The sequence below is a fragment of the Morchella importuna genome, assembly GCF_003444635.1.
Source record: "Morchella importuna strain M04M26 chromosome Unknown Morimp01GS006, whole genome shotgun sequence".
Classification (NCBI taxonomy): Eukaryota; Fungi; Ascomycota; class Pezizomycetes; order Pezizales; family Morchellaceae; genus Morchella; species Morchella importuna.
This window is the reverse complement of record NW_025763403.1, coordinates 130,222-259,485: the sequence shown is the minus strand read 5'-3', so window position 1 is coordinate 259,485 and position 129,264 is coordinate 130,222. Positions and strand designations below refer to the sequence as shown.

The window sequence follows — 129,264 nt, the reverse complement described above, 5'->3', positions numbered from 1 at the left end:
CAAAAACGAATTACGGATTCAATATGGCAATCGGACGAGTCAAGAACAGGCCAAGCAGAAGATGGATAAGCTCCGTCAAACTGGCATGATCGATGACTACATCAATGAGATGCAGAATCTGGAATGGGACGCGAAGGTCGGGCCCATCGTAATGAAATCCATGATCCTAACAGGAATAAACTCCTCGCTGGAACAACGCCTCTCGAACGCGATCGAGGAACCAGAAGATTTCGCGGAATGGCTAGCCTGGGTTAGGAAGGTCGGACGTAAGGATCACGAGGTGAAGGCCCGGAAAGAGATCTTACGTGGCAAGGATGTCGTGAAACCTCGTGAGGAAAAATCGGAACGGCGAAAATCGCGCAACCCCGCACCTCGGAAAACTTTCTCCGTGCCAGCGCACAACTCCAAGGCCTCGGATGACTTAGGTGTCACCAAGGACGAAAAGGAGAAGTGGCAAAAGGAAGGAAAGTGCTTCCGTTGTGGTAGAGATAACCACTTCGCGAAAGATTGCGTGGCGACGAGTAAGGTCAGGTTAACCGACCTGAAGAGGAAACGGTATCCTTCCGGAGGAAAGGACCACGGAAGGGAGGGTGAAAAGAAGCGGAAATTGGGCCCCCAGAATGAGGCTTTTAGGGCAAGGATTACAACTTTGGAGGATCAAAATTGATTGGGTATTTCTATTTTTCGGTGTTTTATACTGCGTTACGGTTTCTTCTTTTGGTTATTTGGAACAAGGTTTTTATGTATTACGGTTATTCTTATCGGTTGGCTACGGGATTTTTCTATATTTGTTTTGCTACACGCGCGGAAATTCAATTCTCTTTACACACACTCTGAGGATGGGGTTACACCCCGAAACGCCTGGTGCGTAAGTGTTGTACCATGATCTTCATCAAACACTCGAACTCTCTATATAAACCCCCTCACCCCGCGCTCAACGAAGAAAAAATCATCGAAAACCACACCTAGAACCAATACAAAACCTTTATCAAACCAACATACAAACATGTCTTCCAAGACACAAGAAACCCGCCTCGAGATCGAGATCTCTTGGGATCACCCCGCAACTAGTACCAAACATGTCGCAACAGTCAACGCACTCTTGGACAGTGGCACAGAAGACTGGATCATGTCTTGGGACTGTATCCACCGCGCGAAAATACCCACCCAACCTCGACCAAAGCCTCTCATCATCAGACAGGCCGATGGCACCCCTATGCCCAATTCCGGCACCCACATCACTCAACCCCTTACCCTCCGCATCGGCAACCATCTAGACAGGGCTATCACCTGTGAGGTTGGCTCGTTTGCAGGAGAAGACCTCGTCATACCACATCGATGGCTCAAGGAGCATCAACCAACCATCCATTGGGGACGCAACAGTGTCAGCTTCCATAGCAACAACTGTATAGTCAATGGATGTTTCGTATCAGTCGAGGACATATACGATCAAGACCCAGAAGAGCTGGTCATCAGGCTGTTGAGGGCGTCACCCAAGAAGCAGACGACGATCGAGCAACACCCCTTTTGGGCAAGAGCATCGGTAAACGAGGCTCTCGTTAGTGCTATACCGGTGGAGTTTCAGGAATACGCCGATGTGTTCTCCAAGGAAGGAGCCGCTCGACTACCTGACCACTCTGAATGGGATCATACCATTCCTCTTATGGAAGGAAAGCAGCCGCCGTGGGGACCGATCTACTCGCTCTCCCCACCTGAAGACAAGGCACTCCGGGAATACTTGGACGAAAATCTGCCCTCCGGCAAAGTAGTCCCCTCCACCAGCCCAGCAGCGGCACCCGTCCTGTTCGTTCCGAAAGCTAATGGTAAGCTTCGGTTATGTGTCGACTTTCGTGGTTTGAATGGAATCACAATCAAGAACCGTTATCCACTGCCGCTCATGAACGAGCTGGCCGACGCAACGAAAGGAGCACTCTACTTCACGAAGATAGACCTGAAAAATGGCTATAATCTGATTAGGATTGCTAAGGGCGAAGAATGGAAAACCGCTTTCCGAACAAAATACGGCCTCTTCGAATATAGGGTAATGCCTTTCGGCTTGACCAATGCTCCTGCGTCGTTTCAGGTCATGGTCAATACCATATTCAAGGATCTTCTAGATCAAGTCGTAGTAGTCTACTTGGATGACATCTTAATGTATTCAAAGACTAGAGAAGAGCATACGACTCTTGTACGAGAAGTTTTGGAGCGACTGCGACGACACCGTCTATACGGGAATCTCGAGAAAACGGAATGGTATCAACAGGAGGTAGAATTCCTGGGATTTATACTATCAGGAAAAGGGAACCGAGTATCACCAAAGAAAGTCCAGGCGATCGAAGGTTGGTTAGCCCCAACCAAGGTCAAGGAACTTCAATGCTTCCTCGGCTTCGCCAATTTCCTAAGACGGTTCATCCACCGATACTCTGAGGTTTGCAGACCTATGACCGACCTCCTGAAGAAAGGTTCCGTATGGAAATGGGGCAGGGAACAGCAAGACGCGTTCGACGAGCTCAAGAGGAGATTTACGTCTGCTCCAATACTCCGACACTATGACGAACAACGCGAAGTAATCGTGGAGACTGATGCGAGTGACTGGGCTGAGGCCGCAGTACTCTCTCAGGTGTTCGAGGACGGTATCCTACATCCGGAGATGCTCGCAATAGTCTCTGCCCTCTTAACTTGGAGACATTGGCTGGAAGGGACGGACATCCCTATCCAGATACATTCGGATCACCAAAACCTGCAGTATTTCACAACGACCAAGAAGTTGTCGAGAAGACAAGCCAGATGGGCCGAGAAGATAGCACCTTTTCGCTTCAAGATCCATTACCGACCAGGCGAAAAGAACGGCAAGCCAGATGCACTTACAAGGCGTCCGGAGTTCGCAATGGAAGGGGGAGTAATGCGTGAGCAGCCCGTAAAACAGCTACTCAGCGCAGAACAGTTTGTCAGAAAATCACGGACCAGCGTAGAAACTGGGTCCGAAGTGATTGGCAACCCCGAAGAGGAATGGAATCAGTTGGATCAGTGGTACAACATACCGAGCGTAGAGCTGCCTCAGCCACTACAGGGTTGGTATGAACAGGAAAGACGATGGGTTCGGAGGATGGTTCCGGATGAACACCTCCCTGACTCAAACCTTGAGATCTTCGGACCACCGGAGGCCGCTATCGTAAAGGTAGAGCCTGCCGCTGAATGGAGTCCCGATTCGAATGACCCCACCCACGATGGTCGATGGGTAGTACCGGGCTACGCAGTCAAGCAGGTCATTGAGGAACATCATGATCGACCCGTAGCGGGGCATCTAGGAAGGGATAAAACCCTCGAGTTGATTGATAGGAACTACTGGTGGCCAGGAATGTCCACGGATGTAGCCAACTTCGTCAAGACTTGCGATGTATGCCAGAGAGCCAAGCAACGTCGGAGACACTTGTCACTCCCTCAACCCCTAGAGTTAGCCACCACACCTTGGACTGATATCTCGATGGATTTCGTAGTAGAAATGCCTAAGGAGAAATCAGGATTCCGCAACGTATTGGTAGTCGTGGACCGTTTTACGAAGATGGCTCACTTCATCCCAATGACGGGAATCAACGCGGAGCAAACCGCCAACGCATTCGTCAAAGACATCTGGCGTTTCCACGGACTTCCTAGGAGCATCGTCTCAGACAGAGGAACGCAGTTTGTGTCAGCATTCTGGGCGGCAATTACGGACAGACTGGGGATTCGTAGAAGACTCTCCACCTCATTCCACCCCCAAACCGACGGCCAAACAGAGCGGACCAACCAACACATGGAAGGTTATATTCGGGCATATACGGCAGGAACAGGCAAGAAATGGAAGGACCTGTTACCTATCTGTGAATACGCCTACAACAATGCGAAGCATACGTCGACGGGGCAATCGCCGTTCTACTGCAATTATGGCTTCCACCCTCGAACGGATTGGCCTACGGATGCAGAGATCGAGCGGTTAGACGCCAACGGGAACAACTACTTGGACGAGATCATCACGGCTCATGAGTTAGCGAGAGACACGCTACAGAAGACCTTCGACAGGATGGCGTCAAAGCCAGGACCGGCAGTACAGCGGTTCACTATCGATCAGAAAGTCTTGCTGGACACTCGGAACCTAGGAGGATACTCCAAGTGGTCGGACAAGTTCACAGGGCCATTCACAGTTTCAGCAGTGGTGGGCAATCGGGCTTACCGTCTCGAACTTCCGGTAGAATGGAAGGTTCACAACGTCTTTCACGAGATGCTGCTGCGACCCTATCGTGAGGACCCGGATCCCACCAGAAAACAAAATACACGAAAGCGACTGGCAACACCCGAGCCACAGGAGGCATTGGCAGACGAGAATTTCCAGCCAACCTCGAACATACGACCCCATACTCGAAGCCAAGGCCCAGCGATCGATAATGACCGGGCTCACAAGCGACAACGGAACAGGCGGGACTAAGCTCGATACCTTTCCCTACTCTATGACTTTTCCCACAGGGTTTTTATCATAGAAGGGTTTTAACGGTCGAGGGCGACGTCTAGGAAGGGGGAGTAGTGTTACAGGAATTACGGAACACTGTTCTAAAAGGCTTAGGACAGTGAGGAATACGAGTGACGGGTTGTGATGCGGGGACGGTCGGGTAACGGAAGGACAAGCATAGAAAGGTATCGGGTAGTGTGGGGGCACGCGGTGTTACCACACTAGTGTTATACTATTATGACGGCACACTTACTGTTGGGTGCCTCACCCGGAATAGAATAGGAAGTGGGGCTTACGGCTGTAGGCTGTTCTACTTAGGGAAGTAGGTCTAGGATAATAGTATGGTACAACCCGATGACTGGCAATTGCAAGGTTCATGGTTACGTGTCGGAATTAGAATGGAGGACGGAATTATGCGGGGGCGCTTTTCTATCTGGGTTATCTTCGGGAGCGTTATCTTATTCTATTATCGTTGTATCAGTTAGTATTAGAAAGCGGGCCTTGGCATAGGTTCCAACATGTATAAATAGGGCTCGATTCTGCGAAGACTTGAGGGTATCATCAATCATCAAGTCAAGGGAATCCGGTTTACAATATCATCAGTTTAAACGCTACAGAATTATCGCTTAGCACTAGCCACTTCCCTAAACAGGCACGAGCATTATGCTCTGGCGACGCCTCGCGCGGGAGCTCTACCCTGGCGACGCCTGGCGTTCTTGGCACCCAGGGCGTAGGCTCTGCGCCCTGAGGAATCCCAGAGTTTGCTGATGGAGTAGCTGTTTTACGGGCTGCTCACGCATTACTCCCCCTTCCATTGCGAACTCCGGACGCCTTGTGAGTGCATCTGGCTTGCCGTTCTTTTCGCCTGGTCGGTAATGGATCTTGAAGCGAAAAGGTGCTATCTTCTCGGCCCATCTGGCTTGTCTTCTCGACAACTTCTTGGTCGTTGTGAAATACTGCAGGTTTTGGTGATCCGAATGTATCTGGATAGGGATGTCCGTCCCTTCCAGCCAATGTCTCCAAGTTAAGAGGGCAGAAACTATTGCGAGCATCTCCTTGTCGTAGATCTCATAGTTGACCTCTGCCTCGTTGAACTTGCGAGAGTGGTAAGCTACCGGATGTAGGATACCGTCCTCGAACACCTGGGAGAGTACTGCGGCCTCGGCCCAGTCACTCGCATCAGTCTCCACGATTGCTTCGCGGTGTTCGTCATAGTGTCGGAGTATTGGAGCAGACGTAAATCCCCTCTTGAGCTCGTCGAACGCATCTTGCTGTTCCCTGCCCCATTTCCATACGGAGCCTTTCTTCAGGAGATCGGTCATAGGTCTGCACACCTCAGAGTATCGGTGGATAAACCGCCTTAGGAAATTGGCGAACCCGAGGAAGCACTGAAGTTCCTTGACCTTGGTTGGGGCTAACCAACCTTCGATTGCTTGGACTTTCTTTGGTGATACTTGGTTCCCTTTTCCTGATAGAATAAATCCCAGGAATTCTACCTCCTGTTGATACCATTCCGTTTTTTCGAGATTACCGTATAGATGGTGTCGTCGCAGTCGCTCCAAAACTTCCCGTACAAGAGTCGTGTGCTCTTCTCTAGTCTTTGAATACATTAAGATGTCATCCAAGTAGACTACTACGCCTTGATCTAGAAGATCCTTGAATATGGTGTTGACCCTGACCTGAAACGACGCAGGAGCATTGGTCAAGCCGAAAGGCATTACCCTATATTCGAAGAGGCCGTATTTTGTTCGGAGAGCGGTTTTCCATTCTTCGCCCTTAGCAATTCTAATCAGATTATAGCCATTTTTCAGGTCTATTTTCGTGAAGTAGAGTGATCTCTTCGTTGCGTCGGCCAGCTCATTAATGAGTGGCAGTGGATAGCGGTTCTTGATCGTGATTCCATTCAAGCCGCGAAAATCGACACATAACCGAAGCTTACCATTAGCTTTCAGAACGAACAGGACGGGTGCCGCGGCGGGGCTAGTGGAGGGGACTACTTTGCCAGAGGTCAAGTTTTCGTCCAAATATTCCCGAAGTGCCTTGTCTTCAGATGGGGAGAGCGAATAGATTGGTCCCCACGGCGGCTGCTTTCCTTCCATAAGAGGAATGGTATGATCCCATTCAGAGTGATCAGGTAGTCGAGCGGCTCCTTCCTTGGAGAACACGTCGGCGTATTCCTGAAACTCCACCGGTATAGCACTAACGAGAGCCTCGTTTACCGATGCTCTTGCCCAAAAGGGGTGTTGCTCGATCGTCATCTGCTTCTTGGGTGATGCCCTCAACAGCCTGATGACCAGCTCTTCTGGGTCTTGATCGTATATGTCCTCGACTGATACGAAACATCCATTGACTATACAGTTGTTAGTATGGAAGCTAACACTGTTGCGTCCCCAATGGATGGTTGGTTGATGCTCCTTGAGCCATCGATGTGGTATGACGAGGTCCTCTCCTGCAAACGAGCCAACCTCACAGGTGATAGCTCTGTCTAGATGGTTGCCGATGCGGAGGGTAAGAGGTTGAGTGATGTGGGTGCCGGAGTTGGTCATGGGGGGTACCATCGGCCTGTCTGATGATGAGAGGCTTTGGTCGATGTTGAGTGGGTATTCTTGCACGGTGGATACAGTCCCAGGACATGATCCAGTCTTCAGTACCACCGTCTAGGAGTGCGTTGACTGTTGCGACATGTTTGGTACTGGTTGTGTTACAGGAACTACGGAACACTGTTCTAGAGGCTTAGAACAGTGGGGAATACGAGTGATGGGTTGTGATGCGAAGGACGGTCAGGTAACGAAAGAACAAGCATAGAAAGGTATCGGGTAGTGTGGGGGCACGCGGTGTTACCACACTAGCACTATACTATCATGACGGCACGCTTACTATTTGGGTGTCTCACCCGGAATAGAATAGAAAGCGGGGCTTACGGCTGTAGGCTGTTCTACTTAGGGAAGTAGGTCTAGGATAATAGTATGGTACAGCCCGATGACTGGCAATTGCAAGGTTCATGGTTACGTGTCGGAATTAGAATGGAGGACGGAACTATGCGGGGGCGCTTTTCTATCTGGGTTATCTTCGGGAGCATTATCTTATTCTATTATCGTTGTATCAGTTAGTATTAGAAAGCGGGCCTTGGCATAGGTTCCAACATGTATAAATAGGGCAGGATTCTGCGAAGACTTGAGGGTATCATCAACCATCAGTCGGGTGCAATCCGGTCGACAATATCACGTGAAAGGAACAAACCTGAATGGTCAACCGAGTAAGGGTATTGTAACGAGGTAGCCGAAGATGATGAAAAGTCAGCACGGGGGTATTCATAGTGCGATGCAGATTTGCTGCTATCATCATACACTATTGGAATCACCGAGGACCTAAGAGAACTTTAAGAACAAAGATCAGGAGTTATTTTGTTAAACGCTTTTGCACTTTTTTGATGTGGATAGAGGCATCAAATAGTCTCACTGTAAAAAGCATAATAATCAAACACTATATTGTACCTTATCCCTAACTTTACTCTTTACCTATCGCATAAACCACCAAAGTCTCGATAAGACAACTACTCGCTTAAACCAATACTCTGAGTATTTTCCTTAGTGGCCGATAGTCACCGTGCTCTCAGTAGAAGAATAAGCGCTTAGTCTATTAAAAAGACCAAGGTACTATATGCACCCCGAGTGGCAACAGCAGCCATCAATAACTACCTTTGCGCCACATCCTTCATCGTACGAAGAGGAAGCGCCGAACACCTATACTGCGGATACCTCCACTACACAGGTTTCTTCGCAGAAGCAGGAACCACCGCCACTTTCGAGGAACACGACCCCGAAATCCTCAACTACCCAGAACTCTTCCTAATCAAGATCACTCTCTCGCAGCGGTCTTTCGGACTTGCCCACCCAGCCCCCTGGTTCATTGCTCAGCCTTGGTGCAGAAGACAACCACAGCTCAAACTCGAGCAACTTAGCAATGTCAAGGGCTCATCAGCAACGGTCGGAGGAAGACTACAACATGGAGAGGTCAATCGCCTTGAGAGATCGAGGTATATTGGAAACCCAGGCCAAGAGGAGCCACAGGAAAGAGAGAGATGTGCCGATAGGCTCCCTCTTCGCATCGACGAGGCAGGAAGAATCATATAGCCAGGCGAGGAGGCGGCAGGTAGACCACAGGGAGTTCTGCCCATACGTCACCCCAATCAGAGAGAGATCCTCTACTCAGAGGCCCTCGGTACCTCGGGTAATGGACGACGACGAGGATACCAACATGGACGTAGAGGAACGGCGCGTGGAGAACCCCTTCGGCGACCTCATTGGACAGGAAGTCCAGCGACAAGGGGCTCCAGTGGTGCAGCAGCTCAGCCGAGGGATCGAGGAACTCAGCATGCACGTACGGGATATTCCCATCCTCAGGGAGCTCACCCGTCAGCAGCAAGAGTATACCAACAAGATCGTCGAAGACCTCCATGCCAAGTTCGCTGGGGACAGAGCCGAGCGAGACAATCAGCTCAACCAGGTTATGGCTCAGCTACGAGCGGAATCCACCGCCGCCACCAGCAACCTCGGTCAAGTCCTTGGGCAGATCGTCGAGGCAACTAGGGCGCATCAGGAAAGGCAGGAGCGACAGGATCAGCACATTAACGCGCTGACCGACTTCGTCCAGCAACTCCCCAAAGATGGCCATGTACAGCTACCCGTGGAGGTTACGGCTGCCCTCGAGAGGATGGAACGAGACAGACAAGCTGCGATGGAAGACCAGTTCGCAGGTACGAAGAAAAACCTGGAGGAGATTATCGAGCAAATGCGGTTAGCAGCCAATAGAACGGCCGCAGCCCCCGAAGGCTCAGGAGGCGGAGGCGTAACAACCCCACAACCTCCACAGAACCCCCCTAGCAATTCCGGAGAGAGACCGGAAGGATCAGGGAGCCAACCCCCTGTGCCCCCTCGCTCCGAGGCAAGAGGAAGCCAGCAAAGTGAGCAGGGAGGCAGGGGAGGTAACGGCAATAATGGCAATGGCGGAAATCGCGCAAGACCACGAGACCCATCCCCCTCCGACTCATCCAGCTCCTCCGACTCAGAGGACGATCGTCGAGCACGTAAACGAAGGCAGAGAAGACGGGAGGAGCGAAGGCAGAGAAGACGGGAGGAGCGAAGGCGCCGTAACAGGCAGCAAGAGGTAGACCTCGTGCACCCCCCTCGCGCCACCCTAGGAGACACGCCAAAACAGGCAAAGATCCCCTTCTCCGGAAAGGCCGATGAAGACGTGCGACACTGGATCGACCAAATGGAAGTCTTAATTGAACTTCAGAGGAAAGTCCGGTGGGACGACCAGACCAAGATCCTGTGGGCATCCCTGGAACTTACCGGAAGTGCGGCAAAATTCTGGCGAAACTTCGTGGAACGACTATCGGTGGATCCCAGCATCGGGACATAGGAAAATTTTAAAAACGAATTACGGATTCAATATGGCAATCGAACAAGTCAAGAGCAAGCCAAGCAGTAGATGGATAGGCTCCGTCAAACTGGCATGATTGATGACTACATCAACGAGATGAAGAATCTGGAATGGGACGCAAGGGTCGGGCCCATCGTAATGAAATCCATGATCCTAACAGGAATAAACTCCTCACTGGAACAACGCCTCTCGAATGCGATCGAGGAACCAGAAGATTTCGCGGAATGGCTAGAATGGGTAAGGAAGGTCGGACGTAAGGATCACGAAGTGAAGGCTCGGAAGGAAATCCTACGTGGCAAGGATGCCGTGAAACCTCGGGAGGAAAAATCGGAACGGCGAAAATCGCGCAACCCCACACCTCGAAAAACTTTCCCCGCGCCAGCACACAACTCCAAGCCCTCGGATGACTTAGGTGTCACCAAGGACGAGAAGGAGAAGTGGCAAAAGGAAGGGAAGTGGTTCCGTTTTGGTAGAGATAACCACTTCGCGAACGATTGCGTGGCGACGAGTAAAGTCAGGTTAACCGACCTGAAGAGGAAAAGGTATCCTTCCAGAGGAAAGGACCACGGAAGGGAGGGTGAAAAGAAGCGGAAATTGGGCCCCCAGAATGAGGCATTTAGGGCAAGGATTACAACTTTGGAGGATCAAAATTGATTGGGTATTTCTATTTTTTGGTATCTCAGGCTGCGTCACGGTTTCTTTCTATGTTTTGGTTATGGAAACAAGATTTTTATGTATTATGGTTATTCTTATCGGTTGACTACGGGATTTTCTATATTTTGTTACACGCGCGGAAATTCAATTCTCTTTACACACACTCTGAGGATGGGGTTACACCCCGAAACGCCTGGTGCGTAAGTGTCGTACTATGACCTTCATCAAACAAACACTCGAACTCTCTATATAAACCCCTCACCCCGCGCTCAACAAAGAAAATCCATCGAACCAACCCACATCCAAAACCAATACAAAACTTTTATCAAACCAACATACAAAATATGTCTTCCAACACACAAGAAACCCGCCTCGAGATCGAGATCTCTTGTGACCACCCCGCAACTAGTACCAAACATGTCGCAACAGTCAACGCACTCCTAGACAGTGGCACCGAGGACTGGATCATGTCTTGGGACTGTATCCACCGTGCAAAAATACCCACTCAACCTCGACCAAAGCCTCTCATCATCAGACAGGCCGATGGTACCCCCATGACCAACTCCGGCACCCACATCACTCAACCTCTTACCCTCCGCATCGGCAACCATCTAGACAGAGCTATCACCTGTGAGGTTGGCTCGTTTGCAGGAGAGGACCTCGTCATACCACATCGATGGCTCAAGGAGCATCAACCAACCATCCATTGGGGGCGCAACAGTGTTAGCTTTCATAGCAACAACTGTATAGTCAATGGATGCTTCGTATCAGTCGAGGACATATACGATCAAGACCCAGAAGAGCTGGTCATCAGGCTGTTGAGGGCGTCACCCAAGAAGCAGATGACGATCGAGCAACACCCCTTTTGGGCAAGAGCATCGGTAAACGAGGCTCTCGTTAGTGCTATACCGGTGGAGTTTCAAGAACATGCCGACGTATTCTCCAAGGAAGGAGCTGCTCGACTACCTGACCACTCTGAATGGGATCATACCATTCCTCTTATGGAAGGAAAGCAGCCGCCGTGGGGAACGATCTATTCGCTCTCCCCACCTGAAGATAAAGCACTCCGGGAGTACTTGGACGAAAATCTGGCCTCCGGCAAAGTAGTCCCCTCCACTAGCCTAGCAGCGGCACCCGTCCTGTTCGTTCCGAAAGCTAATGGCAAGCTTCGATTATGTGTCCACTTTCGTGGCTTGAATGGGATCACAATCAAGAACCGTTATCCACTGCCACTCATGAATGAGTTGGCCGACGCAACGAAGAGATCACTCTACTTCACGAAAATAGACCTGAAAAATGGCTATAATCTGATTAGGATTGCTAAGGGCGAAGAATGGAAAACCGCTTTCCGAACGAAATACGGCCTCTTCGAATATAGGGTAATGCCCTTCGGCTTGACCAATGCTCCTGCGTCGTTTCAGGTCATGGTCAATACCATATTCAAGGATCTTCTAGATCAAGGCGTAGTTGTTAAGGAAAATGGCTAGTGCTAAGCGATAATTCTGTAGCGTTTAAACTGATGATATTGTAAACCGGATTCCCTTGACTTGTTGGTTGATAATACCCTCAAGTCTTCGCAAAATCCCGCCCTATTTATACATGTTGGAACCTATGCCAAGGCCCGCTTTTCTAGTACTAGCTGATACAACGATAATAGAATAAGACAATGCTCCCGAAGATAACCCAGATAGAAAAGCGCCCCCGCATAGTTCCGTCCTCCATTCTAATTCCGACACGTAACCATGAACCTTGCAATTGCCAGTCAGCGGGCTGTACCATACTATTATCCTAGACCTACTTCCCTAAGTAGAACGGCCTACAGCCGTAAGCCCCGCTTCCTATTCTATTTCGGGTGAGGCACCCAATAGTAAGCGTGCCGCCATAATAGTATGGGACTAGTGTGGTAACACCGCGTGCTCCCACACTACCCGATACCTTTCTATGCTTGTCCTTCCGTTACCCGACCGTCCTTCGCATCACAACCCGTCACTCGTATTCCTCACTGTTCTAAGCCTCTTGAACAGTCTTCCGTAGTTCCTGTAACACTACTCCCCCTTCCTAGACGTCGCCCTCGACCGTTAAAACCCTTCTATGATAAAAACCCTGTGGGAAAAGTCATAGAGTAGGGAAAGGTATCGAGCTTAGTCCCGCCTATTCCGTTGTCGTTTGTGAGCCCGTTCGTTATCGATCGCCGGGCCTCGACTTCGCGTATGGGGTCGTATGTTCGAGGTTGGCTGGAAGTTCTCATCCGCCAATGCCTCTTGTGGCTCGGGTGTGGCTAGTCGTTTTCGTGTGCTTTGCTGCCTAGTGGGATCCGGATCCTCGCGATAGGGTCGTAGCAGCATCTCGTGGAATACATCATGAACCTTCCATTCTACCGGAAGTTCAAGGCGGTAAGCCCGGTTGCCTATCACCGCTGAGATCGTGAACGGTCCTGTGAATTTATCTGACCACTTGGAGTATCCTCCTAAGTTCCGAGTATCCAGCAAGACTTTCTGACCGATAGTGAACCGCTGTACTGCTGGCCCTGGCTTTGACGCCATCTTGTCGAACGTCTTCTGTAGCGTGTCTCTCGCTAACTCATGAGCCGTGATGATCTCGTCTAAGTAGTTATTCCCACTGGCATCTAAACGTTCGATTTCTGCATCTGTAGGCCAGTCCGTTCGGGGGTGGAAGCCATAGCTGCAATAGAACGGCGATTGTCCCGTTGACGTGTGCTTCGCATTATTGTAAGCGTATTCGCAGATAGGTAACAGGTCCTTCCACTTCTTGCTGGTGCCCGCCGTATACGCCCGGATATAACCTTCCAGGTGTTGGTTGGTCCGTTCTGTCTGGCCATCGGTCTGCGGGTGGAATGATGTTGAGAGTCTTCTACGAATTCCCAATCTTTCCGTGATTGCCGTCCAGAATGCTGACACGAACTGTGTTCCTCTATCAGAGACGATGCTCCTAGGAAGTCCGTGGAAACGCCAGATGTCTTTGACAAATGCGTTAGCGGTCTGTTCCGCGTTGATCCCCGTCATTGGAATGAAGTGAGCCATCTTCGTAAAACGGTCCACGACTACCAATACGTTACGGAATCCTGATTTCTCCTTGGGCATTTCTACTACGAAATCCATTGAGATATCAGTCCAAGGTGTGGTGGCTAACTCTAGGGGTTGAGGGAGTGACAAGTGTCTCCGACGTTGCTTGGCTCTCTGGCATACATCGCAAGTCTTGACGAAGTTGGCTACATCCGTGGACATCCCTGGCCACCAGTAGTTCCTATCAATCAACTCGAGGGTTTTATCCCTTCCTAGGTGCCCCGCTACGGGTCGATCATGATGTTCCTCAATGACCTGCTTGACTGCGTAGCCCGGTACTACCCATCGACCATCGTGGGTGGGGTCATTCGAATCGGGACTCCATTCCGCGGCAGGCTCTACTTTTACGACAGCAGCCTCCGGTGGTCCAAAGATCTCAAGGTTTGAGTCAGGGAGGTGTTCATCCGGAACCATCCTCCGAACCCATCGTCTTTCCTGTTCATACCAACCCTGTAGTGGCTGAGGCAGCTCTACGCTTGGTATGTCATACCACTGATCCAACTGATTCCATTCCTTTTCGGGGTTGCCAATCACTTCGGACCCAGTTTCTACGCTGGTCCGTGATTTTCTGACAAACTGTTCTGCGCTGAGTAGCTGTTTTACGGGCTGCTCACGCATTACTCCCCCTTCCATTGCGAACTCCGGACGCCTTGTGAGTGCATCTGGCTTGCCGTTCTTTTCGCCTGGTCGGTAATGGATCTTGAAGCGAAAAGGTGCTATCTTCTCGGCCCATCTGGCTTGTCTTCTCGACAACTTCTTGGTCGTTGTGAAATACTGCAGGTTTTGGTGATCCGAATGTATCTGGATAGGGATGTCCGTCCCTTCCAGCCAATGTCTCCAAGTTAAGAGGGCAGAAACTATTGCGAGCATCTCCTTGTCGTAGATCTCATAGTTGACCTCTGCCTCGTTGAACTTGCGAGAGTGGTAAGCTACCGGATGTAGGATACCGTCCTCGAACACCTGGGAGAGTACTGCGGCCTCGGCCCAGTCACTCGCATCAGTCTCCACGATTGCTTCGCGGTGTTCGTCATAGTGTCGGAGTATTGGAGCAGACGTAAATCTCCTCTTGAGCTCGTCGAACGCGTCCTGCTGTTCCCTGCCCCATTTCCATACGGAACCTTTCTTCAGGAGATCGGTCATGGGTCTGCAAACCTCAGAGTATCGGTGGATGAACCGTCTTAGGAAATTGGCGAACCCGAGGAAGCACTGGAGTTCCTTGACCTTGGTTGGGGTTAACCAGCCTTCGATCGCCTGGACTTTCTTTGGTGATACTCGGTTCCCTTTTCCTGATAGTATGAATCCCAGGAATTCTACCTCCTGTTGATACCATTCCGTTTTCTCGAGGTTTCCGTATAGGTGGTGTCGTCGCAGTCGCTCCGAAACTTCTCGTACAAGAGTCGTATGCTCTTCTCTAGTCTTTGAATACATTAAGATGTCGTCCAGGTAGACTACTACGCCTTGATCTAGAAGATCCTTGAATATGGTATTGACCATGACCTGAAACGACGCAGGAGCATTGGTCAAGCCGAAAGGCATTACCCTATATTCGAAAAGGCCGTATTTCGTTCGGAAAGCGGTTTTCCATTCTTCGCCCTTAGCAATCCTAATCAGATTATAGCCATTTTTCAGGTCTATCTTCGTGAAGTAGAGTGCTCCTTTCGTTGCGTCGGCCAGCTCGTTCATGAGCGGCAGTGGATAACGGTTCTTAATTGTGATTCCATTCAAACCACGAAAGTCGACACATAACCGAAGCTTACCATTAGCTTTCGGAACGAACAGGACGGGTGCCGCTGCTGGGCTAGTGGAGGGGACGACTTTGCCGGAGGGCAAGTTCTCGTCCAAATACTCCCGGAGTGCCTTATCTTCAGGTGGAGAGAGCGAATAGATCGGTCCCCACGGCGGCTGCTTTCCTTCCATAAGAGGAATGGTATGATCCCATTCAGAGTGGTCAGGTAGTCGAGCGGCTCCTTCCTTGGAGAACACATCGGCGTATTCCTGAAACTCCACCGGTATAGCACTAACGAGAGCCTCGTTTACCGATGCTCTTGCCCAAAAGGGGTGTTGCTCGGTCGTCGTCTGCTTCTTGGGTGACGCCCTCAACAGCCTGATGACCAGCTCTTCTGGGTCTTGATCGTATATGTCTTCGACTGATACGAAGCATCCATTGACTATACAGTTGTTGCTATGGAAGCTGACACTGTTGCGTCCCCAATGGATGGTTGGTTGATGCTCTTTGAGCCATCGATGTGGTATGACGAGGTCCTCTCCTGCAAACGAGCCAACCTCACAGGTGATAGCCCTGTCTAGATGGTTACCGATGCGGAGGGTAAGAGGTTGAGTAATGTGGGTGCCGGAATTTGGCATAGGGGTACCGTCGGCCTGTCTGATGATGAGAGGCTTTGGTCGAGGTTGAGTAGGTATTTTTGCACGGTGGATGCAGTCCCAGGACATTATCCAGTCCTCTGTACCACTGTCTAAGAGTGCATTGACTGTTGCGACATGTTTGGTGCTAGTTGCGGGGTGGTCCCAAGAGATTTCGATCTCGAGACGAGTTTCTTGTGTGTTGGAAGACATGTTTGTATGTTGGTCTGATAAAGGTTTTTGTATTGGTTCTGGGTGTGGTTTTCGATGGTTTTCCTTGTTGAGCGCGGGGTGAGGGGGTTTATATAGGGAGTTCGAGTGTTTGATGAAGATCATGGTACAACACTTACGCACCAGGCGTTTCGGGGTGTAACCCCATCCTCAGAGTGTGTGTAAAGAGAATTGAATTTCCGCGCGTATAACAAAACAAATAGAAAAAGTCTCGTGGCCAACCCATAAAAATACCCGTAATACATAAAACCCTTGTTTCCATAGTCCAAAGTAGAAAGAAACCCGTAACGTAACATGAGATACCGAAAAAATAGAAATACCCAATCAATTTTGATCCTCCAAAGTTGTAATCCTTGCCCTAAACGCCTCATTCTGGGGGCCCAATTTCCGCTTCTTTTCACCCTCCCTTCCGTGGTCCTTTCCTCCGGAAGGATACCGTTTCCTCTTCAGGTCGGTTAACCTGACCTTACTCGTCGCCACGCAATCTTTTGCGAAGTGGTTATCTCTACCACAACGGAAGCACTTTCCTTCCTTTTGCCACTTCTCTTTTTCGTCCTTGGTGACACCTAAGTCATCCGAGGCCTTGGAGTTGTGCGCTGGCACGGAGAAAGTTTTCCGAGGTGCGGGGTTGCGCGATTTTCGCCGTTCCGACTTCTCCTCACGAGGTTTCACGACATCCTTGCCACGTAAGATTTCTTTCCGGGTTTTTACCTCGTGATCCTTACGTCCGACCTTCCTAACCCAGGCTAGCCATTCCGCGAAATCTTCTGGTTCCTCGATCGCGTTCGAGAGGCGTTGTTCCAGCGAGGAGTTTATTCCTGTTAGGATCATGGATTTCATTACGATGGGTCCGACCTTCGCGTCCCATTCCAGATTCTGCATTTCATTGATGTAGTCATCGATCATGCCAGTTTGACGGAGCTTATCCATCTTCTGTTTGGCTTGTTCTTGACTTGTTCGATTGCCGTACTGGATCCGTAATTCGTTTTTGAAATTCTTCCATGTTCCAATGCTGGGGTCTACCGATAGTCGCTCCACGAAGTTTCGCCAGAATTTTGCCGCACTCCCGGTAAGTTCGAGGGATGCCCACAGGATCTTAGTTTGGTCGTCCCACCGGACTTTCCTCTGAAGTTCAATTAAGCCTTCCATTTGGTCGATCCAGTGTCGTACGTCTTCGTCGGCTTTTCCGGAGAAGGGGATTTTTGCCTGTTTTGGCGTATCTCCCAGGGTGGCGCGAGGGGGGTGCATGAGATCTACCTCTTGCTGCCTGTTACGGCGTCTTCGCTCCTCCCGTCTTCTCTGTCTTCGTTCGCATGCTCGACGATCGTCCTCTGAATCGGAGGAGCTGGATGAATCTGAGGGGGATGGGCCTCGTGGTTTTGCGTGGTTTCCGCCGTTGCCGTTATTGCCATTGCCTCCCCTGCCTCCTTGTTCACTTTGCTGGCTCCTTGCCTCGGAGCGAGGGGGTACGGGGGGTTGGCTCCCTGATCCTTCTGGTCTCTCTCCGGAATTGCTAGGGGGGTTCTGAGGGGGTTGGGGGGGTACTACGCCTCCGCCTCCTGAGCCTTCGGGGGCTGCTGCCGTTCTATTGGCTGCTACCCGCATCTGCTCAATAATCTCCTCCAGGTTCTTCTTCGTTCCTGCGAACTGGTCTTCCATCGCAGCTTGTCTGTCCCGTTCCATCCTCTCGAGGGCAGCCATAACCTCCGCGGGTATCTGCACAGGGCCATTTTTCGGGAGTTGCTGAACGAAGTTGGTCAGCGCATTTATGTGCTGATCCTGTCGCTCCTGCCTTTCCTGATGCGCCCTAGTAGCTTCCACGATCTGCCCAAGGACTTGGCCGAGGTTGCTGGTAGCGGTGGTGGATTCCGCTCGTAGCTGAGCCATGACCTGGTTGAGCTGATTGTCGCGTTCGGCTCTGTCCCCAGCGAACTTGGCGTGGAGGTCCTCGACGATCTTGTTGGTATACTCCTGCTGCTGCCGGGTGAGTTCCCTGAGTATGGGGATATCTCGCACGTGCATGCTGAGTTCCTCGATGCCGCGGCTGAGCTGTTGTACCACGGGGGCTCCTTGTCGCTGGACTTCTTGCCCAATAAGGTCGCCAAAAGGGTTCTCTACCCGCCGTTCCTCTACGTCCATGTTGGTATCCTCGTCGTCGTCCATTACCCGAGGCACCGAGGGCCTCTGAGTAGAGGATCTCTCTCTGATGGGGGTGACGTATGGGGAGAACCCCCTGTGGTCTGCCTGCCGCCTCCTCGCCTGCCCATATGATTCTTCCTGCCTCGTCGATGCGAAGAGGGAGCCTATCGGCACATCTCTCTCTTTCCTGTGGCGCCTCTTCGCCTGGGTTTCTAATATACCTCGATCTCTCAAGGCGATTGAGCTCTCCATGTTGTAGTCTTCCTCCGACCGTTGCTGATGAGCCCTTGACATTGCTAAGTTGCTCGAGCTTGAGCTGTGGTTGCCTTCTGCACCAGGGTTGAGCGATGAACCAGGGGGCTGGGTGAGCAAGTCCGAAAGACCGTTGGGAGAGAGTGATCTTGATTGGGAAGAGTTCTGGGTAGTCGAGGATTTCGGGATCGTATTCCTCGAAGGTAGCGGTGGTTCCTGCTTCTGCGAAGAAACCTGAGTAGTGAAGGTATCCGCAGTATAGATGTTCGGCGCTTCCTCTTCGAACGATGAAGGATGTAGCGCAAAGGTAGTCGTTGATGGCTGCTGTTGCCACTCGGGGGTGCATATAGTACCTTGGTCTTTTCTAATAGACTAAGCGCTTATTCTTCTACTGAGAGCACGGTGACTATCCGCCACTAAGCAAAATACTCAGAGTATTGGTTTAAGCGAGTAGTTGTCTTATCGAGACTTTGGTAGTGTATGCGATAGGTAAAGAGTAAAGTTAGGGATAAGGTACAATATAGTGTTAAGGAAAATGGCTAGTGCTAAGCGATAATTCTGTAGCGTTTAAACTGATGATATTGTAACCCGGATTCCCTTGACTTGTTGGTTGATAATACCCTCAAGTCTTCGCAAAATCCCGCCCTATTTATACATGTTGGAACCTATGCCAAGGCCCGCTTTTCTAGTACTAGCTGATACAACGATAATAGAATAAGACAATGCTCCCGAAGATAACCCAGATAGAAAAGCGCCCCCGCATAGTTCCGTCCTCCATTCTAATTCCGACACGTAACCATGAACCTTGCAATTGCCAGTCAGCGGGCTGTACCATACTATTATCCTAGACCTACTTCCCTAAGTAGAACGGCCTACAGCCGTAAGCCCCGCTTCCTATTCTATTTCGGGTGAGGCACCCAATAGTAAGCGTGCCGCCATAATAGTATGGGACTAGTGTGGTAACACCGCGTGCTCCCACACTACCCGATACCTTTCTATGCTTGTCCTTCCGTTACCCGACCGTCCTTCGCATCACAACCCGTCACTCGTATTCCTCACTGTTCTAAGCCTCTTGAACAGTCTTCCGTAGTTCCTGTAACAGTAGTAGTCTACCTGGATGACATCTTAATGTATTCAAAGACTAGAGAAGAGCATACGACTCTTGTACGGGAAGTTTTGGAGCGACTGCGACGACACCACCTATACGGAAACCTCGAGAAAACGGAATGGTATCAACAGGAGGTAGAATTCCTGGGATTCATACTATCAGGAAAAGGGAATCGTGTATCACCGAAGAAAGTCCAAGCGATCGAGGGTTGGTTAGCCCCAACCAAGGTCAAGGAACTTCAGTGCTTTCTAGGCTTCGCCAATTTCCTAAGACGGTTTATCCACAGGTACTCTGAGATTTGCAGACCCATGACCGATCTCCTGAAGAAAGGTGCCGTATGGAAATGGGGCAGGGAACAGCAAGATGCGTTCGACGAACTCAAGAAGAGATTCACGTCAGCTCCAATACTCCGACACTATGACGAACACCGCGAAGCAATCGTGGAAACTGACGCGAGTGACTGGGCCGAGGCCGCAGTACTCTCTCAGGTGTTCGAGGACGGTATTCTATATCCGGTAGCTTACCACTCTCGCAAGTTCAATGAGGCAGAAGTCAACTATGAGATCTATGACAAGGAGATGCTCGCAATAGTTTCTGCCCTCCTGACTTGGAGACATTGGCTGGAAGGGACGGACATCCCTATCCAGATACATTCGGATCACCAAAACCTGCAGTATTTCACAACGACCAAGAAGTTGTCGAGAAGACAAGCCAGATGGGCCGAGAAGATAGCACCTTTTCGCTTCAAGATTCATTACCGACCAGGCGAAAAGAACGGCAAGCCTGATGCACTCACAAGGCGTCCGGAGCTCGCGATGGAAGGGGGAGTAATGCGTGAGCAGCCCGTAAAACAGCTACTCAGTGCAGAACAGTTTATCAGAAAATCACGGACCAGCGTAGAAACTGGGTCTGAAGTGATTGGCAATCCCGAAGAGGAATGGAATCAGTTGGATCAGTGGTACGACATACCGAGCGTAGAGCTGCCTCAGCCACTACAGGGTTGGTATGAACAGGAAAGACGATGGGTTCGGAGGATGGTTCCGGATGAACACCTCCCTGACTCAAACCTTGAGATCTTTGGACCACCGGAGGCTGCTGTCGTAAAAGTAGAGCCTGCCGCGGAATGGAGTCCCGATTCGAATGACCCCACCCACGATGGTCGATGGGTAGTACCGGGCTACGCGGTCAAGCAGGTCATTGAGGAACATCAAGATCGACCCGTAGCGGGGCATCTAGGAAGGGATAAAACCCTTGAGTTGATCGATAGGAACTACTGGTGGCCAGGAATGTCCACGGATGTAGCCAACTTCGTCAAGACTTGCGATGTATGCCAGAGAGCCAAGCAACGTCGGAGACACTTGTCACTCCCTCAACCCCTAGAGTTAGCCACCACACCTTGGACTGATATCTCAATGGATTTCGTAGTAGAAATGCCAAAGGAGAAGTCAGGATTCCGTAACGTATTGGTAGTCGTGGACCGTTTTACGAAGATGGCTCACTTCCTTCCAATGACGGGAATCAACGCGGAACAGACCGCTAACGCATTTGTCAAAGACATCTGGCGTTTCCACGGACTCCCTAGGAGCATCGTCTCAGATAGAGGGACGCAGTTTGTGTCAGCATTCTGGACGGCAGTCACGGAACGATTAGGGATTCGTAGGAGACTCTCCACTTCATTCCACCCGCAAACCGACGGCCAGACAGAACGAACCAACCAACACATGGAAGGTTATATTCGGGCATATACGGCAGGAACAGGCAAGAAATGGAAGGACCTGTTACCCATCTGTGAATATGCCTACAACAATGCGAAACATACGTCAACGGGGCAATCGCCGTTCTACTGCAATTATGGCTTCCACCCTCGAACGGATAGGCCTACGGATGCAGAGATCGAACGATTAGATGCCAATGGGAACAACTACTTGGACGAGATCATCACGGCTCATGAGTTAGCGAGGGACACTCTACAGAAGACCTTCGACAGGATGGCGTCAAAGCCAGGACCAGCAGTACAGCGGTTCACTATCGGCCAGAAAGTCTTGCTGGATACTCGAAATCTAGGAGGGTACTCCAAGTGGTCAGATAAGTTCACAGGACCATTTACAGTTTCAGCAGGGGTGGGCAATCGGGCTTACCGCCTTGAACTTCCGGTAGAATGGAAGGTTCATGACGTCTTTCACGAGATGTTGCTGCGACCCTATCGTGAGGACCCGGATCCCACCAGAAAACAGAATACACGAAAGCGACTGGCAACACCCGAGCCACAGGAGGCATTGGCAGATGAGAACTTCCAGCCAACCTCGAACATACGACCCCACACACGAAGTCAAGGCCCAGCGATCGATAATGACCGGGCACGCAAACGACAGCGGAACAGGCGGGACTAAGCTCGATACCTTTCCCTACTCTATGACTTTTCCCACATGGTTTTTACCATAGAAAGGGTTTTAACGGTCGAGGGCGACGTCTAGGAAGGGGGAGTAGTGTTACAGGAACTACGGAACACTGTTCTAGAGGCTTAGAACAGTGGGGAATACGAGTGATGGGTTGTGATGCGAAGGACGGTCGGGTAACGAAAGAACAAGCATAGAAAGGTATCGGGTAGTGTGGGGGCACGCGGTGTTACCACACTAGCACTATACTATTATGACGGCACGCTTACTATTTGGGTGTCTCACCCGGAATAGAATAGAAAGCGGGGCTTACGGCTGTAGGCTGTTCTACTTAGGGAAGTAGGTCTAGGATAATAGTATGGTACAGCCCGATGACTGGCAATTGCAAGGTTCATGGTTACGTGTCGGAATTAGAATGGAGGACGGAACTATGCGGGGGCGCTTTTCTATCTGGGTTATCTTCGGGAGCATTATCTTATTCTATTATCGTTGTATCAGTTAGTATTAGAAAGCGGGCCTTGGCATAGGTTCCAACATGTATAAATAGGGCAGGATTCTGCGAAGACTTGAGGGTATCATCAACCATCAAGTCAAGGGAATCCGGTTTACAATATCATCAGTTTAAACGCTACAGAATTATCGCTTAGCACTGGCCAATTCCCCAAACAGGTTGCGGGGTGGTCCCAAGAGATTTCGATCTCGAGGCGAGTTTCTTGTGTGTTGGAAGAAATGTTTGTATGTTGGTTTGATAAAAGGTTGCTTATTGGTTTTGGATGTGGGTGGTTCGGTGGGTTGTTGTTGAGCGCGGGATGAGGGGGTTTATATAGAGAGTTCGAGTGTTTTGATGGAGATCATGGTACAACACTTACGCACCAGGCGTTTTGGGGTGTAACCCCATCCTCAGAGTGTGTAAAGAGAATTGAATTTCCACGCGTGTAACAGAACAAATATAGAAAATCCCGTAGCCAACCGATAAGAATAACCGTAATACATAAAAACCTTGTTTCCGTAACCCAAAATAGAAAGAACCCGTAACGCAACATGAGATACCGAAAAAATAGAAATCACCAATCAATTTTGATCCTCCAAAGTTGTAATCCTTGCCCTAAATGCCTCATTCTGGGGGCCCAATTTCCGCTTCTTTTCACCCTCCCTTCCGTGGTCCTTTCCTCTGGAAGGATACCTTTTCCTCTTCAGGTCGGTTAACCTGACTTTACTCGTCGCCACGCAATCGTTCGCGAAGTGGTTATCTCTACCACAGCGGAAACATTTCCCTTCCTTTTGCCACTTCTCCTTTTCGTCCTTGGTGACACCTAAGTCATCCGAGGGTTTGGAGTTGTGTGCTGGTGCGGGGAAAGGTTTCCGAGGTACGGGGTTGCGCGATTTTCGCCGTTCCGACTTCTCCTCACGAGGTTTCGCAACATCCTTGCCACGTAAGATTTCTTTTCGGGCCTTCACCTCGTGATCCTTACGTCCGACCTTCCTAACCCAGGCTAGCCATTCCGCGAAGTCTTCTGGTTCTTCGATCGCATTCGAGAGGCGTTGTTCCAGCGAGGAGTTTATTCCTGTTAGGATCATGGATTTCATTACGATGGGTCCGACCTTCGCGTCCCATTCCAGATTCTGCATCTCATTGATGTAGTCATCGATCATGCCAGTTTGACGGAGCCTATCCAACTTCTGCTTGGCTTGTTCTTAACTGGTTCGATTGCCATATTGAATTCGTAATTCGTTTTTGAAATTCTCCCATGTCCCGATGCTGGGGTCAACTGATAGCCGTTCCACGAAGTTTCGCCAGAATTTTGCCGCGCTCCCGGTGAGTTCCAAGGATGCCCACAGGATCTTCGTCTGATTGTCCCACCGGACTTTCCTCTGAAGTTCAATTAAGACTTCCATTTGGTCGATCCAGTGTCGCACATCTTCGTCGGCTTTTCCGGAGAAGGAGATTTTTGCCTGTTTTGGCGAGTCTCCCAGGGTGGCGCGAGGGGGGTGCATGAGATCTACCTCTTGCTGCCTATTATGGTGCCTTCGCTCCTCCCGTCTTCTCTGCCTTCGTTCGCGTGCTCGACGATCGTCCTCTGAATCGGAGGAGCTGGATGAGTCTGAGGGGAATGGGTCTCGAGGCCTTCCGCGATTCCCGCCATTGCCATTATTGCCATTACCTCCCCTGCTTCCTTGTTCACTTTGCTGGCTTCTCGCTTCGGAGCGAGGGGGTACGGGGGATTGGCTCCCTGATCCTTCCGGTCTTTCTCCGGAATTGCTAGGGGGGTTCTGTGGAGGTTGGGGGGGTACTACGCCTCCGCCTCCTAAGCCTTCGGGGGCTGCTGCCGTTCTATTGGCTGCTACCCGCATCTGCTCGATGATTTCCTCCAGGTTTTTCTTCGTACCTGCGAACTGGTCTTCCATCGCAGCTTGTCTGTCCCATTCCATCCTCTAGAGGGCAGCCGTAACCTCCGCGGGTAGCTGTACAGCACCGTCCTTGGGGAGTTCCTGGACGAAGTTGGTCAGCGCATTAATGTGCTGGTCCTGTCGTTCCTGCCTTTCCTAATGCGCCCTAGTTGCCTCGACGATCTGCCCAAGGACTTGTCCGAGGTTGCTGGTAGCGGCGGTGGATTCCGCTCGTAGCTGAGCCATGACTTGGTTGAGCTGATTGTCGCGCTCAGCTCTGTCTCCAGCGAACTTGGCGTGGAGGTCCTCAACGATCTTGTTGGTATACTCCTGCTGCTGACGGGTGAGTTCCCTGAGTATGGGAATATCCCGCACGTGCATGCTGAGTTCCTCGATCCCGCGGCTGAGCTGCTGCACCACTGGGGCCCCTTGTCGCTGGACTTCTTGCCCAATAAGGTCGCCGAAAGGGTTCTCCATTCGTCGCTCCTCTACGTCCATGTTGGTATCCTCGTCTTCGTCCGTTACCCGAGGCACCGAGGGCCTCTGAGTAGAGGATCTCTCTCTGATGGGGGTGACGTATGGGGAGTACTCCCTGTGGTCTACCTGCCGCCTCCTCGCCTGCCTATATGATTCTTCCTGCCTCGTCGATGCGAAGAGGGAGCCTATCGGCACATCTCTCTCTTTCCTGTGACTCCTCTTGGCCTGGGTTTCCAATATACCTCGATCTCTCAAGGCGATTGACCTCTCCATGTTGTAATCTTCCTCCGACCATTGCTGATGAGCCCTTGAGATTGCTAAGTTGTTCGAGTTTGAGCTGTGGTTGCCTTCTGCACCAAGGTTGAGCGATGAACCAGGGGGCTGGGTGAGCAAGTCCGAAAGACCATTGGGAGAGAGTGATCTTGATTGGGAAGAGTTCTGGGTAGTTGAGGATTTCGGTGTCGTGTTCCTCGAAGGTAACGGTGGTTCCTGCTTCTGTGAAGAAACCTGTAAAGTGGAGGTATCCGCAGTACAGATGTTCGGCGCTTCCTCTACTTACGATGAAGGATGTAGCGCAAAGGTAGTTGTCGATGGCTGGTGTTGCCACTCGGGGGTGCATATAGTACCTTGGTCTTTCTAATAGACTAATCGCTTATCCTTCTACTGAGAGCACGGTGACTATCCGCCACTAAGCAAAATACTCAGAGTATTGGTTTAAGCGAGTAGTTGTCTTATCGAGACTTTTGGTAGTGTATACGATAGGTAAGAGTAAAAGTTTAGGGATAAGGTACAATATAGTGTTTCATTCCTATAAGCCATACATTTGAAAAATTACCGGCGATTACAACAGTAACTATGTAAAGCGTACTTAAGAAATAAAATCTGGCTTTGCTCTTCAAGTATTTCAAGGATCTCTAGTGTTTCCAATAGCGTAGAGTAGGTAGTAAATACCTCGCTAAGAAACCCGCCAGGTCCAACTTGCAACACATCAAACGGATGTTACTCAGAAATCGGCGGTCTCTACAGGTCTTAGCGAGTCGCTGTTCTGTAGTCCCCTATTCCTTTCGGATTCCTGACTTGATGGTTGATGATACCCTCAAGTCTTCGCAGAATCCTGCCCTATTTATACATGTTGGAACCCATGCCAAGGCCCGCTTTCTAATACTAACTGATACAACAATAATAGAATAAGATAATGCTCCCAAAGATAACCCAGATAGAAAAGCGCCCCCGCGTAGTTCCGTCCTCCATTCTAATTCCGACACGTAACCATGAACCTTGCAATTGCCAGTCATCGGGCTGTACCATACTATTATCCTAGACCTACTTCCCTAAGTAGAACAGCCCACAGCCCTAAGCCCCACTTACTATTCTATTCCGGGTGAGACACCCAATAGTAAGCGTGCCGTCATAATAGTATAGTGCTAGTGTGGTAACACCGCGTGCCCCCACACTACCCGATACCTTTCTATGCTTGTCCTTCCGTTACCCGACCGTCCCCGCATCAAAACCCGTCACTCGTATTCCTCACTGTCCTAAGCCTTTTAGAACAGTGTTCCGTAATTCCTGTAACAGTACTCGCTGGTGTGAGGTATGATTTCCGTAGTGGTGGAAATGGATGAGTGGAGTGGTGGTGGTGGAAGTTCCTTGGGTGATGGATGGTATTTGGACGTTAGAGTAGTGACGGTGACAGTTTACCGAAGCTGTTGAAACTCGAGCTCAAGCATTCTGCATGCCTTCCGTTAACACTAACTAGGTCATGTGTTGGGGAAGAATTGGATCTTTTTCACTTTTGCATGGGCTACATGGATGGTCGGACAGGAGGCAACGTGGAGCAAGCACAAGAAATGAGTTAGGGATTAGAGGGGACGGGATCCGGGCCCTTAGGGCCCCGCGCTATATCATTGACCATAGGTGAATCTCCCTTCTTTCCATAATAGAGTTCGAATGTATGCTAAACATCTCAAAACCCCCGGCCTTTTGCCTGGTGGGCCTAGGTCTCGGTCTCGGTCTCGGTGGGTCTAGGACCCAGACCCAATCCCCTAGACTCCTAAACGGTGCTTTCCTGTGTTTGTTCCAGGTAGACAAAGGCTGTTCATCTGTGTAATCCAAGCACAAGAGAGAGAGATTCTAGTTCTCGAAACCTCGTCTAATAGCGACAATGTCAAGGGCTCTGCGGTTCGTGACGATGCTCCTGGCTTCAAGATGTTTAGGCTGGTGGTGGGGATTGGTTTCAAATTTCCTTACATGTACAGTACGATGCCAGTCGTGAGGGTCAGGCGCAGCGTCGCAACGCCCCCCGAACAATCACGGGTACCAGCACAGCAACCACAATTGATCCTTTGGAGAGCTGAATTTTTGTATAGTTGTTGAATAGTAGATAAATAACAATAATTTGACATTTAATATCTTGTGTACCAACCTGCCGTAAAAAGGTTGTGGAAATCTGGTTGCGCGCGCGGCGTTGCGACGCTGCGCCTGACCCTCACGACTGGCATCGTACTGTACCATTAGAACCTACAAAAACCGTACTTTCTACCCTTGCTCTTACAATTTTAAATTGTGCTTTGATACACGCGAGTACATACTTTGTCGATGACTTAAGGCGTTCACGGAGGTGAGGGTGGGGACAGACACTAGGTGTTGACGAGTAAGGGGAGGTTCAATGAATAAGACCAATTGAAAAGAATCTTTTTTTTATGTTTGGAGATGATCAGTTGGCGGTTCCACGCGAAGGTTCCCTCTTCTGATTCCTTTCTTCATTACCCCATAACCATTCCCTCAATGTTATAACACATCGCCCGAGAAAACATCATGGCCGATACAAAAGGTCACAAACCGTGATATTATTTGATTACTTGGAAGGATTACGCTAACACACAATAGTTAAAAATAACTACATGTATCGCCTCACCTCCACCAGAAAGAGGTGGTGGAGGTGGAGGCATACCTTAGCAGGTAGAGTTAGTACCAGGCGACATGTAAGGGAATGGTGAGGGCAAGGGGCGCAGGCGGCTTGCCTCGAGACCGAGTGATACACCATGACGCACTCACCACACTTTACCTACATAATAAAATAATCGAGGTAGAGATGGGCGTGCTCGAGGTGGGCGATATGGATGAACTTTCATTTAGCAGGTGGAAGTGCGCGAGGTTGGGGAGTGGCTGAGGTGAGGTGGAGGAGGTGATGGAGCTGAAGGTGCTCGGGGTGGGTGAGCCTTAGTATCTTGGCGTGGGATGAGCTTGAGTGGGTGGGGTTGCTCGGGTGCCGGAGCGGTGGTGTGGGGGGCGGGGGGGGCGCTGAGACATTTTAAATTTCGTGCTGTTGCTGGGTGCCAGGTAAAGGTTGGGGCAGGGGCAGGGGCGAGATGATGGTTTATCGAGTGATGCATAGTGACGCACTCGCTCTCCCTTGTTTTTTGGAATTTTTTTTTGTGTAATCCATTAATCTCATGCAAGAGTCGCAATGGAGATGGGGGTGAAGAAAAACCCTTGAGTCCGTGGGGCGGTGGTGGGGGCGAGATGAGGAGGCGTGGTGGAGGTGGGCGAGGGTGGGCAACCTATAACAAGGCATCACCAAGCAAGTACCATTGATACCCTACAGCCGCCGTTGGCATTCTCTAGTACTACCACCACCTACGCCCCAGTACAATCTCGTATCCCTCCACCTCCTCCACGACATCCTCCCAATCCCCCACCTCGTGCCACCTCCGGCGCCTACCCACCACCAGGTACTACAACCTCAATAGCACCATCTCTCGCTACGTATTCAATCTCCTAGCGTAATACGTCTCAGCGGACACCCGCATTGATGTTGAAATTACTTGTTTTGATCATTTGTCTTGAAAACGCCCCCCTAACCTTCCCTCGTACACACTGTAAAAGGCAACTTCGACGTCTGTGTAACCATCCGCTGAGAATAATTACTGCAGTACTGCAACCTATAACCTTTTTTTGATAACATTATTTGATAGGTTGTTGGGCCGAATTGCAACAGGCACTCTAGTAATCGTGATAATATAAGCAGCACAATGAATTGAAATAATGTTACAAACTATCACTGTGTCAAGATTACATGTACCATCCTGTACCCGGAATCTGACGTCGCTTGGGATTTTGCTTATTCCCAAGAGTTATTTATATATACATGTTAACAGGGTCGGGCTGATACCCTGGCAAGAAAAGAAAAATATGAAAGCCAGAGTAAAAACAAAGAAGAAGCGTTAAACGAAATGAAACTGGAGAGTCTTTCCCCGCCCCATGTTTACATCTAGTAACAGTATAGGGTGTGTGTATGCCGTTTGTACGTATGTAGTAGTCCTCGTGCTACATTTGCTGTGCGAATAATATCGTCGCGGCGCCTGCACCGGGGACTTTAAAGTTTGTCTCGCCTTCGACATCTCCGCCCAAGCCCTCACCAACTACGTTGCCTTCTCTTCTGCCACAGCTCGCGCAGCCTTTCCCGCTGGCCTGGGTCGCGATAGTGGATGGGGGACCACCCTTCTCGGTTTTCTTGTTCTTGTGTCTCATTTGGTTGTGGATCTGGTATTGGGGGTTGGGTTTCGGCTTGGTGTGGGTTCGTTTTTAAGATGTAGCGGACGGCGAGGGAGGTAGTAGGGGCGCTGCTGCTGGTTGGGGTTGTGATTATGGTTGTGAATCTGTTCCTGGCGGACATGCACCGTGTGATGAGCTTCTCAAAAGAGTCTTTACGCTGGAGGAGTTGGTTTTGCAGCTCGATGTCGTGGATGGCCAGGTCAAATCTGAGGCGTTTGGCAACGAAGGTAGTAGGGGTGCTGTTGCTGGTTGCGGTTGCGGTTGTGATTGAGACCCTGGTCCTGGCGGACATGCGCCGTGTGATGAACCTCTCAAAGGAGTCTTTATGCTGGAGGAGTTGGTTTTGCAGCTCGATGCCGTGGATGGCCGGGTCAAATTTGAGGCGTTTGGCGGTGGTGTTCTTCTTCTTCTTCTTCACTCCCATGACCATGACACTCCCTCCATTCCCGCCCTCTCCCTCCTCCCGCTCACCCTGCTCCGGAGTCGTGATCGGCGTGTTCATTGGAGGAGTAAGTGTGTGTCTGTATGATTGTATAGAGGGGAGAGGTCTGGGTCGGTCATATATATACATAACGAACATGCTAATAACAGGTGTCTTGCATGACTTGTCACGACATACGTGACCTTTCTTAGTTGACCTCAACATCGTGCGCCCATTTGCATACGTGGTTACAGTATACAGTCGGTGGTAGGGGATACGAGATTCAAGCCCGTAACCAGTCATAGTCTACGTATACAGGAAAACAATCAACCCCCCCCCCCCGGGCTGGGGTGGGGAAGATGTCTATGTTTTCGTGTTTCTGATATATATATGTTGTAGGAGTAATTAATAAATATATTCGTTATTGTTCATTTCAATACCAACATACACTATGGTACAATTTTTAGGTGTATAGCGGTAAATCATCCGTGCGGGGAGGAGAATTAATGCAAAAAATACCCAAAATTGACCTGCGCTTCGAAAGTGTGGTTAATTATCACACTGCCGATATATGTTGGAGTTATCACCCAGAAAATATGATTAGCTCAGGGAGATGATAATTTATCTATTGCGATTTTAGAGCTGTCCCAAAAGGGATAGGACAAGCGAGGCTACCAAAAATACTAAGGATAGCTACCTGCTATAATGGATGATCATCTCCTGTGGGAGGTAACTGGCCTGATAGCTGAATTTGCCAAATCAAAAAATATTAATTCAGTAAAGAAACTGATAGTATAAGTGGTAAGACTCTGAGTAACTAGTCAAGATGATCGAGGTTCGAACCCCTGGAACTTTGTTTTTTTAATAATTGTGATAACATCTTATGATACTTTATCAATTCATTGAGATTACTTACCGCCCATTCAGTGTAATTCTCTCTCGAGTTATCCTTATAAAATGGATAGACAGGGTACTCGATAGGGATATATCATCGCCTCGAAAACTACCGCCTATTTCGGGTAACTTACATGTATCTTTACGGAATTGTTCCCTAGGGAACACCGGGAAAGCGTTGACAATTCGGAATGAAGGCTGGTAGAAATGGAGTCTATTTACATACTTATTGAACTGCCTGGGATATGGAGTTATAAGGAGGACCATTACCACGGGGAAATAGAAGACACTCCCAGATTAAACCAACACATATGCACCCCGTAGCACCCTTGCACACCCCTCACTCTGTCAGCAATGGCTCACGCCGACGAGCTCGCGCAAGCCCTAATGCCAGTGCCAATTAGGGCTCTTGTTAGGGGTCGGTAACTAAACAGCAACAAAACAAAAACAAAGAGCACGAGTTCCAAACACAGACATTTATCCACACACACCGCACCGCCAGGGAGAGATTCCGCCCACCTAATAAGCGTCTGGGTATGTCACCTTCTATAGGTATGTTATATATAAGTATATATATATACTCTACTACGGTGGGAAATGTATCGTGGTAATGCATCGGTAAATGCATCCCATCTTTTTATGCCGTGACCTGCGTGTGCCAGAATAATGCATCGGTATAATGCATCGGCGAATGCATCCCCAGTCCCACTTTAGATTTTACTGATGATTTTCCTATACCACCGTAGGGGCCCAGCCAGAACGACTTTACGGATAATTTAACAATGGCTCTCTCACTAGCGTGTGTAGTCGTTCCGCCGTTACTGACATTGCCGTTGCATTTGACGACGATTTAACACATAAAACGTGAACGAATTTACTGATGACTTTCCCATACCACTGTTTTCCTGACAACGTATTTACTATGTAATTTCGCTATCAATTTACTGATGAATTACTCCTGCCTTAGGGATTTCTGGGTGAAGGACTTTACTGATGACTTTACCTACGAGTTTCTCTCACTGCATCCACACAGAGTGTGCATTTACACTGCACTTTTCAGACGACATATCTACCGTCTTGTCTAACACCTTACGCTAACAAACTGGCAACGATTTAACGTGAATTTACTAACGATTTTATACTTGCGCCTGTTACCGTGAACGAGTTAACCCACAAATAACTTTACTCCTTTACTATTGCTTTTACCATGTCGGCGCCATAGCACGAACGACTTTACTGTTGATTTATTTACCCCTAGCAAAGCCTGAACAATTTACCATCCACATTTACTGATGAAATCACTAACGACTTGCATTAACGCCTATGAACTGGCGACGACTTTACGGATGATTATACTGAGAATATATCTGATGAATTATTGTAATCTGCTGCACGCAATTAACGATAATACCAATTATTTTAGTAATGATATTGTTAACGACATTACTTTAACGCCTGTAAACTGTTAACGACTTTACGGACGATTATACTAGCAATATTACACCAATGCCTTTAAGCTTATGAACAATTTAACGGGTGATTATACTTACGATATTCCTGAGGAGTTAATACACGGCTCTAAGCTTTTCTATAAAAAGATTTGAACGATTTTACCAACAACTTTACTAACGATTTTTTTGATGATTATACATTAAGATCCTTAAAACGTGAACGATTAAGTTGATGATTATACTTGCGATATTACCGACAATTTAATACGGCCTTGCTACTACTCACTATAAAAAAATGTGAAAGATTTTACCAACAACTTTACCAACGAATTCACAAAAGATTTTACATCAAGGCCCTTAAAGCAGGAACGATTAAGTTGATGATTATACTAACAATCTATTTTATGATTTTACATCAAGACATTTTAACTGTGAACCATTAGTTGTATGATTATACTAACGAAATCATCAACAACTTTACTAGTAACTTAGTAGGGAGATTTAGCTACGGGTTTTCGATATCGGTACTGACTATTTAGGAAGGTTTTCCGATGTTACCATGGCAACCCGCCACATGTTTTTGTTTCCACCATTTATCGGCGATATATTCCCCAGTTAGGATATCTTCTATAAGAATTGATTCCAGATAACGATAATTGATGAAAACAGAGTGTATATAATAGCATACATAGTGTAATTCTCAGAATACCCCCTAGTCCACCTGTTCTATAGTCCCAGGACCTCTGCCCGCCAATCAGTCCAGTTTTTTCCCTCTGCCCGCCTGTCAGTCCAGTTTTTTCCGTCTGCCCTCCTGTCAGTCCAGTTTTTGCCCTTTCTATCCAATTGTCCCCCCATCAGCTCTGTCCGCCCGTCCTCTCTGTCCGCCCCTCTCTGTCTGTCCGTCGCCCGTGCTCTCTGTCTGTCCCTCCGCCCGTCCTCTCTGTCCGTCCGTCCGTCCTCTCTGTCCGTCCGTCCGTCCTCTCTGTCCGTCCGCCCGTCCTCTCTGTCCGCTCCTCTCTGTCTGTCCGCCCATCCTCTCTGTCCGCCCGCCCTCCCTGTCCACCTATCCTCTCTGTCCGCCTATCCTCTCTGCCAGTGTCCACCCGTCCACCCGTCCTGTAAGTTCAGTTTTTGTCCGGCCCGTTGCACGCGTCCAGTTCTTGCTCTGTCTGTCGGTCGCGCGTCCAGTTCTTGCTCAATTTTTCGTGCGCATCCAGTTTTTGCTCATTTCAACTGTTAGTATCGGACAGATGTCTGGATTTATTCAATACATGCCTGGTTCATCTGATTCAAGTATACCTCTGGATCCTGCTCTTGTTGGAAGGAGTAGGGGCCCTAGGAGTTCAGGAGGTAGCCCACTGGTAGTAGTAGGTGCAGGAGTCAATTCACGCGTCCATCTGACTGCTGAAGACCGCTCGATCCTGGTTCGCTTAGTCGTTATGAATAGAATGGAGTACAGTTTGAAGAAGGGCGCAAAGGCTCCATTCTGGAATAAGATCAGGACTCTGTTGAAGCTTGAGATCGATAAAGATCTAAAGCACCCTGATCATACTATCAAGCAAATGTCTGATGAGCGACGTATTCTTGTCCAACAAGAAAGGAAGGAAAGCGGAACTGTCCAGCTAGATAGTGAAATGGATCAAAACTTGGACCGGTGGATTGAGCGGGAAGATGAATTGCTGAAGGAAAAGCAAGATGCGAAGAAGCCAATGGATGCGCTTGAGCATGAAGCTGCACATGCTGCGGTCCATCGAGATAATCTGTTACTCTCATGCAGTAATAAGCGCATGTATGTGTCTGAGGAGGATTTTGATTCTGATGATACAGAAGACGCGTTGTTGCCAGAAACACCTGTAAGAAGAGCGGATTCTGCTGCAGGTTCCTCTCAGCCTGTATATTTGCGTGAGGGAGTTGAGGATGATGAGAGGGATAGTTTGAACGCTGTATCCAGAATTAGACGCATGCGGAAAAGAGCACGGAATCAAGATAGAAGCAAGGAGGAGACTGTTAAAGAGGAGAGAATTGTTAGCGCATTGGGTAATGTTGGAGCTTTGATGGCGGGTGCTTTGGAAAAACTTGCATCTTCAAATTCAGGTGCAGACCGCGCGCAAGAGAATATTCATGAGGATAGTATAGCAAGAGAGGATGCGCGGAGAGCTCTTAATGCAGTGGATAGCATCAGCAACGAGCTAACAAGTCTTCGAAGCACTGTTCAGACAGAAATTGGGGAAACAAAGGATATGTTGAGGTTGATTTTGGAGCGATTAGGTAGCGGTTCAAATGATTCACGCCCTAACAATACAAACTAGATCTTCATGTACAGTAGGTGGCTGACATCGGAACTTCTCGCTTGTCTGATTGCCATTAAAAGAAGAATGAATATTACAGAGTAAAATCGAAACCATAAAATATGCTGCTACCGGTGACAAGCCAATCTTCAAACCCATTTTATAACCGTTGAATCCCCAGAGCATCATTAGCTTTCCAAACCCGTGTTCCACACTGATGCGCAAGCTTGATATATGCGCATTGACCTCCGCTAGCACAGGGTTTAAAGGCCTATGTGGAAGAGCTGTGTAAGAAGATAAAACTCCATAGGAGAGACTGTATGCAGGATCTCCGTAGATATAGAGCTGATTGGCATCAGGTTGAGCTTCGTGTAGCTCTCGTAGCTTTGTAACAATTCCAGAATCTTGATAAGCCATCCAATCACTCTCTTTACCAGTATAAGACCCAGCCAGATGAGATACAAGTCCATCGGGTGTCAGTACAGCTTGGTACTTAACGGCATGGCATTTCTTGTACCCAGAGTAGTACAACTCCTGATGTTTATCAGGTCTGCAAATTGCACGCATAGTCCCATCAATAAATCCCCATATACCGTTCACTCCCCCCTTTCTCTCAACGGCATCAGCATATCTCCGAGCTGTGGCATAATTCAATCTTGTTTCATCCCAGAACAACAGTTGACGAAAACGCAAGATCAAGTGATCAACAACATCATTGAAAACTGTCGACAACCAGCTCCTCGATCGCTGAAAGGTATACATGAGAGATTTTAGTCGGCCTGGCGCTGACAATCGGTAGAGAAGAACACAAAATGCTACTTCCTCGCTGCAGGAAATTTTTCAACGGAATTTTATATCATTTAACCCTAAATATGGCAGAACAGCCCGGATTTGTAGGGGTGTAAAACTTGATAGATATTAGTTCTAATACAAGCAATTATGATTTATATAAAATTATTTACCGAAGAACTTCCAGACACCATATCTCATTATAAAGTTCAAGTGTGAACTCTGACCCTAGTGGTATCAAAAGAGGGGGGCGATAAGTTTGTGTTTTTTTTGCACGTCTTGCCAGTCTTTCCTGAGCTCGCTTGGACTCATTTAGGAGAGCTATGGTGGTAACCGTTGCAGAAATAAAAACTGTTGTCACTGTTGTCACAACAGCTGCTACAGTACGGTCTCGTTGGGAAATCATTGATCTTGTGGGCTGGCGATATTATTGATCTTGTGGGCTGGCGATGTCATTGATTTTGTGGGTGGGCGATCAGCATGCATCATATCGCGTCAAGTCTACATCTCCTTTTGTCCATACCGTTGTTGAGTTGGCTGAAACTCCTTTTACTATCCTATATAACCGACCACCAGCCATAGTTCTCGGCGCCGAGCCAAGCGGATATCGTTATCGAAAACCCGTAGCTAAATCTCCCTAGTGGGTGTAGGACTTGTACTTACCTATTCAAGCCCGCTAGCATCATCAAAAAGATTCTTGTTGTCAACATGCTCTCTCCAGTAAAAATTCTTCTTTGGCCAGAAGCACGAGCTTCTTGACACCAAGAAGTCCTTACCGCGTGACTTGATGACACCTACTAATTCCTGAATATCTGTTAATTCCACAAACAGTTTTTGGACACCACGATGCTCCACTCTGTAAGCCAACTTAACCTTCCTCACTCTCCCCACGTCCATATGTTCAACGTATGCCAACATATATTGATCGGGTCCCTCCTCCCCATCCTCTGACTCAATCTCATACTGCATGAAGAACATCACCCTTCCAATGTAAAATGTATCGTTTTCATCATCATCAGCCATAATACAACGAACCCATGAATCGTTCCGCTGAGATGTAGCAACACGAAAGGCAGCCTGCGCGTTTGGGATCTTGGAGCCTACCACCTCATAATCATTCTCATTATTGAGAACCTTACCAGCCACTGCTCTTCCCCACAGCTTGAACACACAAGAGAATAGCTCAGCAGGCAGTGCACGTGAACTTCTGCCCGTTACGCTTGCATGAAGCCCTCTAAGGTTGGCCCTCTCATACCGGTTGAGTAGGCGTGAAACCTTTGGCCCCATGAGTAGGCAGTCCGGATAATCGGGATAGAAGGCTTTGTCTCTTTCACTGAGTCCAAACAGACGTTTCTCCTTTGTCTCCGAGTCGTTAAAACCGAAGGGAACCTTTTAAAAAAGAAAAGACGTCAGCTAATGCTGTGTGACATGCCAGTGGATAAGTTCTAGTCTCATGAACAATATCACACGAAGAGACTGGTAATGGTAATACCAAGCATGCCTGCACAAAGGCCGGGGACATCATAAGAGACGTGGTACTTACTATAGCGATTAGGGGCAGGTATTGAAATCTCTCACGCTCCAACATCTGCAGCGACAGGTTGCGGTTTGGAGACGACCGACTGTGGCACATTGCCTTGATGGTCCCCACAGTTCTCTCCATAGTGTATTGGTGGTGGATGTGGTTCGGTGCACACACCCGCATTGCCATCGATAGATGGAGCAGCCCATGCACCTGTTTCGTGCAGCTTGATATCTTGGACAGCTTATATTGGTAGTATAGCCATTCAAAATCAGTGACGACACATATCATGTCTTTCTCCATCTCCGAAATGTCTGACATGGATATCTGATATCGGCGAGCCTTCTCTGTGGACAGAACGAAATGATGCTAATGGTCATAGTACTGAGCAGGCAATCGCTGATTCAGCATGACTGGCGATATCAGATGCATGAAATTCATAAGCTCTGTCGCTTTATAGCTTGCATGATATTTGATATCTCTAAATGCCTTGCCAAAGGCACTAGGTATTGTGCACCTCGAGTCAGCAATCTCTGCTCCAATTTTGTCCCATATTTTCTTGGATAACGCGTAAGAGTCTCTCTCTACTTCACGGTCACGGTTATGGTCAACATTAGTATTGAAGTTAATACCTTGCCTTCCTCTACGCCTCTTGCTCTGTCTGTTAATACGGGCCCCGGTCCGAGAACATTCTCCAAGCCCAGATACTACCTGAGAGTGAGGCCCAGGCCAACCCTCAGATGCTTTCTGTGATTCAACCTGGGTCTCAAACTGTGACTCGACTTGTGATTCAAACTGGGACTCTGCTTGAGAATCAGCCTGCGTTTGGGACTGTGCCTGGGACTGGCCGACATCAGCACGGTTATCCCCTGGTAGCGTTTTGGATTGCATTTGTGAGAGAGCTGCAATCTCCTTATCACGGTAAACCCCCATCCAGTGTGCTAGATACAGCCTTGGTGTATTCTCGTCTAGGGGGTGCATGGTGTCAGGAGCAAAGACCCACCGATAGACAATAGACCTGAGACAGCTAAATATTGGGACCCCGCTAGTTCCCATCAGCTTGCCCCATACGGCATCTATTGTGTCCTCCATCTTGGTTTGATTATTACGCATATCTTTATCTGTCCACACGGGGAGATTATTTGGGTCCCAGGACCTCTCAGGAGAAAGAGTGCTTTACCTGGCCGGCTGCCTCCCAGCTCTGCCTTTGAATTTATTTGAAACAGGCTCTGTTTGCTCCCCATCCTCGGCACCCGATTCACTTACTGTAGCCGCTACATGGTCACTGGGTGGCTCGACTGGAGGGTCCCGGTCACGTGGTGGCTCGAGTGGACAGAATATGTGCCGTTCACTAATCCCGTATATTCCACAAAATCTACAGTCGCGATAGCTATTTGGGCCTGTCCACTTCATCAACTTGGCCATGGCCAGGGTATCACCTGAAATCAGTGCAATATGTGCTCGCAGTATAAAGGATTCCTTACCCAGCCTGTCCCAAGCTTTCACGCCATTCTGCAGTTGGGAAAACTCGTCAATCATTGGTTTTAGGAACGAGCTTATATCTTTAGGGTTGCCTGGCCCCGGTATGATACCACATAACATCAAATACCTCTTGAGGACTCTCTCTGACAGCGGAAGATTGCAGTTTATCAGTAGCAGCGGCCACACGTCGTATTGCCTTATCTATCTCTGTTTATTAGAACTGTATTTAAAATAGTGTTGGTAACGTTGTATTTTATGATACCACGTGGTCTCAAGGATGACAGGGCAGCAGATATATCCTTTGCTATAGTACGTACCTTGAATAGCGAGAACCCATCCGTGCTGAATACGAATCCAATCTCTCTAACGTCGGTCCATAGACCCCTCTACTTCACCGCTGAGTACAGAAGACTATCCCAGTAGTCTCTGGTAGAAACTCTAGGATTGTCTGCAGTATACGGGTCTGTTGGAAACGACTCTTTGTATTTCATCGTTTCACGGACATATCCAGCGTCTGTGTAGAGCGGACATAAACGATGAGTAAAAGGGATGTAATCGAAAGTACGATATGGTTTCCCATTTGCATCTTTCCTGTCTGCCTTGCACATATTACAGGCCTTTGAAGTTGGAAAAGCAGCAAAGCAGATGCAATTATTACGGCACACGTCGTACTGAACGTGGTGTATTCCAGTAATGGCTCTGAGCTCTCTCCTAGCGGATGCCTCGTCCAACTTGAAGATCGATATGAAGCCTTGTACGGCAGCGAGACATCGTCTGTGAAAATCTTGGGCAACGTTTCCATCCATCCGTACCTTCATGAGGGCGTAGTGCTTGGGGATAGAGTCTGGTAGGTTGATATTTGGAATGATTTGGTATGGGAAGTCTTTAATGTTGTGTATATCCTCCGGTTGCTCTTCTTCTTCGCCTCTATTGTCGTCAAAGTAAGGCTCATTGATGGGCTCGTCCATGGGCTCGTTGTCTGCATCATTGCCCGAAGAGCTAGACGAGCTCGAAGAGCTTGAAAAGCTTGGGTTGCTAGCAGGAATTATCTGCAAACACGAGAGGGATATGGTCATCGGCCTCAGGCAAAATAGGCTCCTGTGAAACATACTGTGATTCTGGAAGCAAGAGATGGTATCATCTGAGGCAATTGCTGCATCGTATTCCATGAGAGGCTCTGGGGGAGACTCTGGAAGAAGCTCGGCACCAAACTCTGCACGGGACTCAGATGGTGGTTCTACTGCAGACTCGGCATAATGAACAATATGGTGATCAATATGAGGAGAGAGACGAGGCTCAGGATGATGTTCTACCGGAGATTCAGCACAAATATCAAAAAGTGATTCGGCTGCAGATTCATATAAAGATTCAGCTGGAGACTCGTTGCTACGTTCTGCATATGGGGCAGCGAGGGGTTGAGAATCATATTCGACTTGGTCTTGAGAATGGGAATGAGCTTGGGGAGCCTGATGTCTAGGAGAGCGAGGTTGACGGCGGGTAGGAGGGCGAGAGGCTGTATTCTCAGGCTTGCGAATAGTCCTGCGTACCCGTTGTGCCTGTGGACTGTCGGGGCTAGCATCATCTACAAATGTAGGTGAGGGCATTCGTTTTTGAGAATGATCATGCTCCGGAAGTGGATCATTGAATTTGGGAGTTGGGTCTCGAGATGCAGCATCAAGCTATATTGGATGGTGAGCCGTGTATAATAAAAATAATCATGTATGTATTGGGTTTGCCTTACAACGTCAGCATCGTGCTGAGAATCTAGCGCCTATGGCTGCACTTCTTGCGACCCTCTCTGATTAATCTGCCGTTGTCGATTGCGATGCCTGAACCATACGGTTCTTGAAACCTCGTGAGGTTCACCTTCATAAATATCACAGTTACAGATGCGTCTCTCGCCTCTAGCCCAAGGAATATTGGCGGGGTCTGACATGTTAGTGACGTTGATGATGTTGTCATTATTGTGTGTTGCAAAACGGGTTGCTACTATCACTTCGGGGCACGCAGCAACAGCAACACAACACAAGGAAATGATACCACGACACCAAGAATTTGAAAAAAAGATGCCAGAATATAGCAAAACTTCACGCACCCAATATACCAAATTTCGTCTATGTTTTCTCACCAACATTAATACTGGACACAACAATACCAACATACCAAATTGCCAGTACCACAGTGAGATATATACAAAATGGTAATTATTGATATCCATCTAGATAATAATATACTAACAATGAATATCTTAGGAGATGGGTGATAGCAGCGAGGACGTAGCTCCAAATACACTACTTGATATGGCCGACTTCAAGTTCAAGGAGTGGCTAAAAGAGAAACGTCTCAAACAGGAAAGAGAGAAGGAGATGAGGCAGATCGAGGAACAAAAACGACAACTCCAGCAGCAAGAGCAGCAGGAAAAAGAGCAACAGATTGAAAAACAACAGCAGCAGCAGCAGCAGCAGCAGAAGGGCAAAGTTGCTGCCGGGGCAGACCCTAGACAGAGAACCCAATCATTTGGAAATACAGTTGCTGAATTTGAGTGAGATTGAGGACGATGAGGACGAGTCCCAGAGATCTGCCACAGGAAATTTCGACATTCCAAACGAGAAAGCTCTTGAAGATCTACTAGAAGTTGCTGACAAAACCCCTCTCATAACCCAGATGAGGTGTGGTGAATACTCCGAGAAAAATGATCGTCTCGAATACCTGCGTCGTAGAAGGATTGCTAATACTGCACTTTCTGCAAAGCCACTACAGTTCATAATTGACTCACCGTGGTCTGCCGTCAAGACCAAAGCTACCCGCCAGTTGCTGATAGACAAGGTTAAAAACGCTCTTGCAGAATACAATTGTACTGATGAGATTGCGTTAGCCATCATCCTGTCATTGACAAATAATAAAAGAAGAAATAAGAACCGTAACAAGAATATGAATATAGTTCTGAATGGAGGCACCGTCAAGAGAGGAAGGCCTCCTACACACGGACTCTACAGTGGAAAGCGGAAAAGGAAGCCCGAGGCATCTACTCTAGTATAGTAACCAACCTCAGCTTCTACTGCCCCAGTACAGCAGCTAACCTTGGTTTCTACTGCTCCGAAACCAGCCCCTACCGCTCCGAAGCCAGTTACTGCCCCAAAACAAGTTGCTGCCAGAGTTTCTGACGAACATCAAGAGCCAAAGTGTTAAGGGAAATGGCTAGTGCTAAGCGATAATTCTGTAGCGTTTAAACTGATGATATTGTAAACCGGATTCCCTTGACTTGGTGGTTGATGATACCCTCAAGTCTTCGCAGAATCCTGCCCTATTTATACATGTTGGAACCTATGCCAAGGCCCGCTTTCTAATGCTAACTGATACAACAATAATAGAATAAGATAATGCTCCCGAAGATAACCCAGATAGAAAAGCGCCCCCGCATAGTTCTGTCCTCCATTCTAATTCCGACACGTAACCATGAACCTTGCAATTGCCAGTCACCGGGCTGTACCATACTATTATCCTAGACCTACTTCCCGAAGTAGAACAGCCTACAGCCATAAGCCCCGCTTCCTATTCTATTTCGGGTGAGACACCCACTAGTAAGCGTGCCGTCATAATAGTATAGTACTAGTGTGGTAACACCGCATGCCCCCACACTACCCGATACCTTTCTATGCTTGTCCTTCCATTACCCGTCCGTTCTCGCATCACAACCCGTCACTCGTATCCCTCCCTGTCCTAAACCTTTTAGAACAGTGTTCCGTAGTTCCTGTAACACGAAGTCCAGCGAGCAAGTTCAGAGTGAGCAACATGCTGTCGTTGCTATCACTGAACCTGCACCTGTGATTGTGGCAAAGAATGTTGCAAAGAAGCTCCCAGCCCTTCCTAAACAGGCTTTGGAGTATACGATATTGGTTAATGGAGTAAAGGTGACCTACCCGTTCTCTCCCACTTACAAAGAGTTCGGTCGTAAGTGGAACAACAATGACACATGGTACCGCTTTCCTATCCTAGGTGCAGACAGGATATCCTAGATGACGAGGAGAAATACAAAAACATTCTATCCAGGGTCAGAGGTGCGATGGGTACGCGACCTACCATGTGGATCCACACTGACAAGGAGTACCACAGTGGGGATGAAGAGTATTATACCGTTCCCGATCCAACGTCTAAAAAGGGCAAAGGAAAGGAGGCAGTTACAAGCACTCAGGCGTCAAAACGCCAGTTACCTGCTAGAAAGGTATCGGTTGTGGAAACCGAGAATATTTTGAAGACCAGCAGATCAGTGAGGGCTAGCAAGGAGGCCGTTGAGACAAAGAAGAAAGAATCAATTGAAGATAAAGCGTGAATGCTACCTTCTCAACCATGATCATTGTCTATCCGGGTGAGAGAGGTGGAGGCGTTCTATTTAAACATTTAACTAACCAATAGGTTTTAGCTCCCGTCTTTCCAGCGTTTGGGAATTGAATGTCGAAACACGTACCGTTGATACCGCGAAAATGACAGGTAGCAAGAAGAATGAAGCGTCAATCGCGTCCTCTTCGAAGAAGACATCAACCCAACAGACACATTCTTCCACACAACAAGTGGCAAATGTTGAAAGGGAAAGAACACTCTCTGCCCAACCTGAGCCACATGTTGAAAGGGAAACGACACCCCCCTCTGCTCAACCTGGACCGGCCGTCCAGGGGGATATGGGGCCGCCTCCTATTCCCATTCAGCCACCCAGTAAAGCCACTCCGTCCCATGGTCCATTCACACAGGCCTTTATGCAGACCCAGGACTTTGCAAAAGAGTACGGGTTTGAAATCGAGAAATTATTCGGACTAGAGGACGTCTTCACAACTCCTCCTTCTACCCTATTCATGCCAGGAACCCAAAATGGTAGTGTGAGGAAGAAGGCACACATCGGAAGGATGAGTGCCCAAAGGTCGGGGGGTAGACCTCCTGCCTTGGGCTTGGAGTTGGCTCACGACTACCCCTCTTTGCCTGACTCGCAGCCATATGCCTTCCATAAATACCAAAAGAAGACACGTCAACCTCCAAAAATGCTGATTCCTGGTCCTGATCCTGAGTCCCAGATTCCTATACAAGACACAACACAAGTTATGGGTCCCCCGCCACTTCCAGCGAACCAACGAGGTCTGCGGACTGCATTACAATATGGTCGACAAAGTATGGAACTGCCGTTAAATGGAGTCATGGGACACGCCCCGGCCATGGGAACTTATAACTCTCGGATGCTTGGGAACATGAAAATACCTGGCCATCCGGAGTTGATTGGGCACCCACGTCCAAGTGGGATGGATATCCTGACACATGCAGCAGCAATTCAAGAGCGGTTGCTAGTGCTAGAAAATAGCCGTCAAGCCGGAGTGCAGTCGGAGGGGCAAACCCCTAGAGGACAAAGTACTGGATAGCTCATCCCCGAAGGCAGGATACTGTTTTGGGGCAAATACCATCTCCGGGGTGGGATAAGATATCCTGCTCTAGGTGTATAAGCAATCCCTTTAGGAGGGATATGGTATCTTAACTATTGGGTACGACCCTTCGATTTGCTGGATAAGTTATCCTTTTTCACCGGGACATGATAAGGTATCCCCAGTTAAGGAGAGATATTTCATGGAGGTGGGCATGTTCTGACTGGTAGGGGATATCCTACCCTTCGTAGGGGATACCATCAAGAACTTAAATTTAAAAAATGTAGATTAGGGGAATCGAACTTGCAGATTGGTGATTGTATCTAGTGGATGCTATCAACTATGCCAGTGGTTCAGATACAGACCTAGTACAAATTACCACTATCAAGCTTAGGTTTAAAAATCCGACAGCCAAAAAAAAACCGAATTTGTCTAAGTCCAAAATTGCTAGGGATGCGAAATACTACCAGCAGGAGAACAGTTTATTCTATGTAAAAGTCCGTATCCTTATGATGGGATATTAGATTATATCCGTAGGAAAGGATATATATCCACGGGAAAAGATAACCTATCCTGAAACCTGTATCTTTAGGTAAAGATAACCTGAAACCTGTATCTTTACCTAAAGATAAACTGAGTCATATATCTTTTGGCGGGGATAATTAGAGCAAAATCTCCTTCTTTAGCTATCATTGACACCCAAAACGCCCAAATGTCTCAAGGTTATCCTCCCACAGGATAACCTATCCCGATTTTCGGGATATCACATCCCAATCCCTAAGAAAGTTTGTACCATAGGGAAACGACAAACACCGTTACCCGTTGAAGAGATCTCTAGTTGCCGACCCCAATAGTCCGCAAGAGAAAACAAACCTGGTGACTGGATATATCAAGGACGATGTTATCCAGGTTCCTCAAACTCCGCTGGATCTTAAACCTCAACCTAAAAGAAAATATAAGCAGAAAAAAACTTAGTGGTGCTGATATGATTTATTCAAGATCAGAAATGCGCGGTGAGTGGGGATATGAAGGTATGGATGTTAATATGAGGGCTAATATCTCGGGCTTAGTCTCTAAAAAAACAGATTGCTATATTCTCGGGTTTTTCCATGGGGTTTACAGGGTATAAATAATATCATCTGTATACTCGTCAGAGGATTTTTTACTTAAGTTGTTGGGATATTCTTTTTTTTTTTTTAAAATCCTACCAAAAAGTTTAAAATATTTGTTAGTAAAGTTGTTGGTAAAATTGTGGGTAATATCACCAACAGTATAAATTAACAAATAGAAATCTGTCATGAACGCGTGTGTAATTTCATCAGCAATTTCGTCCGTAAAATCACTCGAAGTAATAGTGCATAAGAAAAGTTATCGGGAAATCGTCTGTAAAACTGTTTGTAAAATTGTTGATGCAGCGGCTGTTGTACTAATCAACAGCAAAATCGTAGATAATATCATTAGTAAAGTCACGGAAAGAGACGTGAATTCTTGTAAATGTAAAAGTATAGGTAAAATCGTATGTAAAGTAGTTGACAATATCGTGGACGCACCTCGCGGAAAGGTGACTCGGAGAAATCGTAGATATAATCGTTAGTAAAATCAACTAGAAAAATAAGGTGGAGAGTAATATCGTTAGTATAATCACCTGTAAAGTCGTTCACGATGTAAAGGCGAGGGCGTAAAAGCACAAGTAAATGCACAAGTAAAACGGTTAGTAAAATCACGCAGGTTTATGATGCACATGTAAAAGCGTCGGTACTAGCACGTTAATTAAATGTTCGGATATCGCTGCAACGACTGAGTATATCCGTAAAGTCGTTGACAGTTTACCGGCGTTAAGTTAATATCGTTAGTGATATCATCGGTAAATTGCCATTAGATAGATAATCGTTAGGCAAGTTTTTATTATAATCATCTGTTTAACTTAGTGTTTCAAGTTTACAGTACTGTGCAAGGTCATGTATAAATCGTCGGAAATAGCGTCAGTAAAGTGATGGATTAAATCGTCGGTAATATCATTCATGGCGTGTGCGAATGCGGTTGGGGGTAACTCCTCAGGGATACTAGTCTCAGTATAATCGTCCGTAAATTCGCTCATAATTTTTATAGAGAAGCTTAAGGCCATGCGGAAAGTCGTGAGTCATTTCGTTTACAATGCATCAACTTAATCTTTCCTGCTTTATAGGCCTTGATGTAAAATGGTTGGTATAACCGTCTACAAAATCGTTCAGGTTTTTTTTATAGTAAGTAGCAAAGCCGTATTAAGTCGTCGGTAATATCGTTCGTATAACTAAACACTTAATTGTTCAGGCTTTACCGGTAGTGATTGTGTATAATCGTCAGTAATATTATCCGTAAAATCTCTCACACTCTACAGGTCTTGGTGTAAAGTCGTCGGTAAATTCGTCAGTATAATCGTTTGTAAAATCAATACACGGATTGCAGTACGATGCAAACTCTTAATCATCGGTTTTAGTGTCTGTAAAGGTATGTGGTTAGTCGTTCAAGCTTTGCAGGTGGGGGGTATGGCTATGTGCAAAAGCATCAGGAAAGTCATCGGTAAATGCACATGTTAAATCGTTCAGGATTTTTTTAGGGGAGGGGGGTACGGCTGTATACAAGCTCGTAGGTAATATCATTACAGCAAATTAGTGGTACTACTAGTAGTACGGCTGTGTGTAAATTCGTCGGTATAATTGTTAGTTAAATCACCTCATGTATTGCGTCACCAATAGGGTGTGTAAATTGGCATGTCAAATCGTTCACAGTTTACAGGCGCTGATGTAATACAACCACTGTAGTAACCAAAAAGCTTAAATCGAATAATGTCGTTAGGAAACGAACCATCTTCACCAAGGTACAAATTTGCTTGTGTTCGTAGCACAATTTCTATGTGTCGTATTATTGTGTTAGTAACACAGTCAAAATGCGCTATGTATCTGTAGTTTTACCTGCTGTCGACAATGTGTTAATAATGTGCCGATAATGTGCCAATAATGTGCCGATAAAGTGGCATTAATGTGCCGATAATGTGGCATTAATGTGCCGGAACTGTGCTGGAACTGTGCTGGAACTGTGCTGGAACCACACTGGAACTGTGTTTATAACACCATTTTGGTGTGTCAGAAATGTGTTAAAATTGTGTAAAAAAACACACATAAAGTGTGGTTTTACTGTGTTCTTGACACAGGTAAAGTGTGTTTTTGACACTATAGACTTGTGCTCCTGGCATACTAGTAAAAACCGAGGAGGTGAGTGTGGAGGGATTGGGCATTCAGCCTTATATATATAAATATATCATTACCTGCAGGTTAACCGCTAGGCCATTGAACAATTTACATATTTTATTGCTCAATTTGGTCCTATAAACCTATGATATGGACAAATAAATCGAAAATATAAAATTATGAAAATAATAATAATAAAAAAATCGAAAATATAAAACTATGAAAATAATCATAAAACAGAAAAATCGAAGAATATACAATTATGAAAATAAAAATAAAACAAAAAAATCGGAAAATATAAAAAGGTTATTGTAGAACTGTGGACACAATAACTAATGGTTCAAAGTTCTAAAAGTTCTAAGTCAGAAATTACAGCACAATGTTCCTGTGTTCATGACACAATTATTCTTCACAACTGTGTCAGGAACACAATTGTAGAATGGCTAACCCAATAGAATTGTGTTACAAACACAATCGCCACCCAAAAAATGTACCATGGTGTCTTGCCTACAAGTTTACACAACTCACGACAGGTTATGCATCAATTGATGCATTTACTCGCCTATTTAATATGGGCAATGCATCAATTGATGCATAAAATGCCGTAGTAGAGATAGTTCTCGTTCAAAGATGATGGGACAACGCAACCGCGAGTTTCTACGGGGGCTTGTCCCAGGATTTTTGACATAGAGTTATACATCTATATATATAAATTCCTCCGGCCTTCTCCGCCCCCAACCGACAAGAGCACAAATCCCCATTCTTTCTTTCCGCGCTTTCTTCTCTCTCTTTCCTCTCATCTTCTCTCTTCCATTCTCACATCCACACAAAGAAAACCAAACCCCTAAAAACCCGTCCCCACCAATACAGACCCCCAGATCCTGCACGAAATCATCTCCCTCGCGGCCGTCTTCACGGGGGCAACAACTCGTTCAGCGCCGTCTACAGAGTCTACGATGTTGTGGTCGCCGCCCGGGGCATCAACCCCACCCTCGACAAGGTCTACTTGCACTTCATCCTGCAGCTGCAGCCCGAGCCCGGCGACAATATCTACGACCGCTTTCTTCACCTTCTATCTGTACCTTCCCCCCCTCCCTCCGCTCCCTACCGCCTTACCTCCAGGGCCAACCGGCTAACTCGCAGCGCAGGAGCAAGGCATCGATGGCCGCTCCCTGGAAATGCCGTCGACGACGGCGGTGACAGTAGAGTTTACGCCGTAGTGTTACGACGCCGCCGACGCCACCGACATCTCGTCGGCCGATGAGTACTACCGCGCCCCGCGCCGTGCTGCGCGCAGGTCGTTTAATGGCCTGGCTAGCCTGCCAGCGTACGAGGCTACCGAAGCGGTTGAGATGGCTGCGCGCAGGCGGAGTGAGGGGTGAGTGCGCGCCGAGGTAGGGATAGCGGTAGAACATGGGCAAGATCACCGGTGAGGATTACGGGAGAGGAGGAGGAGATTCAGAAGCCGAGGGTCCCAGAGGATGCGGCGGATGCGTTGTATGCGCTGCGGATGAAGGCAGTTCTGAGGGGTTTTTTTAAGCACTGGCATGCAGAGACGGTGAAGAGAGTGGTGGGTTCTACCTGACACGATTGCGGTTGCGATAGCGGTTGAGCATTCCCTTGTTTGTAGTGCGAGATCTTTTTTTTCCCCCCTAACATTGTGATGCTGTAGGAGCAAAAATGGTTTGCAGTAGTCGAGCAGCGCGCCGAGCGGCGGTACAACACCCTCTTGGTGGCCAAGACATGCGGCATCTAGACCTAAAAGACAGCCACGCTCGTGCGGCGCGGAGTGTGGGTTAGGTGTACTAGAGCTAAAAGTCGCTGGAACAAGTTAAACAGCCCCAATAGCGTTTCTCGTCAGTACGAACGAAGGGATGGCGGCGATGAGTGAGGAGGAGTTTGATGTTTGAGTAGGAGTGGTTGGGACAGTTGGGTGGTTGTGGTGGTGTCACGCCAGCGACTTGGCATAGACGACGACGGTGTTAGAGGATTAACCTGTATTTAACTGGATAACTCATCCCCGGAGGCAGGATACTGTTTTTCATCTCCGAGGCCGTGGGATATGATGATATCATTTTAGTATCTAAGGAGTGATATTTCATTGGGGTTTGTATGTTCTCACTGGTAGGGGATAACATCAAGAACTTAGGATTAAAAAAAATGTAGCTTGAGGGAATCGTACTCACACAAGACGGGGGCAATAGACTTGACGATACAGAACGACGAAGGGTCCACTCCCTCCCCCCCCCCCCCCCCCCAAATCTAGATGTGCTCATGGAAGCAAACAACTCATACACAATCTCCATTCAACGACTGGGCCTCAGGCCTCATGCCCTATTTCCCTACAGTCCTCAAAAACTATCTCACTACATCACTGCCGGAGTTTTTTACAAAGACATGCACCTGCGGAATTAGATAATACGGAATCCTAGTATACCCCCCCCCCCTACCCATTATCGCCGCGAAAGCTCACATACAAACCAGCCATTACCCACGTACGCGCATCGGACCTTACGCATTATCGCGTTGAAGCGATTTCATGTATATACTTCAATAAGCCAATCATAATCTAAATAGCACAATTCTTTGAACTATACTTTTCTTCTCATATTCATAATCTCCGGGGTGCATACAATTAATGAGGTAGTCAATGAATCAATCAAGTCATTGTATATTGTTTATTAGACTGGTGGTGGCGACCAGCAAGTGTCATAGCTTACTGGCTTCATACACGAGTAACTGAATTGAACCAAAAAAAAAATCTTAATACCACAAGCACTGCCACCAAGCACCGCCACAGCTTTATCCATTCATCTATCAGTTAATAGCTCTCTACTACGGTGGGAAATGCATCTTGATAATACATCCAGAATACGACTTTACACAACTCAGAACAGGTTATGCATCAATTGATGTATTTACTTGCCCGGCTTACGTGGGCAATGCATCCTGTGATGCATTTACCGCCGTGGTAGAGGCTGCCACCCCAAGGAAACATATCTTGTCATCTACCCTTATCAAATAACGGATCTCCCATACAAAATTAATCCCTCTACTATGGCATGGAAGCTTTAACAGACAAAGGGATAGGGTTCATGCGATCAATGAATTAAAAAAAAAAAAAAAAACAGACAGCAAGTGATAGACCGTGACCGAGTGATAGAGTATGAGCGAGTGATAAGATATGACCGAGTGATGCGCCATGACTACTCGAAATAGTCAAGTGACACAAAGGTTTATCAATGATACAGACAACAGCTTATTCTCCACTAGACTCTTCCGAAGTAGAGCGAGCAGGCCTTCGTTGTATATAAATTTACACATAACAAAGAAGTGATGAGAACTTTAAATACGCACTCAATGATGATAGTACGATCTTTACATAACTTGAACGCTTTATATCAATAGCCCACGCATCAAGATGTCCGGTACAAAATGTTTGGAGAAGAGGTTCTCCATACTACGCGACTTTGCAATGGACCTCTTGCCCGGTGATATGAGTGTACAAGGGGAAATTGGCAAGTAACAACCAAAATACTAGTAGCCTACTAAATCAAAGGTTCCGAGATAGCGCCCGCATGGCAATGGGGGTGGGATAAGTTGAGGTTTTATCTTGAGAAGAGACAGGATCGAAGAGACCTTCAGTTGGTTTTGAGGCCTATCAAAGAAGCAAAATGGGGTTGATCTTCTAGGGGCTTTGTCAAAATAGGAAAATAACAGTCGAAAGAAGTTGAAAGTAACCCTAACCCCAGATAGAGACTTTAATATGCAGCCTCACCTATACCGCCCACCCACAACTCCGACGCCACTTAATCATACGATATCACTCGGCCTTGCCCAATATATCACACCGACATCGACCTCCAACCGTAGCTCTGTGCAACCCTCCACCAGGCGACACTACCAACCTACCTGCAGACTACTCGGACAGCACAACACTGCGCAAAACGCCTCGGAACCCACAGGTAGGTGGTGCAACCTCGGCCTCTTTCTGTACACCTCTGACACCAGAGCACAACGCTAGTACGGAGTGATTTTCTGTCCCATTCAGCGGACGCTGCCTATCGGGCTGTCCTCGGTCAATAGGACGACCCAAACATCGAACGTCAAGTTTTTCAGTTAACCTATCTATCAACTGGTCAAGACAGCTATATAGGATGCCCGTACATTTGATAGGTGTATGGGCCAGAAAATATAAACACTGTTACAGTGAGTTATTGAGAACGGCGCTAACTGTGACCAGCGGGACTGGTTTACCTAAATCTCAACGCGTCCGAATATTCATCAGAGTGTTCGGCACGTTTCATAGTATTGGATTATTCTCATTATCTCATTATTACATTATAGTATTGGTCATCGGCATATGACTCACACATGACCCGCTTTCCTATTAGTCATTCTAATACTCATACGTCTATAACTCATTGTATCACTTTTTGTAGTACCTCTCTTTAGTATAAATACAGGGCATTCCCCCCTTTGCTAGAACAATAACACGATCAATTACTTCACTTCTCCTACATACTTCCTTTAATTATCACCTTTGGGTACCCGCCACATATTTCCACCTACATTGAGCACCGGTCTAGCGCATGTGAGATACTCAGGTGACTCAATATTTAGGAGGAAAAGAACTAAACTGAATCGAACTGTTAAATCATTTTTGAAGGCTTGTTTGGGGCGTAGTACCAACGAACAACTGGAGAGGGTGGATCGCGCCTACTGAAACCTGCTGTATGTTACTGATCACCGTGAAGGACCGGTCGGCTGATCTTGCAATAGCCGGCACAAGTAGGTACACTCACATGAGCTTTAAAGCTTTGTAATTAAATTATCTTATCTTGGAATGGATTTGGTGCTTCGGCAGGGTAACACTCATCCCGACATCAGTAATTTGGCCAAGTATAGTAGGAGGGGCTTTTCCCCCTATATCAGTAAAAAATTAGAATTAGGGCTACTACTTTGTAAGGACATGTGTACGGTTTGTGTACCAGTGTATAATGTGATCTTCTAGTGCGGTGTGATGTTGAGAGGCCACCAAGTAATCTAATCCGCATCGTTAGCTGGAGGAACGAACATGGAGTAAAAACAAGCACATTTAGCGAAGGTCATATCGTCAGTGCATTACTCGGACGCACGGAATGAAATACACTCAGGTGGACATTCAGGGAAAGATAGATCTTCATTATGTTTCGATGTTTTGAACCGTGTATATGGTCCAATGCAGTCTCCTTTAACAGGGCATCGATTTCCACGTAGAGGGGTGCTACTCCTGAGTGTAGTTGGGCACACAAATGTACTAGTGGGCCTCTAAGCCTTTTTGATTTTGATTTAGCAGCCTGGTTGACTGCTCCAATATCGGAAATATGTACATTGAGACCCACACATCCTTTTTCGAAACTATCTGAAGAAGAAATAATCACTATGTGTACCTCTAGATAGTGTGCTATAGAACTAATCCAACATCTAGGTAATCCTACTACACATAGGAGTAGAAGTGCTAATCGATAGCAACTGGCTGTGAGCGTGATCCTAGGACCGACCGCAACAGAGCGATCGTACTCACCACGCGTTGAGGATTGGCGTCTGATTAAGAGTCGATTAGTTGACAATTTTCTCTTTTCTACCACCCATAGGAGAAGGATATCTTGCCTTTTATCCCCGGTATTGCTACTTTGTCTATCTGAGGATAGAAGAGCGGTATTGTTATTATATTCATCGATTAACCAAGCCGCAGTGTGCTTGTATCGCTGAGTTCTTAAAAGGAAGCGATGTTCGGCGTGTTTGTCTTGCGGATTGCTGTTTTCTGCGTTTTCGAGCGGTCGAGCAGCAGGCCTTCCAATGGGCTCACCCGCGCTGGAAAATACCGCGGCACGGCCCAACCCAGCCCACGAAAGCTTCGGCCTATTTAAAAAAGCCCGGGCTAAGCCTAAGTGGCCTAACATAAGCGATACAAATTCGAAGAGCATGGCGTGGATTAAAATAGATTCAGTTCGAACTTTCTAAGTAGCATTAATATTTTTACCTATACAAAATACCTTTTGGTGTCTGAAAAACGCCAATTTTCCCGCCCAAGCCCAGTTAACATAGCCCGGGCCCGAAAAAACACCGGCCCGGCCTGGCCCAATTATTTCAGCCGATACCCAGCCCAGCCCAGGCCATTAAGAGCCCGGGCAAGCCCATATAAGATGGGGCCCATTTGAAGGCCTGTCGAGCAGTATTGCCGCTCTCTCTGCGTTGACTGTTCGTAGCCTTTGCAGCGGCATTCAATAGACGGGAAATGTGGTCGTATCCGCAGCTGAAAGCCCTCAGGAGTGGCGGGTGGCCACGTTCATCTTGGGCATCGGCATCTACTCCATCCTGGAGTAGTTCATTGAGTACACATGCATACTGCCAAAATAGATTGACTACATGCCGGTGTAGCAGATTGAGTATTACTACCGATTTGTTGCGCGTAGCCAAGTAGAGAGCCGTATAACCATTGATCTCCGGGATAAGGGCATCTGCTCCAACCTGCAGTAGGAGATAGACTGATGCTACGGACCTGCAGCGAACAGCCCAGTGGATAGGGGTACAAGGATCATTGTCTTTGATATTGGGATCTATCTGCCCCATTCTGGAGTAGTATTTCGACTGCCGCTGTGGACATGTGTTTGGACGTGTGGTTCGCGGCGCAGTGGAGAGGCCTATAACCGTGGATGTCCTGGGTATTGGTATCTGCCTTAAGCTCGAGTAGTCAAACGACAGTCTCTTCGTATCCGTGACTCGTAGCAAGATGGAGAGGGGTTTTCATGGCGTCGTTTTCGGCATTTGGGTTTGCGCCAGCATCGATTAATTGACTAACAATTGTTCTGCATCCGTGGTTTGCGGCGCAGTGGCGAGGCGTTCTATTCTTGCTATCCGTGGTGTTCGGGCTCCAACCATCTCTGAGTAGTCGGGCGAGTTTGCCCCCTTTGCGTTGTCGTATGGCCTCATGGAGTAGGTGGCGGGTGGGAGGTAGAATAACGTGTAGAACGTGTGCCATGATGGACAGTCGATAGGTATGGTCCGAGTGAGGGTTAGAGTGATAGCCTTTGTTATTCGGGGCTTGAAGGAGAGGTAGAGCCAGCCCGACAGTTATATACCAGATAATGTATCCTTCTATACATGCTGCGAGTTAGGGCTGGAGACAGGGATCAGAAAAGAGGTTTCAGGTGGCTGCGTATAGAAGAGTATACCTATCTTGTGCTGCAATCGCCATACATCAACATACATGTAGGTTACCCACTTGAACGGCAACCAGGGGTACCGTACCACCCTGTAATGTCATAGATATCATTAATACATATGCTTGGATAGCGTACGTTTCTAGCTCCTTCCAGAGCTGGCGAGTGAGATAGGCGATATTTGTGTTTGGGTTATCCAAATATTAATATAAGATATCAAGGTCTACTGAACAAGGATATGTGATATTTGAGAGGTAAGGCTCTGTAACCTGCTCTATTAATCTTCTGCGGCTCGAGATATTAGAGAAAAAGCGGGTCCGGCAGCTTTGACAGTACAACCGAGATAGGCTGGTCGTCGCCAGCTCAATGCTAGGCTGGTCTCCGCGCCCCATGGCATCCACGACGAATCCTTTAGGTATTACTCCGTCTAGTATGTTCATCTAGAGGCATAAGATGTCCTTGCTACATCAGTGCCGCTGGCGATAGCATAGGAAAGAAGAGCGCGCAAACCACTAAGGTACAAAATAAATTGTGTAAGATTATACCAGAGACTTGGGTTAATGTTGTAGGCACTCCACGAACACCGTCAACCGACGAACAACGCTAAACCGTTCGCGAAATACCTAGGCAAGCGACGAACAAGAAGATATTGCGGAATATTGTAGGCTGTTCGCGAATACCACGCCAGTTATTAGTTCAAAGACTACATGAGAACGATCGAATCATGACATGGGAACGACTGAGCCATGAGAGCTCTTTACCACCAGATACAGCCTTTTAGAAGCCATAAACTGCCCGATGCCGTATCAGGTTCTAAGTGTTATTCGCGGAGAAGATTTCGGGTCCCTCAGACGTCGCGTTTGGGTGGTGGTATCCCTTGCCTTACTCTTAGACTACCAATTCGCGAACAGGCATGAGACCGCGTATGGGTAACCTACCTGTTGATTTCCAGTTGGGATGGGCTGTTGCTAAACTTTCTTTTTGTGGCTTCGGTGATGTTGCTAAGCTTTCTTTTGGGGTTACAGGTTCTGTTGTTAGCTCTTACTTTGGTGGTATGGAGACTGCAGCATCCCAGCGTTTGTGCACGCCACTGGAGCTCTATATAGCACACCTACTGCAGCGTCCCCAACGCCTGTGCACGTCACTAGAGCTGTACTATACCCACTGCAGCTTCCCCAGCAAGCGTGCACGGCACTGTAGCGTCCTCAGCACCTGTACAGGCCATTGGAGCTCTTGTTGGTACATTTGGGGGAGTATGGACTGTTGCTAACATTTCTTTTGGGGTTACGGATTGTGTTGGTAGCTTTTCTCTTGGTCGTATGGGGACTGTTGGTAACTTTGGGGAGGTACGGGCTGTTGGTAACCTTTCTTTCGAAGATTATTAGATATTGATGACGTATAAATCACACTATTTTTATAGAGATGTCGGTTCATTATGTATATTATTTGCTTCTTGTAATAAAGGTAACTTCCGGGTAAAGGTTAGCTGTATGAGATTGTATCTACAGATATTAGGAGAAAGGGGGGACGTCATTCAATTAAAAATGGAAAACGAAACTTACACGATACGTCATGACTTGTGGCAAAGAGGGACTGTACTAATCAACATTGAGGGAATTAAAATACCAACAATGATTGAACTGGTACACTTTGGGTAGCTAGGTATGAGTGTTTTGCGCTTGCCGGAATGAATATATAATGGAGGGAGTATCCCGTTCTCTACGTCCTCCACTCCTAGCTACTGATATCCAGTGTTCAGGCTTTTTCCGTTTTCAGTTCTTAATATGTCTTTTCATCCTGCCACTTTAGCTTTCCCCGATGAGTCAAGACGTTCTTGGTACATTAGGCTTCTCAGTCTGGAAAATAAAAACCGCTCTCGTCCCAAGCCGGAGAATGTTCAAAGTATTCGTGAGGTTTTGATTGAAATCAGTCAGTTGGAAGGAAAACAGGGTGGGATGTTAAGATATGAGGTCAAGGTTAAGTATGACATTATTGATGGGTCAGTAAAAGCAAAGAGAAAGGACGGAACCACCAGGCTAGTAGGTACGGACTTGGAACTATTTGATTTAGTGGTAAAGGTTATTATGAATTTGGGACATGCGGATATCAGGAAGACCTTTGCAGAAATCGATAGGAATTATTATGGGATCACTAGACAGGAGGTTGAGTGGATACTAAGTCATTGTTCGACATGTGCGGTTAACAAAACTCAAACCAAAACAGCACCTCTCAAGCCGATTATTACGAATACCCTCTTCGAACGTGTACAGGTGGACTTAGTAGACATGTCTAACAGGCGCGATGGTTCCTTCAAATGGATCTGTCATTTCAAAGATCATTTCAGTAAATACTCTCAAGCATATCCACTGGAGTCAAAGCATAGTGAGAGTGTTTGTACCGCATTAAGGCATTGGATCAGCCATCTCGGACCCCCAAAAATCCTGCAGTGTGACAATGGTTCGGAGTTTAAAGGTACCCTTTTTGTTCTCCTTCAGACTCATGGTATACAGGTATATCAAATTCGATCGCCCCTATCTGCTTTACTAGTTGACAGAAAATCGATTTCACTGACCAAATTGAGATTATTAATGGACGTGCTCTCCATCCCCAGAGCCAGAGCTTAATCGGACAAGGCAATAGTGTTCTCAAGACAAAAATATGTGCTTAGATGCGGAATCACCGGTGCAACGAGTGGTCGAAGGTATTGCCGGAAGCCATACTAGCCATGAATAGTCAACAACATTCAGTGACTCTCAAGGGTCTATATGAGATTGTGTTTGGTCAAGGTATCTTCGGAAATGGCTTGCTATTTACAGAACGCTTGACTGCGGTGGTGGAGGAGGAAGCTGGTGAGGAACAGTCAATCCCGATCGATCCTCAATTGTTGCTTGCACCATTGCCTGTTGGCAATGAAGCCGGACTGTCAAATATCGAATCGCCAAGTCAAGGGATCTGCTTTACTCTCAGGTTAGAGCACCAACATCCAAGGCCAAAGAGGCAATGATAGTTCGGGGCGGAGATGCAAATAAAATCCTGGAATTCCATGTGGGGGATATGGTAACCTTACAAATACCACGGGTAGATCGTCTTTCAGCTGGGGTCAAGAGATTGATATGCCGTATAATGCAGGCCGGCAAGGAATCCTTTACCCTTATGAGCGAATACGGCATTATCAAGCGCGCCTGTGTAGCAAGAGAAATAGAGTTAGTGCCAACAAGCGTCACCTTCCGCCCAAAAAAGGGTTCCGGCTCCCAATTTGTTACAATCATGATGGTGGCAAAACGCACAGAAAATGAAAGACTTGGTGATGTCAGTATCTCGATTCTCCTCAGCTTTCAAGCTAACACGAGATACCAATCGATCAAATGCAACTGCAGATCAGAATGCCAAACTTAAAGATGTCCATGCTTTCGGGCGAAATCTTTATGCGGTTTGCATTGTCATACCAATAGCAAGGGAAAGGAAAAAAAGTGCAACAACCTGGATGAGGATTTAGTTTTATTTTCTGACAGTACTCGGATTTCAAACGACTCAGACACTGATACAGATTCCCCTGACGAGACTGATGACAGGGATCTACATAGTTTGTTTACCGCTATCTAGTAGCTCTGCTTTACTAACAGTAAAAGTAGACTATGATATTCTTTTGGACTCTATATCTCTCCGTTCAAATATCGTGGCAGCAGAAGCTGTAGCAGGTAAATTAATAGTACCATATCATGTGTTCAATTTTTTCAAGTCATATATTCGGGAACTGATTTAGTTGTAGTCGAACCTCTACCCGAACAGCACGCAGATAAGGAGGATTATGATTGAGAACCAGGTGAAGTTATTGTGAAAAATCTCAATCTTCGGAAGCGTGCAGCAAAGCCTGATGAATCAAAACGTGTTCGGAGGAAATTGAGTTAGGAAGTAGTGACTCCGGCGGGGGTAAAGATATCCCCCGTACTGTGCGTTGGATAAATCAAATTGAATAGTAGTCGTATAATTGATATATTTACATTAACAACATATGTGTATCTCAATCTTTTTCAATCAATGTACAGCGGTGTGTATTAAGTCATCGGGCGGCGTAGCCACAATTTTGCTGCAAACTCGTATTTTGGTGGCGTTCTGTCTGATCACTTATTACCCACCGCTGTATTACATTCATTACAAATGCTATAGTTGCTTACACAGTTCGAGACACTGGTACAACTATATTGGTGCAAGTCACTCGGTAATAGAGCGAAGGTAGGAGCTTGCACAGCTGCTGGGGCGAGTGCATAGGTGCTGGGGGGGTGCAGAGTCTATGGGACAAGTCTAGGAACTTGTATAGCTGCTGGGGCGAGGCCAGAGTCTATTGGGCAAGTCCAGCAGCTTGGATAGCTACTGTGACGAGTCCAGTAGCATATAGACCCACTAGGGCGAGTACAGGAGCTTGTATAGCTCCTGGGGCAAGTCCTACAACCTGCATAGCTGCTCGGCCGAGTCCAGTACTAGGTAGAGCTGCTAGGGCGTGTGCAGAAGCTTGTATAGCTCCTGAAGCGAGTGCACGAGGTGTATAGCTGCGAGGGCGGGTCAAGGAGCCAATATTGCTGTTGGGGTGGATTCAGGAGTTTTAATTAGGTGTTCCTGACTGTTGGGGCAAGTGCACGTTATTGCACCACTGCTGGATCGGGTATAGGAGCTTGCAACGGTTGAAGGAGATAATTCTCGGTTAGTAGAAAAAAATGCATCGACTTACGCCAGCTGTTTATCCTTTTAGCGACCTCACTCATGTACAATATGGGGTTAGGCTAATGGATAAACAGCTGAAGTGTTACCCGCCTACCTCCAGAGGAATAAATTCATGGTACAGTAAGTCGGAGAACCCACTTCCTCTGTGGTTTGGCGTTTATCCATTCTGTATGGACAATATGACGCACCTGCCAGGCCCTGAATTATATATCGCAGTGCCGAAACCCATTACAGGTCGGGGGATTGAACCCCAGGCAGTCCGTCATATGTCAGATGTTCATACGACGACACTAGGTAGCAGTAGCTGTGTCCATGTCCCGGAAGTTGATGGTAATGGTTGGACTAAACTTTAGTTACAGCTTGCAAACCTTAATTATTACCGAGTGATACATTGTGAAGCGTCTCTTCAATTGCCTACAAGACCCAAGTCTGTGCAATGAGCTTGGTCCCTACCCATATGGAAACGTTGCCAGATGGGAGTCCCACCCGCCGGTCATTGCCCATTGATGAATGGGTAACGTCATCCGATGATGACAAGTGAGCGGGTCGACATATAGGTTGATATCACTCTATGGGTAGCGTTCAGCGTATGGGTCAGAACATCATAACATGGGCCTTTTGAAAGAATCGCCCTATCCATCACTCTTGAGGAATTGAGCGCGCACTTGGCCAAATTGAAGGCTTGGTCAACGGATCAGAAAACACCATACCACCCACACGCCACAACCTGGCAGGACTCATCCTCACTGGCTATTTCACCTAATACTGCGACAAGTCCAACATCGTCCCTACAACAACAGCCCGCGCAAACTCACCTCAATCATGGAGTATCACTCGATACACCAACGAACCCCCCCCACACACCCCATAGAGCACCCCACCTGGCAGGACGTCTCGCGATGCATGTCAGAATACGACCTTTCTATCACCTCCATATACACAAACATACGACATTTTATCGACAGCTCCCGCAGTCACACAATATCACTCGGGAGGCCTCATATTGACCACGTGGCACCGCCTCTTAGGAGCGACACCACCTGGGCGCGACATAGACACTCATATCAGCGACACCGCACCTGATGTCAGTTACATCAGGTTGGGAAATATAGACGCCAGGCGACAGAGGAATGCCAGGTAGGTTATGTGACCTCTCAGAGCATCCTAAGCTGGGCAACCTCCACGTCAATCATGAACTATGACTCGCTCGCCTCACGACGCTCTTGAAATAGGGCGCTCGGCACGTTTCATAGTATTGAAGGATCCCCATCATTTAATTATAGTATTTATCATCGGCAGATGACTCACTCATTACTCACTTTCCCCTTAGTCACTCTATTACTCATACATCTATGACTCATAGTATTTTTTTTGTACCACTTTTTTTTAGTATAAATACTGGGCATTCCCTCTTATCTAAAACAAATCACAAGATCAATTACTTTACTTCTCCTACATACTTTCTCTAGGTTATTAACCCGGAGACTACTCACGCTTATACACTCTTCACCATTTTTACCACAAAGTACACTTTCTCATTTCACTTTCAATCATGTCTGAGAGGAGCATCAAAATTCCCACACTCCCATGCAAGCTAGATTGTAAAGGCCATTACACTGTATGGAAGGACTTTGCTACCCAGATGTTGAAAGTTCACGATATTTGGAACTTAGCCAACGGTTCGAGCAAGCATCCGGTATTGCCAATCACCACCACTGTAAGAAATCATTGGCGAAGCATAGTTGTAGGGGTCAAGAGACATTGGAAAGATTCGCAGTAAAATGATAGCGGCGGTGTATAGAAGGGAACTAGGGGTAGCTCCTATGAGGTCGAGGATAACGACGTAGATAGCGAATGTTGTTGCGACCAAAGAAAAGGAGACAAGGGTAGCGAGAGCTACGAGGAGAACGATGAGGGTGGGAGATACCAAGAAAACAGAGATGACGATGGCGATACTCATTTCGGAACAGCAGACTTTACCTGGTTTTCGATAAAGTATGTATTGAAGCGAAGTAAATTCCCCAAAGTGATAACCCAAAGTAGAATGCAAGATGTTGCGTAAGGAAGAAAGGAAATGTAGACAAGGAGGGGCAAGAGACCCTTATATAACAAGGAAATGACAATTGATAACTAATGGTACCGAACCCCCCGGAACTTGGTGGTGCCTCATTCCTTTTCGCATAACGGGTGTGGTTCGTATCAACCACTACTGTATCCACCACGGCATCAAAAGCATAAGGAAGCACTGCCGAGGCTAAAGAAGATGATGAAGACACATCCGACAATGTTGAAGGAACTAGCGAATGAGACAAAAAGGCCAACCTCGCAGTTGTATTCCTTCAATCGAATATCGAATTCGAAGTTATTCTCACGTGCAAATCGGTCAATACTGCCTACCATCTCTGGACTCAACTTGAGGATAGATTCGACTGAAAAACCATCGCTTCCCTCCACTCACTACTCGCTAATATCTTCACTCTATAGTATAAACCCGACAAGGATATTCAGGAACATCTAACCCAGTTCAACACTCTTTGCTCATCACTCCTCACTAGAACTAGTAACACTACGAACAAGACCAAGGACCCACTCGATTGCCACCTTCACCAAGTCGGATCTATCTCAGGAGTGAAGGCATCCTTCCTACTCTTCTCACTCCGGCATGAACTCCTCGAATCAGTTGTAGAAAACCTGCAAACTAAGCCTAATGTTATCTTCAATGACATTTACAAAAAACTGTTAGATATCGACCCACGGCGCAATGATGGACAGGTGGCTGGAGAAGACTACACAATGAGTTGAGGAAGCCCAGGACATGGAAACAACAAAAGAATCAGGAAGGCACGTAACAACAAAAGGAAAAACCGGGATATCACATACACCTGATACACTAAGAATGGCAAATATGCAGAATGACACACGCACAAATATTCCAGGAAACAAAAGTTTTCAGAGATAAGGAGAAATCTGCTGCATCTGGCAACTTCAACGTTGCATCTAGTACTGCATTTGATACAAAACCTGACCCCTCTTGGATACCCAATCTTTCTGGCTTGCCCGAACTTGAAGAAACCGACGTATTCATAATGCTGTTTGACTTCGATCTCATCAGCTTGTTAGATGGCACTTAGGACATAACCATGGAACACTACTTTGGCTTCATTGCAGGACCTTTCACTTCCGATAATAAGGCATGGATCTTCGACCCTGGTGCAACCAATCACATGACTGGAACATAGATTACCAACTCCTCACCTCATACTGGCACAGTCACTGTCGGAGGTGGTCCCAACCTACGAATAAACAGAATTGGAAACGTCAACGTCAATGGATCACATGGCCTGATCACTCTGCAGAACGTATTCTTGATCTCAGAACTCGGCAATACCAACCTCATGTTTTGGTCTTGTATTCCCAAAAAGAGATTCACAATAATAAGAACAAAAAATAGTTTTACCATCTACAAACCGAACAGCAAGGAATTCATTGAGGTATTACTGGTTTTTACATTTTTGAAACCAAGGAACCACTTGTACACCTCTCCACCACCAACTACTTCTGTGACTGACATCAACAGCTCGGACATATACTCACTTCCTTGCTCTCATGGCTTCACATCACGGTGGCCGATCTTAAGTCTCTCCCAACAACAAGTGATATGGAAATATGCAACACTTGTGAACTCGCGAAGTCAATCAAAACACACCTCGCTCCCCTTGCCGAACGACGATCCAAACAACCGCTGGAACTGATAAACTCAGATTTGAGCGGCAAGTTCTTGGCTCCTTCTCTGGGTGTTTTCAGTTACTACACCACTTTCATCCACGATTATTCCAGGTACACTCACCTCTACTTCCTCAAAAAGAATTCAAATGCAGCAGCTGCTATATAACGATACATCGCATACATGGAACATCAACTGGATAAAATGGTTAAACGGATTTGAAGCGACAACGGTGGCGAGTAAATCTCCAACGACCTCCAACAATTCTTCCCCTCTAAAGTCATAAAGCATGAATTCACTATACCATATTCTTATGAGTCAAATAGAAAAGCACAACACTTTAACAGGACTATAGCAACAATGGTAAGATCCGCCTTGCTCAACTACAACCTTCTAAAAAATCTATGGGCAGAAACTATCAACACTATGGTACACTTTAAAAATAGACTACCACACAAATCACTCCCGAATATGACATCATACGAAGCACTTACCGGAATGAAACCCTTCATTGGGCACCTCCGCTCCTTTGGTGAAACAATATTCCTGTTTGGGGAAATAGCCAGTGCTAAGCGATAATTCTGTAGCGTTTAAACTGATGATATTGTAAACCGGATTCCCTTGACTTGATGGTTGATGATACCTTCAAGCCTTCGCAAAATCAAGCCCTATTTATACATGTTGGAACCTATGCCAAGACCCGCTTTCTAATACTAACTGACACAACGATAATAAGATAACGCTCCCGAAGATAACCCAGATAGAAAAGCGCCCCCGCATAGTTCCGTCCTCCATTCTAATTCCGACATGTAACCATGAACCTTGCAATTGCCAGTCATCGGGCTGTACCATACCATCGTCCTAGACCTACTTCCGTAAGTAGAACAGCCTACAGCCGTAAGCCCCACTTCCTATTCTATTCCGGGTGAGACACCCGATAGTAAGCGTGCGGTCATAATAGTATAGGACTAGTGTGGTAACACCGCGTGCCCCCACACTACCCGATACCTTTCTACGCTTGTCCTTCCGTTACCCGACCGTCCTCGCATCACAACCCGTCACTCGTATTTCTCACTGCCCCAAGCCTTTTAGAACAGTGTTCCGTAATTCCCGTAACACTACTCCCCCTTCCTAGACGTCGCCCTCGACCGTTAAAACCCTTCTGTGATAAAAACCCTGTGGGAAAGGTCATAGAGTAGGGAAAGGTATCGAGCTTAGTCCCGCCTGTTCCGTTGTTGCTTACGAGCCCGGTTATTATCGATCGCTGGGCCTTGACTTCGAGTATGGGGTCGTATGTTCGAGGTTGGTTGGAAGTTCTCGTCTGCCAATGCCTCCTGTTGCTCGGGTGTTGCCAGTCGCTTTTGTAACGGCAATATTATATTTCGACTAAGGTGATAGATTGGGTTGGGAAGAGAAGGAATCGCGCAGTTGGACTATAATTTGTAATGGGCTTTCTGTTATGTTCTTTCGGTTTCCATTACGCAAGATATTAGTCGTCAACGGACTAGGAGTTGGATATATAAGGGGGTGTTGTCTCGTGCCTTTTCATGTTTTCCTTCCTTTCCTCTTCTCTTCACGGAACCTCTTGTACCTACTCGCGCCCGACCGCGCGGGTGACAGGACCCCCCTCCCGTTTCGACATCCTGATTCTCGAATTGCTTCAGGCCCTGAGCGAGACGCCCCCCTATCTACCGAGTTGAAGCCTTTTACTAGGAACCGTCCTTCTTCTTACCCCTCCTCAAACCCGTCGGCGCCCCCGATCGCGACACCCAAACGACCAGCCCTTCGAGGCTACCCCTCTCTACGTCGTATTGGCACTCTGTCAATAGTCTGGAGGTCAGCGCAGACCTATTGCCAAAGCCTACGATAACCCACGGTGTTAGCGACCTTACGGTCGCGAAACATTCGTTCCTTACCTTACGCGAGGTCCCTTCGTTGGGCCTTACCCCGCTTTACGGCCCTAGCCAGGCAACCCATTTTAACCGAGTCGGCTTCCCCGCTCACCCAACCCCATCGGCCCGGTACTACAACCGAGGCCACCCCATCAAGACACGGTCGGCACTTACGATTGCGACCACCTTATATACTACGGAAATCGAGTTCGAAGGTCACCACTGTAAAGACCACCAACAGGTAGCGGCTCACGCTCACCCCATCTACACTTGGCCTCTGTGTCATTCCTACCTTAACTCCCTGCTGCCTGACGAGCAGACTCCCAGGGACCCCATCGACACCCCCCTCCCTATGCTTTCGCACCTGATGCTTCGGCGGTCTTTCGCCTCGCCTTCGTGCAGTACTTCCTATATGGCTTTGGTAATGATCCTGGTTTATGGTGAACGGGTATATAGACGATCGACTTTATGTTGTTTGACGGAGAAGCTCTTGGGATTTCATTTCTACTGTAGTGTTGTTACTTTGTTCGTCGCTTAGTTTCTGTTCATCTACACCATGTCGCGCGGTATTTGTACGTACTTTTCCTTTGTCTTTGGCGGTAGTGTAGGCGTGCGATAAGCCATGTGCTTCTATGCAATATAAAAATATCTATCTATCTATCTTGTATCTACCCCGCGCAACACCAAAACTTTCGAACAACAATAACTTTTGGCCTGCATTCTCGATAAAACTTTTACACGAACACGATCCTGTATGTCAATAGACTCCGTAATCTATTGGTATCTTATCGCACATCTGTTCGTACGTGAAGTTATTCACGCTCTAGTCCCTGAGCTGTGAACCCTTTTACCCCTCAGCCCTCAGCCCTCGCTTAAGCCTCGCGACCGTTGCGAAATCAACAACCTGACAACCTGGCCTCACCACCCAACCCACCAAATACCGCAGGCAGGAAGAGAACTCTATCAGAAGTCTTCCCCAACCCAATCCGAACAGGAACATCAGTGATGTCCCAACAAGCCTCTCTGAGCTCCTGGTTCGCAGGAGCTCCCCCACCTGGAACTCCAACACCCCCTTGCTTCCCCGACACCCAATCAACCCAACAAACACAGTCCACCACCATCGAACAAACCCAGCTCGGCAATGAACCTTTTTTCATCTTCGCTGAACACACCCAATATAATGAGCCATATGCACCAAAGTACGACTATATCCTCCCCAGCATCGTCCCCCAAGAAACCCACGCCAGGATGGACCTAAACTACGTCTCCTGGGTAATCAGAAATGCCCTCACTATAGCACTTGAACCTCTCAACCAAACAACCGAGCAAATCAACAAGGACCTAAAAGCTACCATTGAAGTCCTATCCACCCAAAATGAAACCCTTAAACATACCGTCGACGTCCTGGTCAAACAAATGTTTGAAATGACAAAGAACCAAGACAAAACCTCTGAAAAACTCCACCGCCTCCAACAACAGCTCACCAACCTCTCCGTCAACAGACCTAGCAACCAAGCAGTCAATGAAGGAAGAGCTTCCGCAATCGCCGCCGTCGCTGCTGCTACCACCACCACCCCTATCATCACACCCACCAACAACCGGAACCACGCCAACAACCCGAACCATGCCCAACAAAAAAAAGGAAAAGGAAAAGAAACACCAATCCCACCAGCACCCAAATCCTACGCATCCATCGCAGCAGAAAACGTCAATCCCGAATACACAGTGGTCACAAACAGGAGGAAGCCCAAACCCAAAGCGGACTCACTATTCAAACCAGAAGTCACCAAGATCAACAGGGAAATAATCATCGAAACAAACAAGGAATCACCAGTCACCCCCTCCGACATCAGAACAAGAATCAACTCAAAAATCGAAAACCCAGACTGCCAGCTCATCGCCGCCAGGAAAACCTCAAAGAATAACATCGTGCTGGAAACCAAATTCGCCACCCCCGCCTCAAAAGTATTCGAATATAAACAGGAGATCGAAGCAGCCCTAAGAGAACTCAAGGTCCCATTCGTTGACCTAAGGGTCAACTCCAGATGGTCCAAATTTATCGTACACGGAATCCCAACAACAATCGGAGACGGCTATGAAGCAGGACAGGTCATGGCCTCAGAAGTCAGAAGCAACTACGGAAGCACATTCGAAATGGCACAAATCCCCAGATGGCTAAGCAGACCCGAGGCTAGAGCAGGGAAATCACACTCGTCAATGATCATCGCACTCCCAGGACAATATACAAAGGATAATCTCGGACTGAGATATCTTACCCTATTCGACCGGCAATGCAAAATCGACAACTACCTCCCATCCAACCCAGAAACCCAATGCTCCAAATGCTTAGAATATGGCCACCGACACGAAAGATGCTCCCACCAAACCGGGAGATGCGGACACTGTGCAGAAGCCCATCAAACAAAGGAACACCCATGCTCAGAATGCTCAGGAGGCACCAGATGTATCCACACACCCATCCGATGCTACCACTGCAAGGCCCCCACAAAGCAACGGACGCCAACTGCCCAGAACGCACCAAGGTCCGCATCACAAACAAACTTGGACCAGGTACCAATCCAAGTCCGCTACCAATCCCCATCGTCATCCCGGCGCAAGACCCCCCACAAGAAGATGCAGCCATGGATAATACCCAATGAGCCACATCAAAAGGACCACGGCCATCGCACAGCAGCTAAACTGCGCGAGAAATGAGCTCACAACAAAGTCAGTAGTGGAGGAAGCAGAACAGGACCATAACACACTCTTTCTTTTGTTACAAGAACCATGGAATAACCAAGACGGCCACCCACCGGAATCCCCTCTCTTTTACCTTTTCACAGCTAGCAATAAGGGCACTAAAGCTGCCACATATATCAGGAAACACGCCAACCTGAAACCAAAACACCACTACACCCACAGTAATTTCATCGTCTCCGTCACGGTGGAAATCCAGAACCAGAAAACACAGATCCTCAACATATACTCACCAGGACGAAGCGGACCCTTCGCAGAAATCTCCAGACAGATAACCACCATCCGAAACTGCCTTGTTATGGGAGATTTCAACAGCCACCATCAACTCTGGTATGGACATAGATCCCATGACTATACCAATACAATCAGAACGGACAAACCCGGATCCAGGAAACTAAAGAGATGGATCGATCGACAAAGGCTATCCCTACTCAATGAACCAGGCAAATTCACACACTTCCCCAGAAACAATAACAGACCAACCATCATTGACCTGACCTTAGTCAAAGGACCAGTACTGGATCACGACGTCCGTTGGAATATTGACCGATATGGAGCCGGATCCGATCATGGGAAAACTATCCTACAACTACGAATAGAGAAGCCCCCCCACACCCCCAGGAGACTTTGGCATCAAACGAATTGGGGAAAACTGGAAGAAAACATCTCAGGCCTCCAATTCCCCCCCGAAGCGTGGGAATGCCAGAGCCACACAAAACAATCGGTCGACTTCATACTCGAACATATAGATAACCTGATAGATCAGGTGACCCCATGGAGCCAAGGTCACATCAAATCAAAAAGATGGTGGACCCCAGAGCTAAAAGAAATCAAGTCAACCCTCAACACATTAGAAAGGAAAGCCAGAAACACCCAAAGAGACGAAGACAGGGAATCTTTCAGGAAAACAAGCAGAAGATGGACAGCAGCAATCCGAAAAGCCAAGGCGGATCAAAGGGAAAAAGAACTTGCGGAGGCTAAAGGAAGCGCCATCTGGAAATTAATCAACACGGGGAAAAGAAGAGAAACTACAATCCCAACTATACAAGGTGAAGAAACGTTTGCGGGGAAGTGCCAAGCTCTAAGAGCCCAACTCTTCCCCACAAATTGGACGTCCCCCAACAATCCCCCACTCCAAATCAGACCCCCATCCTTTGACCTTAGTGACGATTTTCAGGAAGTAACAACAGAAGAAATCACGTCCGCAATCAAATCATGCCCAGCGCACTCGGCCACTGGGCCTGATAACATACCATATCCTTTCATACAGGCAACAATCAAGGCAAACACCCAACTCTTCCAGGACATGTTCTCAGCCATGCTCCGACATGGAGTCCAACCGGATCGATGGAAAGTGGCAAAATGCATACCAATCCCGAAACCAGGAAAATCTGACTACTCATCGGCCAAAGCCTACCGACCCATCTCCCTACTACAATGCTTTAGCAAAGTACTGGAAAAAATAGTGGCAACAAGACTATGCACCGCCGGAACCATCCTGGAAACCCTCAGTAAAGACCAATTCGGAGGCAGACCAACAATCTCAGCGATTGATGCACTACTCCGCACGCTCACGCCCATTCAACAGAATCTCCTGATTAAACGAACCACAGGAACCACCCCAGACAGACCAGCACTCCTCACAAACGATATACAAGGAGCCTTCAACTGCGTCGACCACCTCCTACTCGCCGAAATCATGACCCAACAAAGATTCCCAACTTACTTGATAACCTGGTGCAAGGAATTCAACACCAATCGAACACTCCAATTCCAATTTAACCACGAACTGGAACCACCACGACCATATTCCTCAGGACTACCCCAAGGATCCCCCCTATCCCCAGTATTATTTATGATATATGCCGGGGTAATAACAGACCCAACCAACTCTCCCAAAGAAATCAACACCACCTACATCGACGACGACGCACTCAACCAACTCGCGAAGACCCCTCTCTTCATCACCAAAAGACTTAACGAAAGGATGGAGGAAAGAACTAAGAAAGCAGAACCCCTCAACATCAGATACGAACCAAAAAAATCTGACCTAGTCTTCTTCAAACCCACAACATCAAGCACCCCGGACCCCAAAAACCCGGTAACAATTGCAAAAGAACAAATCCACCCTAAAGATAGACTCAGATATGTAGGAGTCTGGCTGGACTCAACGCTCTCCTTCCGACCACACATCGAAGAAACCATCACCAAAGGCCTTAACGCCCTAGGCAGAATCAGAAACATCGCCTACCTCCCAGGATCAACAGTAAAATCCATCCACCACCTTATCGTCCAAGGCTTCCTCCCCACCATCCTATGGGGATCGGAGGCATGGTGGACAGGAGCCGACCACATCCTCCGATCACTATCCCCCCTCTACAACGAAGCCGCCAGGATCATAACAGGCCTACCCCGCTGGACCAAAACCGAAAAGCTACTGAAAGAGGCAGCACTTCCCCCACTCGAACACCTCCTCAACCACAAATCGCGGAAATATGGGATGCGCATCCTCTGCCACCCTGTGGACCACCCACTCAACGAAGGACTCATCCAACTCCTCCCCACCAGAATTAAAAATATCAAAGGGACCGGCCTACACCGGATTGCATCACTCATGCTACCCTTTCAGGAACCAGGCAACCGCAGAGAAAGATGGATACAGAACGATACCCTTACCAAACGCATGCTGGAAGAATGGAACTCCATCCCACTCATCAACTATCACGAACCAGGAACCCTAAAAGTCCAACCAAAGCGAGCAAAACTCCCCCGATCCAAAGCAAAACTCATCCACCGCATACGATGTCAAGTCACCAGGATAGACAGATATGCAGCATTCACGGAACCCGAACCCTGTCAATGTGGCTCGGAACAATCCTCCAAACACACCATAATCGACTGCCCACGATGGACACAACTACGAAGGCCACTTATGGATAAAATCCCAGGGCCGCTCACTTGGGAAAACTGGCTATTTACCAACCTCAACGTAGACCTGATTCTACAATTTGCAGCAAAAACCAACCTACTCGACTGGTATGAAATGGATGAGGAGGACCCGGAGGAATGATGATCGGTTTCTTTGGTTTTGCTCTCTCTCCTTTTTTCTGTACCGTCTCATAACTTTTACGACGCTTTTCTTTCTTTTCCTTTTCTCTCTTTTCTGTTTTTTCCTTTTGTTTTTCCTATGTTTTGACGGAGGATCCGGCGTGCGATAAGTCCTGTACTTCAAAGCAATATAAAACTATCTATCTATCTATCTTGTACCTACTCCACGAATACTACTTTGTTCTACGTCTCGCTATAGGGCTCAACTAGTTAGTCATACTAGGCAGAGCCACTCCATAGTCCATAGTCCCGAATACCTATTGCTACGTCTTCACCTCGGTTGTATTCCTTGGCATCATAGTCCCTACGTCTATAGACCCCCGTTACAGCTTTCGTGTATTCTGTTTCCTGGTAGGATCCGGGTCCTCACGATAGGGTCGCAGCAGCATTTCGTGAAAGACGTCATGAACCTTCCATTCTACCGGAAGTTCAAGGCGGTAGGCTCGATTGCCCACTACTGCTGATATCGTAAATGCTCCCGTGAATTTGTCTGACCACTTGGAGTATCCTCCTAGGTTCCGAGTATCCAGCAAGACTTTCTGACCGATAGTGAACCGCTGTACTGCTGGCCCTGGCTTTAACGCCATCCTGTCGAAGGTCTTCTGTAGCGTATCTCTCGCTAACTCATGAGCCGTGACGATCTCATCCAAGTAGTTGTTCCCGTTGGCATCTAACCGTTCGATCTCTGCATCCGTAGGCCAATCCGTTCGAGGGTGGAAGCCATAATTGCAGTAGAACGGTGATTGCCCGGTCGACGTATGCTTTGCGTTGTTGTAGGCGTATTCGCAGATAGGCAACAGGTCCTTCCATTTCTTGCCTGTTCCTGCAGTATATGCCCGGAGATAACCTTCCATATGCTGGTTGGTCCGTTATGTCTGGCCATCGGTCTGCGGATGGAATGAGGTGGAGAGTCTCCTACGAATCCCCAATCTTTCCGTGATTGCTGTCCAAAATGATGACACGAACTGTGTTCCTCTATCCGAGACGATGCTCCTAGGAAGTCCGTGGAAGCACCAGATGTCTTTGACAAATGCGTTAGCGGTCTGTTCCGCGTTGATTCCCGTCATTGGGATGAAGTGAGCCATTTTCGTAAAACGGTCTACAACTACCAATACGTTACGGAATCCTGATTTCTCCTTTGGCATTTCTACTACGAAATCTATCGAGATATCAGTCCAAGGTGTGGTGGCTAACTATAGGAGTTGAGGGAGTAACAAGTGTCTCCGACGTTGCTTGGCTCTCTGGCATACATCGCAAGTCTTGACGAAGTTGGCTACATCCGTGGTCATTCCTGGCCACCAGTAGTTCCTATCGATCAACTCAAGGGTTTTATCCCTTCCTAGATGCCCCGCTACGGGTCGATCATGATGTTCTTTAATGACCTGCTTGACCGTGTAGCCCAGTACTACCCATCGACCATCGTGGGTGGGGTTATTCGAATCGGGACTCCATTCAGCGGCAGACTCTACCTTTACGATAGCAGCCTCCGGTGGTCCAAAGATCTCCAGGTTTGAGTCAGGGAGGTGTTCATCCGGAACCATCCTCCGAACCCATCGTCTTTCCTGTTCATACCAACCCTGTAGTGGCTGAGGCAGCTCTACGCTTGGTATGTCATACCACTGATCCAACTGATTCCATTCCTTTTCGGGGTTGCCAATCACTTCTGACCCAGTTTCTACGCTGGTCCGTGATTTTCTGACAAACTGTTCTGCGCTGAGTAGCTGTTTTACGGGCTGCTCACGCATTACTCCCTCTTCCATTGCGAACTCCGGACGCCTTGTAAGTGCATCTGGCTTGCCGTTTTTTTCGCCTGGTCGGTAATGAATCTTGAAGCGAAAAGATGCTATTTTTTCGGCCCATCTGGCTTGTCTTCTCGACAACTTCTTGGTCGTTGTGAAATACTGCAAGTTTTGGTGATCCGAATGTATCTGGATAGGGATGTCCGTCCCTTCCAGCCAATGTCTCCAAGTCAAGAGGGCAGAAACTATAGCGAGCATCTTCTTGTCATAGATCTCATAGTTTACCTCTGCCTTGTTGAACTTGCGAGAGTGGTAAGCTACTGGATGTAGAATACCGTCCTCGAATACCTGAGAGAGTACTGCGGCCTCAGCCCAGTCACTCGCATCAGTTTCCACGATTGCTTCGCGGTGTTCGTCATAGTGTCGGAGTATTGGAGCAGACGTAAATCTCCTCTTGAGTTCGTCGAACGCGCCTTGCTGTTCCCTGCCCCATTTCCATACGGACCCTTTCTTCAGGAGATCAGTCATGGGTCTGCACACTTCAGAGTATCGGTGGATAAACCGTTTTAGGAAATTGGCGAAACCGAGGAAGCACTGAAGTTCCTTGACCTTGGTTGGGGCTAACCAACTGTCGCTCGCCTGGACTTTCTTCGGTGATACTTGGTTCCCCTTTCCTGATAGTATGATATCCCAGGAATACTACCTCCTGTTGATACCATTCCGTTTTCTCGAGGTTTCCGTATAGATGGTGTCGTCGCAGTCGCTCCAAGACTTCCCGTACAAGAGTCGTATGCTCTTCTCTAGTCTTTGAATACATTAAGATGTCATCTAAGTAAACTACTACGCCTTGATCTAGAAAATCCTTGAATATGGTATTGACCATGACCTGAAACGACGCAGGAGCATTGGTCAAGCCGAAAGGCATTACCCTATATTCGAAGAGGCCGTATTTCGTTCGGAAAGCGCTTTTCCATTCTTCGCCCTTAGCAATCCTAATCAGATTATAGCCATTTTTCAGGTCTATTTTCGTGAAGTAGAGTGCTCCTTTCGTTGCGTCGGCCAGCTCATTCATGAGCGGCAGTGGATAGCGGTTCTTGATCGTGATTCCATTCAAGCCTCGAAAGTCGACACATAGCCGAAGCTTGCCATTAGCTTTCGGAATGAACAGGACGGGTGCCGCTGCTGGGCTGGTGGAGGGGACTACTTTGCCGGACGGCAGATTTTCGTCCAAGTACTCCCGGAGTGCCTTATCTTCAGGTGGGGAGAGCGAATAGATCGGTCCCCACGGCGGCTGCTTTCCTTCCATAAGAGGAATGGTATGGTCCCATTCAGAGTGATCGGATAGTCGAGCGGCTCCTTCCTTGGAGAACACGTCGGCGTATTCCTGGAACTCCACCGGTATAGCACTAACGAGAGCCTCGTTTACCGATGCTATTGCCCAAAAGGGGTGTTGCTCGGTCGTCATCTGCTTCTTGGGTGACGCCCTCAACAGCCTGATGACCAGCTCTTCTGGGTCTTGATCGTATATGTCTTCGACTGATACCAAACATCCACTGACTATACAGTTGTTACTATAGAAACTAACACTATTGCGTCCCCAATGGATGGTTGGTTGATGCTTCTTGAGCCATCGATGTGGTATGACGAGGTCCTCTCCTGCAAACGAGCCAACCTCACAGGTGATAGTTCTATCTAGATGGTTGCCGATGCGGAGGGTAAGGAGTTGAGTGATGTGGGTGCCGGAGTTGGGCATGGGGGTACCATCGGCCTGTCTGATGATGAGAGGCTTTGGTCGAGGTTGAGTGGGTATTCTTGCACGGTGGATACAGTCCCAGGACATGATCCAGTCTTCAGTGCCACTGTCTAGGAGTGCGTTGACTATTGCGACATGTTTGGTACTGGTTGCGGGGTGGTCCCAAGAGATTTCGATCTCGAGGCGAGTTTCTTGTGTGTTGGAAGACATGCTTGTATGTTGGTTTGATAAAAGGTTGCTTATTGGTTTTGGATGTGGATGGTTTGATGGGTTTTTTCTTTGAGCACGGGGTGAGGGGGTTTGTATAGAGAGTTCGAGTGTTTGTTGATGGAGATCATGGTACAACACTTACGCACCAGGCGTTTCGGGGTGTGACCCCATCCTCAGAGTGTGTGTAAAGAGAATTTGAATTTTCGCGCGTATAACAAAACAAATATAGAAAATCCCGTAGCCAACCGATAAGAAATAACCGTAATACATAAAAAACCTTGTCTCCATAACACAATATGGAAAGAAATCGTAACGCAACATGAGATACTGAAAAAGAGAAATTCCCAATCAATTTTGATCCTCCAACGTTGTAATCCTTGCCCTAAATGCCTCATTCTGGGGGCCCAATTTTCGCCTTTTTTCACCCTCCCTTCCGTGGTCCTTTCCTCCGGAGGGATACCGTTTCCTTTTCAGGTCGGTTAATCTGACCTTACTCGTTGCCATGCAATCTTTCGCGAAGTGGTTGTCTCTACCACAAAGGAAACACTTTCCTTCCTTTTGCCACTTCTCCTTCTCGTCCTTGGTGACACCTAAGTCATCCGAGGCCTTGGAGTTGTGTGCTGGCGCGGAGAAAGTTTTCCGAGGTGCGAGGTTGCGCGATTTTCGCCGTTCCGACTTCTCCTCGCGGGGTTTCACGACATCCTTGCCACATAAGATCTCTTTCCGGGCCTTCACCTCGTGATCCTTACATCCGACCTTCCTAACCCAGGCTAGCCATTCCGCGAAATCTTCTGGTTCCTCGATCGCGTTCGAGAGGCGTTGTTCCAGCGAGGAGTTTATTCCTGTTAGGATCATGGATTTCATTACGATGGGTCCGACCTTCGCGTCCCATTCCAGATTCTGCATTTCGTTGATGTAGTCATCGATCATGGCAGTTTGACGGAGCCTATCCATCTTCTGCTTGGCTTGTTCTTGACTGGTCCGATTGCCGTATTGAATCCGTAATTCTTCTTTGAAATTTTCCCATGTCCCGATGCTGGGGTCAACTGATAGCCGTTCCACGAAGTGTCGCCAGAATTTTGCCGCACTCCCGGTAAGTTCCAGGGATGCCCACAAGATCTTGGTCTGATCATCCCACTGGACTTTTCTCTGAAGTTCAATTAAGACTTCCATTTGGTCGATCCAGTGCCGTACGTCTTCATTGGCCTTTCCGGAGAAGGGGATCTTTGCCTGTTTTGGTGTATCACCCAGGGTGGCGCGAGGGGGGTGCATGAGGTCTACCTCTTGCTGCCTATTACGGCGCCTGCGCTCCTCTCGTCTTCTCTGCCTTCGCTCGCGTGCCCGGCGATCGTCCTCTGAATCTGAGGAGCTGGATGGGTCGGACGGGGATGGATCTCGAGGCCTTCTACGATTCCCGCCATTGCCGTTATTGCCATTATTGCCATCTCCTCCTTGCTCGCTTCGCTGGCTTCTTGCCTCAGAGCGGGGGGGTACAGGGGGTTGGCTCCCTGATCCTTCCGGTCTCTCTCCGGAATTACTGGGGGGGTTCTGTGGAGGTTGGGGGGGTACTACGCCTCCGCCTCCTGAGCCTTCGGGGGCTGCTGCCGTTCCATTGGCTGTTATCCGCATCTGCTCAATAATCTCCTCGAGGTTCTTCTTTGTTCCTGCGAACTGGTCCTCCATCGCAGCTTGTCTGTCCCGTTCCATCCTTTCGAGGGCACACGTAACCTCCACAGGTAGCGGTACAGGGCCATCTTTGGGGAGTTGCTGGACGAAGTTAGTCAGCGCGTTTATGTGCTGATCCTGTCGCTCCTGTCTCTCCTGATGCGCCCTAGTTGCTTCGACGATCTGCCCAAGGACTTGACCGAGGTTGCTGGTAGTGGCGGTTGACTCCGCTCGTAGCTGAGCCATGACCTAGTTGAGCTGATTGTCGCGCTCGGCTCTGTCTCCAGCAAACTTGGCATGGAGGTCCTCGACGATCTTGTTGGTATACTCTTGCTGCTGTCGAGTGAGTTCCCTGAGGATGGGAATATCCCGTACGTGCATGCTGAGTTCCTCGATCCTGCGACTGAGCTGCTGTACCACGGGGGCCCCTTGTCGTTGGACTTCTTGCCCAATGAGGTCACCGAAAGGGTTCCCCACTCGTCGCTCTTCTACGTCCATGTTGGTATCCTCGTCCTCGTCCATTACCCGAGGCACCGAGGGCCTCTGAGTAGAGGATCTCTCTCTGATGGGGGTGACGTATGGGGAGTACTCCCTGGGGTCTGCCTGCCGCCTCCTCGCCTGCCCATAGGATTCTTCCTGCCTCGTCGATGCGAAGAGGGAGCCTATCGGCACATCTCTCTCTTTCCTGTCGCGCCTCTTCGCCTGGGTTTCTAATATACCTCGATCTCTCAAGGCGATTGAGCTCTCCATGTTGTAGTCTTCCTCCGACCGTTGCTGATGAGCCCTTGACATTGTTAAGTTGTTTGAGTTTGAGCTGTGGTTGCCTTTTGCACCAGGGTTGAGCGATGAACTACGGGGCTGGGTGAGCGAGTCCGAAAGATCGTTGGGAGAGAGTGATCTTGATTGGGAAGAGTTCTGGGTAGTTGAGGATTTCGGGGTCGTGTTCCTCGAATTTAGCGGTGGTTCCTGCTTCTGCGAAGAAACCTGTGTAGTGGAGGTATCCGCAGTACAGGTGTTCGGCACTTCCTCTTCGTACGATGAAGGATGTAGCGCAAAGGTAGTTATCGCTGGCTGCTGTTGCCACTTGGGTGTGCATATAGTACCTGGATCTTTTTAATAGACTAAGCGCTTATTCTTCTACTGAGAGCACAGTGACTATCCGCCACTAAGCAAAATACTCAGAGTATTGGTTTAAGCGAGTAGTTGTCTTATCGAGACTTTGGTAGTGTATGCGATAGGTAAAGAATAAAAGCTAGGGATAAGGTACAATATAGTGTTTGGGGAAATAGCCAGTGCTAAGCGATAATTCTGTAGCGTTTAAACTGATCATATTGTAAACCGGATTCCCTTGACTTGATGGTTGACGATACCCTCAAGCCTTCGCAAAATCAAGCCCTATTTATACATGTTGGAGCCTATGCCAAGACCCGCTTTCTAATACTAACTGACACAACGATAATAAGATAACGCTCCCGAAGATAACCCAGATAGAAAAGCGCCCCCGCATAGTTCCGTCCTCCATTCTAATTCCGACATGTAACCATGAACCTTGCAATTGCCAGTCATCGGGCTGTACCATACTATCATCCTAGACCTACTTCCCTAAGTAGAACAGCCTACAGCCGTAAGCCCCGCTTCCTATTCTATTCCGGGTGAGACACCCGATAGTAAGCGTGCCGTCATAATAGTATAGGACTATTGTGGTAACACCGCGTGCCCCCACACTACCCGATACCTTTCTATGCTTGTCCTTCCGTTACCCGACCGTCCTCGCATCACAACCCGTCACTCGTATTTCTCACTGCCCAAACTTTTTAGAACAGTGTTCCGTAATTCCCGTAACAATTCATTGACATCCCTGTAGAAGAACGACCCACCAGAATAAAGTTGGATTCTAGAGCTATTACTGGACAATTCTGGGTTGACAGGGTCGCCCTCTACTCCCTCCTGCACCATATGTAGCCACTCCTCTGTATTCTGCACTCTACACTGTGCGCTCTGCCCTGTGCCCTGTGCGCTCTGCCCTGTGCCCTGTGCACTCTGCACTGTGCACTATGTATGCACCCTGCACCCTGCACTCTGCACTATGCACTCTGCATTGTGTACTCTGCACTGTGAGCTCTGCCGCCTCCGCTTTCTACCGTCGGCAAGTCTACATAATAACGGTACTCAGAGTGCGAATGGGATCAAAATCAAGAGCAAGATCAACTAGCTGACGGGCCAATCAAAGGATTGACTTCTGTCTTCACTTTGAGCACCTTCGGGATCCTTGGTTGGCTTTGCTGGGGTGCGGCAGATTTTTCAGGGTTAGGGATCGGGTGTAAGAGAAAAGAGACGGTCTTTATTCTTACTATCACTAAGAAGGAAGTCCATCTTGCACTAAATTTCTACACTCGAGGTTTTCTCAGGATCAAAAGATCAAATCAAGATCCAATCCATGTAGCCGGCCAGCCAATCACTGCAACGATTCTCGAACTCCATCCTGGTCCCGTCCGCACTCTGAATACCGTTTATGATGTGTGGGACAAACTCGGTATTAGGTAACTTTGGCAACCCCATAGCCCACATCCATCACAATTACGAGTACGTTGACGCCCTTATCTCTAGATACACGTCTAGCTGTCCGTTTCGGTCCCCGCACCTGGTCCCCACTGCCTAACGGTGCCGCCAGTACAGTTGAGGCTGCAATACTATAGGAACATATCTGCCTGTGAGGCCTGCATCATACCGTATTCAGTAACGGAACTACTTGGAATGCTCCGTTGAGTGGGATGAGAAGCCCAGTGATTTTTTCTTACGAAATATGCGCGAGATATCCCCGTAAGGGTACTGTACTCTACTCGTATTTCTGACGTTTGTGGGCGCGACTGATATTGCATGCCATACAAAAATACGCCAAGCTCATGATTTTGCGTGTATGCAATAATGGCCCAGTTCAAAAACGTCAGTGAAATACGAGTAGAGTACTACGCCTGTGACGGTAAGTCTGTAGACAGGTGGCGGTGACACACAAGCAAATATTCAGAGATCGTCCCCCAATGCACCGCCGCCTGTCTACAGACTTACCGTCACAGGCGTAGTACTTGTTTACCACGAAAAGAACCAGAAAATGCAGTTGCTCCGGGCAAGGATTATTTGTATGGAGTGTCGGTGATCTCTCATACAAACTATCCCTGTTTCCGTCACTTGCATTTCCTGGTTCTTTTTGTGGTAAACGAGTAGTTGGAGGCATGCACTAGATCGAAATTCATGGGCGACGGTTATACACGTACAGCGATAGGAATGATCTATGGAAAAAAGAGTTATATGGTGTACAGATATTTCGCCATACAATTTCACCCTCCTGTTTTTCTATAGATCATTCCAGTCGCTGTACATACGCTCGCCTTGTATTTTTTTTTTTTTTTTTGCTGGCTCGAGCACCCCTATCTAGGTTCATCCTTCACGTTTTCCCGTCATTTTCAAGTCTAGTATCAAGGGTTGCGATGAGGCTATACAATGCGAACCCTGGTCGATAACTTGTAGCGCTATCAGAAGCCTCATTTGGCCAGTCTTGCATGACGCTCTCCTTGTGCCTTATCTGTTTCGTTTGTTTCAGAAATCTTTTTACAGAATTTGCTTTGACTTACTCCTCTCCTCCTCCGTCCTCACCTTCATATGGGGGGTACTATCTTGGTATAGCCGATGTGACTTGTAAACTTTTGTTGTGATACCTATATTTGATTTTTATTTAGAATTTTGAGGAGAGTACGACAACTGTTACATAGTGACAGGGGGGTTACATTTGTATGGTGTGGTGTCGTGCACATATATATGTACGGTGTCGGACAGCCAAACCAGGCGGCCAGAGCAACCGCCGACTCCATCGACTTTCAACAACTCAACACTTGTCCAGAAATAATGTTCTTTTGCAAAATGGGTCTAATCATGGTTGTAAACATCCCCATAAAAGGGGATTTAAAATAATTAAGAACTGGCTGCACTATGACCTCTCAAAAATTTGGTTCAATCTGCCCGAAAAAAACATAAGTGTGAAATAATAACATTAATAGCTTAATGCCAAGGCGGCCATATTAATTGGGATAATTCTTACCCTATTGGGATGATTAGATGATCATTATTGCCCACTTAGGACTAGTGTCTGGCTTGAAAAGAACATGAGGGTTGATTTTGACTGTCCGGCGCTGTACCTAGGATTTTATGTTATCCCGTACGGAATCCTTGGAATCTTGGCAATCCGGCATACCGAGTTAACACTAAGTGCATACTCCGTTTCCCTACTCAGCGAGATCCCTATTGCATATTGACCGAGAACTGTGGCCCTCCACCAGGTAAAACCTGGCCGCAGAGACTGCAGCCAAGAAATATTTGTGTGGGAATCTCGCTGAGTAGGGAAACGGAGTACACATTTCCAAAAACTCTTGCACGCAATGTGCCATTTTGGCATTGTTTTCCCATACACGAATGCCGCGTGTCAATTTACAGTAGGTTGTGCACACCTAACTCCCTGCAGGTTACCCGGATGTTTATGCGCACCGATATTGCTATCCCTTTTTATACACAAGGGTTTCACGGTTCACCCTCCCCCGGAGATATCCCCTCCTTGACTCGAATCCACAAGCACTTAAGCCCGACAGCGTGCCATTATAACCCATCGAAATCAGCGAGTGAGGCGAAACAAGAAATCATGGAGCCTACGCCGCTGATCAACAATCCCGGATTAAGCGCCAAACCCACCACGGTCCAGGAGTTGCTTGGGGTGACATACCAAGAGGAAAGGAAGATGAGAGAGGGTGAGTAAAAAAATAACGTGGAAGGTAAAAAAAGAAAAAGAAATGTGAAGCTAACCTTAGGCTTTAGTGGTGAGAGCTCTATATAATGCGAAGATGCCGGTTGACAGTGGGGTTGAGTATGATAAGCCATTGAACCAGCTTCTGAAGCTGGGTAATAAACATATCAAGGAGATGGAAGAAGCAGCCATCAGCAGTTTGGACAACTCTGGTTTTGTTATCATTTCACGCGCCCCATGGTACCCTCAATGGGTCTTCGCTCAGCTCCATGTCCGCCGGTGTGGTCGGCGGGCCCGGATGAATGGGAGGAGGTCCCAATCCAGTACGGAATCAGTGCCAGAGCACGGGGCGGCTATAGCTGCTGGCGCAGCAGAGTCCGGGTCCGAGGTGGGGGCTGAGGTGGGGAGCGCGGGCGCGGGTGCGGGCGCGGATGTAGTTGTACGGGAACCGAATCAAAGTGGATCATGGCGGCCTTGGTAATTTATTTGACTTATTCTAAATACAATCTGGTTTGGCCGAGGGGGCGACATGGACGGTTTAGTCTGTACACATCAGATCTTCTGCATTATCCCTGTTTCAGTCACTTTCATTGATAATCTCTCCATAATACCACCAAACCAAATTGTGAGCCAGCAGGCCTTCTAGAGTACCGCTCTCCAAGCTGCGGCTTACAAGTGTTTCGCAAACATATGTAGTCAAAATGCTTCCAGACGCTGGCGGCCGCCCGCCCCCGCCCACTAGTCCAGAGGGCACAGGTGCCTTCCAAGCAACTAGTCAGCGCAAGCGCTTCCCGTCACCAAACAGCGCCCCACCTCCAAACACCTCGCCGTCGCCCACCCATGCCAGGGAGGGCACGATATCTCTGCGCCGCAGCCCATACCACAGCACGCGCCAGGCCATACAACCAAGCAATACGCTCCCCCACGTAGCAGGAAGTCACCTCACGAGCATAAAACACCGTGAGCAGCCTGTGCAGTACCACTACAACGCGCGCGGTATATTATCCACCTGCCATCACACAGCGCGCCCCCCCCCCCCCCCCGGTTTACCCCCCATGTCGCGCGCCTACCTCTTCCGTATTGCGCCTACCACCCCACCTCCTCCGCATCTGTCTCCGCTTTCACCTCCAATCGATTTTCTGCCCACTTCTTTGCGCTCCACCTCAACCTCCACCTCGAGCCCAACCGCGGAAATAGACTCATGTTTTCAACGGATGTCAGTGAGTTGGCTCATCGGTAGCAAATTAAGATGGCCTATGCTGCTTCGAATAAGGTAGATGCCACGGTCCAGATTCCTGATTACCACCCAAGACGTATGGTGATTGAGATGTGAGTTTTGAATTTGAAAGATATTGTTTTCTCCCTGTCCAAGTATTATGAGGGCCTGCCGAGCCATCGAGAAAGCTTGAGAGATCTATTGGAGATTTTCAAAAATGAATACCAAGAAAGAGGAGACAATTAGCGATTGCTGGATGAAGATTCACCACAAAAACCTAAAATGAAGACACCGGACATTTCGGCGAACAGGTTACCTGATATTGCAGATATTATTAAGATAAACAGGATTATATTTGCCAGAACTGTATCAGAATATGGTCAGGGGCTACAACGGGAAGAAGGATGCTTATTGAGCCTTTTTGACTACTCAGTCAGGTATTCCAAATGCCCGCTGGTGCTAGTATCAGTGTTCTAGAAGAGTGATAGCTACGAGATACATAACATCCGATACCCTGGAGAGGCTTTGTTCAGGAAAACGGCAATTCGGAATGATTGGGCTTGGATTAAAGTTGCTACTATGGGACCATAGGGAGCATTTCAAAGACATTTACCAGGCACCTAAACGTAATATTCAGACTATGTAGTATCATTACTAGAAAAACATATCAACTTTGCTTGTTTGAGCTGCTAGAGGTAAGGGACAGGGGCTTTGCTGAATGCTCCCATGTACTTCTAGGAGTCGTGAGATGCTAACGGTAAAGATTTTGAATAAAGAATTTGCGTGGCGTCTTGAGAATAGCACATTTGTTCCAATTGGGGCAGGGATATTGGCTAGTAAATACTAGAATAAATTTAAAAACTTGGAACGAATTCGATATATAATGTTAACGAGGACTTAATGTAATGGGGACTGCCTTTCTCTATTTATCGCTAGAATACAGTAGAAAAGATACGGCCATGCAAGATAGAAACCTGGTGCAGATTATTCAAAAATACTATCGCTAGAAGTCAATAATTTTTAAGTATTGTGCTACCGAATAGAATACTTGATAGGACTCATGAAGACTGGAGAAATCAGATAGTTGGGCGGGAAGGATCCTGAGTCCTCATACTCCAGAGGATTCCGTTCCCTGCTTCTACTTGCTTAATAAGTTTCGGTGATACTTTCTGTTCGAATCGGAACCAATGCCACCGCTACCCCGCTTCTCTCTAAGTGTTAGCGGATGCTTCCAGTTCCGAACGCAACTACCCTTAGTCAAAAACTTTCTAACACCTGCAGCTTTAGTTGTCGCATAACCGGTGCCTGCATTAACGAGCTGCCGCTCATGTGTAAGCTTAATCATTGCTGTAAAACTCGTCGCTCATTGTAGACTTCCCGGGCATAGTCCCTGCCTGTACAGGTGGACTTCCATGCCCAGAGGATGTAGAGTATTGCCGAGTACTTCGAGCTTTACTCTGGCTAACATTCTAATCATTGGCGAGGCATAGACTCGTCAGTCATTACTTCTATGAATAGATTTTCTTTCTAGTGCTCAGAATGTAGTTACTCTAACAGCTGGTAGCTAACCATATTGCCGGTACTTGTATGTCACTGTGCAACTAGCTTCTATCAATAACTCTGAGCATGTAACCGGACCCTGTATGTACTCATAGACCAAACAGTTGAAGTGGCTCCGTTACAAGCAGCCAGCAACTTGCTAAAATTAAACTACTAACCGATTCCCAGAACCAGTAGAAACCTTATTAACACTCTAACAACACTAAACACAATACCCTATATTAATATCCAACACAACATATTTCAAATGAAACCAAAACAGCTCTCAATGAACCAATCAGAAGACTATAAAAGCACATTGCATACGCAGGTTATAATTATATACTTATTACTATATGTACATCAGCAAACTCTGGGATTCCTCGGGCGCAGAGCCTACGCCCTGGGTGCCAAGAACGCCAGGCGTCGCCAGGGTAGAGCTCCCGCGCCAGGCGTCACTAGAGCATAATGCTCGTGCCAGACGATACATTCCCGCGCCCGACGCCTCCTGAGCACTATTTTCCCTCTCTGGCAGCACCAGGGCGCATAATCGTCTATATACTCCGCCAGAGACTCGCTCCAAGCAGAGCACTCGCTTCATGCAGAGCTCTTGCCACAAGCAGAGCCCTCCGCCAAAGCACTCGCTCCTAGCAGAACATTCGCCCAAGCAGAGTACTCGCTCCAAACAGAGCACTCGCTCCAAGCAGTACCGAATAGTCCTCCTAATGAGCTTTTTTTTTACGCTCGCTAATGCTGCTGTCTACAGAGTGCTCCTAGCGATATCACCTACATCTCCAGAGCACCCAGCAATGCTCTCTCCGCAATCTTCTCTAGGCGCATTGCGCACCTTCACGCGTCAGGAACGTCCAGGCAATGTGGTGCACGTCCTAAGAGCACCCGGCAATGCTCTCCCCGCCATGACATGCCTGGGGTATGCCTCCTGCGTCTGGATAACGATCAACGAATGAGTCTCCGCCCAGTGACTGTCAACGAATCACGGACACGTCGGGGGTCGCCAGGAGACAGCGTCAGCGCCCTGACAGCACTCATCAGTGCTATCTGCGCCAGGAGAGCATTCTCACCGAGCTGCTCGCCAGACACCGCCGGAGCATATCGCTCACGCCAAGACAGTCTTCGTCAACATGGTTTTCCAGGCACTGCTAAGCCCACGTCTGGAGAGCACTGACCAATGCTCGTAGAGCTACCAAAACATCTTTGATAATACTATTCAAGGTGGGACATCCCCTACTTAGACCCATATGAATCGATACGCTTTCTTCAAAGGCAAGGTAGGCATCGCCAGTCTCTCAAACAATATCTCACGTGGGTATTCTTCACGCCGCTGAACGGTCAGTCGCGGAATACTGATACGAGCACTGTCGTGTATACTGGAGATGGCTACCAAACCTTTGATGAACGTGTATGTATCTGTTGATTCGTGAAAGGCATAAGCCTTGAGGTTGAGGCCATGGTACGGCTCGTCTGAAAAGCTCAATGTCCATGCCTAAGCAGCAACATGGACTGGAAAAAGGTGCAGGATGACTTTACTGGTCGGAAGACCAATGCCTGCCTACCGCGTCCTCCTGGGGCGAGCTTGCAGGATAGCCAGACTCAGATACTGAGCGGCCGAAACTTACCTCCCTCTTCCAATCCGCATGCTTAGCAGAACGACACGAATTTTGAATTAGAGAGTCCAATTGGGTCTAACATTCCACTCGTAGAGCACCCGCCACTGCCCTCAGAGCATTCACTGAATAGCACCCGGTATTCCTCTTATATCACTGGATAGCACTCGGTATTCCTCTCATATCACTGGATAGCACTCGGTAATCCTCTCATATCACTGCATAGCACTCGGGAATGCTTTACAGCATTCAACTGAATTCATTCCACGTACGCAAATCTATCCTAGTATTTACCAGCCAATTGCCAGCATCCACCTCGAACAAATGGGACATTCCTAATATACTCCGAATATTCACGACCCACATCCTCTTCCTCCTCCTCCTACAGACTTTCAGCAGCCCATGTGAGCTATCAGCGATACCACGATCCTTCGCCTCAAGCAGCTCAACTACACATAGTCTATGTGCGCGCCCTGTGCTATCCCGTACCTTGAACAGAGCCTCCACTCGTCCTGGTAAGCGTCCCCGAAACACTCCCCACTGCTCTGAGGAACCTACCGATACCCATGCCCAATCCTTTCTTATTTTCCCCTTCCTAAAAGATAATGTTCCTGTACACCTGATGTTGTGAACCTCGTATACGTCAGGTCTTTGGAATATTGGTATCGGAACTTGCAAGCATGTGAAAACCTCCACTCGACGCTCCAAAATGCTCTCAGAGCTTCTGGCAAAGCTCTGAGAGCATCCCGCATCCTCAGTATACTCCTTTATCAGGCGATACAGCGTGATATGGCTCATTTGCAGTCCATCTGCCACGTTGAAAAGTCTTTCCGATTTCGAGGAGGGATTGCAAAGACGCTTCAGGGGCAGTCCGCTTTCTACTATTGAGCGTTCATTCGGCGTTTTCCTGCGGTCCTCGATTTTGAAAACGTCGAGCAACTCCTTGAGGTAATCCCGATGGCTCCAGAGGATGTCGTCAGTGCTCTCAGGACCTCCGACGATATCTTTCAGATTTAGAATTCGGATCTCTAACGCCAATCGCCTCCCTCCATAGTCCAGTATCTGCGTCGCAGCATCAACCTTGTTGGACGCTCTGTAAGCTTCTTTTACCTGCCGTACATTGGCAAGCTCACTGACGTCCGTGGAGTATTGAGGAATGCTCCCAAAGCGCTCAACGTGCTCCCGGTAGTGCATTAAGACGTGCAATTTGATGAAGTTGAAGTGCGATCTTTCCCGAATCTCCCGGATCTCCTCCAAGCCTCGTTGGGTGCTCTGGGAGCGTTGCTGGGTGCTCTGGGAGCTAGTTACTGCTTTCGTTCGATCTCTCGCATCCTTTAACGTTTTCTTGTACACCCTGAATTCTAAAAAGATATCCTTGTGTTTATGGAAATCCTCGAGATAGTTCTCCATATAGTTCAGTGTGCTCGTTGTATGACTCCCATATTGCGCCATTAAGTGGAAGTCTATTAGGCTTCGAACACATTTCAACGCTTTTGCGAAGTCGCTCCTGGCAGCCACTCCCGGGTTTCTCAGAGCAGCCGCGAGTGCTCCCAGAACGACCCGCCCCAGATTGCGCATCTCTTTCCCTTGCCATTGGTTGGTAGAACGATATGCTTTGTTTGGTACTGCCAGCCCAGGGTAAGGCGCAATCGAAGCCCAAGCGCTGTCGAACTCCTTCAATCGGTGATGCTTCTTCAAGAAGCCCTGAATCCACTCCATCATGTGCTTCAACATCCCCAAGTCGATATTGTGCAATATGTCCGGTTTATTGAGATCGTACGGATTAACCCTCGGCATACCCCAGAAAGCATTGAAGAGTGTTTTGACCGATCTCGCAACAAGGTATTCTACCGGTTCCAGGTTGCCCGGATTCTCGCTAAATTTCTGTACTCTCTCCCTGTAGTCCTCGTGACCGCGCATAGAGCTTCGACGAGTGCTCCCAAGATTGTGAAACTCCACCTCGCATCTTGGGCAAGCACTAGTGCTAATGTTTTGCAAGTTTGAATGCTCGGGTTGGTCAGCGATCCAGCCCGAGAGCACCGGAAAGCATAGTCGTTCGTAGCCATCGGCGCATTTGATTAACTCGCCCTCCTGAGAGCACTCGCGAATGCTTTGAAAGATCTCCCCAAGAGTGCGGTGCAGCGCCATTTGACTCTGACGTCGTAAAACGGAGTTAGCGAGTGTTGTATTCTTCCCGAGCTTCGGTGGCACAGGTAGAAGCCCTAGGGGAATGAATGAATGCCCTGTGGGCTTGTTGCGCACCGACGACTTGATGTTCCCGATGGTAAGATAGATTGGCCAGGCTTTCTTGTCCCCGCTAAAATTTGTCAGATGTGTGCCATCCGACGCGCAGATAATTGGTACGACAGTGGACCCCTCCGGTGACGTATTCTATCGAGAAAGCATTAGCGACATCTCCTGGAGTACTCGGAGTTCAAGTTGAGAGGGCGAGGCCTACAGACCTGTATCTCCCACCACCAATCTACTGTATGCATTTCCCCGTACATTCGCTCGCCGAATTCATTATGCTCCACCACCGGCGAGTACACCAATGACTCCCGGAAGGCACATTGCCCCAAAAGATATCGGACGACTACCATTGGATCCCGGTAGTAGTAAGAGATCTTCTCCCCCCCAATATCCACCTCCGAATGATTCCAGCTCGACTTTCCCAATATGTCGTTCATTTCCTCCAGCCTCTTGATAAAACCTCGCCCAGTGCTGTAGGAGCACTCGTCACTGCTTGGCGGAGCGTGTAGAAAGAAGCTGTCGATGTTTCCCTGGGAGGCTTTGGACAGTACGAAATACCTTGCCATTCTGAACTCGTATGCTGACCTGAATGGGTGCCATGGGTAACGGAGAAGGCTCTGTGAGCATTCGTCGTAGTCCTCCGAGCGGTAAAGTGGTTCCCCAGCACCCTCATAAACTGTTGTAGATGCCTTATGTCCATTTAAATCGCCGTCTGCCTCTTCCATCACGAAATATGATTCAGATTCTAGGTCCGAATTGTTACCGGAATCTTGGTCAAAACTATCCGACTCCGAAGCATAATGCGTGTCTGAATCGCAGTCGGGAATGCTCTCTGGGCTTTCATCAGTGTCATCGGGAGTCTCCGCAGGTTGATCGTGCTCCAGGAGCGAATATTGGTTTCCCAACCATTCATCTGCTTCCAGAGAATGGATCGTTCGAAGATGTCTGTCAAAGTTGGCGGAGGAGCTGTACTTCTTGCTGCAAAAAGGGCAAGATGATTTCATTGAATTCGAGAATTTGCAGTCTGCCAAGGCTGAGGAGGCTCTTTCCTGCAGGTGGTGCAGAGTGCTCTAATAGCAATTAGTCACCACATGAGGCTCTCGCTGCCAAGCGGTTGTGCAGAGTGCTCTACAAGCGATTTGTCACCCCATGCCGAGTGCTCGCTACAGAGCGCTCGCCAAATGATTGTGAGCCTTGCGCTCGCACCTCCACCATAGCGAGGCAGATTTTGACGTCATACATATCCAACCGAATAATGCAAACACAAACCCCAACACAAATACAACAGGAAGAAACAACAATCACCACAATCAGGCCGCCAGCGATGCTACGTTCTACCCTCTGAGCACTCGCACACTCTGTGTGAGCACTCGCGGATGCTATTCAGATCGAGAGACTATTCTCAGCGCCAAATTCAACACCAATATCGACTACGATCTCAAAGGATAGATTCTCTCCGACTCAGCTTCCTAGCGCACAGAGAACCGATACCAACAAGAACACAAACACCAACCCAACACCGGAATGCTGCCGACACCACTATCGATGCTACCATCAGAGCATCCTCGAGTACGCCTAGAGCATTCATCTACGTCATTTCAAATTGAATCAAACCACCAGAGAATTTTCGAGTGCGACTAGAGCATTCATCTACGTCATGTATGGGAGCAAACATTCAGCACGGTAGGAGCACCCGAGGGTGCTCGTACAGCACCCTCGAGTGCTCCTATAGCAATCCCGAGTGCTCGTATAGCATATGGTGGTGCTCTAGGAAGGACGATGATGAGCCTGGTAAAGCTGATTGTACTCGGTATAAGAGCACCCTTCTCCTCCTTCCAGTTCGTGAGATATTCCTAACCATCTTGAATTTCAAGTCCAGCACTACCTATCACTTCAAGCGCTCTGCTATCTAAGCTTTCAAGATTACCTCTTGAAAGCGCATTCAAGTCTCGTTTCAAGTTCAAGCTTTCAAGTTTCGTTCCAAGTTCAAGCTTTCAAGCTATACACTTTGCAATCATATATAAGATGGTATATCTTCCTTAACCCGATTGCTTTCTGAACCATATTCATCACACATTTACAATAGACTCCAAACTCCTCTCAGAGCACTCCCAAGCGCTCACAGAATATCGAAAAACCTCACAAAAGTCGAAAGAGGCGCCATCGAGATCAAGATTCAGACGAAACCAGTACTGATAATAGTGGCAGTAGTAGCAGCAGTAGCAGTAGTAGCTACAAACGCTCCCGCCGAAAACACAAGAAGCATAAATCTTCCCGTTCCTCACGTCGAAAGTCGCGGAAAACTCTGAAGGCTATCCCGGAAGAGATAGCAGAGACATCCTCGGAGCACTCGCCAGTGCTTTCAAGTCCCCCGCAGCTCACACCACCTCCCCCGCAGCTCCCACCACCTCCCCCTCAGCACTCGCAAGCGCCTCCTAGCGTTGCCCCCCTCAGCCAGAGCCCTAAAAACGCTGAAGGACTCTTCCCAAAGCAGTGGATATCATTGCAATCTGATTCTGACTCCAACGGCGAAGGCTCAGCAGCAGGCCCAGCAACACACTCAGCAAAGCGCCAAGCAACACGCCCAGCAGCAGGCCCAGTAGGCCCAGCAGCACGCCCAGCAGCACGCTCAGCAACACGCCCAGCAGCAAGCCCAGCAGGCCCATCAGCAAGCCCAGCAGCAAGCCCAGCAGCAAGCCCAGCAGCAAGCCCGGCAGCAAGCCCGGCACCCCGAAGAAGAAGAAGACGGGCACTTTTACGAGTCCCCAGTGATTCCCCAGAACTCGGCAGCTCACCGCCACCACCACCAGCCCCTGTCCGTAGAGCCGTGCTTCCAGTTCGTTCCACTGCTCCAGCAGCAACCGTCAGTGCTTCACAGAGAGCACCAAAGACAGCAACCCAACCCCCTCGCCGGCTACCAATACAGAGTTCAGTTGCTGGCCCCTCCAGAGCATTAGACACTCCTTCATCGGTAGAGCAGAGACGAAGCAGCAGAGCCCGTGCCCCAGAAACACCCCCGGGTGCTCAGGTAGCATACACGGGTGCTCCGGAAGCATCTCCCACCGCTCAAGGTCAATTCAGAATGACTCAGGCGAATAAAGCAAAAATGACTTTAGATTTGCTCAACCTACCTAAAGTGTACACTAACATCCGCAACAGCCTCAAAGCGCAGATGCAGAACGTCGGTTGGGTTAATAAAACCGTTTCCGGGGCAGCAGCGTTCGATGCTCTATGCCTGTATTTGATGAACTTACGCGCCCTCCGCGCTTTCCTGCCTATTTGGACAGGAGTCGATTCCGAAGCCCGTAGAGCACTCGCGGGCGCTTTGAAGTGGCTGATTGGTGATGTTGGACAGAAGGAAAAGCTATCGAGAGGGCAGGGAAATCGCGAGTACAGAGAAGCTGCCGGCGATATTGATGATGATGACGACGGTGGACAGCCCGCCCAACGCTCTAGGAAGCGTAAACGGGATCCAGTGTCCGCAGATCTCGATAGACCTTCCATAATGGTCACGGTGGTAGACCCCGATGCTCTAGGAGCATTCTTCAACGTAGTCCCGCCTCCTACCTATGACTGGAACGATCCACAAAATGAGCCTTCGTTCATTGGAATTCTGACAAAGATAACGTTTCCAGAGCTCTGCAATTTGATCCTGAAGCACACCGCATCCGGCAGAGCAATCAGGAGTATCTGGGGAGCACTGGATAACGTTCCACCGGCATCCAATCCACCTGTTCGGCCAATGGAGGTCCAAATCACTGATTCGGAAGAGGTCGAAGGTTGGTTGAAGAATAGCGTTGGCAGGCCTAGGAGAATACTGGCGGTGCTCCACAGAGCAGGCGCGGGTGCTAATTTGGGTGGCGCTGAATCACCCCCGCTGAACCGGGCATTCCCTCATATCGAAGAAGACGATTATACCATGATCGATATTCCTGCAGAGGACTCTGATTACGAGGAGGGAAGCCACCGCATCAATGCTAAAGGACTGAGGGTATATTTACCCAGAACTGATGCCAGTAATCAAAGGCTAATCCAGACTCTTGTTAGACGTCGAGATAGACAGCAGGATGCTATCGACGACTTAGACCCCAAATACCTGAGGAAATATCCTTTGGGTGTTGGGGTTGCTGACCCGAACTTTGTACAGGGAGTAATCTGGACGCCTGCCGGGATAGCAGCCAAGAGAGCTGCTGACGCACTCGCGGCTGCTGGTGGTGGAGGCGGTGGTGGAGGCCGTGGTGGTGGTGGAGGCGGTGGTGGTGGTGGAGGCGGTGGCGGTGGTGGTGGTAATCCTCCTCCGGGCGGACCTCGGGGCGGTGGTAATCCTCCTCCGGGCGGACCTCCGGGCGGTGGTGGTGGTGGTGGTGGTGGCGGCGGTGGTGGTGATGGCGGGCATCATTAGTTTTCTTTGGTATAATCTCGCGTCTGTCTTTCTGCTCAACGAATGCTTACCTCTGGATAGGGGTGTGTATTGTTTTCTGAGCACTTGCGAGTGCTATTGGCATCATTACTCTTCTTTGGTATAATCTCTCGTCTCTCTTTCTGCTCAACGATCGCTTACCTCTGAATAGCGGTATGTATTGTTTTCTGAGCACTGGTCAGTGCTCCTGGGATTTGGTTCGGTGCTATTTGATGTCTAGATCTCATTATATGAATAGATGGGTTTCATCGTTTTATATTTTCTTATATTAGATTAGATTCGATTAGATTAGATTTGATTACGTTCTTCCATTTCTTCTTAATTGAATTGCAATCGGCTCAAACTTCTACATTGCTCTCAGAGCACTCGTTATCGCTTTAGAAAGTGCAGTAAAACGAGTGATTAGAAATGACTCGGATGCGGGTGAGTGGACCGGGATGCGGTGGAGCGTATCGATACCATAGGAGGTTAGCGGTGAAAATTCTTCTCGCTTGGCGACGAAAACTCTGTCGCCAAGCGTTGATTTCTAATCAAAACACGCAGAAGAATGCTCCTAGAGCACATTGGATACTCCTGCCAGCAAGCAGAATGCCTGTCAACAAGCGATCCGCAGGTTCTACACCTCTTTCCACAAAGCGACCACGACTCCCAGTACCACCCGAAGAGCATGATGATTCACAGACTGACGGGTCTGAAATACCATTCCGAGCATTGACCGCACTGTCAACTAACACTCGGAGTAGTCAATCGACCAGCACTCGGAGCAGTCAGTCGACCACCGCCCCAATAGCGCGTAAAGGGCTTCTCCGTTCTACCGACACATCGACTGGAAGAAGCAGCCCCAGAAGGGTAGAATTCCATCTCCCCGATGGCAATACTAGCAGCGTTGAAGTGCAAGAGGTGGAGGAAACCGCCGATACCAGCCACTCGGAGTACGACGACTCCCCAGAGAACGCCCAGGAGAGCTCTGAAGAGAATCTGGATGACGTGGAAGAAGAATCTCAAGCTTCTACCCAGCAGAGATCCTAGAGTACGGGGAAGAGGCCTTGTACAGTACAGCCGACTACTGCCAGAGCACTGGGCAATGCTCGGAGGAGACCAACCGGAGCGGTAGCGGAGGTTATTGCTTCCTCCGACGTGTCGGTGGATGTGGTACAGGTTCGACTCCATCCCACTCATTAATGTTAAGGTCAAAACGCTAACGTTTCAGAGGGGAGCACGTCCGGGTGCAAATGTAGTACGGAGAGTAGCTCCCACTTTGGCACCCAGACAGAACGCATCCCAGTGGGCGCCCACCGCATCCTACAAACCCACTCCGGCACCCAGCCAGGAAGCATCTCAAAGATCATCCCCGGCATCTCAGGGAGCATTCTCGGCATCTCAGAGAGCACATCCGATATCCTCACAGCCCATGCCTTCTTCTATACCTGTTTATTCTCGCGATATTGACTACAGCTCTTCTTCACGGCACATCTATCTTTCCTCGATTCGTTCGAGGTACGGCGATTCCTCACCCATTTACCGCCCTTATCGTGCCTCCCCGCCCCTTGAGGGCGTTGGCGAGAGCTCTATGAGCAGTCCCCGGATTCCCTCAAGCCCTCAGGTATATTTACCAGAAGCGCAACCAAGAGTCTACGATATTGCACAGCTTTCGTCGTCAATTAGGGAAGGAAATGCTCCTATAGCAGAAAGCGAGGTTAGTAGTATTCCCGATAGCACTGACGACCGCTTTGAGAGCACAGTTAACATTCATGCGAGCAACCTATCACAGAGATCCCTATTACCTAGCTCGAGGAGTGCAAACGTTCTCTCAATGCAAGCTCAGAGGATTGAGAAGGAGTGCAGCACGCTAATCGGGGACCACACTCTTCTACATGAGCCTTTTCCACCTGCAGCGAGGTTTTCGGTCCTGGTAGTAAACATGTGGGCAGCTGCCAGTCGCAGGGTGGGATGTACGGTAGATCTCGACGAGGTTGTTATCAAACAGGTGAATGCTCTTGAAACGTTGACGAGTGCTCTGGAAGCATAATTGACAACGATAGGTCAGAAGTCTACACTCCCGAGTGCGTTCGCACTTGATGCACGAGGTTAAAGGGCGCCTGGCGGATTCGACCATCTATGGGCTTGGAAAGCTCTCGAGTCCTGAGGCGAAGGCTGCTCAAGTAGAGTATCTTTTGAAGAATGATCGCTTCTTGAGTCCTGCGCAGCATTATGAGGTATGATCAATCCCCAGAGAGCATCCGGGGGTGCTAATAGAGCACTCGGGTGTTAATGCTCGGAGAGCACCCGGACACCCGGAATGCTTGGAGAGCACTCGTGAACGCTGCTAACAGATACTAGACCTACCGTCTACGGTTTCTTGCACCAGAGATTATCGACATATTGTACTATAAATACTTTGATGGGGTCAGGATGCGAGGGGTAAAAGACCCCGAGTTCCTTGAGCGGATTACCCCTATCTTTATTTGCCTGATATCGACTTCTATTTGGCATGGCATTCGGGCATGGTCAGCCGGAACATACGTGAAGCCTGACCATTTCCAGTCACAGAATGAGAGTGTTGTTAGTAAGCATCCCCGATTCTCTCACATCCCCTTACAGCTATAGGGAGTGCTTTGAGAGTAGTGACGGGCGCTCCCAGGGCTATAGTGTATCTCCACGCTGACATTGAATACGAGTAGAAACGTTCAACAGGATGAGCAACACATGGAAGGGGAGGAGTAGGCAGAACCAGGAGGCAACGTTGGAGGTGATCAAGGATAACCTCCGGGAAAAGGTGTGCTATAAGGATGGATGCTACAATGGTGGGGTGCTTTTCTAAATACGGAGGCTAACCTTGATAGATACGAGAGAAGAAGGGCATCACTATCGAGGTGATACCCGAAGATGGATTCAGCGAGGACGATGAAGCGTTAGCGGCAGATCTTGCAGCATTCCGAAATGCTCGAAGAGCACCCCCGAGTGCTCCAGGGGATATCTCTGGTTCCGACAACAGTAACGGCCAGGAAGAGGTGGTTCACGCTCAACTTCGGGGCATTGAAGCGGAAGATGAAGGCGAGGGGAGGGATGAAGAGGAGGATCGCGAGGAAGGCGAGGAGGAAGATGATCTATAGCGCACCGGCGAGTGCTTTGGAGAGCAGTGGCGAGTGCTTTGGGGAGATACCTATATACCTGTATTATATCCGATTGGCGATTTCTAGACGTTTGTAGTGTTAGTATTTAGTAATAGAATTACGGTTCTGGATGCTCTGCAAAGCAGTGCTTACTAAAGCAAACAGTAATATGCCTGATAAAAACAGGGCGCTGAAAGGTAAAATGCGGTGCGTCGGGCAACGCGGGAGCAGTCGGGAGTGCTCCAGAAACATTAGCGATATGCCCAGGAGTCGTCAGAGAGCTCCAGGAGCGCCCAGGAGATAGGTAGTAGTCTCAGGCGAGAGAGCATTCCGTCGCGTGAGCGTCAGGCGAGAGAGCATTCCGTCGGGAGAGAGTCACGCAAGAGAGCCTTTAGTCGGGATAGCGTCAGGCGAGAGAGCATTCTGTCGGGATAGCGTCAGGAGTAAAAGCATTCCGTCGCGAGAGCGTCCGGGAAGGAGTACACCTCCTGGATAGCGTCAGGCGCGAGCTCACCCCGTCAGGGTGAGCGTATTGCTCTCGGGACGCACTAGCTGCACTAGTGCGCGCCTGGGTGCGCAGGGTAAACTGGTGCTCGCCAGGGCGGAACGCTATGCGCCAGGAGGCGCCAGGAACGTTCCTTGCTTCTCTGGAGAGGCAGTTTGTCTACCGAGCGCCCAGTGCGCCTGGAGCGTCCAGAGCGTCTGGCGGAGGTTACGGGTTTGCTGATGTATAGTAGGGTAGTTAGGTAACTGTTGGGGTACATTACCCGGTGACATAGCAGGTTGCCCCAACAAGGTGCATGCCAGCTCTATCCATATTTTTATCATATCTAATAAGTATATAGCTACATGTATACTGAGTAGGCAATGTGGATTTTAGAGGTTTTGATTGCCCGAGTTTGAGATATTCTTTTTCTTCTTCTATCGTTGGAATTGCTTTTTGGTATTGGTAGTAGTTGTGGTGTGTTTCTATATAATTCTGACGATTGATTGTAATCGATTGTAGGAATTGCTTTTTTGTATTGGTGAACCGTGATGATTGTGTATTGGTAATGATTCGGTATTGGTAACGGATCGGTATTGGTGACGGTTGTAGTGTTTCATTGTTGTAACCAGCTGAAGGCCGGAAACAGCTTGTATTATAATATATCTATCTAATTAGTACTCTATATAAGTACCGAGTATGTAATGTGTATTTTAAACTACCAAGCGAGTTCCTCGGATCACTCCTCCTCCCCCTGATAGAGGAAGGTATCGCTCCGGTGTGAATGAACTACTACGCTAAAACACAACTCCTCGCCAACTGGCAACGACACTACCCACCCCCAGAGTACTACCCCCACCCACTCTCCATCACCCCGCTCCCCTTCAACGACCTCCACAAATTCATCGCAGCCCGCATCCACCAGTTCAGATCAGGAAAGAGCTATCTACAAGCCCAAACAACCTGGATGACTACCCACCTCCCCTCAACGTGCGACCGCTGTAATACAGCAGAAGAGACAACAGAACACACCATCCTTCACTGTCCTACACTCGCCCCAAATAGGGACGAACTGCTCCAATCCGTCACGTCACTAAATGATATCTGGAATGACCAGAACCTCACGATAGCACTAGGCACCTTCATAGCAGCTAAAAGGGTCGGATACCCCAGAAGCGTCCACCCCTCGCCCCTCGCCACTGGCTCAACGACCATGTCGACCCTCACATCGAGACCCACCACATTCTCTTCGCCCTCACTGACGGGGCCAATCCCCGCAATCTATGCCTCATAAGAAAGACCCATATTGGGCACAGGGGCCCTGCCCACAAACCTTTCCTTTGTTCTGCTCTGCTTTCATCTGCTCTTCTATATATATTTTTGGCTTGGGTTTTTTCCTTATGGGGACGTGTTCAAGAAGGTTTGGGGTTAGGTTTCTTTACGCCATAGCTTATACTGCATGTGACCATTCTGTACCTAGAAACTAGAAATGAAATGACTTCACACACACAAATGTGTATTTTCAAGATTTTGATTGGCTGTGTTTCGGATGTTTCTTTTTCTCAAGCTATTGATTAGGTTGAGTTGGAGCGGAGAATTACGTCTCGAAAGACTCAAACTCCTGGAAGCGGACACGATACCGCTCAAGCTCAAGCCTAAGCTCATAGTATGTCGATGGGGAAATAAGTGATATTTTGACACCCGTCATTCTAATTGGCCATAGGTTCAGAAAGGACGGTTGTCTCTTCTTCACCCAGATAGAAATTCCATCGAGCCGCATACACCCCTGTCGGTTTGTAACACCTTGCAAATGATGTCGCGATTGGCGCCGCTATCGTCAAAACTGGAAAATTGGTTATGCATGCAAGATCAAAATTACTACTAATGGTCACTTCTAAGGCTGATCAATAGCGTGCAACCAATCGTTAAAGACATAATCCCTGACCGGAGATCGAGCTTTGGCGGTATTGTATTTTTTTTTTTTTTTTGGATAGGACATTATAAACATTCAGGAAAAACTGCCGGCATCAAAACAAGCTCAAGATCCAAACCACCAGTTCATGAAATTCCGTGGGACAAGTTCAAGAGAGGCTCCATCTGTTACCCCCTTCGCCGGACATTATCTTAATCAAGCGTGGCGAGTCGTTTTGGTAATCGTGATCGTTGTTATCTTCGGGCACTGGGCGCGGGGTTTATGTGGAGCGGAAGACTACCGCTAATTGAACCCTTGAGACCGGTTATGTTCTCGAGACATGCAGTTGCTGTGAGTTAATAAAGGAGAGGGTGACGGGTACTGGTTTGGGATGTGTTCCTAAGGTTGATGGTGATACTAGTCTTGTCATCTGCGGAGAGGTTAAGAAGATACATAGTTTTTTATGCCTCTGGTTGTCCGCGACAGAGAAAGTAAAGGCATAGAACAACGAGCCTTATACCTCCACCCAAAGAATCAACAGAGGAAAACTAGACAGCCGGGCCCATGCCTTCGAGGCCGAATTGTTGCTCAAACTTGCGATTCCAATGGGCGCGCGTCTTGGGACAGACCATCTCGCCGCCCCCCACATGGTGACTCCCCATAGCGGAGTCATTTCAGACTCCCCCGTACCGTGCCGTAATCGATAGCTCCGCCATGCTTACACCACACCTACGGATGCTTTGTTACGTTAGTATACTGCGTACCTTTGTTCATATTTCTCCTTCTGCAGCCCACCTCCATCTGCCTCCACGTCCAGATCCCCCCCCCCCCCCCCCAAACCTCCCGAGCTGCATCGCTCTAATACCGGTTCTGGTCCAGCTCTTTCTTACCACTGCGCCCACTCTCCACCCTGGGAAAGCCTTCCTGCCAACATGCAATCTACCGTAACCCTAGGTGCCCTACTACCAGAACCCCCGCGCTTCGCCTCACTCTGTACTTCCTCCGGCAGCATCCTAACACTCGTGAATACCGTTCTGCTGCTCGATCGTGCATTAGTTTCTCCCTCCTCGTATACCCTCTCCTGTCGACCTGAGATTTTAACCCCGCGCCATGATCGTGGGTGCTGCAGAATCTCATCAATCCAACACCTACGCCCCCCAGCTCCACTAGCAGCGACTACCCGGCTCCACCCCTTCCCCCGCGCGCCCAGCAGCACAAAACCGCTCAAACCGCAGACGCCGCCGATGCAGTTATATCCATTCTGTGTCTCGAGAAGTCGAATCTTTGTCGAGCAAAGAGTAGCTGTGGTTGTTGGTGATACTTGTCGAGTACGGGGTAGCAGCGGGCGAACGAGGGGCTGGATGGTGTGGGGCACTCGTGCATGTGTGTGGGAGATGATGAGGCTTGGCAATGTGGCGGTGGCTGGGTGCAGGGTTAGGGGACCAAACGAAGGGATAACAGCTCCTCACATCCCCCAACAAATATTGCGTTAAAGAACATCTTTGTCCACCCGCGTGTACGCAATGTAGAAACCAGAGAGGATGAGACCGAGAGCCGCGCGACAAAGCATTGTCTTGTCAGTGCTGCTATTAGTCACTGTCTCAAGCGATGGCATCCGGGGTGGCGTTTCTTGCCAGGTCAGACTGTGCTCAATTCAAACTTATATAGAGTATCCCTTCGTCTGGCAAAAAATGCTGACCCCCCCCCAAAAAAAGCAAACTTTTGTATGGCTTTACTAACAGATCCTGTTATCTCTGTTATCAAATAATAGATCTCCCATACAAACTTAATTCCTCTATTATAGGGGGTCGGCATTACCAGACCAAGGGATAAGAAGACTGGGTGCGACTTTTGATCTAACCCGGTATCACTTTAATATGTTAGACGACTTCCCCCTCCACTGGAACACCCCCCTCACTGGAACAGATATTGATTGGTTAGGAAAACCGGTTCAAGAGGTAAAGTGGCCAGTTACAACGACGATATTTCCCTTCTTAGGTTTAGTTGTCCCGCTGAGGGGTGTATTCCGGTAGAAGTAAAGGCGTCTATGTGGCTAGTGTGGTGGAGAGACGATGTATCATCTATCAGAAGGTATAAGGGAGTGTGGTGTTAGTCCTCGAAGACTTCTTCATATTTCTCAACTAAAAACCTGATTACTAAGTCTTTACCTGACTCTTTGTGACTCGCATACGAACCCCAAAACCCCATCATTCGATAGACGGAGACAGCAAAAAGACAGGCGTTTATTTCGTCCAGACTATTTATTTTGACTTGAGATGTCTCTCAACATTCATGCTCGCCAGTTGCTTTTCCGTAGTGGCACTCGTTACGGCGTCCATCATTCTCGCCGGTTTTGGAGTACCGCACAGGCAAGTCTTTAATCTTAGAAGCCCCATCGGAGGTTCAGTTAGATATACTAACCCGGCAGATCCGCAGCGGAGAGTCACCGACGAGCTCTTAGGAGCATCTTGTGAAAAGTTAGGAGCAGCTAGCGGAAAGCTGCAAGGAATTAAAGTCCTCACCGATGCAGAAAGACTCAGTATTGTGGAGACTGTAACGATTTGGTCACAACCATCTCGGCAAGTGCTAACTTGCCCTAAAAGCGCCTTGCGCAAATTGGCAGGAGCATCAAAGGAGTTGAGGGATGGATAAAGCACACCATAACTTTAGGTGTGGGAACAGTTACCCTTGGGTTGGGAACGGTACATTCTCCAGCGGATTCTGTGTGGTTTTCTGAGTTACTCAGCTAACATAACATATCTACAGTTAGCTCTCAAAGTTATGTATTACGACGTCGAAGCAAACAAGGAAATGCGTTTACACATTGAGAAAGTCGTCAACGCAGCATGTGAAAAATCGAATCTCGAGATGGAACTCTCTACTAAGCGCCATATTGACAATGCGGGAGAAAAAACAAGGCTCGAAATGGAGAACGTCAGGCTTGCTATGGAACTCTCTACTAAGCGCCATATTGACAATGCGGGAGAAAAAACGAGGCTCGAAATAGAGAACATCAGGCTTGCTATGGAACTCTCTATTAAGCGCCATATTGACGATGCTTTCAATGGAATTAGCGCGGTGATTAGAGGTGAAGCTCACAATCATATAAGGATTAGAGATGGTCAGAAAGAGAAGTGAAGCGGATTTTACTTTTTTTCGACAATGGGTTGTTTTCTTTGTATAGGGGTACTAGAATGGTTCCAGACTACCTACTAGAAGGTTGTAATCGGGGTTTGCTTATAATGGGAGGAAACGACGCTGAAAAAAGCATTTCAATGGAGCTTGAGCACAGTGTTGCTTTTCTTTTGTTTTTATTTTAATTGAATGAGATTATACTATAGAAAGGGTCGAACCACCTGAGCGCAGCGAATTTACTGACAGACTAAGGGATAGCTCAACTCACGGTAGAGGGTGTCAACTTGAATTCTCATTGGCAGCGACTGACTTTTAGCTTAAAAGAAGCATGGTTTAGGGTTTGGACTCGAGGCTCCCTCACCCCCGGGCCCAACCTCCCGACTTGGAGAGTGAGCTGCATGTTTATGCTCTCTGTGGTTCGATTGTTACTGGATTCTTTTGGTCCTTTTGGAACTTTGACTGTCCATATCGACTAATTGCCGACACTCCCACTGGAGGGGCAAGAGAGGCGGAGAACTACAAGGTGTGTTGTACATCGATATAATCAAGTATATTATGAGTGAAGGGCCTCGTTAGCATGCGCTAGAACATGGACTGACCATCACGCGCAGGGAACGAGACATAGAGAACGCAGGAGAACAAAAGAACTGACAATTCCTTATTCGTAGACTCCCTCTGAGACCTCCCCCGAGGGGAGGGGAAGGGGGGGAGTGTTACGTACGTTACCTCGGTAGTTATTCTTGGGCAAATTAGTCTATGATGCAATACCCATGACCGGCGTTATATATATCCCGCAGAGACGCCCGGGAGGAAAGCAGGGGCGATCAGTGCTAGGGCAACAAGAGAGAGAAACTCTGCGCCCCTTCATCCCGGCCATCAGCTGTCCCGCTGATGGATTGCGGATTTGGAGGACGGGCACGAGGTATGATAATTATTGCGATTTAAGCACGACCCGGCGAAAGATGTGGGAGCACCCGGCTACGCTCTGGTGTAGATTTTTTGAACTAGTCGCCTTTGATATCGACGGCCTGAAGAAGAGATAATTGGATACCAGTAGTCAGGTTCTCCAGGGGATATCCTCAGGTACAGGTACTAAACTCGTTCTAGTGGTGAGATGTACACTATCTATACAATGGATAGCATCAACTAAACCAATTAACGCGCTTGCTTTGCTCTGCCTCTGTAAAAAGGGAGGGGTAGGATTTTTCATAACCTTCCGGTTGCATGCAAAGATAAATAATTCAGTAACCATAAAATCCGAGTGATAGTCCATGTCTTGGGTAAGGATCACACCACAGTCGGTTCTGAAGGGGTAACGGGGGTAGCGGAACTATGAATATCTAGGAGAGTCAACACCGGCACAACAATTGTGGCTGTAATAGGCCTCATGGGCCAATAAGAGGGCCCATTTCTAGCCATTCTGCTGCATTACTGCCACGAATCACTCAGGTTTGCTTTTCTGGGGGTATAAATGGATATAATAGAGCGTATTTGACAACTGTCGATTTCGACAATTGACAGTTCGGTTTTGACAGTTGCGGGTCGCAAAATTGACATTTACTTCACGAACTGTCAAATTATTTACTAGATCTCGACCATTATCAGTGGCGAGATCGAGACATAAGGCCTTTTGCGAATTGATAGAGTCCAGCTCCAAGTTCCGGTACCCTGTGCCGATACCCTCATCAATTAAAATTGACGGTTCGGCAAACCGCTATTGCAGCCAGCGAACTGTCAATTGTCAGAATCGACAGTTGTCAAATACGCTCTAATACTATTCCACTTTGTTCAGTCTTGGCGCATTTTACATACAAAAATACGCAATTTCAAATTCCTAAGGCTTTACAACCCAGACAGATATTAGAATTCTGGAGAAATAGAACGAAAGTTCATTACTATTACTATACTTCTATTTTTCCACTTTTTTGATATCATTTTTGGTGGTGAAGTTATAAGCGATTGACTTTCCGTCACTTTGTGTTACCTTTAAGAGTGGGCGCATACCATACTAAATTGTGGACTTGGCGCGTATTTGTATGGTATGCAATAGTGGTTCCTTTTACAAACGTCACGAAAATACGAGTAGAGACATGAGGCTCCGGTTTCGCATATGCATATAGTGAGGCTCTGCGGCTGCGTAATGAGGCTCTGCGGTGAGGCTCCGCGGTCGCATGCCAAGAAAACGATCCCCACCACACCGTAACTCTTGCCCCCACGTGCACCTCCACCTTCACGGCTCGCCTCCACCCCAATCTCCACCACCCAAATCAACTACATGTATGTAGTTTACCCACACATCCACCTTGATGATTTTGGCTGCTAACACCCCGCGCAAGTCTTGTTTATTTACGTCATACAAGAAAATACAATTATAAAAGATTATGCCATTACATCTGCCTTCGTACATGTAGTATAGTCCTGACTACCCCAGCGGCGACAGAAGCTTCAGTGAACGTGCCAGCACCAGCGTGAGCTTCAGACAGCTATCCAGCGTCTGCATCAAATCCAGGAGCGAGCCAGCGCCAGCTTGAAGTCCAGTGTGCAATGCAGGACCAGCATAAAGTCTAGAGGGCGTGCCAGCGACAGCAGTAGTGACCAGCCAGCGCTGGCAAGAGTTCCCGGGACTAGGCAACGGCAGGATGAAATCAACTGCAGTTGGCAGTGCCAGCCAGGGTTCTCAATAATACGTATTGGTGTAATTCTGGTGCCATATTGCACCAACTGCCGTGTTCTCAGGTCAGTATCGAACTGCATGATATTTTGCGAACTCTTATTGTGCTGGCTGTGATATACCACTACCATAATTAATGAATTACATAAAAAGAGAAAAAAAGAAGAAATTGTGATAGACCATGGTTGAAACGAGTGATGTCTCATGTTGTGGAAAATGTACCAGAAGGATCAAGCTTAAGCGCTTAGAAAAAGCAAGAAAAGGCGGTCAGACTGCTCATCCGCGCGCCAAGCCTCTATCTTGATATTACCGATACAGATAAGATGCCATATCATACTCACTATTACCTGTAGGTCATCATATCGTACTTTAACCACTATACCACCTGAAGATTTTATCGATGACTATCACGATACCGCCTTATCATTGAGAACCCTGGTGCCAGCATAAAGTTCAGGGGGCGGGCCAGTGACATGTGGAGCTCCAGTATGTTATGCAGCGCCAGCAGGAGCTCTAAAAGGCGAGCCAGCGCCAGCATCGATCCCAGGGACCAAGCCACGACCGACAAGAGTTCCGGGAGGGTGCGCAGGCTTCTACCAGGCTCAACATAAGCTCCAGGGGCGTGCCAGCGGCAGCAGAAGCTCCAAGGGACGGGTAAGCGCCCATGGAGGTCTACCTGAGTTGCAGGGGGCGTGTAAGCGTCCACTAAGGTCAACATGAGCTCCTGGGGGCAAGCCAGTGACAGCAAAAGGTCCGGTGGGCGGGCCAGTGCCATCAGGAGATACAGGGGTTTTGCCCGCGCCTGCAGAGGCTCCAGAGGACGGGTAAGGGTCCACCAAGCTTAACATTAGCTTCAGAGAGCGATATAATTCCGAAATATATTCAAGGACAGAGCTTAAAAGGCCTACTCAACACCACAAGTTTGGGGACCATTATTTAGCGGGGTTAAGCCGACTAAATGAGAGTCAATCGTAATTTCGAAGCGGGGAACACCAGGGATTTGCACATCGGGGGGTTGGGGGATATTATACCCGAAACACTGCGAAGGACTACTCGGGATAGAGGAGAAGCTGACAGTAACGACTTGATACCGTCTCGGGTCCGTCGGGGAGGTCGCAAGTGAGGATCCAATTAGCATAGGCTCGTTGCCCGTAATCGAATCATCGATCGAATTCCTTGAGAAGGTTTGATATTCACCTTATAAGGATACTGCACTGACCGAGGTGGGAATGGGGCCGAGCGAAGAATATTCCTGAGTTGTCAATGCGAGCCAGGAATCCTCCTGTCTCGTCAAGATTAGTTAGTGTTTAGTGTATTCCTGATCTGTCGGGCGAGCTATGAAGGAAGCTCGATGAACCCCCCCCACATAGACAAGAGGCTAAAGTGAACATATTTTCTTCTTTTGTTCGACCACGAAACACAATACAGACAGCGGAACATACAGCCCACGGACACTCTAAATATCCTATCCTATCATGTCTTCTTCTTTGATTACTGTATCCACTCCGTTCTCTGACCAAGCACGCCAGGCCTGGTATGAGCCTCTCCTCAAAACTGGTGGCAATCGTTTTCGGCCTTCACTTGAACGAATTTTGCTTATTCGGGATTTGATTAATGGTGTTCATAAGCCTGGAAATGTCAAAGAACACCGCCTGAGCCATAAAGTAAGGACTAGATACCGGTTGGACAACAATAGGCTTCAGATCCAGCCCCGGGGTGACGGTACTTTTAAGAATACTTAATCACTAACCCTAACATTAGGAAATTTCCGAGGGTGGGCAAGGTTGCAGGTTCAAATCCTGCCGGGGCGGGGGATATTAATCGTGGTTTCCTTTCCTGGCTTGGCATGTGGGTGGGTTTTCTGCTCTGTGGAGAGAGTTTTCCTAGAGAAAAATGCGGAGGAGTGTGACTAGGCGATAGTGTTGGCCTAACAGCCGGTTGCGGTATTCCACACACCTGAGGCTACCGCTTCATAAAGGTGAGACCCTGCGCTGGTGCTTAGAGAGGAGGTACGCCGCCATAAACTCCGGGTTGCATGTGGGTATGAATTAGACAACAACAAAAAAAAAAAAAACTAACCCTAACAATAAATTAACCTTAGTCACAAATATCACTCGCATTTCCGGTCAGGATTATCACTCCCTTTTGACGGCGGGGGGTGCTGCTGGCGGAGGTGCAATTGCCTGCAGATTGGATGCTAATTCGGTGGTGGCGGAGGTGCTCGATCTAGTGCTGGTGGAGGTGCCGGTGCCAGCGGTGGTCGTGGTCGTGGTCGTGGTCCTGCGCGCTAAAACTCTCTCCGGGGGTGAAATGGTCGCGGCAGGCTGCCATAACTTATTTACGGGATTACCGTAGTGGCTCCACCCATCTTTCGGTACTGTGCTGTTAGGATTGGAAGTATATGACCAACGAATCGAACCCTTCTGGTGCCAATCATACAAACATTTCCTTTTTTTTTTTTGGGCCGAACAAGTCTCAACGAAAGGATCAGGATCAGAGCCGCCTTTCACTGATTTTGAGTGGGCGTGGAAATATTCTAGGCGAAGGCATGATTCTTGCTGACTTTATTTCGTAGGGGCAAAGACACGGTAAATATCCAAAAGACTCGGTATCACATACACATAGGAAAGCCTCGATTTCGTAAGGGGCACTGATTTAAGCATATTTTTATGTGAGTAACAGACGAAACAAATGAAAATATTTACATACAAGCGAGGAGTATCGACTTGTCACAAAATCAAAAGGGCATAGAAACGAGTCTTTTGTGTCCTTTTGTAGAAGCCTCTTCAGGGAATGAGTCGGATGGTGCATTTCCACCGCTGCTGCTAGAGCCACCACCACCACCACCAACGCCACCCTTCATCCCTCGCCCACCTACCCCCCACCCTTATCTGCGCCCCGAATTCATCGATATCCCCAACGCATCATCTTAACCGGAATGTCAGTTTCCATAGATTAATACTAGGCTACATCTCTATACCCCACAAACACCGGTGGCTGTGTACAGAACATCCTACGTAGATGACATGATATGAACCTGCAGTGTGAGCAGAATCCTAGTACAACAATGTTAAGCACCATGATAATTTACCAGTGCGTCTGATCCAGCTCATACCGCGCTCTCAGGTTCCCAAGGATGTCTGCACCCGTCAGTCCGCAATGTATGTTTAGACGGCAAGATGGGTGCTTATCTAGCGATAAAAGTAGAAGCCCCGCCGGTGGATCGTAGCTTTGCAATGTCCCTGCTGGTTGGGGTCGTTGGCCCGGGTGTAGATGTATGTAGTCCAATCGCAACAAACACTTGTGTGACTAGGAGTAGGTATCTATAACACGCAGAAAAGTAATGCAGCGAGCGGGCTGTAGGGGTGTGCTCCAAACTCTAGCAAATCTGGAATAATTGGTGTAGACATACCCGACGTAACCCCGCTCGCTGTACCTAACCTTCGTCTAGCTGGTGGATGTGAGTTCGAAGTGAATGATTTGGGTTCCGAGGAGGTTGTGTGTGGGGTACGGCCGCTTTTCAATGCCGGGTTACGCAAGTAGTACGTTAGTGGGTGTAAATTATGACCTGTGTCGGAGTTATTTGTGGGGATATCGGTGTGTGTACGTGGGGGGAACGGGGTGGTATCTCTGCATAGCGTATCGCAGTAAACGTTCAGAATGCCCCGCCGGACCGTTGCTGTGTTGCCGAATGATCTATATTTCGAGATGCCACACTGGGAGAAGGGCTCGCCACAGTTGAAGCTACAACGTGTTAGCGCAGCGGATTGACCCCGCTCACAAGCTGGCATTCTTACCCATAGCACAGCTTCCACCAATCCACCCTCTCCCCACTACCGGTCATGCCACGACACCCCGCGATCCTCCATGAACACACACCCCCCCCCCCGCCCACCGCCATCAATATAAACATCACCGCGGTTTTGGACGGGCTGCTTTAACGACGGTATAGATGCTACTCGGGGTGACGCGGAAGCGAAGCAGCCGGATTAAACACCAACTCGAGGGGTAAAGGTTCTGGCGGCGAATTGAGAGAGGAGGTGTGCGGCGATGTAGTGGAGGGGTTTGAAAGCTGGATTCAGGTGGTGTGGTGGAGAAGAGTTTGGGCGTGGAGGGAGTGGTACTAAGGCTAGGGTAGAGACTGGGGATATCAGGGGCTGGGGTATCTTGTAGTGCATACGGTACAGTGGGGTGTGCGTTGTACCTACACATATTCCAAACACCATTAGTGCATACCTCCAGAATTTAACACGTAAAGACGCCGTTGCACACACCCAAGCTTTACATGTGGGGTTTGCGCAAGGAATACCTGAAGCAAGGGATTGCTTCCAATGGCTAATATACCTGCCTTCTCGATAATTCTCTCGATATATTACTACTTTGAGTCGGAGGATAACGCGCCCAAAAAGAGAAACGTCCCTTCCCCTCTTCTTTCGCCGCCACGGCCACGTTTACGCGAGAATCCCATCCACCGAGACGAGACCCATAGCCCCGCACACCACAACACTCCTATCATCCAAGTCTTTGTATGACACCCCACATCCCTGAGCCTGCTCCGCCCACCAGGCCTATACGTGAGCGGCGAGTGGTGCGATCATTGACAACGACACCAATCAATCGTGGATCATGGCCCATGGGTGGCGGCCGATGTATCGAACCTGCCCTAGCGGCGCGAGGGTAGAAGCTGTCGCGTGTTAGTCCTGGTTAGTTACACGCCCGTCACTGCCCATTCTCCCACAGAGAGAGATAGTTGTCGCATCGATGTCATGGAGCTGCCGCTGTTGAAAACGAAGCAGGATCTGAGGAGCTGGTGTCGACGGGGGGGTGGAGAGCTCAACGACGCGCCAACTGTGTGATGGCGCGAGATTATCCTTGGCGCCAAGAGATTATCAACCCCGCACAAGACCAGAGCCTCACTCCACCCCATCATCGCGCACAGCAATGTCTTATCGATAAGCCTACCCACATACACTAATATATCCCTGCATCAACCGAAATGCGGGGTAACTAGCACCCCGCCAACCCTACCCTGGGCCTGGGGGCGATCATGCGGATCCCCCACTGGCGAATCCGACCGCGAGCGTGGATGTCTATCTATAGCCGAACATATAACATACGACGCGTCGTGGGTTGACATAGACAGCTTCTACTCTTCTACTCTACGCGACGGGCGACGGTGCGAATCCTCAGCAATACGGGATTGACACGGTAACGCTATCCATCACTGGTAAGTTATTTTGGAGCCCTCGGGCATCAGCGGGTCGACCCAAATAATCACCACCAACCCCCCCCCCCCCCCCCAAACTCTGTAACGAGACCTCCTTTTGGGGGTAACAGTACCTAAGGCGCCCCAGCGCGAGGCCATTACTGGGAACGGTTACCTCACCGTGAGGAGTCTCAAAGTTCATAAGCTGTGAGGAGCTGGGGCGTGGTTTGGTTTTGCGTTTGGGAAAACGTCATAAATGCCAATTTCCTGCAGTGTGGGTAGGAGGATATATAGAGAAGGTTAGGCAATAAACAAAACTAGGAAAGAAAGTTAGGAAATGAAAGCTACCACGTCCAACCACGCATATGAAAAAAGTCCCCAAGTGAAAACGAAGCAAAAATGAAATAAAAAAATTCCAGTATCAAAAGGAGAAGAGTAACAAGATCTCATCCCCGAGAGTGAAATAGCCCATTCCTCCAAACGGTCCCCAATCGAATGTTAACGCGATATCTTGTAGAGATGTTTCCGCTTTTTTGGTCGTTCTACGCAGGCGGAGACGGCCTTCCTTATAGCGAGGCACCTCACTACTGATATTCAGTCATCTTCAGGTATCTACTATATAATGTATTAGTATCCTACGGGTTTGGTGGGAGGGGCCAATGGATTTAGTCTTCGCTTACATTATCATCATCAGTATGTTCTGATTTGACCCTTAGTAGCTCCATCACTTTTGTGTGACCACGCTCCGCCGCCAGGTCTAATGCGATCTTGCCGTTTTCATCCTTCGAGTTCACATCCACATCCTCCCTCTCCAGCAGCAGCTTCACTACCTTGTCATGGCCGTTCGCCGCTGCCCAGGATAGTGGGGTCCGATCATCCTTACTCTTGGAATCCGCATCCACGCCCTTCCCCTCCAGCAGTAGCTGCACTACTTTGTCACGGCCGTTCTCCGCTGCCCAGGATAGTGGGGTCTGCCCATGCGGACTATCCTTCGAGTTCACATCCACATCCTTCCTCTCCAGCAGTAGCTTCACTACCTTGTCATGGCCGTTCATCGCTGCCCAGGATAGTGGGGTCTGCCCATGCGGACTATCCTTCGAGCTCACATCCACATCCTTCCTCTCCAGCAGTAGCTTCACTACCTTGTCATGGCCGTTCATCGCTGCCCAGGATAGTGGGGTCAGCCCCTGCGTATTATCCTTCGAGTTCACATCCACATCCTTCCTCTCCAGCAGTAGCTTCACTACCTTGTCATGGCCGTTCATCGCTGCCCAGGATAGTGGGGTCTGCCCATGCGGACTATCCTTCGAGCTCACATCCACATCCTTCCTCTCCAGCAGTAGCTTCACTACCTTGTCATGGCCGTTCATCGCTGCCCAGGATAGTGGGGTCAGCCCCTGCGTATTATCCTTCGAGTTCACATCCACATCCTTCCTCTCCAGCAGTAGCTTCACTACCTTGTCATGGCCGTTCATCGCTGCCCAGGATAGTGGGGTCTGCCCATGCGGACTATCCTTCGAGCTCACATCCACATCCTTCCTCTCCAGCAGTAGCTTCACTACCTTGTCATGGCCGTTCATCGCTGCCCAGGATAGTGGGGTCAGCCCCTGCGTATTATCCTTCGAGTTCACATCCACATCCTCCCTCTCCAGCAGTAGCTGCACTACCTTATCATGGCCGTTCATCGCTGCCCAGGATAGTGGGGTCCGATCACTATTACTCTTGGAATCCGCATCCACATCCTCCCTCTCCAGCAGTAGCTTCACTACCTTGTCATGGCCCTTCTTCGCTGCCCAGGATAGTGGAGTCTGCCCATGCGTACTATCCTTTGAGTTCACATCCACATCCTCTCTCTCCAGCAGTAGCTTCACTACCTTGTCATGGCCGTTCATCGCTGCCCAGGATAGTGGGGTCAGCCCATGCGTACTATCCTTCGAGTTCACATCCACATCCTCCCTCTCCAGCAGTAGCTTCACTACCTTGTCATGGCCCTTCTTCGCTGCCCAGGATAGTGGGGTCCGATCACCATTACTCTTGGAATCCGCATCCACATCCTCCCTCTCCAGCAGTAGCTTCACTACCTTGTCATGGCCGTTCTCCGCTGCCCAGGATAGTGGGGTCCGATCACTATTACTCTTGGAATCCGCATCCACATCCTCCCTCTCCAGCAGTAGCTTCACTACCTTGTCATGGCCGTTCTCCGCTGCCCAGGATAGTGGGGTCCGATCACCATTACTCTTGGAATCCGCATCCACGCCCTTCCTCTCCAGCAGCAGCTGCACTACTTTGTCATGGCCGCTCTCTGCCGCTGTGGATAATGGGGTCTTGCCGGCGTTGTCCTTAGAGGAAACATTGCTCCCACACTCTAGCAGTACAAGGACTACCCGGTCATGGCCCTTATCTGCCGCTGCGGATAATGGGGTTTTGCCAGCCTCATTCCGTGAATGTAGTTGATCATGTGAGTCCTCGGTTATAAGTCTGCATAGATCTGGTAACCCATAATAGGAGACTACCAATAGCGGCCCTACTACTGGAGTAGATTCTCTAAATCCTGGCCTGAGAATGTCGGTTTTTTTGGTTATTTTTGTGCCCCACTGATTATAAGCCACGGAAGACTTAAAAAAGTCCATACAAAGGGTCGCCAAAGCCCGTGTTGTAACACCTGAAAGGCGGACATGATCCCCCCAGTACTCCATGGCGTAAGAATATAATTCAGGGATCGAGCTTCCATCCCCGTGGTGATATAGTAGCGCTGTAACACAAACCTCGGCGACGTATGTATTACTGCTCTCCCGCTCGAATGCAGGCTCTTGTACCAGAAACTCCTGAACGGAAGGGTGCGCGAACCGGAATATTCCGAGTCCCTCGTCATGAACCACAAGGCCCTTACAGATACCTAGGATATCAGGTATCTCCCGGCTTAGTCCTTCATTGTTCAAATCGGGTACCCCAGGATCTATCGCGAGAGCCTGGATAACACATCCCGTTGTACAAACTTTTTGAGCGCATAGTAGCCACTTCAGGATAATCATAGCGACTCTACGAGAGTTAGGATCTTGCAATTGAATCCTCCCCAGTATCTGCGAGTACGTTTCGCTCAAGGCTCGCGGCATACCATCGAGCACCTCTTTTACACCTCTGACGGTGCGCGCAGCGCAAAGTGCTATGATCTGCAAGTTGACCCACAGAAACCTGGAATGTAGAACTTAGCCCATGTTTCACGTGAGCACCGGCCCGGGTACCAAACACTGATACATACATTCCATTTGATTCAGCCTGAAGACGCGATCGTATCAGGGCTTTAAGCTCCGGGTCAATCTTTCCCTCAAGTAGGAGGTCATAGTCGCAATGTACATTACTCGGATGACAGCGTCGATCGAGCTCGGCATCAATATAAAGATTGATATCGCCGGAGTTGTCCCCAGAATGGATGTAATAATACGGGCCGCTACTAGTAGAGAACGAGTCGATGATATCAACGTCGTATCTACTAGTCACCACGATCTTCACTCTAGTAGCTTTCTGAACAATCTTGTGTAAGGAGGATAATAGCGACTTGCGAGTTCCTACATAGCATTCATCTAGTGCGTCTATAATTATTGTTGTCGACTGGTACTTTTCGGAAAGAGCGATGATCAGTTCCGTGCTCTCTTCAGGATTAAGAGGATGATTTGCGTCACCCCTGTTCTCTTTCATTTGGTAGAGCTGATCAACGAGTGTAGGAACTTTGCAATCTTCTTTGTTGATACAAAATTGCTTGATAAGCGTGCGAAGGATTGACGCAGCGTCACTTCTGTCAGGCTCCTTGTAACTGCAGTAGAAGTATGCCACCGCATGACCATCATCACTAGCCGATAGGAGCTTAAATTTATCGATAATGGAAGATCTATATCGCGTTATGATCACGGCCTGACACCTGAAGGCTGGTTTTATACTCACGCTAAGATCGTTTTTCCAGAGCCAGCTAAACTTCAGTGTTAGCAGTGCCTTTTATGTGAATTTGGAATTGCTCTTTCTTACGAATTCCACGTATCCACAGAATTGAATTTGCTTCTGAATCTTCCCATTTCACAAAGGTATCATCCCCGAATAGCCAGGTCCCGGTGCCTTTTTGACGGAGCCACTGGGAAAGAATATGATGACTCTCGTATTTAACCGTCGATAGCCAGCCCAAGACTTTTAGCCGTCGGTCATCTGTGAGCGTTAGCCTAACGGTTCTCCAGAGGGGGGCTATTTTACCCCTATGACATACTCTCAACCGAGGTATATATCAATTCGGTCACGCGCAATGAATCATCAATCGGCCTCTGGATTTCACCACTTGCTAAGACCGTTTGCCCTTCGGCGTGTGATGGACTTCCACCGAGAACCCAATCACCAACGAAGGATTTGTCAGCTTTCGCATTAGCTTTTAGATATCGTTCAAAGTTTGATTGATCATATGGTTGACTATCCCCAATTTCTGCGATCGTGGGAAGTCCGTCCCTATCAACATGGATGCCACTTGACGAGGCTCCGGTGTTTGAGCTATTTTGGAAATCATCCATCAAATCTCTGTAAGACGGCGGTAGGGCAAACAACCTGATGTCTTCCATGTGATGTGCCACATGATTATAGAATCCTGCCTTGTTGGCTCCGAATTCTTTGACGCAAAACGGACACTGTACAGCTGCAGGCGGTTGAGTACGCTCAGATTCTTGCGGTAGGTCTTGATTACACGTCATATCGTGTGCAACCCATTCCCTTTTCGATTTAAAGAAAACGTCTCTCTGGGAACAGTTCGCACGGATGCACATATATGCCTCCAGATCGGAAAAGATATGCTTCCTAGATAAAATATCAATATATAATTTGAAGAATAACGCTAGATGGGTGTTTCGAGCCTATTTACCTCCATTGGTGGCCACGGAACCTCTTTGACATTTGTTTCAGATTACTCCGACACAGTTTACAGTAATAGGGGGGGTGCTCAGGAATAGTGGGCAGGGAAGGTCTCTTATCTGGAGTCGAACTTTGGGAACAAAGGGTGGATTGTGAAAGGCCTGATATCGAAGGTGGCGGAGCAAGAAAAGTATCGCCCTTAAGGTCCTTTTGAGCAGAAGCCGTATTGAGTAGCGGAGGAACCGAGCCCTCAAGACTAGAGTCCTGGAGTATTATTACTGTGGGCATCTTTCCCCCAGCGCTCTCTCCCATAGAAGGGCTAATTATAGATTGTGTAGGTGCCGAGCTCCCGAGGCCCGAATCGTGAAATGTTGCAGCTACCTGAACTTCCGCAGGCTGGCCGATCTGGAGAGATTCATCCGGACCCTCCCTCGAGGCCGGTGCCACAATACTGTGGTATAGATGTTAAAGATTATGTTGATAGGGGAATGAGAGCTTGAAACCTACTGGATCTCCGACTCGCTGGGCATGGGCGTTTCAGGCTCAGCAAGTAATCCATCATGACACTTTGCATTCCCTTTTGCAAACCTATCTATATCGAGCTCGGGACTGGCATTTGGGAACTTGTCCTCGATATATTTCCGGTAGATTTTACAGTACGCGTCTGCTAGAGGTATTGTCCATTCTGGCAGGTCCTCTTCCATCACTTCGCCAGAGGTCACCAGAACCTCTCCTTGCAGTTCTGTAGTGCCGTTTGAAGGGACCAGCGGGTATCGGATGTTCTCAAGCACATCGTCCAACGGAGGGACCAAATCGAATAACAGGTCGATAGTATCAGAGATGTCTGTGATAACTGACTCCCGTGTATTCCATTGACGTTCCAAGGTATTTTCCATGTGGGGATAAATTTTCATGGTTTGGTGAAGGGAAACATTGAGTGATGTGCGGGTCAGGTCATCGCCAACTGTGTATCATTAGCTACCATAAACCATTATGTTATTGTAGGAATCACCCTTTTTCAGATGGTCCGATAGTAAACAGCTAGTAAAGGTCGAGAGGAGTAATATCGTGGGCTCTTTCAGGTATGTTGCCTCCTCTAGTACTTCGTCTAGTGCATTATTGGGAGACCTTTGATCAATCGTTTGCCCAGTGACAGGCTCACGGAAACCGTGAAGCCAAAGCCTAAAACGCCCAAATTCTCGGTGGAGAGCTATCCGATAGTTGTCTTTGTGCTTCCTCCGTGATTCCGAGACCTTTGAGATATGAGAGATACATGAGCCAGCAAGGGTACTAGCTATTGCTATAGTATCGGGGGGAGCCATGGTTAAGATGGCAAGGTGTAAATGCAGCAGAAAAATGATCGTGTCTAAGGCGAATAACAGTTTAGAGACTCTGGCTCCGGTCAACCCCTCACCGTCAGAGAAGTGAGGCTTAGCACCACAATAGCCTGGCTTGAAAAGCAGCCAGTTAGAGATGAGCCGCCTCACTGTTCCACCTTGATTGGTGAAAATTCTTTCCTTGGGGTGAGCTACCACTAACCTCGCTTGGTACCGTCGAGCTTAGCTCCCAACCCCTCCCATCGTCAAACTGAATATTATCGAAGTACAATACGGCAGTCATTTTCCTAAGTGGAGAAAGCGATCTCTGAGACCAAGCTCGTAGTAATAGTTCGTGGCAACCCGGAGCGACATACGGATAGACCTTTGCTGATAAAAATATTCAGGTCTGATCAACGACATTACATTCACCTACAATCATGGATATCACATTTGGGGCGATTCCGATTATTATTCTGGTCTATAAGAGCTATCGCAATGTGAAGGAATTCGTATCAAGCTACAAAACGTTTGAGGAGGACTCCAGAAGCGTGAAACAGAAGATTAACGTCCTCGAGGCGATATTTACGCAGACACTTGACCATTCATTCGAGGGTTTGGTGGAGGAGAGTGTACGGCGGTCCATGTTACAAGACCCTGAGAGCGAGCATTGGTCAAAGCCTGAGCTGAATGAACGTTTCGAAGAGAAGCTTGGGCCCCAGATGCCGGTTGTAAAAGGTGCAATATGGAATTGCAAGATGACCTTAAAAAAGCTGGGGGAGACACAGAGGAGCTCCCAAGATAGGATCGATGTGGCTACCGAAGCTGCTCCCCCCGCCGTCGGAGAGCCAGGACCTCAGAAAACCGGGAACAGTGCGGTTAGTAAGGACAGAACTAGAGCGAGTGCTAAAAGAAAGTGATTCGCTGACCATAGACCCTCTATAGTCCATAGCGTCGACTGTCATATGTTCCCGATTTCGGTCGAATTATAACTCCCACAAGAGATTTGTCGAGTGTATCAAAGGGATAATAGCCGAAATGAAAGCGTTATGCAGGGAGCTGCATGAAGAAATTACCCAGTTAAGGGTTCTCTTAAAGCTTGTACAGAAATCCCAGCTACGTCTCGAAAGGTCTGCAGAACTACGAGAGGGTCCTTCGCAATCAGACGACCCCGTTGTGGACACCGAGAAAGCATGTCTAGTAAATGCTGCCACGGGAAGGCTACACCCAATTGTGTCCAACAACCTACTCTGTGACTGTCATCTGGTGCATCTATGCTTAGATGGACAGGTTGCAGAAGTAGTAAAATGTGCTAAGGGTAAATCCGGGGAGCCTTCGGCAATAACCGAAGCTCCGACTCAATTCTCCTTTCGACTATCTGCTAGTCCCGGTGATGCTGGATCTATAGTCACTCCCCCGCCTATCACTGTGGTATTCCTTTCGGAAACGACTGCTGCGCCGAGCCCTGCGCCAGCCGAGGGTACAGGTTCGGCAAAGATCTGCGAGGTGTTCTCGTCCGAGATTGAAAGATATGAAGGACGCTTTCATGACTCACAAGATGGCGGTGGATTTCGATTGCGCTTACACCCTTCCAAATCTGGTTCAAGATCCTGTCAACCACTTTCGCTTCACGACGTTATTTCACATCGCCTTTCCGACCTAACAACCCTGGACCGCTTTCTCATTGCGATTAATCTCGCCAGGTCTCTTTTACACCTTTATTCCTCCCCCTGGGTCAGAGACTGGGGTATCAATACAATATATTTCTTCGAAGGCCAGGAGGAAGCTAACTCGTGCATCGGCTATTGGAAACCATACCTTTCACTACAACGTAACAACGATAACGTTTCCTATCTCGCAGATAATAATCGCGACATCTATCGCTTGGGATATCTTTTGCTCCAGCTTGGCTGCTGCAGCACGAAAGACATTCCGGCCGGTCAAGAAGATGTGGCTCTGATGCTATGCTTTGAACGCATCTGTCAAAACATGGGACCAGCATATAGAAACTTTGTAAGAGCATGTCTTCAGTCTTGGGGGGCGAACAGAAGCATGAACCTCTTGCAGGATGAGAACCTGAAAGTCTTTTGGTCACATGTTACTGGGCTTCAAGGAGCAATGGCGCAGTTATTGAATCATTCTTGATATGTCTGGAAGGGAGATGTTGGTTAGTATAGTTTAAATGATAAACGTAAAGCATAAATGAGTGAGATATAGTACTTTGTTTGGGTTCTCGTTACAACTCCGGCTTGACCATGATATCGTGCTTGGCACCATCGATTTTTAGAGTAGGTAGTACATACTTCGATATGTATCCAGGTAAGTGAGTAAAACTTGGTGGTGTGGCTAATGCTGTTTTACTGGTAAAGAAGTAGGCACCTCCACTATTAATAAATACCCATCATATATGGCTTGCTTATCATATCATCGGAGACTTTGCCAGCTCTATATTCTGATTATCTGATTGGCTGGTGATGTCATCGGCACCAATCAGGTTTTCGGAAAATGGAGCTGGCTCCATTTGTCGCCTATATCGACCGATTGTTCACTATTCTCACTGGCAAACACCGCCGATGATGAGAGCTGCAGGGCTCCTCCCGCTACCCGAATTAGGCTTAGTTAAGCGCGTTAATCCCTCCGTCCGCCTTACTCCAGCTCAGCCTTCATACCCGCGCGCGTCTCAATCAACCACTACCACGCCCCTGACCCGACTGGATCGTTACTAGTATACATGTACCTAGGTATATACTACCCCGAGGCTAAATACGGCACCGAAGTGTCTATTCATTTCAATTCTCACACCTACTCCAAACACCCCAATCCAACTTTGCATGCTTCTCGCTCGTCCCTCCCCCTTCTCCTTTGGCCTTCCCAAAAATTCTCCCGCCCCCAGCTTCGTCTCACCCACCACCTCAGAATAGGCGTGCCCCCCCGTTGCTACCTTCTATTGACAGCAGCTTATACCTCCCAGAACCACTCGACGCAGCGCTCTCACCTACCCTCACCCATCGTCCACCGTCATTCATCCACGCTCACCCCACCAAATCTACGCCCAGATCACCTACCCCAACACAGCTCCCTCCCCCTTCTCCCAGACTCACGACGAGCACGGCGCTGAGCGCAACTATCAAGATGACAGCCGCGGTGCAGCTTCCACCGCTCTGTCCTATGGGCCCTATAAGGCTACCGCCGACTGAAGGGATCTACAACGCAATTTCTACTCCAGTTCATTTAGGATGGTGTAAGTAGAGATAACCACTGTGCAAGACATTAGTCGGTCTACTGATGGAGGCAGGGGACTGAGGGGCGCGGTCTGATGTTGTAGAGGGTGATGGGGCAGCATGGCGGGGTAGTAGAGATGGGGATAATGGCCAGGGGTTGGATCTGTATATCTGGGGAAGAGTAAAGGGGACTGGCGCGGGGTTGGGGGGGGGGGGGGTTCTATATAGGGGAAAGTGGACATGGGCCGGTCATACGGTGTATCTTGGCGGAAATTGTGCTGGGTCCGGAGGTTTAAACCGGCGATTGAAGTAAAGGAAACATGGAAGTTCACCGACTACTCTCCCCAGATAAAACCCTTTGTACCCCTCGCATCAATTGATTGATTGATTGATACTTCATACATCCCTTCGCATCGAGATATCAAGGTTTGAGAAGGAAGCAAAGGAAAAAGGAAAGGAAATAGGATTTGAATGAATCTAAATAAAATAGACAATAGATATCAAAAATTTAACCACTTCAACCCTTCCCACAATCCACCCCAGTTTCTTCACTACCCAGACAATATAATCAAATTCTCATCCTCCCTCAGCCTCTGGAATGGGTGGTACATCTTCAATCCGCTGACCGACAGTGCCGAAACATTGCTGGCGCAGGGATAGGGTGTGAACAAACAAAATTTCCACCGTAAAGTCGAGTCGTGAGCGCCCCCAAACCTTCCGCCCAGTTTCTTCTCCGTAGGTGGTAGTTGATGTAAAGAAGGCAGGGCCTGCCGCACACAGGTGAAATCGAAAACTCCGGAATAGCAGTCTCAAAACTAGTCTTTAGTCGATGATGATCAGTCGAGACGGTTCGGAGATTTCTTCGGGCCTGTGGTCATCCGTTGCGAAGCATATAAACTCGGCGTCGTCACTCTCTAATGTCGTATCCGGTAGCTGATCGGTGACCAGTGCGGTTGGTGATGCGCTCCAGTTACCAGAGCTCGATTGTTGAAGCTCCTGTGCTCCTTTCAGAAGAGCTAGAATCCGTTCTCACCGCTTCCTAAGGCCCCTCTACTCTTCGATATGTATTACCGATCGGTTGAAGAGGTGAAATCTTCTCTATCGAATTCCGGTTCAGGCTCACTGTACTCGGAGGTCTATATTTCCGATATACTTGCTGCGTTATGAGCTGCCTCGTTGTCGCTGGTGTTGGCATCTGGTCCCGGTTCGAATCTTTTGTTATGGTCTGTTTTGGACCACTATATTCGGAGGTTGACCTGCTTCGGAGTCTCTGGAGTTAGCATCCGCTTGCGACTCGGGTCAGCTTCATGTTAGTTAGGGTTACTTTAACTGAGGCATTTTTATCTAATCTGATACCGATAGTGCAACGACCACAAGGACCTCATTCTTCGACAGTTTATTAGGTATATAACTTTCAATTGAACCCATCAGCATCATCATATCATGATACTACAGAGAATGATAGTCATAGTATCAACAACAATATGGAAAATCACCCCTTGCAGCTCCTTTTACACTTATTCACCGCAGTATCACCCCTCCAGTTTCATATATATCGTCATAAAAATTAAACACACCCCCTGAGATATCCGGCTTCATAACCTACAGTCTGGTGCTCAGTTGCTTCAGCTCCTTTCTCGGTGACGATCGCCTTCCCGGTGAAACCGTTATACAGCCGCCGTAATATCAAATATGCTATTACGGGAACCTGCCGGTCTGATGATCAAATACTCCATGAGATGGCGATTGCAAGATATGGAAGCATCACACTCGAAGATTTCTCAACATCCCCAAGCCAACCCCTCGGAAGCAAGCAGTCAATGGATGTGGGATACTAGAGATCTACTACTTTGGCGGTTTTGGTCGCCCCAATGTTAATATGTGGCAGGGACTCCGCTAGTTGTGTAAAGCTCGCAATGCGAAGAGCTAATAGGTAGCTCCATTCCCAACTCGATTGATAAAACACTCCCTTACTCTCCCCCCTTGACCCACTAGCGATGTTCATGACGCTGAATGCCGATGCTTGTCATATGATGCCAAGGACGTATGTTCATCCTATTATTTCCATTAAAATTATCTTCCCAGGCTACTGCATTATCCCGAAAGAGATGCTGAGCGTGTGGGTGTAACCCACCAAAGGTGCACCGGACTGCTCCAGCAACCCCGAGGTACGACACTCGAAAGCGCATACAATCAGTCATCAACAAAGATTTCGTTCAGGTGACTGCATGACACTATCTCTGCAGGGCCGAGTATTTGAATCCGTGTTGCGACTCGAGTAGTAATCAAGTATACACATCGTTGACAATCTTGAAGTGATTCTCTTTAAGGGAATCATATTTTCATGACTAAACCGGACCGCCAAGAATATATGACTGTGAATGGTTTTTCCCTTGATTATAGAGGTGGAGCGTGGAGTGGGGCATGGGATGGCGCGTGGGTACGGCTACCGTTGGCCACATGTGGAGGAATCTTCTCTGCAAAAATATGGATAAAAAGAATCTATAATATTTGCACAACATTGAATAGAACGAGTGATATTCAAGTTACATGATGAGCACCCGTTTATCTACATTGACGATCTTATATCTCGAAAACATATATAGTAGAAAGTAGAAAGCCTGCTCACCATCGCCCCGAAGTATTATCGACTCTATTTGAAGACAAGGTCTACGTTCAAGAAGGTCATTGGGAGTTAATTCTTCAATTTCTCATACATATCAAGAATAGTACACAAGTAGAGAGCATTAAGGCGTGATGTGATGCCCGTGCAGAAGACGACAATTCTCTCAGCTTTCGTGATGGATCAGCTATATCTAGGTGCTGTACTAAATTCTAGAGTGGCTTGCATATATCGAGTGATGCCCTGTGACGCGTTGCCGGAGAGGAATTAGGACTTAGGGGCGCTCCGTAATGATATCATCATTGCTCAAGATCTTATACAGGATCTAGGAGCAGACCACAAGATCCATTCATCAACACTTATTATCCGGTATATTCATGCTGGTGTGTCTTTCCGATTAGAGAAATTTATAAATAACGTGAAAGACCCGGGCCCACCTATTATGCAGGTCGTGATATGAGGAGTGGCACCAGTGTGATGTGATCCGGTTCCCGCTGATGTGTTATTTTAAATGCGGTTGGAAACGTTCAGCATGTTTCATCAGCTTGTTAAATCTGCATATAAAGTACTAACTACATATGTAAAGTAGGTATAGAGTACCTCTACAGTGATAGGAATGATCTATGGAAAAACTGTTATATGGCGCACGGATATTTCGCCATACAAGTTCACCCCCCCTGTTTTTCTATAGATTATTCCGGTCGCTGTACGCATTGTTGATCGCAGATGCGCGTTCGAGTACAGCGAGAGGTCTAAAAACAGGGCTTCTATGGCTGGGCAAGCCAATAGGACTCCTCCCATATTTCTACAATAATCTTACCGCAAGCTCTATGTATGATCTGGTTGCTGCACTACTGCATACCGCATAGCCGAGAGGCTTGGCGCGGGGAAATGCGTAATGGCGGACAGGGGTTTCAAGGCGTTGCCAGGTCCAATTATAATGCAGGACACCACCAAGCAGGATCCAGATATATCACCCTCCTCTTCAAAGGATCCGCCAAAATCATCTCCCCCATACAAGTAGTTATTTCCCAGGGCTCCCCCATCTCCCCCCTCCTCTTTGTCAGCTACAACAACTCCCTCTGCAACCACGACCCATCTCCGGTCTCACCCTCTCATACTTATACGACTTTGCGATCACTGCCAGCCCCCCTTCATATCAACAGAACATCTCAACGCTGCGATCCCACTATGATAAGCTAGTCACCCTAGCAACCCATCATAATGTTAATTTCTCAGTAATTAAAACAGAGCTGATGCACTGGCGAATACCAAGAGACAAAGACCCAATCTGCTCCCTGCCGTCTTCCTAGACGGCCAAGAATTCAACCCAAGACACGAAGTAAGTGTAACAGGCATAGACTTTCCACGTATAGCTAGAATCCGATAGAAGGATGTGGCCGTTCAAGATAGAAATCAGGTTTAGATTATTCAAAGATTTATCGCTAGAACTCAATAATCTTCAAGGGCTCTGCTATCGAGTAGAAATTTCTTAATAGCTCTGATCAAGAGCGGAGAATTCGGATAGTTGGGCGGGAAAAATCCTGAGTACTTATACTCCAAAGGGTTCCGTTCCCTGCTTCTACTTCCTTAATAGGTTCCGGTATCGCCTTCTGGCGGATAGGAAACAATACCACCGCTACCCCACTTCTGTCTAAATGCTAGCAGGTGTTTCCCTTTCGGAAGTCAACTACCCTTAGTCAAGCCCTTTCTAACACCTGCAGCCTTGGTTGTCGCACAACCGGGGCCTGAATGAATGAAATGCCGCTCACGTGTGAGCTTAATCATTGCTATAGAGCTTTTTGCTTATTGTAGATTTCTCAGGCATAGTACCTGCCGATACCGGTAGACTTATAATGCTCAGAGAATATAGAGTATCACGGGGCACTCAGAGCTTCACTCTGGCTGGCCTTCTATTTATTGGCGAGGCATAGACTCGTCAGTCATCACTCCCACGAATAAATCCTCTTCCTAGTGCTCAGAATGTAGTTACTCTGACATCTGGTAGCTAACCACACTGCCGGCACTTGCATGTCACTGTGCAACTGGCTTCTATCAATAACTCTCAGCATGTAACTGGACTCTGTGTGTACTCATACACCAGACAATTGAAGTGGCTCCATTACAGTCAGCTGGGTAGCTTTCTGGCTAATACAATCCTTCAGCCCAATAACCATTTCCTTAGAAGACTAGCTTCAGCAAGAGCGATCTTCGGACTCATTCAACGCTTCACCTCTACCAGTTATACCTCCACTACCCCAAATACAAGTACGCTATCCACGTCCATCATGCCTCTCCGATTGGAAACCTAATCACAACTAGAACCAGTCCCTCCTTCCCAACTATATCAGAACACAGATAACACCCCTATACCCAACTTCTCAGAATGCATTCCAACTCCCCAAAGAAATGGAATTCAACAGCATTGAAAAGCGTAGCCCACCTCTCTATCGAAATTCTCAGCGAACTACTACTTCTTGAAATAAGGCGCTCAGCACGTTTTATAGTATTGTATGATTCTCATCATTTCGTTATAGTATTTGTCATCGGCGAATGACTCACTCATGACTCACTTTCCTATTAGTTATTCTATTACACATACGTCTATGACTCATTGTATTTCTTTTGTACTACCTCTCTTTAGTATAAATACGGTGCATTCCCCCTTCGCTAGAACAATCGACACTGGTACTATCAATTACTTTACTTCCCCTACGCACTTTCTCTACTCCTGACACTAATCACAGAAGGAATCCCCACTGAACAGATGAATAGACGTGCAAAAACACAGCTCTTCACCAACTGGCGCCGGCCATCAGAATACTATTCACACTCACTGGCGCCACCACTCCCCTCCCCTTCACAATTCTCCAGAGGTTTATCGCCGCTTCAAGTTAAATCTACCAGTTCAGGTCAGGCAAAAGCTACTTTCAAGACCAAAAGTCGTGGAAGACTAGCCACCTCGCCTCCAAATATGAACAATGGAGATCAGCGTAAGAAACATCAGAACACGTAATCCTCCACTGCTCAAATACAACGACAACAGACAAGGCCCCATACAAGCCATCTCCTCACTAGACAAAATCTGAAATGACCAAAGCCTCACTCTGGTGCTAGGAGCCTTCATCACCATCACAAGAGCAGGGTGGTATCCCTGAGAGATTACCCCCTCACTGCTCGCAACAGAGTCGACAATCAAGTCAATCCCCAAATCACTCACTACCATAACCTCCACAATGCCTCCACACACTGGTACCCCAACAGCCAAATGCCCATAATCTATACCTCCTTAGACAAGACCCATTGGCATTGAGTGCAAATAGATCTCGCCTACCACAGTCGGGAACTGGGGGCATCACCCCCACCCATCCCGCCAACACCACCCCACTGTTACTCAGAAACTTGCACTTCCTTTCTTTTCTACATTCTTACTCTTGCTTTTGATTCATTCTTCTTTAGGGGAGATTTGCTTTTCCGTTTGGATGGGGTTAGGTTTCTTTACGCCATAGTTTAAACTGCATGCGACCATTCTCTACCTAGAATCAGAAATGAAATGACTTCACACACACACACACACAGACCAAACAGGATCCGCCTTCAGGCTGTGAACAAATGTGGTTTTTATGAGCTCTTGTTGAGTGGCCTCAATCCAGCTGCAAGTAAATATTTCCCGTTGCAGATTCTCATGTTGCCGTCCCACATATTAGTATAACATATCCTGATTGGTGAGAGTGAACGTGTCCTGTCTCTAATGTTATTCTGTCCCCATATCTGATGAGGGAGTCAAAGCCACCTATTAGAGATGGATCCGTGGAGCTAGCTCTATTCTTTCCAGCTATCTGATTGGGGGACTTCAGGATTGGCACCAATATCTCATGTTATCAGAAAATGAAACTGACCTCATTCTCGCAAGGTCTCTAATGTTGATCTCGTGGAACTGTTTATTGCCGAAAATGCTTCTGTTAAAGTGTTTATTAATGATCTGCGCTCACGTCTCACTACTTTAGTTTCGACTTTCTTGAAAATCACGGGGCAGGGTGCAGTGTGTATAGGACACACCAAACACTACGCTGGTATGTACCCAGCTAGTGTGTCCACGAGGCATTCCCGCTCGAGGCCTTTGCCTTGAGGCAGCTCAAGGCACGAGAGTCTATGAGGCGAGCATGCTCGAGGCAAGTCCTCCTGCTCACCTTGAGGAGCTCGTGGTTTAGGTAATTATACTATTATTAGATATATATTGCGTAGAAGTATGTATATCCCTTCGTGTGTTTTGACGACCGTGAGCTAGTAGGCAGCTTTCACTCAGTAATAAACCCAGCCATGATCTTAATGCTATCAGAATCATGCCTCTGTATTGGTTTTAGCTCCAATGGCCTACTACTACTACCATATTACCATGATTGTCTGTAAATTGCGTGCACAAAGTGTATCGGTAGTTGCGGAACCATTCGGGGCCATAGAGGCATCGTTCAAAATCCCAAGAGGTTCAAAATGATATCACGGTTTCGACGACACCCTCCAGTTCTCTGTCGGATGCACCACCACAGATATGGAGTCCAAACCGCAGCTCAATTTGCCGGCGGAGCGGTTTAAGGCCGTATAAACCCCACACCAGTCAGGGTTAGTCAGGGTTAGTTAGTGTCACAGGATGTAACTCACTCTTGCTTGGTCACCAAATATCACTCGTATCTGGATCACAGGCTACCACTCGCGCTAGTCATATAATGTGGTGTAATTTGGTGTCCAAATAGGTGTAGCTTAGCCGTCGAAATAGGGGTCAAAATAGGCGTCGAAAGAGGTACAATTGGGTGTCTAATAAGGCGTCGAATTAAATCCAGGTGAAGATGGAGTTGGACCCCACTGCGAGGGCAGCATATGGGTATAGAGGAGGGAGTCTGTGAATTAATTGTCGTTGGCAGGAGAGTCATTGCAAAGAGGTGGAAGGGGGGATAGTGAACAAGAGGGAGGTTGAGGTGGGGATACTGGATGTTGTGAAACTATTGAGGCGGCGACACTTGTAGAAGGAGGTGGAGGTCAATGGAGAAGAAGGAGGTGGAGGTCAATGGAGAAGAAGGAGGTGGCATGAGATTTGTATCTGCCATTGAGCATTCTGTTTGATTTGTAAGAGAAAGTGAGAGGAGAGGGATGTACAGTCTATCCTTGGGGCCACAAGGTTATACAACTCTCAAATCTCTGCCCTCCATCAAACAAGATCTGTTCCCGCAAATGCCAATTTGCGTGACAAGTGGGTCAATTTTGCACTGCTGACTAATATTTCAAAGTTAGCCTCTAGGTTTTATATACGATACAGCAACAAAAATTCCAGACCCCTAAGCTCTATATTCCCAGACTCATGGGGCCCAGAAGTTGAAACTGAAATTTGGAGTGTGGGAGAAAATGACTTGAGTGTGATTTGAACACGTGACTTTTAGGGAGAATGTGTTTTGTAGTGTGAAGAAGATACTATTGCGCCGCTGAAGTTCGAGCGAGAATCTGGGCGTTTAAACGCTCTATATATACAGATATTCTTGTACCACGTGATCTCCCAATTACATAATTCCTGACACTAAACCTTGTCTGAATCCCTTGTTCTTTCTATGAGTAATCCCTTATACATGAGTAATTACATACATAACCGATGTCACAATGCCCTATTTCTACACTTCCCCTCACTTACCACATCATCTCAATTCTGACAATTTTTGGTGAGCTGGTTTCGGTAGTCCTTTGGTTATTATGTCTGCAACATTGTAATCGGTTGGGACATAGAGGAGTTTGACGGTTCTGGCTTCGAGTTGTTCACGTCTGTAGTGATAGTGAACGTTGATGTGTTTGGACCGGTCGTGGATACATGGATTCTGCGGAGTTCGATAGACCCTGTATTGTTGGTGGATGTTGTATTGGTATTGTTGTTGGAGTTCACATAAGGCGTTACGAATCCATACCAGTTGTCAGTTGTGGGTGACAGAGGGATGTATTCAGCTTCTGTTATTGAAACTGTGACTGATTTCTGCTTTCGGCTTCTCCAGCTGATGGCTGACTTTCCTAGTCTGAAAATGTATCATGAAAATGATTTTGTGTCATCCAGGTATGAAGCATATGAACTGTCTGAGAAACCATCGAGTGTTCTAGTGTTTCCTTTTGGGTAGAACCGGTTCCAGTCTTGGGTTCTGTTAACGTATCAGACAGTTTGTTTGGCTGCTCGGAGGTGGTACTCAGTTGGGCATTAGGTGTACTGAAAGAGGGCGGTAACGGTGTGGGTGATATTAGGTCTACTTGCTATACTGGCACACATGAGCTATCCAATTATCGATGGATACTCTGTTGTTTTCTCGATTTGGTCTCCCAGTTCCTCTTTATGGAGACTTAGGTTTGGTTCGAGTGGTATCCCAACAGGTTTGCAGTTATTCATTCCAAATTTGTCTAGGATTTTTTTGATATATGCTACTTGTGACAACTTGATACCAGCTTTTGTTACTGTTATTTCTATCGCCAGTAGGAATTTCGAATTACCGAAATCCGTACATTCGAAATCTGCCTTGAGTAGTTGTCTGATTTCGTTTCTGAATGGGGAGTTAGATCTGAATATTATGATGTCGTCAACATACACCGATATGTATAGCTGGTGTTTCTTATGTCTGAAGATACATGGGTCGAATTTGGCTGGGACAAATCCTTTCCGTTGAAGGGAGTTTGTTGGCTTGAGGCAAGCATACCATTCACAGGGTGATTGTTTTAGTCTATATATGCATTTGTGAAGTTTACAAATCTTGTTGTCCTGCCTGCAGGCTTCAGGTAGTTCCATGTAGATTTCCTCCTTAAGTATACCGTATAGGAAGGCTGACTTGACGTTCATTTGTTGTGGTTGTCAACCGTTGTGTGCAGCTAGTGTTAGTAGGAGTCATAGGGAATCGTATTGGGCAACAGGGACGAAGGTCTCATCGTATTCTTGATACTGTACTTAGGTGAAGACCTTGGCGATATACTTAGCTTGGTATCTTTCGAGAATTCTGTCAGCATTGTGTTTTACCTTGAATACCCATTTTCATCTGACTACTGCTCGGTTGGTTGGTCTGTCGACAGTGTCCCAAGTGTGGGCTTTGTCAAGGGCGTCTTTTTCCGTCTGTATTGCCTTCTTCGATAGGTGTTGATCATCACTTTTCAGTGCTTGATTGAAGGTGGTGGGTTCAGGTACTAGATGTACCCGATGTATGGTGGGGTCCAAGTCATCGTACTGGCTTTGAAGTTTATCTTTGTCCTTTTTGTGGTGTAGACTAGCTGCTTCCATTGTTAGCTGCTTGGTTTGTTCGTCCATTTCTTCATCGGTTGGTATTTCTGATACTTTCTTGTTGTAGGTGGTTCCTATTTCCGATATTTTCTGTCGGATTTCCTTCCTTTTCCCTTCGATGTTGGGTGCTACTTGTTTCTCCATTCTTTCACGGGTGCAACTCGATCTTCTTGTTGTAACAGGATGCGGGACTGCAGATTCTTTCTCTTCTTCGGTGGTTGGTATCTAAGATTTTGCTTTGCTTGATGGTTCTAAGAGAGGTGTTTCTGTGTTTTCCTGATTAGATTCCTGTTTTTTACTTTCTTCGAAGTGAAATCCAGGAGTGAGCCTCGTAAGCCCGTCTTCAGTCTACTTGCATCTGTTTCAAGATTTTCTTCGAAAGCTGACGATTCGGGTTTTTGATCAGCCCTAACTTCTGATTCATATCCGTTCTCTGTTGGTGCAGGAGCCGCTTCTGGTTTCAGGATAGAGGTGTAGTCAAGTTCCACGCAGACTTCTCCTGATTTAGGAGAGAGGAATGTGACATCTCAACTTACAATGAACCTATTTTGTGATCCTATACAGGTGCGGTATTGTTTGGTACCGTGAGAGTATCCGACAATGATTTCTTCGTGTATTCGGGGTGCTAGTTGGCTTCCTGTTGGCCTAGAGTTTTCTGGGATGTGGACATAGCCTTTCTTTCCGAATGGTTGAAGGTGTTGGATCCTAGACTTTGAATCTTTTAGGGCTTTGAATAGAGTCTTTCGCTTTAGTGTACTATAAGGTAGCCTGTATTTAAGGTAGATAGCTGTTGAGTATGTTTCACCCTATGACGACTCAGAATGATCCATGATCATGCACCTGACCATTGTGTTTATCGTACCGTTGAATCGTTCTGCAACTCTATTTGATTCAAGAGTGTATGGTGGAGGTTGTTTGCGGACAATTCCTTGTAGGTTGAAGTAATCTATTGTGTCTTTGTTGACATATTCACCACCACCATCAGTTCTAAATCTCAGTATTGTTGTATTGTACGGTTTCTTGATGTTCGTTACGTAGTTATTGTTGGTGTTTATCGCATTGGCTTTCTGTTTTAGCAGATATATCCAGGCGAAACAAGTGGAGTCATCGATCAACGACATGTAGTACAGGGCTTTTCCTTGCGATTGTGTACCGAATTTTCCAGATAAATCTAAGTTGATTAGTTCGAGTGCTCACTAGGATTGGTGCTGATTGGTGTAGGTTTCTTGTGTACACTTTTTGATGATCTGCATTGACTGTAATAGAAGATTTCTGGTTTGGGGGGTAGCTGATAGATGTCTTCGTACAAGTTTTCTAGTTTCGCAGGGTGGCCTAGTGCTTGATGTCATTCAGAGTAAGTGGTCAAACTAACTGTATTGCTAACTACTTGTAAATTACAAAGTACCTTATCCAATTTCGCCCAAATTGTTCCTTTCCTTTCTTTCGTTACTAATTTGTTTCCTCCTCCTGACTCTGTTCCAAACCCATTTTCGTCAAGTATGGTTTCTGATACCAATCCCAAATTTCCCATGTTTGGGACCAGCAGCACATCGGTGAAGACAATGGAGGATCTATCTCCATTGGGAAGGTCGCATTCGAAACTAGCACTTCCCAATCCGGTGACAGTGTGGGTGATGCCATTGGCTGTTCGAATTGTGCTGTTGTGAGCACAGATATTGAAGAGCTGGTCTTTGAAAGTTATTATTTGAGAAGTAGCTCCAGAATCAAGGATCAAAATAAGGGATAGGGAAGATGA

The 129,264-nt window shown here is 48.0% G+C and overlaps 23 protein-coding genes across 23 annotated transcripts; 12 read left to right on the top strand and 11 right to left on the bottom strand.

Annotated features, from left to right (window-relative positions):
• Positions 1-29,431: 29,431 nt before the first annotated feature.
• On the bottom strand, positions 29,432-30,073 carry LAJ45_02974 (uncharacterized protein; the record flags this gene model as incomplete). The annotated part of the gene is made up of 1 exon (XM_046112565.1): positions 29,432-30,073. One exon carries the CDS (start codon positions 30,071-30,073, stop codon positions 29,432-29,434), a length of 642 nt encoding a protein of 213 aa, XP_045974054.1.
• Positions 30,074-33,785: 3,712 nt separating this feature from the next.
• LAJ45_02973 (uncharacterized protein) lies at positions 33,786-34,646 on the top strand (the record flags this gene model as incomplete). Its single annotated transcript, XM_046112564.1, has 1 exon — positions 33,786-34,646. One exon carries the CDS (start codon positions 33,786-33,788, stop codon positions 34,644-34,646), a length of 861 nt encoding a protein of 286 aa, XP_045974053.1.
• Positions 34,647-36,077: 1,431 nt separating this feature from the next.
• Positions 36,078-37,077, bottom strand: LAJ45_02972 (uncharacterized protein; the record flags this gene model as incomplete). Its single annotated transcript, XM_046112563.1, has 2 exons — positions 36,078-36,803; positions 36,958-37,077. The coding sequence occupies 2 exons, from the start codon at positions 37,075-37,077 to the stop codon at positions 36,078-36,080; spliced, it is 846 nt and encodes a 281-aa protein (XP_045974052.1).
• Positions 37,078-37,305: 228 nt separating this feature from the next.
• On the bottom strand, positions 37,306-38,028 carry LAJ45_02971 (uncharacterized protein; the record flags this gene model as incomplete). The annotated part of the gene is made up of 1 exon (XM_046112562.1): positions 37,306-38,028. One exon carries the CDS (start codon positions 38,026-38,028, stop codon positions 37,306-37,308), a length of 723 nt encoding a protein of 240 aa, XP_045974051.1.
• A 776-nt stretch (positions 38,029-38,804) lies between these two features.
• Positions 38,805-40,022, bottom strand: LAJ45_02970 (uncharacterized protein; the record flags this gene model as incomplete). Its single annotated transcript, XM_046112561.1, has 1 exon — positions 38,805-40,022. The coding sequence occupies one exon, from the start codon at positions 40,020-40,022 to the stop codon at positions 38,805-38,807; it is 1,218 nt and encodes a 405-aa protein (XP_045974050.1).
• Positions 40,023-40,615: 593 nt separating this feature from the next.
• LAJ45_02969 (uncharacterized protein) lies at positions 40,616-41,457 on the top strand (the record flags this gene model as incomplete). The annotated part of the gene is made up of 3 exons (XM_046112560.1): positions 40,616-40,618; positions 40,671-40,895; positions 40,948-41,457. 3 exons carry the CDS (start codon positions 40,616-40,618, stop codon positions 41,455-41,457), a joined length of 738 nt encoding a protein of 245 aa, XP_045974049.1.
• A 1,042-nt stretch (positions 41,458-42,499) lies between these two features.
• Positions 42,500-43,820, top strand: LAJ45_02968 (uncharacterized protein; the record flags this gene model as incomplete). The annotated part of the gene is made up of 2 exons (XM_046112559.1): positions 42,500-42,744; positions 42,839-43,820. The coding sequence occupies 2 exons, from the start codon at positions 42,500-42,502 to the stop codon at positions 43,818-43,820; spliced, it is 1,227 nt and encodes a 408-aa protein (XP_045974048.1).
• A 4,071-nt stretch (positions 43,821-47,891) lies between these two features.
• On the bottom strand, positions 47,892-48,462 carry LAJ45_02967 (uncharacterized protein; the record flags this gene model as incomplete). The annotated part of the gene is made up of 2 exons (XM_046112558.1): positions 47,892-48,097; positions 48,177-48,462. 2 exons carry the CDS (start codon positions 48,460-48,462, stop codon positions 47,892-47,894), a joined length of 492 nt encoding a protein of 163 aa, XP_045974047.1.
• A 4,717-nt stretch (positions 48,463-53,179) lies between these two features.
• LAJ45_02966 (uncharacterized protein) lies at positions 53,180-53,662 on the bottom strand (the record flags this gene model as incomplete). Its single annotated transcript, XM_046112557.1, has 1 exon — positions 53,180-53,662. One exon carries the CDS (start codon positions 53,660-53,662, stop codon positions 53,180-53,182), a length of 483 nt encoding a protein of 160 aa, XP_045974046.1.
• A 6,978-nt stretch (positions 53,663-60,640) lies between these two features.
• LAJ45_02965 (uncharacterized protein) lies at positions 60,641-60,931 on the bottom strand (the record flags this gene model as incomplete). The annotated part of the gene is made up of 1 exon (XM_046112556.1): positions 60,641-60,931. One exon carries the CDS (start codon positions 60,929-60,931, stop codon positions 60,641-60,643), a length of 291 nt encoding a protein of 96 aa, XP_045974045.1.
• Positions 60,932-80,506: 19,575 nt separating this feature from the next.
• Positions 80,507-81,089, top strand: LAJ45_02964 (uncharacterized protein; the record flags this gene model as incomplete). Its single annotated transcript, XM_046112555.1, has 2 exons — positions 80,507-80,612; positions 80,680-81,089. The coding sequence occupies 2 exons, from the start codon at positions 80,507-80,509 to the stop codon at positions 81,087-81,089; spliced, it is 516 nt and encodes a 171-aa protein (XP_045974044.1).
• Positions 81,090-81,309: 220 nt separating this feature from the next.
• On the top strand, positions 81,310-81,885 carry LAJ45_02963 (uncharacterized protein; the record flags this gene model as incomplete). Its single annotated transcript, XM_046112554.1, has 1 exon — positions 81,310-81,885. The coding sequence occupies one exon, from the start codon at positions 81,310-81,312 to the stop codon at positions 81,883-81,885; it is 576 nt and encodes a 191-aa protein (XP_045974043.1).
• A 3,352-nt stretch (positions 81,886-85,237) lies between these two features.
• Positions 85,238-86,908, bottom strand: LAJ45_02962 (uncharacterized protein; the record flags this gene model as incomplete). The annotated part of the gene is made up of 1 exon (XM_046112553.1): positions 85,238-86,908. One exon carries the CDS (start codon positions 86,906-86,908, stop codon positions 85,238-85,240), a length of 1,671 nt encoding a protein of 556 aa, XP_045974042.1.
• A 3,436-nt stretch (positions 86,909-90,344) lies between these two features.
• Positions 90,345-91,640, top strand: LAJ45_02961 (uncharacterized protein; the record flags this gene model as incomplete). Its single annotated transcript, XM_046112552.1, has 1 exon — positions 90,345-91,640. One exon carries the CDS (start codon positions 90,345-90,347, stop codon positions 91,638-91,640), a length of 1,296 nt encoding a protein of 431 aa, XP_045974041.1.
• A 606-nt stretch (positions 91,641-92,246) lies between these two features.
• On the top strand, positions 92,247-92,687 carry LAJ45_02960 (uncharacterized protein; the record flags this gene model as incomplete). The annotated part of the gene is made up of 1 exon (XM_046112551.1): positions 92,247-92,687. One exon carries the CDS (start codon positions 92,247-92,249, stop codon positions 92,685-92,687), a length of 441 nt encoding a protein of 146 aa, XP_045974040.1.
• A 1,666-nt stretch (positions 92,688-94,353) lies between these two features.
• LAJ45_02959 (uncharacterized protein) lies at positions 94,354-94,771 on the top strand (the record flags this gene model as incomplete). The annotated part of the gene is made up of 2 exons (XM_046112550.1): positions 94,460-94,462; positions 94,514-94,771. 2 exons carry the CDS (start codon positions 94,460-94,462, stop codon positions 94,769-94,771), a joined length of 261 nt encoding a protein of 86 aa, XP_045974039.1.
• A 1,268-nt stretch (positions 94,772-96,039) lies between these two features.
• LAJ45_02958 (uncharacterized protein) lies at positions 96,040-96,549 on the top strand (the record flags this gene model as incomplete). Its single annotated transcript, XM_046112549.1, has 1 exon — positions 96,040-96,549. One exon carries the CDS (start codon positions 96,040-96,042, stop codon positions 96,547-96,549), a length of 510 nt encoding a protein of 169 aa, XP_045974038.1.
• A 1,292-nt stretch (positions 96,550-97,841) lies between these two features.
• On the bottom strand, positions 97,842-98,737 carry LAJ45_02957 (uncharacterized protein; the record flags this gene model as incomplete). The annotated part of the gene is made up of 3 exons (XM_046112548.1): positions 97,842-97,905; positions 98,058-98,589; positions 98,701-98,737. 3 exons carry the CDS (start codon positions 98,735-98,737, stop codon positions 97,842-97,844), a joined length of 633 nt encoding a protein of 210 aa, XP_045974037.1.
• A 722-nt stretch (positions 98,738-99,459) lies between these two features.
• On the top strand, positions 99,460-100,305 carry LAJ45_02956 (uncharacterized protein; the record flags this gene model as incomplete). The annotated part of the gene is made up of 3 exons (XM_046112547.1): positions 99,460-99,720; positions 99,771-99,869; positions 99,934-100,305. The coding sequence occupies 3 exons, from the start codon at positions 99,460-99,462 to the stop codon at positions 100,303-100,305; spliced, it is 732 nt and encodes a 243-aa protein (XP_045974036.1).
• A 5,629-nt stretch (positions 100,306-105,934) lies between these two features.
• LAJ45_02955 (uncharacterized protein) lies at positions 105,935-106,817 on the bottom strand (the record flags this gene model as incomplete). The annotated part of the gene is made up of 4 exons (XM_046112546.1): positions 105,935-106,010; positions 106,065-106,113; positions 106,386-106,717; positions 106,771-106,817. The coding sequence occupies 4 exons, from the start codon at positions 106,815-106,817 to the stop codon at positions 105,935-105,937; spliced, it is 504 nt and encodes a 167-aa protein (XP_045974035.1).
• A 1,974-nt stretch (positions 106,818-108,791) lies between these two features.
• LAJ45_02954 (uncharacterized protein) lies at positions 108,792-114,382 on the bottom strand (the record flags this gene model as incomplete). The annotated part of the gene is made up of 9 exons (XM_046112545.1): positions 108,792-108,794; positions 108,860-111,371; positions 111,439-112,065; positions 112,119-112,143; positions 112,200-112,373; positions 112,432-113,006; positions 113,071-113,511; positions 113,568-114,024; positions 114,073-114,382. The coding sequence occupies 9 exons, from the start codon at positions 114,380-114,382 to the stop codon at positions 108,792-108,794; spliced, it is 5,124 nt and encodes a 1,707-aa protein (XP_045974034.1).
• Positions 114,383-114,816: 434 nt separating this feature from the next.
• On the top strand, positions 114,817-116,521 carry LAJ45_02953 (uncharacterized protein; the record flags this gene model as incomplete). The annotated part of the gene is made up of 2 exons (XM_046112544.1): positions 114,817-115,254; positions 115,322-116,521. The coding sequence occupies 2 exons, from the start codon at positions 114,817-114,819 to the stop codon at positions 116,519-116,521; spliced, it is 1,638 nt and encodes a 545-aa protein (XP_045974033.1).
• Positions 116,522-117,107: 586 nt separating this feature from the next.
• Positions 117,108-117,679, top strand: LAJ45_02952 (uncharacterized protein; the record flags this gene model as incomplete). The annotated part of the gene is made up of 3 exons (XM_046112543.1): positions 117,108-117,117; positions 117,348-117,617; positions 117,672-117,679. The coding sequence occupies 3 exons, from the start codon at positions 117,108-117,110 to the stop codon at positions 117,677-117,679; spliced, it is 288 nt and encodes a 95-aa protein (XP_045974032.1).
• Between the last annotated feature and the right edge of the window lie 11,585 nt (positions 117,680-129,264).